At 44.4% G+C, this 121,896-nt stretch overlaps 1 protein-coding gene and 1 pseudogene across 1 annotated transcript; one reads left to right on the forward strand and one right to left on the reverse strand.

Moving 5' to 3' along the window:
- Positions 1–74,510: 74,510 nt before the first annotated feature.
- Positions 74,511–101,575, reverse strand: LOC121447348 (annotated as a pseudogene).
- On the forward strand, positions 101,463–120,088 carry Got2 (glutamic-oxaloacetic transaminase 2). The gene is made up of 10 exons (XM_041650641.1): positions 101,463–101,677; positions 109,965–110,121; positions 111,247–111,375; positions 112,744–112,803; positions 113,762–113,923; positions 114,085–114,189; positions 114,852–115,002; positions 115,885–116,050; positions 117,984–118,134; positions 118,981–120,088. The coding sequence occupies exons 1-10, from the start codon at positions 101,589–101,591 to the stop codon at positions 119,101–119,103; spliced, it is 1,293 nt and encodes a 430-aa protein (XP_041506575.1). The 5' UTR covers positions 101,463–101,588; the 3' UTR covers positions 119,104–120,088.
- Positions 120,089–121,896: the final 1,808 nt, after the last annotated feature.

A 121,896-nucleotide genomic window follows, 5' to 3' on the forward strand; every position in this document is an offset into this window, starting at 1 on the left:
TACCCTACAGGAGCTGGGCACAGGAGATCGCTTCCTATGTATAACCCCAGAAGCACAGACATTAAGGGCAACATTGAATAAATGGGACCTACTTAAACTGAGAAGCTTCTGTAAAGCAAAGGACATAGTCAATAAGACACAAAGGCAACCTACTGATTGGGAGAAGATCTTCACCAACCCCACAACAGACAAAGGTCTGATCTCCAAAATATATAAAGAACTCAAGAAACTAGACTTTAAAATGCTAATTAACCCAATTAAAAAATGGGGCACTGAACTGAACAGAGAATTCTCAGCAGAGGAAGTTCAAATGGCCAAAAGACACTTAAAGTCGTGCTCAACTTCCTTAGCAATCAGGGAAATGCAAATCAAAACAACTTTGAGATATCATCTTACACCTGTCAGAATGGCTAAAGTCAAAAACACCAAGGATAACCTTTGCTGGAGAGGCTGTGGAGGAACGGGTACCCTCATCCATTGCTGGTGGGAATGCCATCTTGTGCAACCACTGTGGAAGTCAGTGTTTCCGTTTCTCAGGAAATTCGGGATCAACTTAACCCTGGACCCAGCAATACCACTCCTGGGAATATACCCAAGAGATGCTCTATCATATGACAAAAGCATTTGTTCGACTATGTTCATAGCAGTATTATTTGTAATAGCCAGAACCTGGAAACAACCTAGATGCCCTTCAATGGAAGAATGGATGAAGAAAGTATGGAATATATACACGCTAGAGTACTACGCTGCGGTAAAAAACAATGACTTCTCGAATTTTGCAGGCAAATGGATGGAAATAGAAAACACTATCCTGAGTGAGGTGTCCCAGACCCAAAAAGATGAACATGGGATGTACTAGCTCATAATTGGTTTCTAGCCATAAATTAGGGCCACGGAGTCTACAATAGGTGAACCTAAAGAAGCTAAGTAAGAAGGTGAACCCAAGGAAAAACATATAGTTATCCTCTTGGCTAAGGGAAGTAGACCCAATTGCCGGGGAGAAAATTAGGATCTTGGGGGTGGGGTGGGATGGGGGTAAGGGGAGATGGGGAGAGAAAAGGTAGAAGGGAAGGAGGGGGGACTTGGGGAATCAGGAGAATTGGGATAAAGGAAAGGTGGATAGGGGAGCACGGAACCACAATTCTTAGTTAAGGGAACCACTTTAGGGTGAGCAAGAGATTTGACCCTAGAGGGGCTCCCAAGTGCCCAACATGAGGTTCCCAGTTAGTTCCTTGGGTAGCTGAGGATTGGGAACCTGAAATGACCCTATCCGAGAGCAATACTGACGAATATCTTGCATATCATCATAGAACCTTCATCTGGTGATGGATGGAGACAGAGACAGAGACCCACACTGGAGCACTGGACTGAGCTCCCAAGGTCCCAATGAGGAGCAGAAGGAGGGAGAACATGAGCAAAGAATTCGGGACCACGAGGCGTGCACCCACCCACTGAGACAGTGGAGCTGATCTACTGGGAGCTCACCAAGGCCAGCTGGACTGTGACCGAAAAAGCATGGGATAAAACCGGACTCTTTGAACATGGCGAACAATGAGGGCTGATGAGACGCCAAGGACAATGGCACGGGGTTTTGATCCAACTTAATGTGCTGGCTTTGTGGAAGCCTAGCCAGTTTGGATGTTCACCTTCCTAGATATGGACAGAGGGGGGAGGACCTAGGACTTACCACAGGGCAGGGAACCTGGACTGCTCTGTGGACTGGAGAGGGAGGGGGAGAGGAGTGGGGGGAGGGGTAGAAGGGTGGGAGGAGGGGGAGAAGGGTGGGAGGAGGGGGAGGGAAATGGGAGGCTGGGAGGAGGTGGAAACTTGTTTTTTGTTTATGTTTTTTTTCTTCTTTTCTTAATAAAAAAAATTATTTAAAAAATGCCATATTCTACATGTCTTTGAAGTCTGAAGATTACCTATCTACGTAGAATACATCTCTGTGCATCTAGAGAATCTGGGTTCACTCTCCAGTTCCTCATACACACAAAATTCCATACAAAGTATAGAATTCTGGATACATTTTCCAGCAACAAGAGAAATATAGAAAAGGAGACAAAATACAGAGGTGGGAAAAAAAGAAAGTCAGGACCATGTATAACACAGTGTCAGTGTGCTCTAGCTCCCTCCTCTGCTCCTGTAACAAAACACTGACCAAAAACAGCCTGGAGAGGAAGGGCTTATTAGACTTACAGGTCACAGTCTATCATGGAGATAAGCCAGAGCAGGAGCTCAAGGCAGGAACTTGGAAACAAGAACTGAAGCAAAGACCACAAAGGAGCCCTGCTTCCTGACTTGATTCCAGGCTCCTGGTCCATTGCCCTCTTGTACAGCTCAGGCTCACCTGTCCAGTGGTGGTAGCTCCCACAAGGAGCTGTGCCCACATTTATTGGTGTTAAATGAACCCCAATGTCTTTCCTCCACCCTTCTCACCCTGTTTTTCCCCTCCCCTCAAAAAAAAAAAAAAAAGAAAAGCATCCTACATGAGTGGTCAAGCCTATGGTTTGCAGCTGAACTCAGTCACTCCAGTGCCTTGGCAGGGATGGTCTGAAGAGAATCTGACCATTTTTCCCCTGCTTACTGTGAGCCTGGGGCTGGCATTACCTCCCTCAATCCTGGAGTTGTGGGCCTCCCTTGACGCTTCTTCATTCTATAGCCACGTGCTGCAAATAGCTCTATTCAACTCATCTCAAATGAGCCTGTTTGGAGGGGCCATTCCATTCATTTCCTCCTAGGACCTGGAATGATTCATTCACCAAATTGGGTTTCAACCTTCCCATCCAAAACACCTTCCTCTGTCTCTGTTTTTGATTTTTTACTTTCATTGTATTTTCCTTTACATGTCTGTGTCTCAAATGGTTTTATATGCCAGAGCAATAACTGTGCATCTGAGTCCCCAGTACATGGCAACACCCTCATATATAATAAGGGTTTAATAAAAGTTGATTGAGGTCTGGAGAGAGAAGGTGCCCCCTACTGGTGTGCAGGTATACATGGAGGCAGACTGTTGCACACATAATAGATAGATGATAGATAGATAGATAGATAGATAGATAGATAGATAGATAGATAGATAGATCTTTTTAAAAAAGCATTGATTGAATGTGTAAACAAATGGTTGCAATTATAAAGGTTATTCTTGGCATAAATAACTATTTTATTCAGTTACATCGGCCCTTACTATTGCATTATTGTCACCAGTAAGTAGTTTGAGCTTTCAACTTGACTAAGAAACTAGGAAAGAATTCTATGGACTTTATCACCTCAGGCAACAATGTATTTTCATAACAGTTTTGTGACACAATACATATTGCTAAAAAAAATACGCAATTGTCTCCTTGTATCAAATAGCATTTACTTTTCATCTTTGTAATTTCCTCTACAGGAATCTGAGAGTTCAGGGGGCATCAGAGAACATAAGGAACTAACAATTTCATTTCTGTTCAAAATTAAATATTTTAATAGATTGCCAAAAGCAAATCCCTATTTATATTTTTCTTATTATTTTGCTCGTTCAAATATTTGCTGTGGATTTTAAATGACAGATCTCATTCTCGAAAAATGATTACATCGATTTAATTAGATTGTAGCCCCGGGGGTCACTCTTCTACATCTAAGAAGTTTGAAGCAAACAAAGATTCTAAAATCAGAAGAAGCATTGCATGTAGACACCTGGTGTGTGTTGACATGTTACTGCTCTATGGGATATGAGAATGCTTCTCTTGTAATTAAACTTGGAATTTTTGCTTGACAATGGATTCAAGAAACAGTTGAAACTTCTTTTATTTCCAGCTCCGAATTTTGTCCCTCCTCTTCTCCCAAGTCATATGGCTTTCACAGATACATTTTCTGCTTTTTTAATAGAGACATAGATATTCATAGCTAACAGATTCTAGTTTGTGTGTGGCTTTTTAAAAAACTGTATGAAGAGCATCACATCACAGATACTGTTTTGGTGCTGGATATTAACCCACTAATGCTTTCAGGTTTTGTGCACATTAGTGGCTATATGTGAAGTTTATCCTTCCACACCTCTCTAGAGCAGATGGGCAGTGTCTTCCCAATACCATGTCCCCTTTTTCCTCTAAGAGAAACATTGCCTGCCTCCCATTCAATTGTGTGCACTGCAAAATTACCCAATATTTCCCAGGCCTCTGGCAGCTACACTTAGCTGTGTAGCGCAGTTCTAACTGGTGAGACACAAGCACAGTTGTGTTGAGAACTGCTCTGGCCTCATCTGTTCCTCCTCATTTCTTTCCTTTTCTACTTTCCCGGCTGAGAATGAAGATATAATTCATGTTGGCAGTGCAGCCACTTTGTGATAGTAAGGAAAGGAGCTATGCATACCCATGGCGATGTGTTTTATAAAAAAAAGCTTGAAGTCTTTTTTAACATTTTGGTTGGCATACAAAGACATGCAGCTCATTGTGATATTTTGTTCAGGCTCATCACCTCCACTGCCTTCCCTGTCCCTCCTCCCGCTCTGGTACCCATCTCTTTTTCACAAATAGTTCAGCATTCTACTTTCAACACACACACACACTCACGCACACATGTACATACACGTGCACACTTGCACATACATTCATTGTCCTGTTTTCTTCTTTCCACTCACATCTCTTCTTCCCCTTGTAGTCCCCTTTTTATTTCATGCCCTACATACATACATACACACACACACACACACACACACACACACACACACACATATGTGTGTACATTAAAATCTAGATTCTGTATACGAGACATTTGTCTTTCTGAGTCTGGCTTACTTTATTTATCAAAATGATTTCCAGTTCAATACATTTCCCTGCAATGACATAACTTTGCTCTTTACAGTTGAGTTAATCCTATTGCATAAACATACATTTTCTCTACCCATTTGTCTGTTGAGAGATGTGTAGGCTTGCCCTGTATCTCAGCTATTACGACTAATATAGTCATAATACTATTATGAGTGTGCAAGCAGTTCCATATCAAAAGGCCTGGATTCTTGATGGTCTTTTGAGGCTATCATAACAAACAACTCTGCCTCTGGACTCCACAATAAATGAGAACAAAGTTCACATTTTGACTGAGGTAGATAGACTCTAGATAGTCTTATTGATCTGTAGGAATAGAATGCAGCCAAGGAATATGCCACGTGTGTATCCACTTATCCATCCCAGTAAGTCACAAGTTTTACCCTTTTGCAGTTGCTCAGTGAGTGCCTCCCTACGGAAAACCTCTCAGAGAGCCATCCCTGCTGTTGAGGGGAAGACCACGCACCTGTAGCTATTCACCTGTGAAAGGCAGCTGAAAACTTCTAGGGAAAGTGTGGGGTTTTTGCATCCCCCATCAGTTTTCACTTTCACACATCTTCACTAACTTTGATGACATTAAGTCCTGAACAATGAAATATTTGTCTGCTGGGTGCAAAATGGGCTCTGTGTGCTTTGTTTTGGCGACTGGGACGAGCATTGCTGCATTTTAATTGCTTCCTTTTTCTTTGAGATGGAATGTAATTATGACAGCTGCTCAAACTCCTGCACTCAAGCAATCCTCCTGCCTCAGGTTCCCAAACAGCTTATACTACAATTCTAATGAAGTTGATTGTTTTTCTTGAATTTTTTTTACCAGCACTTTTGACTCCTTCTTAATTAATTCATGAAACAATTATACGTATATACAAGTTATCCCCAATGTCTTCGCAAACAAAGATGAGAACTTCAGGGCAGTGTTGGGAACTTACTATATGCATCCCTTTGGAGTTAATGCTTATTGAAATTCTGACAAACCATAAGATAAGAATCACTAGTTATTTTTCACCTTGTTGCTTTTATAATTTTTATTAGAAAGTAAATATCATCGAGATGTTTACACAAAATGGAGACATCGGAGGCTGCCTATCTCATGGGCAGTGGAAGACAGCCAGGCTGCCCATCTCAGGTGCAGGCAGCAGATGCCACTCTGATGAGCAAGCATGTGGTGGAGAGATGGGAGAGCTGGAGAAGTGGAGTGGTCCATGCACTGTTAGAGAGGGGGACCTGGAGACCAGGCTGATGGGAGTGCCTGTTAGTGAGTGTTGACGTCCAATGCCCCTGTTACCAGCAAAGGCCATGTGATGGCTGTAGTCTGTGCTGCCACCTGAGGCTATGTAGATGTCCATGGGCCATGCTATTGCCGGGGGCCATGCTGATCTGGGTGGCCTATACTGCCAGCTGAGGCCAGAGTGATATCCGGGTCCCTGCTGCCGCCAAGGGTCTGCATTGATATCTGTGATCCATGTTACCACTAGAGGACATGTGAATGTCCTTGGTCTGTGCTGATGCCTGAATCCGTGTTGATGTCCATGGGGCATGCTGCCACTGGGGACTATATTGCTGCGAGTGGCCTGCTCTGCCACGTGTGGTCAAGTTCATGTCCACGGTCCTGACTGCCTCTGAGGGTCTTGTCTGGCTCTGTGGTCTACTGCAGGCAGGGGCCGTGTCCGTGGTCTGTGCTGTCACTGGAAATGGTGTGTTAGCCCATGATTTGTGTTTTTGCTGGGTGTGAAGGGCAAGAAAGCTACTCTGGAGGTGACACTGGTGGTTGCAGATGCACAGTTGAGAAAGAGGGTCCTGGAAGGTTTCTGTGACAACCCCTACTCCCACCTCCCCCAAAAAGTAACAGCCTGAACAGGAAACCATCTAAGAGAACTCTTTAAAAGTGTGATAAGGATACTAAAGTCGGCGCTCCACAATTGATGGTTTCTGGTAGGGGGTGGGGGGGTGAGGGGGACTCAGTTCTATTAAGGGGCTGGCCACTGAGAGCTTGACCATGCTCCAGTGAGTATATAGATAACACAAATTGAACTTGGTTTTTTTTTAACTTTCTTTTTTTATTGAGGAGGGGGACAAAAGGTGGGGGAGGATATGGAAGGACTGGAAAATGAGTGTGATTAGGGTGCATAATATAAAATTCCCAAAGAATCAATAAAAAAATATTTTAAGAATAAAAATAAATGTTTAAAATTTAAAAATGTTCGTTTCCCAGAGTCAGAAGTTGAAGAGCAGAGGTTTTGATATCTCTCTCTTTCTCTCTCTCTGTCTCTCCGTCTCTCTCTCGCTCTCTCGCTCTCTCTTTAGGTTTCGATCTCTTAAAGAAGGCCCAGTTAACGAGGTATGTGCCTGTTCTGCAAGCACAGCACCCTGACTTCAGTCCCCAGAAGCCATATTGGAAAAAAAAAGGGGAAAGAAAAAGCCTGGTATGGTGGCACGCCTATAATCACAGCCACAGCACTGGGGAAGGATGGCGAAGGGGTTCCTGGTGTTTACTGAAGCAATGATCCCCAGCCCAGGGAGAGATGATGCTCTGTATACACTAAAGAACGGCACTTGAGGCTGATCTCTGACGCACACACGTGCACCCCCACATACGTGTAGTCACAGACACATGCTCATGCATGCACACACATGGAAAAAGATTTTGACTCTAAAGTCTGCATGTTTTTATTAGAGGATGGTAATTCTGTTTTTTTTTTTATTTCCACATCCACTATGCCAAAAAAAAATAGCTTTGTAGAGAAGGAAGCAAATAAAATTGAAACAACCATCTTCTAAATTATCAAAATAAAGAATATAGATATTCATACTGATTTTCAAGTGTGGAACTGAATACTGGACATATTTAAGAAGCAACTCTTGATCACGAAAAATATGAGGTAAAAGAAAATTCAGAAAAAGATTGGATTTCACTGGAGAAATGTCCTATAATTGCTACTTGAACACAATTTTAATTTTTGTAGTTAAGTGAATACAAGTGATCCATTTACTTTTAAAGAAGTTGGTACTACTTTTGCTCATGAAATTCTCCTTGCAGAATTAATTGAAATTGGCTTGGCTATGAGTACTCTCAGATGATCTGGGGACTGGCTCAAGAGTCATGAACAAGGAATAATCATGAACTTCTGAGTACCTAGCTTTCTTGCAGCGTGGCATAGGGATTGGTGTGTTGAGTTTTATTTAGCATCCTCATTAATAATATGAAAGAGGGAGCAAATAGCATGTTAATGAAATTCGCAAATGCTAATGTGTGCGGCACTGAAAATGTTATAATTCAAGGAACCTACAGAAGTAAGGACAGCCAAATTCAAACAAAGAACTTCAAAGGCAACATCGAGAAGTGAGGTTTGAAAGCAGGATGTGCGTGAGCTATTTTGGAAAAGAAGTTTATGGGAAGGAAGACAGTTTCATGATGTCACCTACTAAGAGGCTTCCAAACCATCGTTCCTCAAAGAGACAAGGGATTAGAGGGGAAAGTTGATAGGAGCTTAAGTTTTGTGAAATGGCAGCCAAGAATTTCTTTAGTTTACTGATGTAAGAGAAAGCGGAATTTGGAATGAATAAGACAGATCTGAGATTCAAAGCTCCCATCTGACTCAGACTTCCCATCCAACCCAATTCTTACAACACTAACATGAGACAAAGAATGCCTACCTCCCCTGGTTGCTATGGGGATGAGATGAGGCAGTGTATGGGGCATGGGGAGCAACAGAAGTGATGCTTCTCTGTAGGCCCATAGAAGAATCTCACAGAGTTCAACTGGAGAAGAGGACCAGGATAAATGTAACCCGGTTCATTGATTCCGGAAACGCGGTTGACATGGTGAGGCTGAATATGGAGAGTATATATTTAACGTGACCAAGATCTAAGTAAGAGTAATGGGATGGAATTAAGAAAAGGAAAGTGCAAGCTTTAGATCAGGAAAAAAGTTTCCTTGACACTTCAATTAGGCATTAGCAGAACATTCATACAAGGGGAATAGTAAGTGAATCACTTCTTAAAATATTTCAAATTAACAGGATAATGGTTCAAAAAGTTTATCATTAGGGGGAAAATGTCCTGCTGACTTCCTTGGGGCTCTAATGCCTTTGATGATAATTCTCACACTGCCATGTTTCAAAACTGTCTAAGAGGTTCTAAAACTATAATAGAATAATTGACCTTTTTCTTTAAATTCTCACTAAAAATCCCTAATAAGTCATTGAACAGAAGTTTTGTGGATTTGAATGTCTTTTCCTCCCATAAATCATTTCTAAACACTTTTGAATCCATTACTTCTGTATGGGATTGTCTCTGACGTTTCACACAGTCGATATATTCCTACTGAAGGACATTTCCTGGTGTAACATGAACGTGATTCACCCAGAGTGGGCACCACAACACACCAAAGAAACAATCTACTGAAGTCTAGTTAGACAAACCAATGAGCTTATCGGGGTTTCTTATAGGAATGTTGATGAGGGGTCATTGACTGAAACATGGGCAGCTCAATGTAGTTACAGCACCAAAAGGCCCATCTCACCATGAGCAGAAACCCCAAAAAGCTACATCTCTGGAAACCCCTGCCCAACTTGGGGGTGCCTCTACCCAATGATCTCCCTTCCTCAGCAATTGTTTATTACTTTCATAGCATTGTGGGGGCAGACTTGGGGATCCTGTCACTTCCATGAAGTCTTTTTGAGCCTCGCAAGTTTCGTTGGCTTCCTGGGTCTTGTCGGTCTCCTTCCAGCAGGGGATGTTTCAGCTTGGTGGAAATGGCTACACAGCAATAACAACACCATTGTATCCTTGTATCATTGTATCTATTGCTTTTCTGTTGCTAAGAAAAAACACCAGGACCAAAATCAGCTTAGGGAGAGAAGAGGGAGCGTAGCAAAAGCAGAGAGAGAGGTCACAGCCTCAACGGCAAGCAGGAAGCAGAGAGCGGAACTGCAAGTGGAAATAGGTTTTGCATCTCAAAGTATGTCCTTCAGATGTCCTTCTTCCAATAAGACTGCACCAGACAAGCAGAGCCACTAACTGGGGACCAAGCATGCAAATGCCCAAGACTAGGGAGAACCTTTCTCGATCAAACAACCACCATCAAATAATTCATCCAGGTTTCATAACCTTTTTTAAAAATATTCTTTTCAGATCCTCCAACTCCTCCAAAACTATAAAGTTCTCTACACGGTAAAAATTATACCTGAACCTGAGGTGACACAATCTTGTGGGTTGGATCACTAACATGCTAAAAGCAGGAACCGTAAGAAGGATCCAAGGAGAAAAGCTGGCATCTGACTCATGCCCCAAATATCTTCAAAGACACCTGTATTGTCCACTATGTCTTCAAAAGCACGTGCATTGTCCGCTATGAAACCTGGTGAGTAATGATGTCAAGATAAACTCAAGTTCCTAACCCCAACACTGTACATTCTAGTGAGAAAGACACTCATTAAAGGGATCAATAAATGCAAACAATACAGTCTCCAATATAAGAAAAAGAAAGTTAAAGGGTTTGGGGTGGAAATAGGAGATAGAGCGATTATCTCTTAGTAAATGACATTTGGCGAAAGACTTGGGGAAAATAAAATAAAGAACAAGCAGATAGGAAAAATCACATTCTGTGGAGAGAAAAACATGCAAAAGCTCTCCACTCCTGTGCATTCCAGGACCAGCAACCAGGCATGTAGGATGGTGTGTCCAGGGACACGAGGGGGGTCACAAGAAGTAGCAAAGCCATAGTAATAATAACCAGGAGGTCAAATCCTTCAGTGCTTGGAAGGCCAAGGTGAAGGCTAAAAAGGCAAAAGTTTTGAGGAGAACAAATCTGGAATCTCCCATTTAAGCTTGTCTGCTCTCCAGAAAACAGATTTTATTGGAGGCCCGTAAAGGGAAATGGAGTAGAAACCAGAAAGCAGTTGTATTGTGCCAGAAAATGATAGAAATCAGGGCTAAAGGGATGCAAATGGTACTGAGGCTCAGAAGCCACTTAAAGATGAACAGGGAGAGTTTGCAGACATAACATATGAGACTCAGAAGACGGAGTGTGCTAAGGAAACATCCTGGAGGTGTAGTCTATAAGTGGGCTGCAATGCTAGCGAACACAAGTACGTGTGTGTGCGTTGGTGTGTTTGGGAGGATGGAGGATGGTAACGTGAGCTACTTTGGTTCCTTTAGCCTGGCCGCCCAGACCTGAAACAATCACACACAAACTGTTTTAATTAGAACACTGCTTGGCCAATCACTTAGGCATATAGCTAGCTAGCTCTTATGTCTTAAATTAACCCATTTCTATTATTCTATATTTTACCATGAGGCTCGTAGTTTACCAATAAGGTTCCCAGACTGTCTGTCTTCTTCAGCAGCTACATGGTATCTACCTTCTCTCTCCTCCTCTATCTGCTTGGAATTCCCACCGTGCCCTATTCTGCACTGCAATAAGCCCGCAGCAGATTCTTTATTAACCAATGCTACTCACCGCATACAGAGGGGAATCCCGCACCAAGTACCTTCATATATCTCTATGCTCTAACTTCTTCCATTTTTTTCAGCTGATACATCATACATGATGGTTTTAATTTTTCCTCAAAAACCTATGTATCGGTTAGAAGTCAGATCTTTTAGTATTCTTTCTAAATTGATTTTTTTCATGTTTCAAAATCTTCTTGCTACCCACTCATACCAAACCCAAGTCTACAAAATTATCAGTCTACTCAATAAGCTCCCTTTCCAAACCACCAGAACATTAGGGACCAACTATCTTAAGTGTTGATCTTGAGTAGTTGTCTAAGGATTTGTGTTTCATTGATGGGCTAAGAGAACTGAGTTCTAACCCCAATGTTCACTCATCAGGTTTCCTCTTCCCACCAGAGTTTCCTGCTGAAACAGTCCTTAGAAAGTGGATAAGTGGCTATTTTGTTTTGCTCTGATTTTTTTCTGGGACCTGAGAAATGATGCTACCATTAAGACTGCTTACTGCTCTTCCAAAGGGCCTAGATTCTATTCCCAGCATCCATATCAGACAGCTCGCAACTGCCTGTAATTCCAGTTCCTATACATGCTACATAAAAATATGCATGCCTACACATAAAAATACATCTTTTTTTAGAAGAAATAAATGAGGAAGCGCTGTCTTCTCCATTAAAATCTGTCTTTGCCTGCTTTGAATTTTCCTTAGAACTAAGACCAGTGCCTCCTTGAGAAAGGACTCATTCCATGTTGGTGTGGAGAAACACAAGACTTGGATTGAACTGGAAGAAGTCTCAAGTGGCCAAATGGTAACGAGAGGAGCAAGTCCTTGGAGAGAAACAGAAAGAACAAAGAGGAAGTAGGGAACACTTTAACTTAATCCTTGGGTGGAAAGCAGAGTGCTGACAGGTTGCATGCCTACTCTGCGGTCACTCTCATTTGGTGACCTCAAAGAGATGAAAGGGTGAGAAACAGGAGCCTAGTGAGTAGAAAGGATTGTGTCCAAGAGGTCCCTGCTTTTTCCCCCCTTAGGAAAATGTTTGCACACACAGACCCCAAAATAGGATGAGGCTTTTTTTTTTCAATCTATGAAACAGAAAAATCAGCATCAGAAGTTAGGTAGATTTTCCAGGGTAATGGACAAAATAGAACAAAAGAAGATAAATAAAAACAGATTCAAAAGTATAACTAGCTAAGTCAGAGTGTGAGCATGGTTGGGTGCACGGATGGGTACCTTGGAGGTGGCCAAAGCAGAATAAGCAAACCGAATCATGAAGCCCATAAACTTAGCTCACAGGAAAGGACCAAAAAAAAAAAAAAAAAAAAAAAACCAAGGGCAAGTCTGGAGATCCATCTGATCTGAAAGATAGCAAAGGTCCAGGAGGTAGGTAGTCTGGGGATATGATCTGCTGTGTTGCTCTCTGGGCCTCAGCGTGAATTGAAAGTAGGATAAAAGATTGTGGTGGTGACTGTTGTGGTGGTGGGTGGTGGTGGGTAAGGGCGTAAGGGAGTCATGGTTGTGGTGATGGTGGTGCTGGTGATGATGGTGGTAATGATGGTGACGGTGGTAATGGTGGTGACGGTGGTAATGGTGGTGATGGTGGTAATGGTGGTGGTAATGGTGGTGACGGTGGTGATGGTGGTAACGGTGGTGGTGATGGTGGTACTGGTGGTGATGGTGGTAACGGTGGTGATGGTGGTGGTACTGGTGGTGATGGTGGTGGTACTGGTGGTGATGGTGGTAATGGTGGTGGTACTGGTGGAGATGACAGAGGTACTAGAGGAGGAAGAGAGGGAGATAGAACAAAAGAAGATAAATAAAAACATAACAGAACAAATACTATTAATGTTTAAAACCTGTGCATTTAGGATCTGTTTGTTGAAAACCTACTAAGTGTTAAAGCAAACAACCAATAACAGGAAGACAGGGCCTCTATCCCTAGGAGTTTTCTGCTCATTGGAGATACCACGTCTGCGAGTCAATTATAGCATCACCTATCCATGGGAAATAACTATATTTCCCCTTGCACCCGAGCTTTTTTACTAACAGTAATAATAGTTACTAGAATTATCACATTGGTTTCTTCTGTTTCCCTGTGAGGGCAGTTCCTGACAGAGACAACTTAAAGGAGAAAGAACTAACATGGCTTACAGTTTCAGAGGTCTTCTGTCAATCACGGTGGAGAAAGGGTGGCAAAGCCCAGTTCACGGTGGTGGAAGTGTGCAATAGGAGCTGTTGACGTCACCAGGAAGCAGAGAGCCTAACATGAGGCAGAGGCCATGTGAAACCTATAACTTGAAGCCTGCTGGACAGGAAAAGGTAGGGCTATGGTTCAACTCTGGGTCTAAAGGCAAACACCCCTTCCAGGTGCCGTTGAGACCACCAAGGCTTTTCTCAAACCTGACGCAAACTCTATCTGTTCAAAATCCAGGGGAGTTTTCTTGATCTATCAATCTACCATGCCCCCTGTTATCCCTCTCGATATCTATGACTCAATTTACTAATTGCATCAAATACTGCACGGGGTCAGTATTACACTAATTAGCACCATTTTGTTTACTAGATGATAACAGGGTTGAGTGGGATTTCCTTTCCTGGAGGCCCATTATTAAAATAATTACTCCCCAGGGGACGATGTGGAAAGCAGGACTCAACTGAAGGACGGCATGTGCAGATACCTGTGGCCTTTATTGAGGAGGATGGCCCTACCCCAATTAGTCCATCTGGCAGAGCCTCTACCTGCCGCAGCTCACACACGAACGGCAGTGATCTGCATGCAAACAGAAGCCTCCGTGTTTCTCGGAGCTCGGAGCTGGATTTCAACATTTCACAGTGGAATTAGTCACTGGACAGGATGCCACAGCTTTGTGGCTGTGCCAGCTAAAACCCTTCTAAATATCAAACTCTGTGTTTCGCAGCGAGATTGTTTATTGAACAAGTCCATGGAAGCTCCAAAGGCTCCTCTGCTGAAATACTGCCAGCTCCCAGCTCTGATTTTGACATTGATGCTGTCAGTTGAGATTAAGCCCGGGTCTTAATGAATGCTGGCAGACTGCTTCTGAGGTATGATCACCGTGTTCCGTGGCTAAGTAGCAAAGCTCTGGACAGGAGTGACGCTGAGGTCTGAGGACTGACTGCAGGCAGTTGCCTTTTATTTTTCTTGCTCTCCTTCCTTGCTCCCCATTGGCTAAGAAAGGAAAGTACCTTCACTGTTCCTCATGGACCTCCCTTCATAACCTAAGCCACATTTATCTTAGGATACCCTTATGTTGGCCTTATCTACTCCAGCAATCCCCAAGAGTAATTCCACTTGTCCTTCCGTGTGATGCAGCACTGGGCATCCTTGCCATGTGTATAGTGTCCCTGCTGCCAGGAATAATCACCTTCACTAATTCTGAAAGGCAAATTTGTGCTCATCTTCAAAACCCAGCCAGGCTATTCCAACAGATATTAATCACTTGTGCCAAATATGAATAGCGTCTCCATCTCCAGAACCTCATCTCTTAATATACCCCTTACTGCTGCTGCATAAGATAACAAGACAGGTACACAAGAGCCTTAGCTACAGATCTCAGCACAATGTTTGGCATATGTTCTGTCCTTAACTGTTGAGGTGAATGGAATTCGTCCTAACATGTACATGGTACTAGAGGGGAGCTGAAAATTGAAAACAAATTACTACATTATGCTTACAATCATAATTCAGGAATCAGTACTAAATGCTGTATACTGTTCATTTATTTTAGGAAATTAAACAAGAAAAGAAAAGAAAGCATTATAAAGGATATAATAAAATTGTACTGAGCATAGAAAAATGTAGAGCTCAATAAAAATCAATAAAAAAATTGTAATGGACATGGTGGTGCATACCTGGAGGAGGATTATGAATTCAAAGTTAGCCTAAGTTACATATGCAGACTCTAAGAAACAGAAGAAGAAATAATGGAAGCAAGGAAGGGGGAGAAAGAAAGAGAGGGAGAAAGAAAAAAGGAAAGGGAAAGGGAAGGAGAGAAAGAAGGGAGGGGAGAAGGAAGGGAGAGAGGGCGATGGAGGGAGGGAAGAAAAGGATATTCCTTAATCGCCCTGCCTAGAAATATGGCTTTCAAAATTATATGCTAGGCTTAGATGTAGCCCAGTTGGTAGAGGACTTGCCTAGCTTGCACAAAGCCGTCGGTTCAATCCCCTGTACTACATAAACCTGGCATGGTGGAACAGGCCTGTGATCTTAGCACTTGGGAGGCAGAGGCAAGAGGAAATTCAAGGGCATCCTCAGTTCCACTGTAAGCTGGACACCAAGCTTAGGCTACGCGAGCCTTTGTCTCATAGGGAGGGAAGAAGGGTTGGTCCACATTACGGTCTGCGCATCTCTGCATACATCCCTATAACTATAAACATATGGTCAGTCCTTTGTAACTCACAAATAAAGCCTTGTCAGAGGTCTTTCGTGTTTGAAAGAAATTTACTTGATTGTAGGAATGAGTTGTCCTTTGGAGCTGAAGACTACACAGTGAGAAATAAGTATCCCTCCTGATGAAGCACGAAGCACGGCAGCAAGCCTTGCTGAAATCCATTTAGCACAATCAGTCGGTCTATTATCTCCCGATTATGGAAGTGGAGAAATGAGATATTTAATCAGGACATATTTTAGAAAGTTGTAACATATTTGCGTATTTCCCTAAGGCCTGTAATGAAGAGCTCTTAATATTTCATTTTCATTATTACCAGAAGAGTTACAATAAAAACTCTCCTTGTGGCCTGAGTCTCGGCACAAAGGAGAGCTTCATCTCTATGTCATTCCAGCAATGACCCCATAGTCAAAGAACTAACTACTTTCGGTTGCAGCCAGGGGTTCACTTCCAAGTCCATTTGTGCTCTCTGCCTTTGTCAGGAATCTCTGCTCCCTGAATGGCTGGACATCCTGTGTTTAGAATGTCTCCCATGGTTGGAGGTCTGTGGCAAACAGTCATTCTTCTATCCCAGATGAAGCAGATGCCTTCCGCCTAAAATCAGACTCCTCAGACTCAGGCCAAGGGCATCACCACTGAGTCACTGGGGGACATTTCTGAGAAGACTAAGAAAGAACTGGACTAGGCCTTCCTTAAGATCTGTGTGTGTGTATGTATGTTCATACACACATGTGTTTGTGTGTATGTGGGTGTATGCATGTGTGTATGTGTGTATACATATGTCCATGTATGTGTGTCGGTCAGGTCACTCTCCACTTGGTTTTTGAGGCAGGGTCTCTCCCTGCACCTAGCGCTCCTCATTTTATCTAGGCCAGCCAGGCAATAAGCTCGGTGAAGATAGTTCCCTATCTCCGACCCCCAGCCAGTGCTGGGGTTACAGGCTGCACCATTGCACCTGACTTTCACGTACATGCTGAAGATCCAAGCTGGAGTCCCCATGTTTTCACTGCGGATGCTCTACCAACTCGGTCATTTCTTCAGCTCCGAGATTTTTTTAAAGCTACAGTTCTATTAAATCAGTGCCAAACAATATTATCTACTGAGCCAAAATCTGGATCTTTGAGCCAAAGACTAGAACCAAACACCAACTGCTGGCTCGGGTTCTATTACCTGCATTTAGATCATAAATTCTAGCGATTTTGAGAATCTAGAGATATTTAGATATATAGCATAGCTAATGCATTCTGTTCCTTAAAGAGATCATGACGACCTAGCTCAGCTAAGGCTTGTGAATGAGAACAGAAGTATGGGCAAATGGTTGCCCTCTAGACAAAGACACAGATATTGTCCTTTCCATGAGCTGTTCTTGTATTCCAGGCCTAAAACTAATGATGGCAAGGAATGGGTGGCTGTAGTCCCCTGGGATGTCCGAGTCAAACCGCGCATGCGGCCTCTTGTCACACCTGTGTGGGTGGTGTGTCTGATAAAAGCCAGTGACAAAAGCAGGCAGCATGACCACTGTGATGGACAATGAGAACTGAAGATCAGCCAGGACCTGGCAGCCTCTCACAACATGGTCCTGGCTAGCTACCTTTCAGCCATTCCTAAACATTGGTGGGGAGGAGCAGCTTAATTTCCTTTCAGCTCACTTTTGCTGTTATATGTGTGTGTTCTGTGAAAGAAGTGCTTGCTTGTAGTTATGAAGAACTGAAGTTTCACTCATATCTGGTTGTCATCTAGGAGGGAGAGTATAATAGAATCACAGAAAGAGGTGCTTGGGAAAGCAAATAAAGCAAACTGGAATAACAGGAGAAAGCACAGCCTTGCTTGGTTTCTAAGAGAATGCCGTTTAAATGCCAGTTAGCATGCATGCATGGTGTGTGTATGTGTGTGCGTGTGTGTGTGTGTGTGTGAGAGAGAGAGAGAGAGAGAGAGAGAGAGAGAGAGAAAGAGAGAGAGAGAGAGAGAGAGAGTCCTAAGCCACGGTGGTTAAAAAACACACACACACACTTGTTCATTCATCAGGAAGAGTCCAATTTTTCATATATGGGGTTCTTCTGAGAGCCCAGGAAATGGGGACCAGTGTAAGAATTAGCCAATAAGAAGCTAGAGCTAATGGGCCAGGCAGTGTTTAAATGAATACAATTTGTGTGTTGTTATTTCGGGGTATAAGCTAGCCAGGCAGCCAGGAGCTGGGGCGGCAGGAATGCAGCCCACAGCTCCTTCAACAGAATGGCGCCCAACGTGGGGCAACTGTATCCACAGAAAGCCTGAGAAAGCTTGGGAAAGAATAGAGTAAAGCATGTTTTCTTGGCAGCAGCAATTTCTTGGGTCTGCTCTGCTTGCTAGAGGCAAGCAAGCACTCTCATCTAAGAGAGGCTTCCTGACTCAGCTTTAGCTGCAAAGCTTGCAGCTCTCTTAAGAGGTCCTGCCACGAAACACTTAAACAGTGTTGATGAAAAGCTGAACGCATGCTTTTCAGTTTTCAGCCATAGCAGGAAAAAAAAGCTGTGCCGTGTTGAAGTGCCGGCTTTCTGGGCTGTCCTGCCAGGGCAAACTCTGACTGTGTGAGGCAGGAGGGTCAGCTACAGAGAGAGGATTTGAGTGTTGTCTGTTGCAGCTCGCTTGCTGGCAGGGACCTTGAAATGCCATAGAGTTGTGGCTATAAACATGGCTACAGCCTGTATCTCCGCCATGAGGCTGGAAAGCTAAGGAATGGGCTGGATCTAGCTGCCAAAGCCATGGCTTTAATCCTACCCATATTGCTCCGTAATTTAAAGGCTCATGTGTTCGGAAAAAGAGAGATACAGTAAAGAGAGATTCAAAAACAAAGAAAACCTCTAAATGATTTACAGTGTGTTGAAAATATATGCAGACTAAAAGTTAAAGTTCTTAAAGTAAAAAACAAAAAAAAAAGGAAGAAAGAGAGTAGTTGGGTGTGGTAGGACACACCTTTAATCCCAACACTTGGAAGGCAGAGGGAGATTGACCTCTGTGACTTCAAGGTGTGGTAGTATATGCCTTTAATCTCAATGCCTGGGAGGCAGAGACGGACAGATCTCTGAGAGTTCAAGGACAGCCTGGTCTTCAGAGTTATTCCAGGACAAAGATATACAAAAACCTGTCTCAAAAAGTAAAAATAAACAAAATAGAGTTAAAATAAAGCCGTACAAAGATGGAAAATAAACAGAGAATTTTGATACTGTATACTATTATGCTCTCTTTGAATTGTTTGAATGCTGAGGAAAGAGCAACAGCTGCTAAAAGATATTTGTTTATAAATGCTGCTGAACTAATCCAACATAGATATTTTGAAAATACCTTGACTTCAGAATTTGGATCTAAGGATATGATACTTTGGAAAAGAGATTCTTCTTTTGTTTTCACAGAGGATGAAACCCTGTGGATTGCTTCTATCCCAATATGGTATGATGGACCATGCCCTCCTGAAAGGTTGCTATGAACACCCTCAAAAAATTTCTCTTGGAATATACAATGACTTCCTGTGAAAGTCAGAATTTAACTTAAACCCAATATTCCATTAAGAAAAGCACGCTACTATAGAGAGCAAATCACAATGTTATTGTGCGTTTGGGGTATATGTGATGTGTTCTCTCCTGAAACACAGTTTCAAATTGCATTAGCAAAACACATCGTCCCACAGACATGGCCCTGCACCTGGAAAAAAAAATGTATTTCCGACAAACATCAGAGGATTCAAAATTGTCACAGCTTGCTTAGCTGGCTCCTCAGCTATACCTGCTGTTGCCACCAATGTGAGAGAAGAGAAGGAAGAAGAGGAACTGGGTCAGACATGAGAGGAAAACCTGCTGTGCACATCGGATCTTATGCACTGTCACAAAGTGAGGAAAAGTGAGAGGGGAACTAAAGGATGGCTCTGCTCTCTGAAGACAATTAAACAAATGACTTGGTCCTGTTTGAAATGAACATACTGTGATTAAACACAAAATGAGCAGCAATACTTCAGAATCCAATATAGGATGACGTCTTTTTACAAGGAAATGTAAGGAAGCCGAGGACGTGCTCACCTTAAGCGCATGCAGTTCCTCCCGAGCAGCATCTCTCTCTTGTTTAAGTTTTCCCACTTCATCTGCTTCTAGAGAATCACAGGGAAGAAGCTGTCAACATTAAAATACAGAAGTTATGCATCAGGTGCTAACCTTGAGAACGGAAAGTCCTGTTTCACTACCCTCAAACTTTTGCTTCATGACAAAATTCAGGTTCTACTTTCGAGTTGTTTGATTAGGTAAAAGAAAATTAATGTATAGGGAGATTTCTCTCTTAAGCTTCACCTTTCCTGTTGTTCCTTATAATTGATATGATTAAAAGATATGCATTTATATTTAAAAAAAATTACTTCACTCAATTGACAACTGAGATGAACCTAGCACACAGGTTATACCCTGAAATATCTGATTAACAGCGCCCCCATACAGCTGGAAGCAGTTTAGAGAGAAATAACTGCGCCCATATTCCCAAATATTGTTTATAAATGTTATTTTACATTTAAAGGGGGATATGATATAGATATGAATAATTTGCATTGATATGGATTTTGTTTTAGTGATTTAAATTTAAGGTCAATTTTGTTATATGTATATGTGTTTCTGATCTTGACTAAGGTATCGTGATTGTATAGTTCATTTAAAAATGTAATGTATATAGGTTGTTAATAGATAATCATCTATAATAGTCAAGTTTGTAGTCATGTTAGTTAGATTTTCTAGATGTACATAGATATATTTTAGATAGACATTTTTCATATCTTTCAAAGACTACAGAATATGGCATTTTAAATGTTTTAATAACTTAGGACTTTTCATGACAATCCTGCTCCTGGCAGCACCAATCTACTTTAAGAGGAAGATGGGCATCGAAGAGGCACCTTATGGAGTTTGATAGTCATTTGGGCAAGAAACTGCTCTTGCCTGGGCTATTGTATAAACTGGATACAGAGAACCCACAGAGAGAGGACTGCTGAACTTGCCTAAAGGTGAGATGATCTATTGGGGTTCCTGATTCATGAAAGAGTCTGCGAGACATTCTGCAGGACACAGCAGATAGTGACTGAACTGCCTTTGAAATTTCCTGCTTCATGGAAAAAGTCTGCTGTAGGCCGAAGATGGATGCCCCAACGATACAGAGGAACTTTGGGTGACTGTCCAGGCAGCAAGATGTCTCTGTGATTTCTAGAGTTTTGTAAGTTTCTTATTTCTTGTTTAATTAGGTAATATTATATCCTTCTGGAGTCTTTGATGGAGTTAAAGAATATATAGATAGTTATAGTTTTCCTTAGTTATGATAAAAGATAAAGTAGATGTAAATAGTGTAACTGTAATTCTTGCTTTATAACTGTTTTTGTTATATGCAATTTTGCTATGTTAAAGTTAAAGCCTTTCCTTTTGGTTTAAACAGAAAAAGGGGAAATGATGGAGAAAGGTCATTGGCTAATAAAGAAACTGCCTTGGCTCATTTGATAGGCCAGCCTTTAGGTGGGTGGAGTAAACAGAACAGAATGCTGGGAGGAAGAGGAAGTGAGCTCAGACACCATTTCCTCTCCTCTCTGGGGCAGACACGATGAAGCTCTAAACGAGGATGGACGTAGGCTAGAATCTTTCCCTGGTAAGCCACCTCGTGGGCTACACAGATTATTAGAAATGGGCTAGTCCAGATGTAAGAATTAGCCAGTAAGAAGCTAGAGCTAATGGGCCAGGCAGTGTTTAAATGAATACAATTTGTGTGTTGTTATTTCAGGGTATAAGCTAGCCAGGCAGCCAGGAGCTGGGGAGGCAGAAATGCAGCCCACAGCTCCTTCAACAGACCAGAGACTTTGGGAACTGGGGTCTTCTCTCCTTTGTTACACTGTATTCCATCATTGTCACCATCATCATCCTTCTCTTTCCTTGCTCTCTTCTCTCTCTCCTTAGTCCTTTTCTCTCCTTCCTCTCCCCCTCCCTCACTCACTTCCCTCCTCCTTCCCAATTTCTCCCTCTCCTTCTCTCCTAGCCTCCTTTCTTTTCTTTCTTTAAACCTATTTCTTTTTCTGTCTCTCTCCAGAATGAGTCCTTGACATTTAATTCCATACTGGCAAACTTTGGATTCAAAGATGTCCCAATTAGATAAGAGTAAAGATATATGACCAACCAAGTGCTTTTTAAAGAGCTGAATGCTTCCTTTAAAAATATCTTTGATTCCAATAAGATCTGCAATTTGATGGTAATATTGTACCTGTTTCTTGGTCCTGGCATTGTACTGTATTTATGAAAGAGAATGTCCCTCTTTTCAAAAATATGCACTAAAGTATTTGAGTTACACAAACATCATAGGTCTAATCATTTTCAAATTTTTCAAAGTGAAAAGAAAAAGAGAGGACAAAGAAAATACAAGACATGTTAACATTTTGATTTATCTGGGTGAATAATATCAGAATTCTTTGCACCATTCTTATACCATTTCCATCATTTTGAAATTATTTCAAAATAAATTAAAATGGGTCTACTCTATAATACAAGATGACTTAAAAGAACTGCATGGTTTTTATCTGATGTCACAGTGAATGCCTTCTCTCTCAATTGTCCCACTGGAAGAATGATTGAAAGGCAAAGAACTGTACCCTGAGTTAACTCAAACCAAACACAGCTTTGTGTAAACCACACAATCAAAACTCCATTAGAGAAATCAGAGATTTTTTTTTCCATGACTTCTTGAATAAAATTCTTCTCACCGCTAGGGAAATTGGTATAGAAGTCTCTTAAATGGCTAAAATAGAATTACTGTATGACTCAGAGGTAGCACTCCTGAACACAGACCCAAAGGACTCCACATACTTCCACAAAGATGCTTGCACATCCACATCCATTGCAATTCTACACACACTCGCTAGGAAATGGACTCAACCTAGACAGCCATCAACTGATGGATGAATAACGAAAATGTGATACACAATGAAATTTTATACAGCTATAAAGAAAACTGAGACCATGAAATTAAAGAGCAAAAAAAAATGGATAGAACTGAAAAACAATCTATTAAGAGGGGCAACCTAGGCTGAGAAGGACAAAATCATATGTTCCCTCTCAGAGGTGGATCCGAGTTCCTCATTGGTCAGTGTGGGTAGTTAGAGGGACTAAGTAGGGGTAGACTCCAGGAAATTAAAAAGGAGCTGTGTGGTAGGAAGGAAGCGGAGGCATTCTGGGAAGGGATGGAGAAGACAAGACAACACATTTTATATGAAACCGGAAGAGGGGATTTGGGAAGCAAAATACAGAAGGGAAAGGGAGGCAATGATGAAGTGAGGGATAGAGAAGAATCTAACAAAATGGATCACACATCAAAATGCCATAAGGAAACTTGCTACTTTGTAAGCTAACTAAAGTAAATAAATAATAACTTTTAAAATGAACTGCTCCATGATAATGTCACAAAAGAATCCAGTAGCTGCTTCTAGCCAGTGTCACTCACATACTTGACACAATTATTGCCTCCTTGTGTGCCTTGTGTGCAGGGTGAACCCCAAGGGTCACCTTAAAACCCAAATCCAAAGGCTCCTCTTTGGTACCACTTCCTTGAATGCCCAGCCAGGAAAGCAGAGCCAGTCACTTGTGGCCTTAGAGCGTTTTCTGTTTGCTTCTTAACCTCGTGGGCTGAAACCCCGGCTCTGCAATCAGTTTCTTGTGCAGTGTAAGTCAGCAGAGAGGAAAATAAAATGTGCCCGTTCTAGGAGTATCACATGAATAGTCCCTAACAAGGGCTTGCTTATGTTCTCAGCACCTGAAAATAATAGTCACTGGCTGTGCAGGATTTACTACACCTCATTTATCATTTTCCCTGTTAAATTAGGGGCTGTTCTGGTAAAAAGGACCGCTCTTAGCCATCTGCGAGAGCCCGCTGGCTATGTGGAGAGTTCTTCACACACCTAATGGGCACATAAATGAGACTGGGTATAGCGGGACAGCGGATGATGGTGTCCACTGCCACACATCAGTCAAAGCCCCAGCCGGCTCTCTGCAGATTCCAGGAGATGAAGCGTGCGGGTTGGTTCACTGAGTTTCAGGTTGCCGCCCAGTCGGGTGAACCTGCTGAGTGGTCTCTGCACAGACTGTACCTCAGATTGCTCTTCCCCCGAATCACTGGCTTAATCACCTCTGTGGGCTTCTTCCCTGCTTCTTGTGGGAGTGAAAAGTTTCCCCTCCTGAAAGAGCAGCTGCCTGTGATCCTAGCTTCCCCGTCTGTCGGTTGTCCGTTCAGCCGCCTGTTATTGTCGAATCTCCCCCGCTCTAACAAGTGGCTTCTGCCGGATCACAAAGCAGTCTGGGCTCACGTGTGCTTTTATTCCTGTGTGGAGTGGAACGGAGCAAAGAGTTCCTCCCTGCCCACATTGTGCTGACACTGAAAGAGACGGAGTCATGAGGCAGAAAGGAGGTTTTGAATCAGAACAAATGCACCGGAGCTCAAGCATACTTCATTTAACTAGCGATCAATGGGCTCCGGTCAGCATGACTCTCTCTCTCTCTCTCTCTCTCTCTCTCTCTCTCTCTCTCTCCCCTCCCTCCCTCCCTCCCTCCCTCTCCAGTCCCTCCCTCATTCTTCTTCCTCTCTCTCCCATCTTTCTCCCCTGCCTCCCTCTCTCCTCCACCCTTCTCCTCTGCCTCCCTCTCCCTCCATCCCTCCCTCCACCTTCCTCCTCTTCCTCTCTCTCTTTCTCTCTCTCTCTCTCTCTCTGTGTGTGTGTGTGTGTGTGTGTGTGTGTGTGTGTGTGTGTGTGTGAGCTCTCCTTTCCACTGCCTTTCTCTGCTTCCTGGGTAAGATTTTGCTCACATGGGATCTCTCTAGGTGAAAAACCTTAATCTCTCACCTTTTAACAAGAACAGCACAGAAAAGAACAGTTATCTTCTCATCTCCGCAGCGCCCAATCTTTGTCCTGACTGGATTAACTGGCATGTGCCCTTTCCTGGAATTATGGCACCAGTGCACAAATGAATTGATTTTGATTGTGCAGACAGGTTGCTCACACATCCCAAGAATGGAGGATAGGTCAGGTCACTATTTGCCAGAACAGGTGTGTTTCACAAGTGACTTCAGAGGCTGCATGGTAAGAGAGCCAGCAATGAGAGGAGAGCATTACAAACTAGAAATGTCCCCCTAATTCTCGCTTCTCTGTTTTGAGCATGTCACCACCGTTAAGATTGCAGCTCACAGCCATTTAAGAGGGAAAGCAAAACCAGGAAGGCCTCAAGCCAGAAATTAACATAGGAAAGGCTTGGTGTGCCCCTTCTTGCGCATTGCCGCCTCAGAAGAAAGGAGGAAAAGTGAGGGTGGTACAAAGCAATAGAGGTGTGCTATCAATTACTGGCTAGAGCAATTAAGTCACATGTTCCTGCAGATAAAACAGGACAGATCCAGAATACAATGGAGGCTCTCTCTTTGTTTTTCCTGAGGGAGTCACACTAAGGCAGAGCTGGGCTCTCTGCACAGGAAAATCAGTTGTATCTGAATTGACAGCACTGTAGGGGGTTGCAATTAGAATCTGGACATCAGATTCCAGCTTGACTGTGGATATGCAGGAAACTATCCATCACCTACTCAGATTCAAAATCTATTTGTTGCCTCTCCAATCAGTGACAAGGACATTAAGAAAAAATGTTTTGATCTATCTTCATAGCAGGAAGGTGTCATAGAATTTTATTATTTTTTATTTAATGGTTTTAATATATTTTAAATTGAATCCAGATTCCCTGGAAAAGCAAGCATTGCTCTTAACCACTGAGTCATCTTTCCAGCCCCCGGGATCTTGTTCCTATAAGTACTCTTTAATATTTCTTTTATTTTTAAAATGTTTTTATTGAAATAGAATTACATCACTTCCCCTCCCTTTCCTTCCTCCAGCCCCTCCCACCTACCCTCACGCTACCCCTTCTATCCCTCCTTCTCTCTCATTCATAGCCTTTTCCTGTGAGTATTATTGTTATATACATGTATGTGTGCATATATATGTACAAGTATATATATGTATATACATCATATATATATATGTATATATATACAACCCACTGAATCTGTTTCTGTTAGTGGTGTGTATATCATTTAAGAGCTGACCTCTCTGCTTTGGACAGTCGATAAAGGGGCTCATCCCTGGGAGAGAATGCTTCTCCTTCCCCTAGCAGTCATTAATTGCCTGGAGTTCTTTGTCTAGGGGTGAGACCCTGCAAAACTTTTCCCATCCACATTAACAAGTCCACTGATATTCCCTTGTTCCAGCCTTCTTTTTGAAGCCATTTCTAGGAGAGACTGCTTGGCAGCAGACTTCATTCTGGCTCTTACCATCTCTCTGGCCTTTCTTCCTTGACGTTCTCTGAGCCACGGATGCAGGGCCGATGATGTAGAGCAAGTATCCATTGGTCCTGGGCACCCCATGATCCATCACTCTCTGCATTATGTCCAGCTGTAGACTTCTGTAACAATCTCTATTTACTGTAATGGGAGCTTCTTTGATCAGGGTGGTAGCTACACTTATCTGTGAGTCTAAGGGTAAGATTAGACTGTAGTAAGGAATTATGCTGGTCTAGCAAAGTGGCCATTGTTGATTCTTTTCTAAGGTCCTTGACCTCTGTCCCCAAGAAGCTGGCTAGGTTTTCAGTACTAGGCTTAATTTCCCTCCTGTTGAGTGGGCGCCTAAATCCAATTAGACATCCATTGGTTATCATTTTAAGATGAGAGTACCACCTGTTCCACCAATATCTTGCCATATTGGTCATTGTTGGATTCAAAGATGATGCATCTAGGTAGAAGTATTAATTGCTTCTGTCCTTTGGCAGTATCTTCTAGAAGCACAGAAGCCAGACCACAGGAACGAGGCGTTATTATTAGCTCTAACTTGAATCATATGAGTCTCGTATCCTAAGTGCATGGTGTCTTCAGTAACAGGGACTTTCAAATTCTGAGTGGTGACCAAGGGCTACATTAATAGCCTGTATTATCTGGGAGTCACTTAGATTTCCCTGGGAAACCATACAAAAGGTTTCTTGTGCCTGGTGCTGGGGATTTTATTAGTTTATGGGTTTTGTCATAGAATTTTAGAGTGGACATTTTGTTGCTCTATTTGATTTGCTTTTTCTTACTTTCTCTTTCCCAGTGCCCTGTCATCTAAGGGTCACTTCTCTGTACGTTATTCTATCCAGGGTTCCTCTCTTCATATCTTCATGAGGGGTACTCAGGGAAACAGTGATTGCTCTCATCTCCTGGCACCAAATGGACTCTCCAGTAACCGCAGACACGCACAGCCTTGACCTCATTGCTGTGATTACCAGTACTAGGCACTAACAGCTCTTGGGAAGCTGAAGCAGAAGGAATGCAAGGCTGTGGCAAGGCTGGGCAGCACAGTGGTGATCCATCCTTTTAGAGAATGGGCTGAGGATACATCCCAGTGCTAAAACACTGCCCACATTGTGCAAGGTCCTGTGTTTGATCCCCAGCATACACACACACACACTCACTTGTGGTCATAGCCATATTAATGACATTGTAATATGTTGTGCTGTGTTGCCTAGCAAACTCTTTGCAAGTATCGCCACAGTCATTATTATAGCAAAACAGGGGTATTTTGTGCTCAAATGAAAGGTAAAGAAAACCATGATACAGAAGCCAATACTGTGAGCCTGGAGGTGTAACTCAGTGTGAGAACATGTGCATAGCATGTACCAGGCATTGAATGACAGGCCCAGAATGGAAGGGGACTTCAACCAGTAAATGCAGCTAGCATCTCCCCCTCAATGTATCCAGCCCCCACTCACAAAATGTGCATCCCTGTTTCTTCTGTTTGCTTTTCGTTCTTTAGCATTTGCGCCTGACGCTTATTCCTGATGCTTTCTCCAGCAAACTGTTTTCTGGCAATCTCTACCACTATAAGTGACTGACCCCCCACTGGGTTACAGAAGCCCCCTCCTCAGAGCTGATGGCCCAAAGTGACCCCTCCCCTAGACCCTCTTCTATCATGTATCAAGAGCAGCTGTAGGTCGTCACCAGGCTCAAGTTCTATTCTGTGTCCCTCTAGAGTTCTGTCCTTAGCTGTTAGCTCAGCTTTGGTCAGCTGCTGCAGATTGCTGAAAGAGAGGTGACTTCAGTGCCACACCGGTGGGTGTCAGGGCACTTGGAATAAGTCATCTAAGGGATTTCATGGGTATGACTCTATCCTAGTATCTGCTCGATTCCTTGGAAGAATAGGAAAAAATCATAGACGTTTTTGAAATGGGCCAGTTAAAGAGACAGGTATATGTGAATAATCAGACTGAATATAGCACCCTGTCCAATGCAGATATGCTTTTCCCTGTGACTGAGAGCCCAGCTCATCAGATGTTTCCAACATCCTAGAAATACAAACATAGTATCCTGTCCAACTTGGCGATGTGTTAGACAGTGACTAAGAGCCTGGCTCGTGAGAAGTTCTCAGTATCCTGGAGAGCAGAAATAAGGGTTCTCGGTTTTGGAAGTGAAGATATCGGATTGCTTTAATGTCATATGAAGAGAACACAGCATTGCACAGATTATTAACCCCACTGTTTCTACATGCACAAAGCAGGGACAGTCCTGGGACCTAGCTCAGGGCTGCTGTGAGAAAAAAACTTCTGGATGTTTATGACGTGTTTGAAACTGTTCTTTAATATATGGAGACATCATGGGAGACCTGCCCTTTCCTAAACAGAAAAGAGGAGGAGTGGATTGAGGGGTGAGAACAGAGGGAGAGGAACTGAGAGGAGGAGGTAACTGCAGCTGGGATGTAAAGTAAATAAATAAATAAATTTATTTTTTAAAAATATGTAGAGACTTTAACATGTGTTAACTAGATATATAATATAGAATCTTGTGTTGAATACCTGATTGAATGTTGAATATGTAACTGAACAATAAATGAAAACATTTTAAAACACTGTGGAAACCAAACAAAACACATCTATGGGCCATTTGTGGCCATCGTGTTATCAATATTGAGACCTCTGTTTACTTTTTTAACTGTGTCATTCATCTTGGGCCACTCGGGTCTGATATACTCATAGATGGCTTCTCCAATACAGTTTCAAAAACAGCCCTTTGTCTGATGCCAAACTCATGACGCTAAGCCTTCTATGTTGTAATCTACTTTTCTCTCATCTCATAAAGTCCTAGTTGAAAACTTTTTGAGAAGCTCCCGCTTCCTAGCTCCAGAGAGGTCGAGCTAAAGTCCCTTTTCAGACTTTCTTCCCTGCACTGTTTGCAGATGGTACTCCTAGTGAGCTTCATTACCAGCAATCAGCAGTGTGGTGAGGACATGGGTTGGGCACAGTTGAGAACAAGGCTAAAAATACGCACTTTCAAATTAAAATCCTGAATTGGACCAGAAAAGGAGAAGAAAAGACAGGATAGGTAGGGCAAGCTTTATTTAGTTACACCAGTGAACGAAAAGATAAAGAAAATGAATATTTTGTAGGAGTTGGGAATATTTCATCTCCAGTAATGTTGTCAAAACACCCATGATGATGCAAATGCCTGTCACACACACACACCCAGAGGAAGCTTATTTACATATTTGAGATGCACAGGGTTGTAAGTGATGGTTTAATTGGGAAAAGTCTGCCTAGTCATTTGAACAAGCAAACCTAAAAACAGACACACATAACATACTGCTGAGAGGAAAATAAACGAGATGGTTTCTCTTCCACTGCTTTAACACAGTCTCCTCCCTCCTCCTGACTCCCTCTATCCTATTTTCATTTCCATCAGAAAAAAAAAAGCACTGTTCAGCATTTCCCAAGTCTCCTTAACCTTTCTGACTTCCTCACTTGGGGCCAATGGAAGACAAAGCAGTCTCTCAATAACTGCAGACAGGCTTCAGGCAGGACCCAATCACTAGACTGACCTCTGAGACTGGGAGGGTCACCCTAAAAGCAAGCAATGCAAAGACTGAACAACTAAGGTATGTAGAACATCTAAATCAGTAACTAGAAAATAAAAGGCATTTAGAAGACAGGTTTTCTTATCTGTGAATCAATAGGGGACTGGTATATATAGAAAAAAAAAGATGATTTTGTCTCTAATTAGAATTTTTAACTGGGAAGAATCATATCATATAGAAATGATAATTAGCTCTGAGTTAATTAAGTTTCTTTACAATTTTATTCAGGTTTTTTTTAAATGCTATACAAAAAGAAATAATTCTTAAATCAAATACTCTGGATGCTATCACATTAAATACATTTTGTTTTCTATTTTTATACTTTTCCACCCCAACCAATAGTAACACTCATGAGTTCCTGAGTTTTTAAAACTCTAGTTTTAATCAGGCATGGCACCTTATACCTGAGATCCAGCAGGAGTAGGAAGATTGTTTGAACTCATAAGTTTGACGCTAACTTAGACTGGGATAAAAAGCAAACAATACCTGTCCAAAGAAAATTAAAGTTAAAATTCTATCTCACTTTTGGAGTTCTTTTAAACCTCTCCATAAATTAATATTCAGAGAGTTTAATAGTTTTATTCATTCCTGGTGAATTCTATATAGTGTATTTTTAAAAGAGATTGGTGATAATACCAAACTTAAGCTGAATATCACTTGATAAAGTTGCAATCTCTCAAAACACATAAAAATAATACCAAAGCACAAAAACGGACCCTTAGAACATGAAATGGTTCGTCATTTTGGCTACTCTTGCTAAGGAACTCTTTTTTTTAATTTATTTATTTATTAAAGATTTCTGTCTCTTCCCCGCCACCGCCTCCCATTTCCCTCCTCCTCCCCCAATCAAGACCCCCTCCCTCGTCAGCCCAAAGAGCAATCAGGGTTCCCTGCCCTGTGGGAAGTCCAAGGACCACCCACCTCCATCCAGGTCTAGTAAGGTGAGCATCCAAACTGCCTAGGCTCCAAGAACAATGGCAATAGGTTTTTGATCCTACTGCTAAGGAACTCTTTTGACTGTCAAATACTCTCCAGAAGACAGAACTTCAGCACTGGGGTGGTGGACAGTTCCCTCGTGCTGCTGGGACCTATGTTCTCAAAACCTGCAGAATCACCTCAACCACAAGAAGACAGAACACAGAAATGAGGCATCTGCATAGCCCCAAGGTGAATTCCATCCTCCATAGGACAAAAATCTATGTCCCAATGTCTCCACTTCTCTGACTGCCAAGAGGACTTCTTTTTTTCTACCTTCTCTGACTGCCAAGAGGACTTCTTTTTTTCTACCACAAGATCTTAGCTTGCTTTCTATTGCTTAAGTGGGGAAGATGGATTACTTCATTTTATATCTTATAGTCCATCCTGAAGGGAAGTCAGGGTAGATATCAAGGTAGGAACCTGAAGGCAGGCACTGAGGCAGAAACCATAGAGAAACACTGAGTACTGTCTTGCTCTCCAAGGCTTTTCAGCCTACTTTCTTATGGAACACCCACCCAGGGGTGGTACTTCCATGGTGTGCTGGACCCTCCCACATCAATTATTAAGCAAGAAAATGCCTCTGTAGACTTACCTACAAGCTAATCTTCCTAACTGAGTTTCCCTCTTACCAGATGACCTGAGTCTGTTGGGGAAAAAAAAAAAAGCAAGCCTATCCAGCACATGCTGAATTCAACCCCAGGGCCTTTAGGGCCTTCTACATCTTCATCAAATGTTCTGCCACTGGGATACATCTCCAGCACAGTGGGACAATCTAAGCAGTAAATAACTCATTAACGCTTGTTGCACTGTCTCCCTCCCTACCACCACCTTATTCTCGCACTTAAGTTTTCTGTAATCATCTCCAGAATAAACTCTATGTCTTAGTTTGGTCTGCTGTAATGTAAAAGACTGTGGCATTTATTCTCACAGTCACAGAGCCTGGAAGTCTGTGGCTGGCATGGTTTGGTTCTTGTCAACCCTCTTCTTGGTTTCCTTAGAGCCCCTCTCAAGGTATAAACTCCAGTACAGAAAGAAGGAAGGAGCTCCTGCAGCTTCCTCCTTCTACAAGGGTACTAGTTTCATCACGAGAGCCACACTCTTGTGGCTTTACCTAACCCTAGTTGCCTCCCAAAAGTTCCACCTCTAAATACCATCACATTAGGGATTAGAGTTTGGGGTTTTACCCTTGTTCAGTCCATGGCACTCAACTCAAGTTTAAGCCATAGGGAACATGTGTTTGTGTGTGGCCGAGGACTCATCATTACAAATGCCTAGGCTAAAGAGTCTTTAAGTTGCTCCTGATAAAGTCACTAACAGCAAGTAAAAGAAGCCTACGTTTGAGTCATTGAGGTCCAGTGGCCAAATTAAACTGGCCATGGATACCACCTCCATACAGAACCAAACTGGAAAAATGTACCTTGCTGCTTGGATAAACTGTTAATGCGCATAACTGTAGCAGGCGCGGGGACAAAGTCAGTCAATGATCCCACCTGCCCATCAGCAAAATTAATCTGCAGTCTTGTCTTTGAAGATTCAGCTTCCTAGAAGCATGAAGGATTCAACTCATCCATCAAGAACTGCCTCCTTTTCGGCTGAGTCTTGGCAACCTAACAGTAAGACAGTTTCTATGTTTGCCTGGGTTCTGCCAAGGACATGTGATGTACATGTCTACTACTACGTTGTGGCACATCAGTAAGCTTTCACAGAGTCACTCTATCTTAGGACAGCCCCAGACATCTTGTCTCTGGGACAAGGACATTCATTGTCTTCTGCTTTCACTGATGTCTCCATACAGTATATATTGTCATAGTTATCTCAACTGCACTGCTAAAGGCCTTCTCTGCTTGAAATGGTTTTTCCTAGACTAATCTAATGAGTGTGAGTCCCCAATTTATCTCTAAATATATGGCCTTGCTTAGTCAAACCTCAGAATCTGGTTCTGTAAAATGCCAATAACATAAAACTTACACTGTAGGTCATTATGAGAACAGCAACAAAAAAAATAAACCATGAAATGTATTTAGTACAGTCCCTGGACAAAATGCACTTCTATGCCTTAAATGTTATTGAAACCACATTCAATTATAGCAACTGAACAATGCAAAAATATAAAGAGTTGAACTTAGAACCTGGAGACACTTTAGGAGAAAAGTAAGCTTTTTTTTTCATTCTAATTGTTTCATTCTTGTGCAATTTAACATTCATTAAAACTCACTTATAATGTGAGAAAAAATTATTTCAAAGAAGCAAAAATAGTAAATATATCCATCTAGGAACTCATGATCTAAAAAGAGAAATATCTATGAATGTATGGATTTAGTCACGCACCAAACATTTGCTGAATCCTGACGTTGTGTGCAAAGTACAGGGTAACAGGGTCACAATGATGAACAAGACTTTATCTCCTCTGAGGGAAACAGCTGTCTAAAGAGCCAGTAAGAGCCCTTGTGATGGTGTGAAGAGCGCTATATCCGAGGTAACATGGAAGACCTTAAGAGGACTAGCCAGCTCCACTCAGAGGTGCTGGAGTGTGGTGAAGCTCCTCCGTTACAACAGTTAAGCTGGAAGCTGAAGGATGAAGAGTGGTTAGCACGCTAACCCATGAGGAAAGATCTGGAGTACAGCATATATACCCCAGGGAATCATGGGAGAATATAGCATCACCTGGGGATGCCGACTTAGACTACTTTGAACTCAGGACAGTGGAGAACAAAAGGCAGAGAAATTGAGCAAAACAATTCCCACAAGCGATAGTTTACAATCATTTTTAAATGACCATAGTGAAGTTATCATCAATGTTTTGAAATATGAATACTGCCAAAAGTGAAAGCATGTGTCCTTCTTTCTATGACTTGTTTGTGCCAAAGCTAAATCCAGAACTTGAGAGTCTCAACTTCCACATGTGGTGTTCTATTCTCCAGGCCAACAGCTTGTAAAGGGCTTATGTATTGCCTGGAAATTACTATGAACAGACCTTAGAGGGCTTCACACCATAACTTCCTGTCAGAAGCTCTGGGACATGGAGTAGAAATGTGTGTCTACGACAGAGCCAATCCTGTTGGCAGAGGTATGGATGAGTCAACCCCAAAGCTGTAAACCTGTGATAACTGTCCATGTTACTCAGCTGTCACGTGGCAACATGGGTAGGGAAGAGATGCTCCCTCACCCATCAATGCCTGAGGCAGATGGGAGACCTGGCCCTGAGACCGTAAGAGCAGGAGAGCTGCCCTTGTCCCTCAGCAGCTACAATGCTCAGGAGAGCAGGCCCTGCACCTCACCTAGCAGCACAATAGAACCAATCCTGCTGGCAGAGGGGTGGGTGAGCCAGCCCCGGGGTTGTGAACAAGAGGGAAACTAGCAAGGGCAATGCAGAAGAGCTCACCCTGATGGTGGAGACAAGGAAGAACTGGCAGCTGATCAGCCCTACAACTACTCAGGCCCAGAACCAGAGTTATGAGTTGGCCCACCCCAGCATCCACCCCATCTGTGTTCTGCTGGAGCACATGAAGGGACCGGTCCTGCAGTCCCAAAGCTACAGGATCTCCATGACAAGGGAAAAATCAGGATAACCAAGAGGAGTTCAAGTGAGGGCTCAGCATCAGTAGTGTGGCAGAAACCAGAGGCCTGAAACGAAACCAATGACACTTTGTAGAGAACACTTGCGTAAAGATATAAGGATAGAAAGGTTTACTGCGTGATGTATTGTGTCAGAGTACAGCTTCTATAGTGAGATTGATTTTTCTTGTTTTTCCTCTCTTAAATCTTATTTTATTTTGTAGGGGAGGGGAGGTGTTGCAAGAACAAAAGGTAGATACGAAGGGACAGGGGAATGAATGGGATGGAGATGCATGATGTAAAAGATACAAGAATAAATTAAAAACAAAGTTTGAGAAAAAGAAAGAAATATGTTTCTAAACATTCTGCAGCCGGCTCCGGGTCACACTGAAACATGCCATTCTGGACTATACAGGAAAGGAAAAAGGAAAGTAAAAGCTTGTCTCTTTAGCACAACAGTCTGAATGCTTGCTACATCACATACATCTGTAATTCCAGGACTTGGAACTGAGGCAGGAGAACCACAAGTTCAAGTTCTGGAATGAGAATACCTCTCAGGGGAAAATTAATTTACTTAATTTCTTTATGTCAATCAACTCTAAGCAGCAACATACATACATACATCACAATCATTTATCAAAAAAATACTCTGAAAACTTTATGAAGATGCTCAGTTTGCCAGGTGATGTGATGGGCAGGTCTTAGCAGCCACCCAGCTGTGGGTAGCCAGGAAATTCTTTTTCTTCACACCATCTAAGTGCTAGCTAGCTAGCTACATGGAAACCCAAGAACAGACATATTTCAGGGTTGCTGCTTAGAGTTGATTGACATAAAGAAATTAAGTAAATTAATTTTCCCCTGAGAGGTATTCTCATTCCAGAACTTGAACTTGTGGTTCTCCTGCCTCAGTTCCAAGTCCTGGAATTACAGATATGTACCACCATGCTCGGCCAAGTAGACCCATTTCTACCATTACAACATAGAAGAGTTCAGGCACATGTGAATAAAAAGTCTGTTGACCCATTTTTACTATCATGCAACTCGGCATCCTATTGCATGTTATGTATGTTTAATAAAATAGTGACAGCTGAGCTGAATGTGATAATATACACCTGTAATCTCGGTGTTCAGAAGATTCAAGGGTTCAGATTGGTCTGGGCCACATAGTAAATTATTATCACCTTCCCACTACAGTATATACTGAGACCTTGTCTCAAAAATGCCAAAATACAAAGTGACCACCAAATGGGCAAGCTAACTATTGAAAAGAATAAAACTAATATTTGAGTATATATAAAAGATGCATAACATGTGTTAAAAATCGAGGAGACTTCATATGACTGAACATATTTCATCTGAAAAAGTGAAGTCTGGGCACTGTGGCTGTAACATTGATTTTTCTGAAATTAGAACCATTCTGCATCCCGTAAACCTGCCCTCTGTATTGCTGACATCAACCACTGAGGTGATGAAGAAAAATCTGCTTTGTGCTAGTATCTGGCAAACTAACTCAAGTTAATTTGTCAATTAGACTATCAGTGTAAGAGGGGATGCTACAAACCAACATTAGCAGGTTAAGAGAGGGGAACTGTATTATTCATAAAGAAAAACACAAGTCCCCAACAGGAATTCAGATGTCACTCAGAAGATGAACAATGGGGAAGTAAGTTAAAGGCAGGGTCTCAGTGACCTCTAGTGTTAGGCAGGAGAATACGCTGAGAAAGAAAATTGCCCGCGGTGCACAATCTTTTTTTTTTTTTTTTTTTTTTTTTTCGAGACAGGGTTTCTCCGTAGCTTTTGGTTCCTGTCCTGGAACTAGCTCTTGTAGACCAGGCTGGCCTCGAACACAATCTTTTAAAAAAAAAATCCTATTATAGATATAATGTGCATTTTATATATAATCTTCATTGCAACGTAGTTTTTATTTCCATCTGTTGAAAAGTCACCTAGGGAAAAAAGATCACCTAAGCAATCGCCTGTAGGATTTTACGTTTCACCCTTCCCTGAGAGGCCGCTCTGACAGTATTAAAATGTGTTCTTCTGCACAGCACATGCAAAAGTTTAAAATCTCAGCCGTACTAGCCAGACATCCTTAAGGAAAAAAGAATGCCTGCTATTAAATGTTAAATAACAGTAGGTCTCCCAATTGGTATTGAGAAAGGGTCAAGGGGATGCCGAAAGGCAATAAAGTCATTGCAGTTTTAGTAGTGTGTAGAGAGAGTGCTTACATCCAGGGCTTCACCTTCTAATGTATGCATTGATTTTTCTAAAAGCACAGCTCCGACCACCTTCAATCAAGGTTCTTCAAACCCCCCTGGTTGCTTACCAAATTAAGAACAAGTTCTTAGGTGGGTCATTCAAGGGCTTCTGGGAAATAACCCCTGACCTTATGTCACTACAATTAAGGATTATTTAAGAACGCAAGGTGTAGTTCAGTGGTGCAGTACTCGCCTCACAGGTATAAGGTCCAGGGTTCAATACCCAGTACTCACACACACACACACAATGAGAGAAAGGAGAGAGAGAAAGGAAAGAGAGAGGAGAGAGAGTTGGACAGATGTCTTATAAAAGCTTATGAAATAATTAATTAGTCCCATGTAAGTATCACAAATCTTATATTATCTTGAGTTTATGTTAAGTATGAGAAAAAAATAATTTTTGCTCCCTTTGAGCATCACCTACCATATAAAGAGGGACTGATTCTAACTCATGCTAGAAATAAAAGGATGAAGAGAGTGAACATCCATCTTTTGCCCGGAGTAAGAGGCAGAACTGGGGATAACTCATAGCAACAGTCAGAGTTCACAGGATTACTTAAATATTGTCTCGGCAATGGTTACCAACAATTCCTGATATCCTTACCCCCAAAATAGCAAATGGGGGGGAAATTTCAAGGCCACGTACAGACTTTGCCCCTCCCTGGTAAGCAGGTAGGAGGAAGGTAGAAAGATTCAAAGTCTGCTCTGTTGCTTGAAATGACTTGTAAAAGCCCCTCTGCTGTGAGTCCCTCCAAACATAACCCTTGGTATTCACCTGATGCTGGAATCTTTGGAAACCTGGGAGCCTCCTTCAGAAGGGAGCTGCAAGAATCACAGCATTGTATCCACAGACCTTTGCCCTGGGCCCACTCTGTGTTCCCTGGGATGCTGTCTCTGAAATGTCAGGTAGATTCCAGCAACCCAAGGTGTTCTGTAGCCTGGGATCACAGTTTGCCATCATCATCATTTTGTTCTTGTTGATGTAGTTGGCACTTGGGATTTTTTATTTTTGTTTTGTTTTAATTTGCTATTTTTAACTTTTTTCTTTTGATGAATAACACACATACAGAAAAGTGCACAAGTCATAATTCACAGGTGATAAGAGTATCTCTGTCTAACCAGTACCTGATCAAAGAATCACTGCATTGCCCCAGCTCCAAAGAACCCTCTGAGCCTCCTGCAAGTTGCCCTGCCAAAGGAAACCAAAACCCAGATGCTTTGCTTTTGCCTATCTTTTTGTAGCTTTATGAATAAGAAGGAGCTCCAAACTCATGAGAACCTATGGAACTGTGATTTTTCACACACACACACACACACACACACACACACCTTGCTAATGTGACTGTTATGCAAACACAAATTGTCCATTTTGCTATCACTTCAGTTCCCCAGTTATTTGATATTATTCCATCATACCTGAAATTCCTGCGAAATTTTTGTGCCTTAAGTTTCCAATCATGTTCTAAGATTGTTCAGAGAGAATTTTCTTGCCAGAAATTCCCAAATCCTGTATTTTAATTCCAAAAAAAAATCTGTGCTGGGTGGTGGTAGCATATGCCTTTAACCCTAGCACTCAGGAGGCAGAGGCAGGTGGATCTCTGTGAGTTCAAGACCAGCCTGGTCTACAAAGCAAGTTCCAGGACAGCCAGGGCTACACAGAGGAACCCTATCTCAAAAAATCCAAACACATGCACACACACACACACACACACACACACACAATCCTATTCGAGAATCAGGAAAGTCATGTTTTCCTGAGAACAAAATGACCCATCCATGCTTGTAGACATTCTGTCACCATCTTAGATGCTATTCTTGAGATTTCTGCATTTTTTTTAAATTTATTTATTTATTAAGGATTTCTGCCTCCTCCCCGCCACCACCTCCCATTTCCCTCCCCCTCCCCCAATCAAGTCCCCCTCCCTCATCAGCTCGAAGAGCAATCAGGGTTCCCTGACCTATGGGAAGCCCAAGGACCACCCACCTCCATCCAGGTCTAGTAAGGTGAGCATCCAAACTGACTAGGCTCCCCCAAAGCCAGTACGTGCAGTAGGATCAAAAACCCACTGCCATTGTTCTTGTGTTCTCAGTAGTCCTCATTGTCCGCTATGTTCAGCTAGTCCTGTTTTATCCCAAGTAGACAGAGACCCACATTGGAGCACCGGACAGAAATCTCAAGGTCCAAATCAGGAGCAGAAGGAGAGGGAGCACGAGCAAGGAACTCAGGACCGCGAGGGGTACACCCACACACTGAGACAATGGGGATGTTTTATCGGGAACTCATCAAGGCCAGCTGGCCTGGGTCTGAGATTTCTGCATTCTGTAGAGTTCCATCAGTAAGCTTTATTAGAGGTCTATGAGACAAACACAGCACTGCTAGCTGATTAACAAAATAAGGGAAGATCTAGTCCCTAGTTTGAGAGAAACTGGAGGGTGTTAAAGGTAAACATGCTGTGTGATCCAGCTCTCTTATTTCTGAGTAAATATCAAAAGAAAACAAAGTCAGCATGACAAAGACAAAGACAGAAAACCCATGTTCACTGCAGCAGTATTCCTGGTAGCTAAAATTCGGCATTTCTTTAAGTGCCTATAAACAGATGAAAGGTCAAAGAAAACGTGTGTGTGCAATGGAATCTGTTCAGCAATAAAGAAAAATGAAATTATGTTGTCCACAGTGAAATAGATGGGTCTGGAAGGCAAGATGTTAGTTAATCTGTTCACAGAAAGATAAATGCATGTTCAGCCAGGCAGTGATGGCGCACACCTTTAATCCCAGCACTAGAGAGACAGAGGCAGGCGGATCTCTGTGAGCTCAAGGCCAGCCTGGTCTACAAGAGCTAGTTCCAGGACAGGCTCCAAAGCTACAGAGAAACTCTGCCTCAAAAAAAAAAAATAACACAAAGAGATAAATGCACGTTCTCTTTTATATCGGAACGTGGCATTGTGATTAGTAAAGCTGGGAAGAATAGGGAGAGAAACAAGTAAAGGGAAGTTGGACCACGGGTACCAAAACACGGATAGGAGGAATAAGCTCTCTCTCATGTTCCACAGCATGGTGGGGTAACTGGAGGTCACAGAGACCCGTTGTGAGTTCTATGGGGGTCTAGAAGAGAGGATGCCAAAGGCTAGAAATACACAATAAAGTGATAAAGATCATGTAACTAGGAAGAGGATCATAGGTGGGGAGTAAGGGAGCTTAGGGAGGAAATAGAATGATATAAGACATCACCACCGAGTCTAAACAACCAACAGAAATTCACAATATAATAAAAAATGAGGCACCTCCATTAGTCTACAAAAGCCTGGCTATGGTGTGTTTGGGTGTTTACTAATTGATTTCAACTACTTTTCCCTGGAGGGGAATGATTCTTCAGATATTCTATTCATTTTAAACAACCAAGCATATCATAATAAGTATCTGAGGCTTTAAACCACAAACCTCTGTGAAACCCAACCTGAAATTCCAGTGTCACTCATCTGTTTAATAACCAAAAAGTAATACCCCTGATTTTCCTGTTTGAACGCAGAAATTGACTCCTGGGAAGGCAGAGAAGCCAATTTGCAATGAGCAGCTTCCATTTCCCACTTTTAATTCAAATCTTTATGAAATTGTTTGAAGTCTTGACACTCATCGTGGCATTCCAGTATAGCTCAGGAGGGGCCCTTTGGGGGAGGGACATTTATATGTAAAATATGTCTGCATACCAACCCAACAGGTGTGGACTTCGGGTCCTATAAAAAGGGCATCTTTCCAACCAACGAAGTGGGGGACTGAGAGTGGCGCAAGTCGATCTCGCTGAGCGTGAGGGTCCTTCAAAGCCTCCTGTAACAGCTCCTTTGTTTTCTGAGCTCTGAGAACTGTACTTGTCACTCATTCATGGGCACAACCCAGGACCTGAAGGAAAACCAAGAGTGTGTACGGCGAAGAAGCCCTTGGTGTATGGGTGGGGATGAGAGCCTTGCGGTCAAACGCCAGCCTCAATCAAGGCAGAAGAAGAGGTAAGCGGGGCCCAGTCTGAACAAAACCAGGGCAGGAAGGAGTAGACTGATGGACAGAATCTTCTGCTTCAAAGCAGTCTAGAATGCTGGGAAGAAGGTTCCGTGGGTAGGAGCACGTTCTCACAAGTATGAAGTGCTGAGTTCAAATCCTCAGCACCCACGTAAAGAAACTGTGTGTGCCTATAACCTGCATTTAAGAAAGAGACAGGTCTCAGGAGTCTGTAAGACCACCCTTGACACTTCCTCCGTAGTTCCGCTTTGTTTTCCATTACGCTAGAAAGCTTCCTGCCAGGCAAATATTCTACCACCAAGCTGCACCCCAGCATTCAGAAACCAGTTGTCACCTGAGATTATATCAATAAGAACTCACATGCATAGAGAATGTGGTATTGAAGGCGATCTAGGAGAGTTAGGGATATATCTCAGTAGCAGAGATCTTGCTCAGTGTATCCAAGGTCCTAATTTTGATCTACAGCATTCCAAAAAAAGGGAGATTCTAGGGTGCACCCACAAATAATCCTGGGCTTAGGTTGACTCAAAAGATTCCACACCCAGGAAAGCAGCAAGTCTGTTCTGGCAGAGAGCGCACATGGCTGAGCTGCTGGCTCTGTCTGGAGAAACACTGCCCTGCTGTGCCCACCCATGTTGTTCAGACTCTGTGCAGGTGCTTCCAGTGGAGAAAATGGAGTCACGGGACCCAGGGGTCTGGTTCCTGCCAGCTGCAAAGTTCTGGGAACACTTAAACACAGGTACCCCTTGCCTTACCCCAAGCACAGCTTTGCAAGGTTTATCTTTACAACCAGACCTTTCTTTAAGTAGCGATATCACGGTCTTTATCCCTCTACGTTTAATCCTTAAATAGCATCTTAGGTAAGCAATAAATTAAAATTTTAAGTGTTGGCACGCATATTGCCATAAGTGGCAAACTATAGGAAAACGTTTAATTCTAAGTAAGGACTCCAGAGTCTTAAAGGGCTTCCCGAATATATTTCCGAACAAAACCTTAAGGTAGCCATGTAATCTTTAAAATCCCATGCTAACATTGACTTAACAAAGACAGATAGTTGCAAACAAGCTTTTGCTATTTGCATGTGGAAAATTAATTATCTTCCAATGGCAAGTTTACAGATTAAAAATAAACATGAAGATCTAAATTGTTTTGATGGCACAGCTGCATATATAGTCACACATTTTTCATTATTTGAAATGAGTCTTGGTTCCAGCAAATGCAATCTCACAGTAAGCGTTACCGAGGCTGGTTCTGCTTCTCAGGAGAGACTTGCTGATAAGGGCTTCATTTGCTTGGTTGCTCATTCCTTCTTATCGTCATGCAGTACCGGTGACCGAAGCTAAGGCCTAATGCCTATTAGTCAGGTGCCAGACTACCGACCCAGACTTCCAGCCCTTACTTAGAGACAGAGTCTTGCTAAATTACCCAACTCTGCCACAAAGACCCAGGGATTTGCCTGTCTCTGCCTCCCTGGTGTTGAGATTACAAACGCGTCAGCACGCTTAGAATTTTTTATGTGGCTTCTGGGGTTCAAACTCAGGTCCCCTTGCTTATGTGGCAAACATTTAACCAACAGCAGTGTCTCTCCTGACCCCCGAGTTGGGCTTCTTTTAAGAGCAGTAACTGTTCTAGTTTTATTCCGTTGCTGTAATAAAACATGTGGATTGAAAGCAACTTGTTGGCGGGAAAGGGGTCTTTTCAGTTTACCTTCCAGACGAGAATCCTCCCCTGAAAACAGTCCGAGCAGAGCCTCAAGCAGGAGCTTGGAGCAGAGCCCCTGGAAAGGCTGTCTGCTGACTCGGACTCACTCCGGGGCTCATGCTTAGGTACTTCCTTAGACACCCAGACCCACTTGCCCAGCTATGGTGCTACCCGCATTGAGCTGGGCCTTCCTCTGTCAATTAGCAATCAATTAGACAGTCCTCCATTACCATACCAACTGACAATCTGACCTAGGTATTTCCTCAGTTGAGGCTTCCTTTTCACAGACGACACGAGGTTGTGTCAAGCTGAAAACAAAGGCACAATAACCAAGCCAAGCGTGATGATGAAGGCCTCTCATACCATCACTCGGGAGGCTGAGGCATGAGGACCATCAGTTCGAGATCAGTCTGAGCTGCACAGTGATTCTATGCCAGCCTGCACCACAGCATGAGACCCTGTCTGTAAAAGACCCCTCCTTCGCTCTACCTAACTGCCTGACTGTTGGATACTAAATACTAAATAATAAGACTAGTAAGGAAGAAATGGCTTTTCCAGCCTAGCCTCAGCATTTCGCATAATTAACCAAGTGACATTTACATATAAGACACATAACTTAAATATTGTTTAATAGTTGTAAACCTCATTTTATTCTACCTACGAAAATGTGAGAAATTAGTACGATTTTCTAGCTCCTTTTTTCCTTCGTGTGTATCTGGAGATAGAATGATAACTCCATCTAGAGTCTATCACAGGTCATTGTTCAGCAGAAAGAAAACTATATGAAAATGACTTATTGGATCATGGAGAGAAAGGGTAGGAAAATGATCCGGGATACACTGACGTGACCGCAAAATGTGTTGGTGGTCCCACGGGGTGTGGCATAAATAGACATCATCAATAAATTAGGTATTTGTGTAGATGGATATAGATGTCTATCAGGGCATTATGAAAATATGAAATCACTGTTATGAAATTAATAGCACCCATCTCACCGTTTAGTTCATGTGTCCCTCGGCACACGAAGGCCACCATGCCTTTTCAGCGTCACCATCCCACACGGAAACATTTCCGAACTTTAAAAGCGCATTCGCTAACGTCTTCATAGAGAGCAGTGTGCTCAGCCTGTTCTTTGAAATGAAGTGTCTGTCAGCCATCTCTGCGATTCTTAGAAATGAGATGTTAGCGGTCTGTGGTGACAAGAACGGGCTCAGTGTGGGCTGCTGATAGCACAGACGCCTACCATGGTCTCAGTGCGCTTCAGTGCTGGACTAATGATTTGTGCCTAATGGATCATGAAGAGCATTTCGAAGCCTCCCCTTCTCTCTGAACATCCTCAACTCCCAAGACCTTGTCAAAAAAAAACACCAGTGGTTGTCACAATGCTGTTCCCCAAGTGTCCCTCACCCAATTGCAACCTTTAAATGTATTTGGTGACTTTCAAAAGCGCAGCAAAGGCCAAGGGAAATTCAATAGTGCACATCTGAGCTTTAGGAAAAAAAAAAAAACTTACACCAAAAATCATCTTAGAGAAAGGGATGCTACTTCATGGGAAGAGTAAACCGTTGCTGCTTGAAAAATATTGTTCTATCCAGTTAGAATAAAATAAGAGCTAATGGTGATGGGCACCTGCCAAGCGCGAGATGCTAACGTGGGATGTTATCTTAGCTTTTGCCGCTTGGCTGTAAGTTCCTTTCGCATTGTCATTTACACATGTGGTCACAAAGACTAGCAGACACTAACGTGACTTATTTCACAAGCGGAAAGCTCGTGCCTCCACCCAGGTCTCCCTGGTTCCGGAGTACAAGTGCATAATTACTCTCTGAAGTCCCCCAATGTCGTTACATGGAAATCTATGAACCCGGAACATTTTTCAGAAACTATACATCTACTCACAGAGAAAGCCTTAGAAGAGAGAGTTTGGCATCGACCCAGGTTTCCATTCCGGCTCTCATTTGTGTCCTATGTAACCTTGAGCACATTTTTTAATTCATTAGTGGGGTTCTAATAAGCTCAGATGTGCGACACGATCCCCATTTTCAGATGAATACCCTGAATTAAGCAACATGCGAGTGTATTCCATCATTTGGGTCTCTTTATTTGGGAAGACATTTTTTTTTTAATATGGTACCGACTTCTCTTGCATCTCCTCTAGATCATAAAATTAGAGAACCAGGCTTTAAGGACTGTAATGATAAGAAACTATTGTATGATTAGTCTTAGAGTAATCCTAGGTCCAGACTATGCCCTAGAGTTCTCTTCAAATGAACCAATGTTTTCACTATCAGCCATCCTGGCAAGAGCTCCTTTGGGGACAATAAGAAGGGACTCAGGAGAACCACCTTGGACAGAAGTCGTGTCCCTTTCCTTGAGACTAGGGACTGAGGTGGTCCCTCCAGGGCCGGCTACTTCTAAGCCATATTGACACAGTCCCAGAAAGAATCAAGCAGCCAGTCTGACAGGAACATTTAAAGTTACAACAACACAGCTGTCATTTTTTTTTTAAATTCTTATTAACTTTTAGTAAAAATCCATGTTATGGTCTAGAGCAAAATTTAGCAAACATTTTCTGTAAATAATGCAGGCTTTGTGGCCCATGCTGTCTCTGCCACAAGTACTCAGCTCTGCCATTGTAGTGTACAAGCAAATGAGAGTAATTGTGTCCCAATAAAACTTTATTTATACACACTGAAATTATAACAATATCATTCTCACATGAAATGTTAAGCTATTTAAAAATATAAAATATATTCTTAATTTACAGTTCATATAAAGACGGGCAGCTTTTAGACTTGAACCAGGGGTCAGAGTTTACCAGCCCCTGCTTTAGAAAATTAAGGAAGAGGACATGTTTTCTTGGAAGAAAGGTAGTAAAAGAGAAATCGCTGCCCTTCTCTGGAAACCTGAGAATGGAAATTCACTGCATCAAAAGACAGACAGCAGCTCATTGAGCGCTTTTTTGTTGTTTTTTTGAGAGGGTCTCACGTAGCCCAGGCTAGCCTCAGACTCTGTGTTCCAGGATGACCTTGAACTTTTGATTTTCCTGTATCCCCTTCAGGTACCGGGATCACAGTCAGGTGCCTCTGCTCACATGAAAAGGTGGTACAAGCCTGTAATCCCAGAACTCGGGAGGCAAGGGCAGGAGAATCTCCGAGTTTGGGGCCAATCTGGTCTGCAGAATGAATTCCAGGACAGCCAGGGCTACACAGAGAAACACTGCCTCAAGACAAAAAAAAAATAATAATAATAATAATTTAAAAAACAGCCATGTTTCATGGAATGCTGAATTTCCTTCAGTTTAATCACGCCCACATTGTCTGAATTTTGGCATGTCAACACAAAAGCAAGGATATCTCCTATGCTGCTGAAAATTGGGGTGTTTGTTTGTGGGTTTTGAGACAGGGTTTCTCTGTGTAAACTTGGCTGTCCTGGCACTCACTCTGTAGACCAGGCTGGCCTGGAACTTAGAGACCCACCTGCCTCTGCTCCTGAGCACTGGAATTAACGCGTGCACCCCACCACCTAGTGGTGAAGATTGGTTATCACAGATATACTCCTGAGATGTGCCTGAAGCACAGGCCGCACCCCCAGCCTGTTTTTTTTTCTACTTCCTTCCTATTATTGAGTTTTTAACTTTAAAAACTCTGTGTGATTATGCTTAATTCATATCTTCATTTTTGTAGAGCTACCTCTATCTTTATTAGTAAAGAGGTTCTTGTTTGTTTTATAACATAATTCTTTATTGGTTACTTGGGAATTTTGCATCATGCACCTCAATCCCGTTCACCTCCATATCTGCTCCTCACCCCTTCAGTGTCCCCCAAAAAGAAACTCTCCAAAAAATTAATTTTAAAAAAAAACTGCTTTGCTCCTCTCTCTTTCCCACCTCTCCAACACTTCTTCTTTCTTCCTAGTGGCATTGGGAGCTGCAGTGTGACGCACAGTACCCTTTAATCCAATCAACCACACCCACAAATGTTCACTGCAGTGAGTGAGTCATTGGTCTGTTTCAAGGCCTCTGGCTTCTAGCACACCATCATCACTGGTCCCTCACCAAAACTCCTCTCAGTAATCCTGCCGTCGCCTCGAGTCATGAAGAGCCTTCACTCATCTTTCCATAGGACCAGTTCACACGCTCCAGCAGGTCATAGACAGGGTAGATGTTAGGGTGGTCCATGCCATTGGAGCCAGCTCTCTCACACCCAAGGTGAAGGATGGGGCCATCTCTCCTGAGTCGGGGCGGGGGAGGGGGGACAGCGACCATGAGGGGCAGAGCCATCTCTCCTGCTGCAATGTCCAGGGTCAGTGAAGGGTGGAGCCAGCTCAACACAGTCCTCAGATTTCAACACGCATTGTTCCGATGGCCCCTGTGGTAGCCATCAATACATCAATACAGGCCCCAGCTGCAGTGGGACCAGGAACCCAGACATGGCCTATGGCAGCAGCCCACCCAGATGCCATGACCCCAGGTGGCAGGATAGGCCACTCTCATCAGTATGGCCCCAGAAGCTCAGCCCTCAGATACCAACATGGCCCAGGTTGGGCCTAGCTCCTGAGCATCTGTGTGGCCTTTGGTGGCACTAAGTCATATCTTAACCACTGAGGTTTTTCTAAATCTGCTACTAGAAAAATAGAAAATCTAAATTATTATTACTTAAAACATGGATTTATATTTATTACTTATCAAGAGATTTACTTTTTCACAACCTGGAGACAAAAGACAAAAATACAATGCCTGTATTCAGGGGCTACAGACAGGACTTTCCCAGCATGCATAAGGCTCTGAATTCAAGCCTCAGCACACATAAAACCAGGAGCAGTGGTGCATGGTTGGGATTCCAGCACTTGAGGGAGAGATGGCAGGACCAAAAGTCCGAGGTCATCCTGGGATACATAGAGTTGGAAGCCAGTCTGGGTTGCATGAGACCCTCTCTCAAAAAAAAAAAAAACAGTATTCAGAAGGGTCTTTAGTGAGGATCTCTCGTTCCATTAGAACTACAGCGTGTCTATCTGCCCCTCCACATTCTATGAGCCTCTGCGTGCACGCTCCCATGTGCCTTTCCCCAGTCTTTACTTCTGTGCATACTTAGAAATGAAAACTCTCATTAAATACATTCATCTTTTGGATTAACCGAAGGAGATTTTTGTGAACATTAATGCAGTAGAGAAAATCAATACATCACAATTAGAAAAAAGCAATTGGGGAAAGAAAAGAAAACCTCCTGGTTTTTATTTTATTTTATTTTTATTCAGACACACTTAGATTGTTTGCATGGAAAATAATTTCTGCTATTTGTTCCATCAGCCAGAGCTCTTGAGCCAATGACGCCGACGGACGCTAATGAGAAGGCATTTTTCATGTCTGTTACATCTGACTCAACACTAAGTTGCTTAATGAATTACATTTGAGCTTCATCTTAGAGTTGATTAAATATTTAACATTTGGAACAATAATATAGCCACGTTTGGTAAGTTAACGGTGAGATGCAAAATGGCTTCCAGCAACTAATTTCGGAAGTGTACGTAGTACAGGCAGCACTACTAAATATAATCTAACCACACTGGGTGTGGTGGCGCACACCTTTAATCCCAACACTCAGGAGGCAAAGGCAGATGAATCTTTGTAAATCCAAGGCAATTCTGGTCTACATAGAGTTCTAGGGCAGCCAGGTCTACACAGTACCTTGACTCAAAAAAAAAAATGTGGGGGTTGAAAAAAAAGGGGGGTTGGAAAACTTAGGCCCAAGAAAACAAACTGACGTGTGTCAGGTCAACTGGGTACACCTTGATCTACCACTTCTTTGGCTGTGTGTTAGACTCCTTTTTAAAAAAAAAAACTCAAAACTGAACTTACTTCTTTCAGGAGAGTGACTACCTGGTTTTCAGAAATCGGCCAAACTCTTGAACAGATACAGCCTTTCTATTTGCCTTCCCACCTTCCCACATTAAGGGAGAGGTCGTGACTTTAGCTGTTGTGGTTATACCTGGCTAAGTACCAACATGACCAAGTATAAGATTTATTTTTAGAGTTAGAGTTAGAGTTAATGAAAGATGGAAAGAATAAGACATCAATTTCATAAAGAAATACGCACCGCAATAAAATATTCATGGGGTCCTTCTCTGTGGACACGTGAGCATAAAGGAAAATGAGGCTGGTACTATTAAATAGTCTTTTTTTAAGTTCTAACTTAATCAATATGTAGTTCTGATTTAGAAGTTGTGAGGAGGTGCTAAAAGGCAAGATTCCTCAATAAAACAGGGATTTTAATTCAGTTGATTAATTTTGTAACATTATTGGCATAAAATTAACACGATAAACTGCACATACTTAAGAGGTAAAGTTCAACAAGTGTTGGTGTAGGTGTATACACTCATAAAATGTCATTCCTGCCATTCAAACTTTTCTACCCCCTTCCCACTCATCCCAGCCAGCATCTGTACTTTTTGTTATTTGCTTTTATCTTCCAGGTGTCAAAAGGTCCTTCGTTGACTATTTTCCTGTGTGCTTCTTACTTAGTTGAGTATTCAGTCGTCTTGTTATGGATTTCCGCCTTGAAATCGTGAGGTTGGTGGTCATCTGCCTGGCAGCCAAAAAACGCAATTGTCCCCCCCAAAATTTCTTAATGCTTCCAGAGAGTTCTCCAGCTAAAGATCAATGGTGTTGACAGTTTCATCACAAGCAATACCTTCACTGTGCATGGTGGGGTCTTTTGTTTTTGTTTTTTGTTGTTGCTGCTGCTGTTGTGTTCTGTTTCATCCGGTCTCTTGGGGTTTTCTTGAGGGCTTTCGGATGTGAGCATGTGTTTTGGGGTCTGGGTTTTAATTGATTGAAAAGAATTTTTCATTGTAGCGTGAAGGAATAAAACAAGGACTGGGCATGTTGTGTAAGAATTCTACCTCAGAGCTGTGTCTGCAGCCTTCTGTGAGGGCTTTGCTGACCTGGACAGAGGCAGACAGCAAGCACCTCTTTACTCTGAGCCTATCTGTTCTGGATGGTCAGTTATACCCAAATCGTTATGCCCTTGGAAATGCCATCACGGTCAATATTTTGGAGGTAGAACTGGCAACCCATCTTGGCCACCAAGGCAAGAATGTCATCTCTCTCTTCAGATGAAAAATCCTAAGAGGCATTCTGTCATCTCCTCAAAAGTTCCTAGCAGAATTAAGCAAATGGTGCATGAATGTAAGTCCACCCACTAAAGCAAGAAATTCTCAAGATTTTTTAATAAAATAATTTTTGTGGAAAAATATATTAAACTAACTCCAAATAACTTGTCATTACATCCATGTTAGTGCATCTAGAAGCTTCTTTTGCCATAGATGGCAATAGCATGGAGACCCACAACTGGTCAAGGAGCAGAGAAGAAAAGACTGTAAAATGCTCATCTTTACATGAGATATCTGTATCACAGTAGCCCCTTCCACGGCTCAGAGTGTCTGCACACATAACTCAGAGACGCTGTGACAGCCTGCACGATACCTATATAAACTCAAGCCAGTCAAGGTCCCAACATGGAGAGAGGAGGTGGGCACAATATTAGCAACGGATAGCTGCTAAGAGAGGAAGGTCAGCTACGCTCCAGTGGAAGCCCACGCACCCAAGAGTGTGACAGCAAAAATCAGATTTGATAATTCCTTTTTAAATGAAGAAATGAAGTTAGGTGGGTAGGTGGCAGGCTTTATCTGGAAGGATATAGAGAAGAGGGAATGAATGGGATCAAATGTATTATATGATGTATTAAGTCCCAAATAATTAACAAAATGTTTTAAACAGATAAACTTTATCTCCAAAAAAACCAATTTTAAAAATAAATAGGAATCAGTAGGGCAGTGGTGGCATGTGCCTTTAATCCTAGTACTTGGGAGGATTCTGTGAATTCGAGCCTGGTCTACAAAGCAAGTTCCAAGACAGCTCCAAAGCTACACAGAGAAATCCTGTCTCAAAAAATGAAATATAAATAAATAAATTAATAAATAAGAATCTATTCTGCTTTACAAGGCTCCTGTAGACACTCCCCACACCGTTAGGAATCTATTCCACTTTACAAGGCTTCTGTAGACACTCCCCACACCGTTAGGAATCTATTCCATTTTACAAGGCTCCTGTAGACACTCCCCACACCGTTAGGAATCTATTCCATTTTATAAGGCTCCCGTAGACACTCCCCACACCGTTAGGAATCTATTCCATTTTACAAGCCTCCTGTAGACACTCCCCACACCGTTAGGAATCTATTCTGTTTTACAAGGCTCCTGTAGACACTCCCCACACCATTAGGAATCTATTCCATTTTACAAGGCTCCTGTAGACACTCCCCACACCGTTAGGAATCTATTCTGCTTTACAAGGCTCCTGTAGGCACTCCCCACACCGTTAGGAATCTATTCTGCTTTACAAGGCTCCTGTAGACACTCCCCACACCGTACAGCTTCCTAGCTTTATTTGCCACTTCTGCCTCTGGTCCCCCCAAAATCCCACCACTCTTCTTTCAGTGTTCGAAAAAAGAGCAGGGCGTGCCTGGTTAAAGAGGAACCGGATTCCACGTCTTCCTGAAATTCCAGTTTATGAAAATTTTTTCCATGAGTTGAAAGATATTTTCATCAAAATGCTACAACTTGAGACTCAGACGGCTAAGTTCCACATATGTTCTTGACATTAATATAAAGTGTGCCTTCGAGTAAATTCTTCCTCCTCTCAGGGTATAAAACGATCTCTTTCCAGATCCGGCCATTGATATCCGGCCATATATACATGAAGCTGAAGGTAATAGGAGCTTTCTATGTGCTAACAGTTAATAAGGCATATATCTTCAAATATACAGGTTAATTTGGGGATACACAATAAGTACGTTTTAAAAAAAAAATCTGCTAGTTTGACGAAGTTTGGTTGTAGGAACTCCTCCAAGAGCAGTGATTTCACCAGCCTTGGGTAGCTGGTTTGGCTTTATTTACCAGCCCTAGGTAAATTGGTTTAGTTGCCAGCAATAGGTGTGATTACTCCCTTGGTGAGTAGGTGTTACATCCAGTCCGAGAGCTGTTGGTTACCAAGGCGTGTGTGCCACTGCTGCAGCCATAAGCTTATGGTACCATGCTAGTCATTGCTTTGGTTCGTAGGTGCCATAGCTTGGCAGGGCCATTGGTCGCTTCCTTGCTTTGGAAGCTTGCATGGCACCTTCTGACACCATGAAAGCTGGTCCCCAGGCAGGGAGGAGGCTTGCAGGTCAGTTGCAGCTCAGGGACTTCTGGGCTCTGTGTCTGAAGCACATGGTGTATTCATCAGGAGGGACTTGCCTTCCACCTGAGGCACAACAAAGGGCAAGAGCAAGAGCCTATATGTTTGGGGAAATCTCCTGGACAACCCTAACCAATACTCAAAAGAGGACTTCTCGTGCCTGTTGTTGAGGTTTTTAGTAGGCAGCTTTTCACTGACATTCGTGGGGAACTCCAGCATTGTCAGCCCAGACAAAAAATTTTCTTTTAAGTTATTTATTTATACATTTACATATATATATATATATACATATTTAAGCTGTGTATATTTCTACACAGCCTTACATGTGTTACAGTTTTTAGGTAAGTAATTAATAGTATGGTTGCTTATAACTTTTTCAGACACCCTTATTGTTATTTTACCTTCCTCTCTCCTTCCTCTGCGTTTATCTCCCTCACCCCTCCCTAATCAGAGCATCCCCTCCTTCTACACAAAGAACTGCAGTAACTAAGGAAGGCAGAGAGTGGGAGAAATAGTCTTCCCCAGGGAAAAGCGCACCAATTGGCTCCCCCATACTAAATGTTCATCCCCTAAAAACATACATACACAAGTAACATCATACAGACTGAGCAGGTTATGTTTAGAAATACATATGTATATTCATATATGCATGTAACAGTAATTAATAGGAAAGAGGCCATGAATTTGAAAGTGAACAAAGAATAGTACAGGGCTGGAGAGATAGCTCAGAGGTTAAGAGCATTGCCTGCTCTTCCAAAGGTCCTGAGTTCAATTCCCAGCAACCACATGGTGGCTCACAGCCATCTGTAATGGGGTCTGGTGCCCTCTTCTGGCCTGCACGCATACACACAGACAGAATATTGCTATACATATTATGCATACATGTTCTGTATACATTATATTCTGTATATATTCTGTATACATAAATAAATAAATATTTAAAAAACAAAGAAGAGTACATAGAAGGATTTAGAGGAAGAATGGGGAGAAACAAATGGTGAAACTATAATATCAAAATTAAGAAAAAAATTTAATTTCCATTTTAAAAAATACCTGCTAAGTCTACCCACATTGTCTCTTCTTCACCGCATCCTCTCTGTAAAGACACACACTAAATGAGTCATGATAAGGATGAAATATGAGCACAATCGCCCCAAATGAACCAGCTGCCCAGTAAAGCCAAATTATCTTCACAACAGTTGGAAGAAATTTCTAAGAAGTCATTTAGGGCAATGTTCAAAAACAGAAATTCTAAAATCGGTGACATTTTGCAAGAAAGGATAGTGGATGTCTTTAGCCAAAAAAGAAATAAAAAAGTTTCCGGCTTCCAGCAACTTGGATTGCCAGTTCATGTTCTAAACTGTTGAGGAGCTAATAACTCTTAGGGCTATTGTCATTCGCTGTTAGAAGAGGTACCCATGGTAAACAAGGAGCAGAATCACGTCCGCACTACAGTTTATAATAACTAAAAGTCCTGGAATCTTGGAAGGCACTCAAAGGAGCACTGAGGAGGGTTATTAAGACTGCCCCCACAACGTGAAGATAGCTGTAAAGACCAGAGTCAATGGAAATGCTTGTATTTGAGGAGAGGAATCCGTGAGCATATGTTGGGGGCGGGGGGGGGGGGGGGGGAGTCTGAACCACAGTATCAAGGCAAGCTCTAAATGTTTGGAATTCCCAACGAATATCGTAGATGCTGTTATAAATCCATAATAGTTCATTCCCACACATGGAACAACCCCAGTATAGATCCAACTCAATAAAGCAAATAGACAAAGTAAGAAGAACGGATGAATCAGATTTGGTTGGAATTCAGGCCCGCCAACCCCTTAGGAAGACTGACAGTCAGTCTTGTTTCTAGGGCTGTGTTCATCACTGTGTGAAATAAAGAAAAAGGAAAAAAAAAGAAAACCTTTAAAAGCAGGGAGGTTTTCTTTTCTTCAGCTTCAGGGGTTTGGGGCTACAGGCACTTGGCTCCATTATTTCTGAGCCTATGGTGAGACAGGATGACTTGATTGGGTTGGGGAGGGCATGGTAAAATCTCAGAGCTCTTTGTCTCATAGTGACCAGAGAGTGAAAGAGGAGTAACAGGCTTTCTAATACGTGTTCAAAGGTACACTCCATTGTAGCCCCACCCCCTATAGGTTGCTTCTCTTCCAAATTAGCACTACAACCAACCAAGGCATTTGTACATAGATTTGGGGCCGTTTCCATCCGAACTGCAGAAAATGTCCTCCCTGGGTTTAAACACTGACTCTATCACTCCTTACCTGCATGACATTGGACGATTGTTCCTCTCTATTTCCAGCACCTCATTGCATATTAGAATAAAGCTGGCATTTACTTTGTAGGGTAATGTTGTGTATTAAATGATACAACACACATGGAGCACTTGGGAGACTGCCTGGCACATAATTAAAATTCAGTTCCATAGTGGCTATTGCCATTATTGTTCGCCACCATTATTAGTAACTAATTACATGTTACTATCTTAATATTAACATATAAGTTATTCCTTTCCGTGTACCTCAGTTTGCCCTTCCATAATGCAGGTACCATGAGGTTATTAAGAGACCAAAACGAGATAGTGAATTAAGCCATCCAGTCCAAGGCCTGGGAGTGGAGGCTCTGGTTCAGTCATATGGTAAAATGTGATTTGAGTGTGCCAAATTTAATGGTCACTAGTCAAGAAATGCTAGACACTTTGAAGCAACTGAAGGAGGTGAGACCTGGTAGCCAGTTTTATTTATTGTCAAGGCCAGCACATTCATAAACTCTCCTCATTAAAATTTGCCAATTAATGAGAAGTGGCAAAGCCCCAAGCAAAGGTCAGCAGCAGCCTAAGCAAAGTGATCAAAAATTCAGAGAGGTTCAGAGTTTGGGAAAAGTTCATTCTTCCCTTAATTAACAGATCTAATTACAATCCTGACATAACAAAATGCAAAATGCACTCTTCAAAAGACGCCAAGTCAAAGGTTTAACAGCCAGATAACCTTCTCCTTTGGTATAAGAGGGAGGAGGGAATCTTAAGAGTACAGTCAACGGGGTGGATGAAAGAGCTTTGCAAGAAATGAAAGCTTGGTAGCACATCAGAATCACAGTGCAGTGAAGAAAATGAGCAGGAATAAAAATACTCCCACATCCTGGGATCCAGGTGAACACAGAGTCAAGACACTGGCTAATCATCCTGCTTAACAGACATCAAAGTATTTATTTGGTGGCCTTTCCTGGCTAGTAATGAAGAGCACTTTGACATCCTGACGAGTCTGAGCCTATAATTGTTGTCCTGTTTAGATTAAGAAGAAAAAAAACTAAAAAACATGGACACAGGATAGATATGCTGTGTTTAAATTGTTTCTGAAATAAAAGATCCAGGATTTCAAATCAGGTTAGCACTAGCCAAAGGCTTAGTGAGAGAGGGCACAGCCTGACCTATTTCACTTCTGCCAGGGGAGCCGCCATCTTGGAAAGGCTGACTCGGTCAATCCTACGACCTAGGACCAGTTTCACAGAGGACTTCAAAAACTTTACAAAGTCCGGGTTTTGATTCATTACATGAAAGTGAGTGGATGGAATGAGGAGAGACATTAAATCTTAATGTCCCCCGCCAGTTTCAAGGGTCTTTAAAACTTTTAGACAGCAAGAGGCTTTTCACTCGTAATGCCTCAAAAACTTCTGAGGGTTCTAACAGAACGCACAGGCACAAGGTGAGAAATCAACCCAAGAATTAGAATAAGCACATCCTAGGAGAGTACAAATCTGAACGAAGAAACACGCTCAAAGGCACAAAGTGACTCATTTCAAGTCAAAGAGAAACACTCAGCCCTCCCTGGACCGGTCACGGGTGGCATTTCCACCTGCGTGCTTATTTCGTCGATAAATCTCTGTGTTCAGCCTTATTAGTCTGCAGGATGTTATCAAGCCTCCAAACCAGACATGATCCTACCACTCACAAAGCTCCTGTTCTAGTGGAGGAAGAGAGATGATAGATCAATTAATAAATACCCCCCCCAAAAAAAAATGAACCAGGCACCGCTGTTTAGAGATGATCAAAATGCAGGGCCAACGCTATATTTTGGATGCCTCTACCTCAGAAGGTCCTATGGTGTTGGTGTGTGCTACTGGCAGATGACAGAAATATATATATAATATGTAACCAAAGGTGTTTAGATCACAAGGTGCATGCACTTCAAAAGACTCTCCCTCTCCCGAGATGGGCCCTGGGCCCGAGATGGCTTCTGAGAGTCCACGGAATATCTCTCTCTCTCTCTCTCTCTCTCTCTCTCTCTCTCACACACACACACACACACACACACACACACACACACACACATTTTTTAATATCAAACCTTGAGAGACTGAGGCAAGAGAATTCCAAGTTCAAGTTCACCCCACCCTAAGGGATGAAGAATAACCATTTTAGTCAGGTGAAGGAGGATCAGTCAAACGGAAGGTTCACGTCAAATTGAGTTACACCCTTATTGTCATTTAAAGACAGGGGATTGGAGAGCGGCACCCAAGCAAAAGGGAGACCTTTTGCAGAAGAACTGTCCTCGGGACTGGAGGGGGTGGGGGGTCCGCTCTTGCTCAGACACCGTAGTTCTCACCAGTGTTTGAAAAAAGCAGCAGCTAGGAGCTCGCGTGAGGGTTTGGAGCTGGAGCGTCCTTCCTATAAGCATAAGGGCCCCGGGGGCAGCTGCGAAGGCGCGGGTCCCTGTGAGGCAGGGCAGTGAGCGCTGGTCCTTCATAAAGAGAACTGAGACTGTCAAGTGTCGCTGAGCGCTGCGGCTGGAGAAGGAAATCGAGATCTAGCCCGGGATGAGGCTGCCCCCTCGCGGCCTCCGTCGTTCATGACCCACAGGCATTCCGAAACCACACTGGTAAAGAAAGTTGAAAGCATTGAGCTGCCTCTATTTTCTCCCAACATTTAGGCTTTTTTTTTTTTTCTCAAAGAAGCGGAATTTTCTAGAAGTTAAAACCCTATGGGTACCCATTACAGGAACATCGAAAAATGAGGAGAGGAGAAAATCCCTGATTTCTTTAACCACATGCACCCCCCCCCAAAAAAAAACTTGTTTGCTTGCTTGCATGTTTCTTTAGAGCAGCTACACACTTGTAATTTTCAGTTCAAAAGACTGAAGCAGGAAGACCAAAAGTTAGAGGCCAGCCTGAGCTACATAGTGACTCCACCTCAAAGAGCTTTGGTTTGATTGTCTATTTTTGTTCTTGAGGGTTTTTTGTTGGGGGGGGGGGCAGTTGTTTTGGGGTTTTTGTTTGGTTGGTTTGGTTTGGTTTGGTTTGGGGGTGGTTGTTTTGGTTTTTATAGACATCACTACTAATATTAAAATTTCTATCCAGGTTTGCCTTATTTTTTTAGATAAAATGAGCTATTTCTGGTGAAGCAGCGAAGCAGGGGTATCTTTTATTACAACGTCCATGTTGACAGCTTAAGGGGTTCAGATACTTGTTACTTTAAGGGCCTAGGGAGTGCGATCTTGCTATGAATGCGACACTTACTGCTGATTACCCAGTGTCTAGATGCCAGACCCCCCCCCCCATATCAGAACCTGCGGCAAGGTGTTGAGTGGCAATAATGTCCGGAAGCAGGAGCCAGGTGGAGGGTGCCAGAAATCCCAGCGCTGCTGAGGCTGATAGAATACTCCCAGGTTGGTCTGGCCTGCAGTAGCCAATGAGTTCCAAGCCAACCTGGGGCACATAGCAAGATACGAAGACCCTGATCTCAAAACCACAAGAGAAAAAATGAAAGGAGGGGAGGGACTGGGGAGGAATGGGGAGGGAAGCAGGCGTGGATCGGGTCAGAGTAAAAAAGCAAGGGGATACAGAAATGGGTTTGTGTGGTGCCTGGAATCTGGGCCTGAGATGGCTTCTGAGAATCCACAGAACATCTCTGGAATGTCTGTCTTGAAGGGCGGAAACCTGGTTCATTGTTCAACCAGTTCTCATTCCTCCTGGTTAAGGTTAAGGACCATTCTTTCCCACATCTGGTCTGAGCTTGTGGGAAGCAGCTGTCTCCCTACACCGCTTCAGAAAAGTCTGGAGACGGGAAATGAGAAAGACACCTAAGAAATCGTGGAACCTGTGTTTAAAGTCCACCTCAGCTGCTTTAGAAAGACACATCAAGGGAATGTTGCTCTGGCAGGACCGCGTCTGTAACCTCCAGGGAGGCTCTTACCGTGAATAGTTTGGGGCCAGCCTTGCTCTGCAGGAGACGCAGGACAACATTTGCTACTTGCTAGCTGGTGAGTTTTGGCACCTTTTCCCACTGAACTCTGATTTCTTCATCCATAAAGTAATAATAATGGTAGCTATAATTAAGTGCTCTTCTGAATAATAAATGTTTTAATATATGTGAGGTGCCTTGTGCAAGGAAAAAAACACATTAAGTTGTTATAGTATTGTTAATAAGATAGCAATTATAAGAACAATATCTCATTTGCTTTCCTGGTCTCCAGTTCTGGCTCACGTCTGTGGACCCCTTTTGTGTCTTGCTTTGTAACTCTAACTTCTGTTTATTCAGACACATGATACTTGTTTTTGTCTTACCTCATTGCTTTCTCTCTTCATTCTTTCCCCCATAGCCTATTTATGGAGTCCTGGCTGTGTTTTAAGCATTGTACTCACTGTAGTCTATAGTTCTGCTTTGTTCCCAGTCTATTTAGCATTGTTTCCTGAAGAACCAGAAATTGATCATTTATCTAAACTCTTTCCAGAGCTAAGCCCTATCCTTACCTACATGGATACTTTAGGATTATAGCGTGCCACCCTGGGACATATGTACTGGTGTCTGAAGGGACCTTGCTGCTTTTAAAGTAGTCACCCTGCAAAGTCCTGCACCCCTCTTGGCAACCCATCCCCAAGCTATGTGTGCATCTAGGAAACAATATAACCTTAGACTATTACTGTAAAATACTTTGTAGCAATCTGCAACTGAACAAGACAGAAGTGGTGCCCTAACACTAAAAACCTCACCTTGTCTATCTGTCTTTTGTAAGCTTCACCCCACATCTAGGAACCTTCACTTCAAGGGTGTCTTCATCCATTTATTGACTGCTTTAGCACCTACTCTAAGATGATTGATGTATTAGGTGTTGAGAAAGGACCCAACGGTGATTAAAGTATGAGTTATGGTATCAAGATCCCTATGGTCTGTGAGGGAAGATAATAAATGCTAAACGCTCCTAACTGTAACAGTGAGTGATGTGTCTTCGAGAGAAGACAGTGGGACCCTTCGGGGAAGACGCAAATGCATGTTTGTATTCCCTGCCGCGTGTAGGGGCTCCTAGTGAGAGCTGCTAGGGGAAGAAGAAACAAAGGAACTAGGAAACTCAGTTGTCTCAGAGGGAGGAATACAAAATGCTACCAAAGGCTCTTAGATCATTTTTCTCTGGATTGCACGTCCTTTCTAAAACAGAAATAGAAGTTTTGTTTCCACTGAAATACTTTAAAGAGGCAGGATCTCTGAGGGAGGACTAGCCCAGGAGGGCTCTCCTTCAGTGCTGGCTTTGCTGCTGTGCTGAAAGGGTGACCTGAGCCCCTCCACTGCCATGGATCTTCTGCCTCTCTGCTGTCTAATGGACATTGTTCCTCCCCTCTGCAAGATAAGACACTTGAGGCAACCATCGTAGGAACAGAGACTAGGCCTTCACCAAACTCCAACCCTACCAAGGCAATGATCTTGGATGTCGAAGACCAACTTCGACAAAACTCGCCAGTGGTGGTTGGCAAACTTCTCCCCCTACAGGCTCCTCAGATCATGGGCTATGCAGCCTCTAGCCATTTCCTGCCCATCAGCTCTGGGCACCAGCCATGGGAGGCCAAATTCTCCAAACTTTACTGTCTTCTGCCTTTCTAAAGGCTGTAGCCATGGCATAGGCAAGGCTATATACCCTTGACCTCCCTTGACCTCTCTGAGTCCTGGAGCTGTTAGTTATCAGGAGAGGAGAGAGCATATTTACAAATGATAAAAATATGTGCATTACAGGAAGCACCCCAGCAGCACAGACACTGAAAAAAACAATTAATAAATGGGACCTCCTGAAACTGGGAAGCTTCTCTAAAGCAAAGGACACAGTCAACAAGACAAAACGACAGCCTACAGAACGGGAAAAACTCTTCACCAATCCCACATCAAACAGATGGCTGATCTCCAAAATATACAAAGAACTCAAGAAATCAGTCATCAAAAGAACAAATAATCCAATTTAAAAATGGGGTACAGACCTAAACAGAGAACTCTCAACAGAGGAATCTAAAATGTCTAAAAGACACTTAAGGAAATGTTCAAACATCCTTAGTCATCAGAGAAATGCAAATCAAAACAACTCTGAGATTCCATCTTACACCTGTAAGAATGGCCAGGATCAAAACCACTGATGACAGCTTATGCTGGGGAGAATGTGGGATGAAGGGAACACTCCTCCATTGCTGGTGGGAGTGCAAACTTGTACAACCACTTTGGATGTCAGTATAGTGATTTCTCAGAAAATTAGGAAACAACCTACCTCAAGACCAGCAATACCACTCTTGGGTATATACCCAAAGGATGCTCAATCATGCCACAAGCACATGTGCTCAACTATGTTCATAGCAGAATTATTTATCATAACCAGAACCTGGAAACAACCTAACTGCACCTCCACCAAACAATGGATAAAGAAGATGTGGTACATTTACAAAATGGAGTACTACACAGTGGAAAAAAATAATGACATCTTGAAATTTGCAGGCAAATGGATGGATCTAGAAAACATCATAATGAATGAGGTTAACCCAGACCCAGAAAGACAAATATAATGTGTACTCACTCTTAAGTGGATTTTAGACATAAAGCAAAGAAAAACCAGCCTACAATTCACAATCCCAGAGAACCTAGACAACGAAGAGGACCCTAAGAGAGACATACATGGATCTAATCTACATGGGAAGCAGAAAAAGACAAGAACTCCTGGGGAAATTCGGAGCCTGGGGACCATGGGAGATGGTCGAAGGGGAGGGGAGAGGAAGGGGGGAGAGCAGAGAAAAATGTAGAGCTCAATAAAAACAATTTTTAAAAATCTTCTTTCTGCTCCACCCCAGCTCCTCTAGCTATCAAAATACACCCAAATAAATGTGCAGACACTTGAATGCTATTTTCTATTTCCATATTTACAATTATATATAATTTTACTCCCAGTAGATCATTCCCCCACCTTTCTTCATTATTATCTTTTATTGTCTATTATTTACTATTATTGAGCGCCCAGTTCTTACCCCTACACCTGTAGTGTAAGATTCATTCTGCGAGTCCTTCATGTTTCTCCTGTGCCACTGACAACATGCCAGTGCCTTATCTGTTGTGCGTCCTATGTCTGAGGCCAGCTACAGCAAAACTCGTACGTTCCAGGGTAGGAGTGTGAGGACTAGAATTACTAAGCAAAAGGAAGAGAGATATAAAAGAAATAAGAGACAGAACCACAGAGTAGCATCAGGAGGGACATTCCGTGGATACTGAATCTGCCTCGTTTATTTTCCACACACTTATATCCTTCACTCCAAAAATGGAGGAAAGATGAAGCAGACTTTATTAACATGGATGTAAAGAATAAACTTAAATTCTCCGATCTTCGATTGAGGTGGAATGGATCCACCTCTATACTCAAAATACTAATTAGCCACACCCTAGATCAGAATCTCTCGTTTGTAGCCACACCTGTTGTTAACAACTTTGAGAGAGCAAAACTAAGCTCAAACTCTCTGACCTCCAGTCGAGGTAGAACAGGCTCACAACTGTGTGGGCCTCACACTTGGACGCTCCACCATTTGGGCTGTCAGAATTAAATTTGTTTTTATAAATTTCCCAGTTTGTAATATTCTGTCAGAGCCTCACAAAATAGATACATAAAAGTTTTAGAGATGAAGTTGAATTAAAAGGTCAGTAGTTAGGGTTGTAGTTCACCTGGTATGCTTGTGTGAAGCCCTAGATTCCATCTCCAGCACCACATAAACTAGAATTATTCAGTAATCCCTACACTCAAAAGGCAGAGATAGGAGGGTCAGAAGTTCAAAGTCACCCTTGGCTATAAGATCTTATCTAAAATTAAAAAAAAAAAAACACTGGGGAGGATTTCAGTAGGCTGAATGTTCGTGTATTGTCTACAACAGCATAGACCACACGATGGGAAATTAGGATATTTATCAAGGAACAGCAGAAGGATGAGCTGAAGAGGGTATTTTAGGTCATTTAACAGAACCTTATGAACAGCGACCCACTTATGGCCAAGTAGTCATCACGGCGCTGTTGAAGAACACATGCATTTTATCATTGACCATAGAAAGTTTAGATTTCACTTGGCCATGGAGACCACCTCATCCAGAACAACTTTTTTTATAAGTTAGGCTACAAGTTCATAAAGAGCCTATCTGGACATTACATATAGTATGTGAGCCTGTAGTCTCAAATTGTAATCTATAGAAATAATGTTCTACAAACAGTCTTACTATCTATAGGTGAAGTGTTAACAAGCAAACTGATTGAAGTGTTCACAATTTTTTTTTCAATCAAACCAGATCTAGAGACCAACAGAAACATAAAGAAAAGAGGGCCCAAAGTATTGGATAACACACTTGTTCCCAAAGGATGCCCTCATTACCAGAGGCATGAGTCTGAGACGGGAAAAGGTAAAGGAACAAAGATGGCTCACCGTCCTCACCATAGTGTTTGTGGGAAATAGTAGGGAGACATAGCAGAGGACAATCTAAATGCTGAAGGAGGCAGTTGAATAATTGAAGTTGCAGAGCTGGAGTGATGGCTTAGAGCAGCGGTTCTCACCCTTCCCAGTGCTGCAACCCTTCAATACAGTTCCTCGAACTGTGGAAACCCCAATCATAAAGATATTTTCATTGCTACTTCATAACTATAATCTTGCTACTGCTATAAGTTGTAATGTAAATATCTGTGTTTCCCAAAGGCCTTAGTGACCCTGTGGAAGAGTCATTTGACAGGTTGAGACTGCTGGCTTATTGGCTAAGAACATAACTGTTCTTACAGGGGCTGAGTTCAGTCCCCAGCAACCACATCTGGGGGCTCACAAGCACCTGCCACTCCAGACCCAAGTGGTCCAATGTCCTCTTCTAGACTCCACAGACAGCTGTGTTTGTACAGGCCCGTGTGCACACTAAGACACACAAATATACTCATATAAAAAATAAAAATAAATAAAATAAAAGGGATTGAAATGTCCTAAAGAATGGATAGATTCATACAATCTGTGGAAGACATCGCTTGGGCACTCTAGTAAGACACCTAAATAACACCCGAGGTGACAGAGCGTAAGTGTGAAAATTCCCTTCCCTTTGAGTAACGGTGAAGCTTGAAATTCTGAAAACTATTCATACCCAAGGAATCCTTCAGAGAAATTAAGAAAAAAACCACCTGCCTCCAGCTGCTACTTTGCTCTGTTAATGACATGTATACACGTGAACAAAGGGTTCAGTGCTCCTATTAATTACCTGGAAATGATTAATCTCTTTCTCCAGCAGGGATTTAGGCAATCAGAGGTAGGTCTCTGTGGTACCTAGTGTTGAAAGTCACCTTGACAGAATCGAGATTCTGGGAGCTATCCCGCTAGGCAGGCCCACGGGGAGTTATCTTAATTGTACTAATTGAGGGGAAAGATCTGCCCACTGTGGGTGGCACTGTTCCCTGGGCACAGGATCCTGGGCTGCATAAAATGAAGAAAACTGAACAGCAGAATGGATTCAGGCCACCCTATATCCTGAGTGTTGAGGAGGGATGACAGGCAGCTGTTCTAAATTCCTGCTGCCTCTGCTTCCCTGCCGTACAGGCTATGCCTTGGGATTTGAGCTAGGGTGGGCCCTTCTCCCCTGGGCTGCTTTCGGGTGTGTTTTGTCACAGCAATGGGAAAAGAAATTAAGGCATCCTCCTAAAACTTTCATGCATCATAGGAAAGGAAGATGCACTCACCTACCTTCCAGACACACCATGCCCTTCCCCACTCCTCCATGTCCCCATTCTGTGCAGCAGTCTACAACACCAGAAAAAAAAGAAAAAAAAACATGGAGTCACATTGGTTCTTGCTCATATCCTTGAAGAAATGATAGAACCCAAAATTTCTAAATCTAGCACATGGTAGCTAGCCACTCTTCTCTGTCACCACCAGGATGATGTCACATTTCAACTAAATCAGTCACCGGATCATCAAAAAGTTTAAGGCATGTTTTTTTAGTGCTATTAATTTTCCTGTGTATGCTGCCTGCGGTTGGAGAATTTTTACTTAAATAGCCTCCAGCCTTGTGATCCGGCTTCCTATTTATGACCTCTACTTTAAACTATAATTTGGATTTTTCCCATTTTCACATCACTTATAAATATTCCACTAGATCCAAAATTGCTCTTGAGAATTGCCACCATGAAGAGCTTTCTGGAACATTCACTCCAAATCACTTAATGCGAAAGAGAATTTCAACGAAGTAGAATATTCAATGAGATGGTTCTGGTTTTGTCTGAAAATTACTTTTGTGTCATTACGTTCGGCACCTGTGAAAGCAGAAACTCGGCTTTATAAATGGCACGAACACAGAGGGGCAGAACTATTGAGTGACGTGCGGTAAGAACAGTCTGTTCAATTACGGGTATGGGACTTTAAAAGCAAATCACACCGTTTCACTATAAGACTTCCCGCAGAGTTGCTAGTGTGGCAACCACAGCCTGATGTCTGTGAGGAAGTCCTAGGCCTTACCATGCACAGGTCACAGGGGGAAAGCTACTTGTCGCTGTGACAAATTACTTGACTAATGCATCTTAAGACAGGAGAGGCGGGTTTGGGCACAGTTCAAGAGGAGACACTCCGCCCTGGCAAAGAAGACATGGTGGCAAGGGCAAGGGCGGGGACCTGACATTGTCCCCATGGTCAGGAAGCAGAAAGATGAAGGCTTATTAGTTGGCTTTCTCCTTTTCCCTCAGCCTAGGACCCCAGCCATGAGGTGGTGCTCCCCACAGTCACGGTGAGTCTCACCTCAGTTAAACATCACACACATGGCCAGAGTTCTCTCCGAAGTCGTTCAAGTCCAAACAAACTAACCGTGAAGATTAATCATCACAGACGGGAGTCGGGGAAACTAACGGAGAGCTGGAGGAACTTGAACACGAAGCTACACTGAGCATGCAATAGACTGATTCCCCACTCCAAAAACAGATATTCTGGAGGCTCAGCCACATCCCTCCCGCTAAGACCTATTAGTGAACGTCTTTATGGCGGTGGTCATGGGGTGCTTAATTCATTATGACTTGTGTCCTCACAAAAATGGGAAATCCCGTCACAGGGACATACACACAGAGGGAGAAAGTAAGGCGAAGAGGGCGAGATGACCAGGAAGGGAGGCCAGGAGAAACTGCTTCAACTTCAGGAGGGAACAACCCTGCCGACGCCTTGGTTCAGGACCTCCATCTTCCAGAGTCAGGAGAAAACACGTTTCTGCTGATTAAGCCCCTTACTTTGTGGTGCTTGGCTCCAGCAATCTTAGCAAACTGAAGCTGAGGATAACCATGGAGAAAAGAAACCCCAAACCCCACTCAACTCCCCACTGACTCAACACTGCAGTGAAGGACCAAGGAAACAGGCACACCTATTCCCAAAGATGAGGCTGTCGTTCACAGTATGCTGTCGTTCCTGCACTCAAGAGGCAGAGACAGAGCAGTAACAAGTTTGAAGGAAGCTGGAGCTATGTTGTGACTGTCCCTAAAAAGAGGGGCCTACAGAGATAGCTCAATCTATATGGTACTTGCCTCCCATGCACAAGGACCTGAGTTTGATTCCCAGAACCCAGATTTTAAAAGAAAAAAAAAAGTCTAGGCATGGTAGAACATGCTTGCAATCCCTGCACTGGAGAAGCGGAAGACAGTGATGTGTAAGGTGTGCTGGCCAGTCAGCATAGTCTAGTCAACAAGCTTTAGGCCAATGAGTTTGGGGTGATGCTTAGAAGATCTTTAAAGATACATCACAGGATGTGATGAATAAAAAGAGTTGGGTATGCCTGACCCTAGCTCAGAAAAGTGATACAAAGATCCCGTAACTGCTGGAAGCACAAGGTGGGAGCCCCTGGGAACAGGGCAGGTTGGGGAATGGAAATTATACTCCCATTATCCACTACATCAACCTTTTCCTAACAATAATTCATGATTCCAAAAGCAATTTTAAAAACAGGAATCTTTTCCGCCAATGTCTAGAGCTTTTAAAGGAATTTTATCAGCCACAAAAGGCTTTGGCTGCAAGAAGCAGGCTGCATCTCTGAATATTAAAATCTCCATCTTGAGAAACTTTCAAGCCTTCAGACAACCTCTTTCAAAGTCATAAATGAAAGTCACTCAACACACAACAATGCTCAGGGGCCCCTTTTATCTCCTGAAGAAAGACCACACCACCAGTAACAGCTTAGGACCCACAGACCAAAGGACTGACCTTGAGTCACCTCTGGACCACGACTGGCCCAGGCAAGATAGGAAGTTGCAGTTGTCACTAGTAGCAACAGCAGTTATGATCTGATGATAAAAAGAAGCCAGCCAAGGGTAATAAAAAAAGCAAATCATATTATTCATAGGGCTCTTAGAGCATAAAAAGCGCTTGCATTTGCTGTCCGCTTGGTCCCCTTCACATTAAAAAACCTTTCCACTTTCCCCTTCTGTCCAGAGAACAAACAATCTCAGAACTAAGGGACACGCCCTCTGGAGCCAGGATGTCTGAATGAGCTTGGTTTGGGACTACAGGCGAAACTGAATGGGATTTATTTTAAGAGATGCTTGGAAGAAACCTTAAATCGTCCCTCCAACTCTTCCTCTGACCTTCCTCCTCTTCTTCCTCTCTCTGTCTCCATCTCTGTCTGTCTGTCTCTGTGTGTGTGTCTCTGTGTGTGTCCCTCTATTTTTGTGTCTCTGTCCCTCTGTGTCTGTCTCTGTCTCTGTCCCTCGGTGTGTATCTCTCTGTCTCTCTGTTTCTGTGTCTCTGTCCTTCTGTGTGTATCTCTCTGTCTGTGTGTATCTCTGTGTGTGTGTCTGTTTCTATGTCTCTGTCCTTCTATGTGTCTCTGTGTTTCTCTGTTTTTGCATCTCTGTTTCTGTGTCTCTGTCTCTCTGTATCTATCTCTGTCCCTCTGTGTGTGTCTCTGTTCCTCTGTATCTGTTCCTCCCTCCCCTCCCCCTTGATCTCTTTGGTGCGTATGTGCTATGTATGTGCTGTGTATGTGCTGTGCATGTGCTGTGTATGTGCTTTGTGTGTGCTGTGTGTGTGCTGTGTGTGCTGTATATGTGCTGTGTGTGCTGTGTATGTGCTGTGTGTGTGCTATATATGTGCTGTGTGTGCTGTGTATGTGCTGTGTGTGTGCTATATATGTGCTGTGTGTGCTGAGTATGTGCTGTGTGTGTGCTGTGTGTGCTGTGTATGTGCTGTGTGTGCTGTGTATGTGCTGTGTGTGCTGTGTATGTGCTGTGTGTGTGCTGTATATGTGCTGTGTGTGTGCTGTATATGTGCTGTGTATGTGTTGTATGTGCTGAGTATGTGCTGTGTGTGCTGTGTATGTGCTGTGTGTGTGCTGTGTGTGCTGTGTATGTGCTGTGTGTGCTGTGTATGTGCTGTGTGTGTGCTGTATATGTGCTGTGTGTGTGCTGTGTATGTGCTGTGTATGTGTTGTATGTGCTGAGTATGTGCTGTGTGTGCTGTGTATGTGCTGTGTGTGCTGTGTATGTGCTGTGTGTGTGCTGTGTGTGCTGTGTATGTGCTGTGTATGTGCTGTGTGTGTGCTGTGTGTGCTGTGTATGTGCTGTGTATGTGCTGTGTGTGTGCTGTGTGTGTGCTGTGTATGTGCTGTGTATGTGCTGTGTGTGTGCTGTGTGTGTGCTGTGTATGTGCTGTGTGTGTGCTGTGTGTGCTGTGTATGTGCTGCGTGTGCTGTGTATGTGCTGTGTGTGTGCTGTATATGTGCTGTGTGTGTGCTGTATATGTGCTGTGTATGTGTTGTATGTGCTGAGTATGTGCTGTGTGTGCTGTGTATGTGCTGTGTGTGTGCTGTGTGTGCTGTGTATGTGCTGCGTGTGCTGTGTATGTGCTGTGTGTGCTGTGTATGTGCTGTGTGTGCTGTGTATGTGCTGTGTGTGTGCTGTGTGTGCTGTGTATGTGCTGTGTATGTGCTGTGTGTGTGCTGTGTGTGCTGTGTATGTGCTGTGTGTGCTGTGTATGTGCTGTGTGTGTGCTGTGTGTGCTGTGTATGTGCTGTGTATGTGCTGTGTGTGTGCTGTGTGTGTGCTGTGTGTGCTGTGTATGTGCTGTGTGTGCTGTGTATGTGCTGTGTGTGTGCTGTATATGTGCTGTGTGTGTGCTGTGTATGTGCTGTGTATGTGTTGTATGTGCTGAGTATGTGCTGTGTGTGCTGTGTATGTGCTGTGTGTGCTGTGTATGTGCTGTGTGTGTGCTGTGTGTGCTGTGTATGTGCTGTGTATGTGCTGTGTGTGTGCTGTGTGTGTGTGTGCTGTGTATGTGCTGTGTGTGTGCTGTGTGTGCTGTGTATGTGCTGTGTATGTGCTGTGTGTGTGCTGTGTGTGTGCTGTGTATGTGCTGTGTGTGTGCTGTGTATGTGCTGTGTGTGTGCTGTGTGTGTGCTGTGTGTGTGCTGTGTGTGTGCTGTGCTGTGTATGTGCTGTGTGTGTGCTGTGTGTGTGCTGTGTATGTGCTGTGTGTGTGCTGTGTGTGCTGTGTATGTGCTGTGTGTGTGCTGTGTGTGTGCTGTGTATGTGCTGTGTGTGTGCTGTGTGTGTGCTGTGTGTGCATCCATAGTGGCAGAGTCAACATCAAGCATCTTCTATCTCTCTCTACACTTTGTTTCTTTTAAGACTTATTATTTTGTTTGTGTATATGTCTGTATGTCTATGTGTCTGTCACACATGGGAGAGTGTCCATGGGGGCCAGAAGAGAGCATCAGAACCCATGAGACTGGAGTTACAGTCACCCAACATAATTGCTGGATCTGAACTTGGGTCCACTGGAAGAGCAGCCATTCCATTTTCTTAACCACTGAGCCATTGTCTCTCCAGCCTCCCACTTTAGTTCTCAAGATAGAACTTCACACTGAAGCTCTACCTAGCTGTTGCAGCTAGACTAGCTGACCAGTAAGCCCACAGTTCACCTGTCTGCTTCCTCCACCCCGAGCACAAGCATTACAGATAGAGACATCATGCCTGACTTCTTACACGGATCCTGAGAACCAGAATTAACACCTTCCTCGCTCAGCTGTCCCCGAAGCCTCGGGTCATCTCTTTCTGGGACAGTTATTCTGTCAGGCTGACACCCATTCCTCTATGTCTTCAGGGTGTGTTATGGGGCTCCTCCACCCAACCGCATTTCCCATGCTAGCCAACTACACATTTGTCTGACTCGCCACCAAATCCAAGTGCCAAGGTTGTAAATGCCAAAAACTATCATTGCCCAATGTGCACCACGGTGGTTGGAGGGTGTTTCTTTGGCTCCACGAGCTGCGGTCTTTGTGATCCAGTCTGCTGCTCTGTGCCTTGTTTGCAGTTTTGCTTTGGTGCAGACACTCTAAAAGGGAGGAGGAAACCTGAATGCAGTGAGGCTACCACACAGCGAATAGGGCAGCACAGAGAGACGACTCCAGGGGCCTCACAGGGACCTGGACAAGAGCCTATCAGCACGTGTGAGGCAGGAAGGTACCTGGCCTAGCTAAAGAACCAGCAGAAAGGGTTAAAGAGGTGTTCTGCCTGGTGTGGAAACACAGTCTAACCCCTGCCATGCAGACCAGAAACCACAGGACCATTGAGTAGAGTCCACAGCAAGGCCTTGTCTCACATACTGAAAATAATGAGCCCAAGCTGGGCTCTGATCCAATCCCACTTAATAATTCTTCAAAGCAATACCTGAAAGGATCGTACTAATTACGGATAACTTACAGGTATTCTGAACAAACGTCTAAAATATTTCTAGGGATACAAAACTCGAAATAACAGCTGTATCCGGTATGCCATGCAATGCTCTGAGTGTTCGCATCTCTCCAAACTCACGCCACCGCTTCATCCCCATGTGCTAATAAGAAAGGGGACACTTGGGCTGGAGAGATGGCTCAGTGGTTAAGAGCACTGCCTGCTCTTCCAGAGGTCCTGAGTTCGATTCCCAGCAACTACATGGTGGCTAACAACCATCTGTAATGAGATCTGGCACCCTCCTTTGGCGTGCAGGCATACATGGAGGCAGAATGTTTATACATAATAAATAAATAAATAAATAAATAAATCTTTAGAAAAAAAAAAGAAAGGGGACACTTAAGAAGCTGACTGGGGAAACCTTGGAAGGATCTGTGACTTCAATCGGATTTGAGGGATCCCCTTCCCCTTTCTTCGCGTAAGGCGATGCTTTCTTTGAGCAGGAAGCCCTCACTAGACAACCTGCTGGTGCCTTCATCTTGGAGTTCTCAGCATCCGGGACCGTGAGGGATAAAATTCTGTTATCATTCTTATAAATTATCTAGTCTGAGGAACTTTATTATAGCAGTCGAAACAGGAGAGCCAGAGCTGTTACACAGAGAAACCTGTCTCGGGGGAAAAAAATTTGCTTGGCCAATAGCTAGGTAGGAATTATAAATAGGGCAACCAAACTGAAACTGCTGGGAGGAAGAAGGGTGGGGTCAAAGGAGTCGCCAAGGAATGCAAGGAGAAGCAAGATGAATATGCTGTGTTAAAAAACAGTACCAATATGTGGCAGAGGGAAAATAAAAAATATGGGTCAATTTAAAATGTAAGAGTTAGTAACAAACCTGAGTCATCAAGTGAGGATTCATAATTAACATTAAGTCTCTGAGTGGTTATTTGGGAGCTGCTGCAGGACAGAAACAACCCCCAACAATCAGTAAATCAGTAAAATGTAGGATAAATTCAGGTAGTTAAATGAGTGTGTGTGTGTGTGTGTGTGTGTGTGTGTGTGTCTATGTGTATGCACTATGTGTATGTGTATGTATATGTATGTGTGAGCGTGTGTGTATGCATATGTGTATATGTATGTATATGCATTCTCACTGTGTACATAAGTATTTCTATATGTATATGTTGACATGTGTTTATCTGTATATTTACATATATGTGTCCATATGTGTGTATGCATATATATTTAAGTCCATGTACATATGTATAAATGTGTGTATATATTTGTATATATACATGTGTATATGTATGTGTATTTATATGCATGTGTATAAATATATGTATGTGTGTATATAGATATATATGTATGTGTGTATTATAGCATGTGTATATGATGTATGTATGTATGTATATTGTGCTTATACAAATATACATATGTGTATGTGTGTATGTGAATTTGTGTGTATATGAGTATTTTATATTTGTATATATATATATTGTATATATGAATATGTGTGTATGTATATGAGGTTGGAATATTTGAAGTAGAAGAGTAGGAATCCAAATATTCAATATGTAGCCCAGGTTGGCTTGGAAGTTACCATGTAGTCCAGTCTGGCCTCAAACTTTCATTACTCTATGAGGAAATCATGGCCAAACTGTTTCCAAATTAAGTGAAAGCCACATACCCACATATCAAGAAATTTGAATGAACCCCAAACACAAAAAAAAAGACAGGAATTTTAAAAGGAGGGATGGGGAGGTAGTAAAAATAAGTCAGCGAGCAGAAGGGCTAGCCATGCAAGCCTGACTGACTAGCCAAGTTCCGTGCCCAGAACCCAGGTGAAAAGCAGGTGCACGGTGCATCTGGATCCCACTCCTACAGCAGGATGGAAAGCCCGAGGGCCGATTAGCTCAGAGTAGGAAGGCTGGCAGCCACCTCCACAAGGTGAAAAGTGAGAACCAACTCTTGAAAGTTGTCCTCTGGCCTACGTACATGCCTGTACAAGCATACATGTTTATTAATTAATTAATGCTTATCTTAATTTTTTCAAAGAAATCAAGTCATACTATAATCAGGTAATTCCCACCAGGGGTAAAAAGAAAACTCTTTAAGTTTAATCGGAGAAAAAAAAATGCATGTTGTGCTGAAAGAAACAAAGATAACTGTGACAGCAGATTCCTCACTGGTAATAAATGCAAGAGAAAAAAAACAATAAATCAGAATCTGTAAAGCACTAAGAGAAAAATGCCCAAGTAGAGTTCTGTACAAGAAAAGCATCTTGCTAAAATGAATGGAAGCTGGCAAAGATGAACCTTGACAGCTTGAAAGAAGACAGAGGTAAAAATGGGAGTGTCCAAGAGAGGGCAAGCGGGCAGTGGCTTCTTAGATCGAGGGGTTCAGGGAATGGGGGTGATAACTGAAGGGTTACCTACGGATTTCTTTTTGCGGTGACGAAAATGAGATGGTTCTGCCAGTGGAACACTCACCGTGGAAGCCTCAAGTCCTGAGTTCAAGTCCCAGGTCCCAAGTAAGGGTGAAAGGAAAGAACCAGCTTAGCAAAGTGATCCTCTGACATCCATGTGTGCCATGCATGGGCATCCAGCCACACATTATGGAAGCATGTGCACACCCAAAATAACAATAATAATAAAGATAATAATAAATACAACTTAAGTGGTCTAACGTTAACTAGGATGGTGATTGAACAGAATAAACTAAAATCGAATTGTACACTTCAAAGAAGTGAAACTATAGAAGATGTGAATTACATCTCAAGGTGCTTTTTTAATTAAAGAAATAAAGAGCCTGCAAGATGACTCAGCAGGTAAAGGCACTTGCTGCCAAGCCTGAGTTCAATCCCCAGAGCCCACATGGTAGAAGAGAACTGACTACAGCAAGTCATTCTCTGACCTGCAAGTACACAGCATGGGGCCTGCGCCTCCACGCGTGTTTTCACACAAGCAAAGAAATAAACATGCTAAAAATATTTTTAAAAATAAAAATATATTCAGAAACGCAAAAACTGAAAATAGTTACCAGCGTTCCTCCAAGCAAAAAAAAAATGATGTTGGGTGAAAAAAAGTAGAATTTCTTTCTACAAGAAAGAATTAATATGTAGAAGTTCTTAAGAAAAAAATTAACATTAGAAATGGCCACTACTTAGATAAAAAATGATGTAAGTTTATTAGATTATATAGCTTCTATGAATTATGGCAACCAAAAATGGGTACATTTTGTATTTATTTATTTATTCGTTGGTGGGTTGGAGGGCGTACATATGCCAATGTGCACAGAGACCAAAGGGCCACTTGTAGGAACTGCTTCTTGCTTTCCACATGCAGGCTCCAGGAAGAGAACACAGGTCATCGGACTTGGCTGCAAGCACCTTTACCTCTCCTCAAACCTTCTAGCTGGCCACATGTACTACCTTATAATCAAAAAGTATTAAACTACTCTTCAGAGGACCCATTCCCAGCACCCACAGGGCAACTCACAACCATGTTAATTCCAGTCCCAGAGGATCTGTCTCCATCTTCTGGTTGCCTTAGAAACTGCATGCAGGCGGTACATAATACACACATGTTGCAAAATACCCACAAAAATAAAAAAAAAGATAAATTATTTTTTTAAACATTAAGGCATATATTAATAAACCCAAAGAACTATCTTAAGTCATGGTAGAGCCGGGTCGTAGCTCAATGGTAGAGCCCTACACTAGTGAGCCAGTGGCTCTGGGTGCAATCTCTAGCACCACCTAAAAAGTACATATTTTAAAAGATATTGTTATGAAATGTTTAACTACGCGAAGATGTGTTGTATTGTTTTAATTGTGTAAACCTTGCCTCCCTAAGGCACCTGATTAGTGTAATAAATAGCTAAACAGCCAATCGTGAGGAAGAAGGGATAGGTAGGACTTCCAGGTAGGAAGAATTAATAGGAAGAGGAATTTAGAAAAAAAAAGAAAAAGAGACACCAGGGAGATGCCAGGGGCCAGACAGACACGGAGAAAGCAAGAAAGTAGGACGTACAGAATGAAAGAAAGGCAGAAAGCCCTGAGGCAAAACATAGATGAATAGAAACAGGTTAAATTAAGTTAAAAAGAGCTAGTAAGACAAGCCAAAGCTAAGAACAAGCATTCATAATTAATAAGTCTCTGTGTCTTTATTTGAGAGCTGGTTAGCAGTCCCAAAAAAAATTGCAACTACATAATATATAAAATTCTTAGGATGTTTGATGGTTTGAATAGAAATGGCTTATTTAGACTCATATGTTTGAAGCTTGTCCCACAGGGAGTGTGTCCTGGTTGGAGTAGGTGTGACCTTGTTGGAGGAAGTTTCACTGTGGTGGCAGACTTTGAGGTTGCACATACTCAAGCTATGTCCAGTGTGGCTTACAGTCTCCTGCTGCCTGCAGATTAAGATATAGAACTCTCAGCTCCTTCTCCATCACCGTGTCTGTCTCCATGTGGCCATGTTTCCTGCCATGATGACAATAGACTAAACCTCTAGACTATAAGTCCCTCATCTCTGTCTCCCAAGTGCTGTGACTACAGACAGCTACCATGCCTGCCAGGTTTTTGGGGAGGTTTGGTTTTGGTTTGGGTTTGGGTTTGGGTTTTTGATGCAGGGTTTCTCTGTAGCTTTGGGGCCTATCCTTAAACTCCCTCTGTAAACCTCAAACTCACAGAGACCCACCTGTCTCTGCCTCCCGAGTGCTGGGATTAAAGGCGTGCGCTACCCCTGCCCGGCGCCTACCAGGTTTTATGTGTGTTCTGGGGATCTGAACTCTCGTCCTTGTGCTTGTACCGCAAGCAGTTTATCCCCAGTCCCGTTTTCAGTTTTCTGAAACAGGGTCTCATGTAACCCTAGTTGGACTTGAATCAGCAATGGAGCCAAGGCTGTCCTTGCACTCCTCCTACCTCTGTCTCCCCAATGCTGGAATTTGTGAGCGTGTGCACACGCGGCTCAGCTAAGCGTGCAGCATTTAGAAGATGTGCCCAAGTGGCTCCTTATCACCTTTTCCATCTCTTTGTCCCATGAGGTATTCTGGGTTTATGTTTTAACTTTTTGTGCTTTTAATATTTATCTGACTTCTCTTCATTTGACTTGTCCTATTTAAATAGCAGCAAGGGGACTGAGGTCGTAGCTAGGTTGAGTGTTAGCCCAGCACACACAAAGCCCAGAATCCAATACCCAGAAAACCAGTCACAGCGGTTCAAACCTATAATCCTACTACTCGGGGGGTGGAAGCAGGAATATCAGAGGTACAAGAACATCCTGGGCTACACGCCCAATCTGAGGCCGCCCTGGGACACATAAAAAGGGAGGGGGTGGGAGCTAAACAATCACAGGCAGCCAAAGAGCTCTAGGTTTTTTAAATAGCATTGTCAGAGCCGGAGAGATGGCTCAACAGTTAAGCACCTCTTGCAGTGGACCAAGGTTTGGTTCCCAGTACCCACCTAGTGACCCGCAACTATCCCTCTTGTTCTAAAGGACAAGAGACAAGGACTAAAGAAGCCTAGCACCCCTTCTTCTGGCCTCTGTGGGCACCAGGCACACACGAGGTGCACATACATACATGCAGGCAAAATACACATACACATAAGCTAAAGAAATCTAAAACAAAATAATATTGTTGATCCAGGATACCTCAGAAGTTAAAAATTCTTGCCACAGAAACTGTCTGCATAAACCCTAACCCCGGAACCCACATGACGCAAGGGGAAAATCACCTCCAAGTTTTCCTCTGACTTCCACACATGCATCACGACACATGCACAAGCACACACACTAAACAAATATCTGTGTCATTTTTCTAAAAATTGAGACATAATCTCTCTATGTAGTCTTGACTATTCTAGAACTCACTGTATAGACCCGGCTGACCTCAAACACACAGAGATCCACCTGCCTCTGCCTCCCAAGTGCTGGGACTAAAGGCATGTGCCATCATGCCCCGTCTATGATTTTAAAATTTTTAAAGTAATATTATCTTAGGGTTAGGACTGTAAGAATGCTTGCCTAGAACATGCCAAGTTTCCTGTTCAATTTCCAGCACCACAAAAAAAAATGGAGGAAAATGAAGAGTCCCTTGAATATAGATTCTACCCTTTCTTAAGAGCGGAGGGGAACCAGAATGAGAACTGGCTACACACAGCGCAGTCCGGAGGATGGCTGTACTCTACAGGTGAATTCCTCATTAATCACTTTTCCCATGAGAAGGCAAACACAATGTGCGAAGAACAAACAAGCACCAGACAGACAGGCGAGATCTGTGAACCCTGGGCAAGTGACTGCTCTTCTGAATCTCAAATTGTCCAAGTGGGAAATGAAAGCTAATGTCTCCGATCTTCGACTACTTAAGGGCATCTCTCCTTAAGTGACCCAGAAATTCCACAGTTCAGATTGTCTGTGCCACCTTCTCCCTCTCACCCTACAGATGCACACAGCTTCCGGTGTTTTCTGTACTTCCTCGGGTCCACTCCCACATCCAGGTACTTACTGCTAAAGGGACAACTTCTCTGCTTTCTTACCCACCCACACTGATCCAGTAACCAAATCCTGGCATTTAAAAAAAAATGTGATGGGGCTGGAGAGATGGCTCAGTGGTTAAGAGTACTGACTGCTCTTCCAGAGGACCTGGGTTCAATTCCCAGCACCTACATGGAGGCTCACAACTGTCCGTCACTCTAGTCCCAGAGGATCTGATACCCTCTTCTGAACCCCAAGGGCAGCAGGCATGCATGTGGCCCACAGACAAACATTCACACACATAAAAATAAAAAAAAAATTCTTCTTTAAAAGAATGTTATCAGAAAAAAAATATTGCAAGATCTCACTTGACTGTGAAATATAAAACAGTAAAATTCACAGAAGCAAGAAACAGGTCGGTGACGGCCAAGGGCCAGGAGAGACACGGGTAACTGTTTCCTTTCATTTCTCTTTTTCTCTGAAAACAAAACCGAACAAACAAACAAAAATCCAGAAGCAAAAACTCTTTAGATGTAGTTACAAATATTTTAGGGGTCAGGGAGGGGGACTGTACAACCAAAGAGGAAAGCACCGCACAACCGTTTTCCCGTCTATTCACTGAGGGAGGCAGCCAGGATGCCAAAGGGACTGCCACATCCTTTTCACTTGGAGAAAAGGAGGAAACAAAGGCTTGAGAAATTTGAGAGGGTTAGCATGTGTGCAAGAGTGCGAGAGTGTGTAAAAGTCAATGCTATAAATCTAAACAAGGTCTATTTTTATGTTGGTTTGTTTAAGAGTTCTAAAGCAAAGGGGGAAAAAACACGTGGAAGGAAAACTCAGGGGGTGGGGAGACCTGGTTAATTGCAGGGGAGGTAAAGAATATAAAAGGTGCTGGGCCCCTCCTCCAGGCAGGCAGGACGGACACGCGTGTTCCCAGTGCCTCTGCCACCCTCACAGACAACCTCTGCCTCCCTGCCATGCCACCCTTCCTCGAGTGTTTTATTCCTCAAGCATTTTAAAAGTAAACCCCTGCCCTTGTGCTGTGACACGGATCCTCCTCCGTCCCCCACCGGAGAGCTACTTGGTGTACAGTTTGGCCGGCAGATACTCTCACTGCCAGAGAGCAGGAAGTACATGCTCTTCAGAGAGGATGCGCTCGAGTTGTCCAAGTGGGCTGAGAGGGCCTTGAGGGTCACCTGGGCGACAACCCGTTTGGGAAGCAGTTTCTCCCACCGGGAAAAGTGTAAAGGTAACGGAATTAAACGTCTTGTCCTCAGTTGCTGACAGGTAGAGTTTGATGGCCTCTTCCATCTCCTCACATTTGCTGGTACCCCACGAGGGGATGTAACAGCGGATGACAAATTTGGCTCTGAGCTCACCAAACTGACTAATGGCCGCTTAAGCCACTTTCAAAGGGCGTTGAGATTTGTGGAGTTCTTTACCGTTTCTAAGAACTCTTCCCCCTTACCCCCACCCATTTCCAAGGCTTTACCTACGGCTTCTTTGAGGATGATTTCGGCTGGGATCCGGTGGACGACGTCCTCTACCCTTGTGGAACCAACGTGGCTGATGTCACTTAGGGTGTCGTTTAGCTTCTGCCCCTATACCAAGGCTCTTAGAAGATAGGATGGTGAATGTAAGCATTGCAGCTCAGATGGAAAGGAATCTGAGGAAAGGGCAGTCGGGAGCCAACCAGCTCACAGCTCTGCTCCAGGGAAAGGTTTCCCCAATGCAAGTGTAGCAACTCTGCTCCTGCAGGAGAGGGTTTCATTTGTTGTTACAGTTCTGCTGGCTCTGCTCTGGAGAAGGGTTACAGCTCTACTCAGGTCCACAGGAGTGTAACAACTCTGGTCGCCGAAGGGAAACTTTCCCCTGTAAAAGTGTTCCGGTTCTGCTCTGCTCCAGAGAAAGTTGTTACAGCTGGGCTCTGCTCTGGTGAAAATGTCACATCGCAACGAACCTCCCTCAAGAGATTTATTGGGAAGGAAGAATCCAGGAGGGAGGGTGCCTCTGGTGAGAAGCAACAAACTCAACAGAGTACAGACCTTATATAGGATTTCAGGGTGGGGATAGCAGCACTTTCCAGGATGTCTTGGGACTGGTGGATGTTGGTGGTGTGATTCTGGAGCAAGCTCAGGGATTGGTGGCATTTTGAGCTCAGGGACCTCAGGGATGGGTGGGATTCTGCAACCTGACCACTATGACAAGTTCAGGGATTCATGTGATTTCTAGTTCTGGTCCTGAGGTCAAGTCAGGGTCGGGGTGTTTATTTCTTGGCCCTTTTCACCCTATGGTGAAACCATCCGCTGGCCCATCTTCCTGGGTGGAATTTGATGTTCTTTCTTTATCACTGTCACTTGTTTTGGACATCTTAGATGTCCGTGACTTGGTGGCCTTGGATTGCTTGCCCCATGTCTTACCTGACCCCATTTATGGCCTTCCTTCTACTTTTCTCTATGGTTGGGGTGAGGATCATTTCTGATTTGCCTTTGGTCCCTCGCTTTTTGGCCAGTAGTTTGGGGTGAATTCCAAGCAGGACACCCCCACTGGGATTAGTTACTCCTTTCAGCATCTGATTGAGCTTTTCATCATTGACAACAGCCAGCAGGATGTGTCTGGGGGCTAGCCCAGTCTTCTTGCTGCCCCTGGCAGCATTTCCAGCCAATTCTAGGATTTCCACTGCCAGGTACTCAATGACGGCAGTAGCGTAATTCGGCGCCGATCTGGTACATAAACAACCCTTTTTCCAGGTAACACACCAAAAGCCCTACCTGAAAGATGACACCAGCCATGACTGACCAGGACAGCCTGGACAATTTCATCTTGCCTCAGTTTCCCTCTCAGCTTACTAGCATGATGGCCTCCTGGCAGTTACACAGTAATTCAGAGGTTTAGTCCATTATTGTTATAGCAAGGTAGCACACAGGCAGACAAGACGCTGGAGAAGGAGCTGATCCAGATCAGCAGACTGCAGTAAAAGCTTCAGTGGTGGCTGTTGAGAGTTGAAATTAACGGTGTGCACAGCTACGCCCAGATCTTAAGCCAAATATCTACAAATATATATAGTTTTGTTATAATTACATAATAATTATGTTAATTATATTATTGTATACAATATACAAGAGCCTTGTACACAATAAGCACACACTCTAACACTGAGCATACCCCCAACTCTAAGGGATTTATTTATCTTTTACACTGGGAGTTCAATATATAGTTATGCTGGACTTGATACAACTGTTGTACTGTTATATAGGACTTCCCTCAGAGCCAAGTAACTGCTATCTTGAGGCATTCAGCTTTGTGTACTTGTAAAAGATCACCCCAGCTGGACTAGGTGACCATGGGTATGTTCTCACGGAGGAGTGGGGAGTCCACAGAACCCCACCTGAGTTAGCTGAGGCTGGTCTTGAGCGCAACTGGGCATGGAGACTTCATACAGAGGGATTCTAGGAGATGCTGTGTGTCAGATATGGCCTGCTGTCTGACTCAGAAGTGCTCGCTACGTATTAGCTATAGCTCTTAGCTGGCTGCATCTGCAGCGAACACTCCTCAAAACAAGGGCATTATCAAGTTCCTCCTCCACACAAGTGCGCACCGCTCACCCAGGAAGGGCGCTTCCTAACCTCTTGAGTCCGGGCTGGCATTGTGATGCTACCTATCAATCAAATGTAGCAGGAGCGCTGCCATTTCTGGTGCTCTCCTTCGAGAATCCCGCCAACCCCCAATGGCTCTCTAGTAAAGCTGTTTACCTCTCTGCAGGGAAAACTGGACTAGCTGGTGCCGGGAGCCACTGTGGGCCACACCGTGAGACAACACCTCAAAAATCTAAAGAGAAGCTGGGTGAAGTAGTACAGGCCTAAACTCTCAGCACCTGAGAGGTGGACATAGTGAGTTCCAGGACACCCTGCAATATGTGAGATCTTGTCTTTAAGGGGAGGGGGGTACTGGAGAGATGGCTCAGCAATTAAGGACACTGACTGCTCTTCCAGAGGTCCTGAGTTCAATTCTCAGAACCCACAAGGTGGCTCACCATCTATAATGAGATCTGCTGCCCTCATCTGGCCTGTAGGCATACATGCAGACAGAACACTATAAATAATAAAGTTTTTTTTTTTTTAAAAAAAAAAAGGATTTTGTATATAAAAAAAACTAAGAAGAAAGAAAGAACCTTAAACTTCTTTTAGGGTTTGAATGTGAAGTGTTCTTGCCAGGCTCGTGTGTTTGAGCACTCAGTCCCCAGATGGTAGAATTGTCTTAGAAAGTTATGAAACCTTTGGTAAGGGAGGCACTGGTTGGTGGAGTGGGTCCCTGGGTGCAGGCATTTGAGGGTTCTCTTCCAGATCTTCTGATTCCTGCTCTGCCAAGACGTCAATAACCAATGCTTCAAGCTGACACAGTCAGAGTGACCCCAACTGCCAGTCCTCCCTGTCACAATGGGGCAGTAGCCCAGTGTAGTGATATGTTATTTGTTAAAACATAACAAATAACATAAACAAAATATCGCTACACCCCTGATACCCTGAGACAAAGCAAATGCCTCTCACTAAAGTTGCTCCTCAGCAACAAAGAAAGTACCTAAAGCACTCCTGAAGTGATGAGACCCTACCACAGAGACAGCCGCGTGGCAAAATGCTGTTATACACGGGGAGACACTGAGATACATGGAAGAAACCCTACCAGTCTTCCAGCTGAACTCAATTGTAGCTGAACACATTTACTTCAGAGACCACGATGCATGAGCTGGGGCTGTAGCTTAGTGGACAGAGTACTTGTGCAGCATCCGTGAGGCTCTGAGTTCTGTCTCCAGCATCACAGAAGCTGGGTGTCATATATGCCTGTAATGTGTATATCTCAGCACCCAGGAGGACCAGAAGTTCAAGGTCATTCTCAACCAGAGAGTGAGTTTAGGCCCAGCCTAGGGTACATGAAACACTCTTAACAAATGTAAGGAGGTAGGAGGGAATGAGGAAGGGAAGGAGGGAGGAAAGGAGAGAGGGAGGGAGAGAGACTGTGACAGCAAACACCTCTTCTGTTAGATCCAAACTCCATTCCTTTAAGCCACTGGCCCATGTTCTGGCTAGTTTTTTGTTGTTGTTGTTGTTGTTGTTGTTGTTTATTTTGGTTTTTCGAGACAGGGTTTCTCTCTAGCTTTGGAGCCTATCCTGGAACTAGCTCTTATAGACCAGGCTGGCCTCGAACTCACAAAGATATGCCTGTCTCCGCCTCCGGAGTGCTGGGATTAAAGGCGTGAACCACTACGGCCTGGCCTGGCTAGTGTTTTTCTTCTTCTCACAGCGGTGTTCTGGACCATCTCCCTCTTCCTTTGATTTTCCACATTTCTACTTTAGAATCATTCATGTACATCCACAGACTCCAAATAGGCCCTCCCCGCAGGAAGGGTCCAATATGGTCATCGATTTTCACTCCGCCTTTTTCATCATGTGCAAAGTCAGATCCTCCCTAGTCCCTGGATGTCTAAAGTCCACGCATTTGCTCTGTGCCAGTCCTTGCTGCCCTTCCCTGACTGCACTGAATTCTTGTTCCTGGTTGGATTTCGGATTGTTTGTTCTTTTTTTTTTTAATGTATATAAGTTACATATGGGTGGGTCTCACTATGTAGCCTTGACTGATCTGGAACTCGCTAAGAAGACCAAGCTGACCTTACATTCACAGAGACTCACCTGACTCTGCTTCCCAAGTGCTGGGATTAAAGGTGTGCAGCACCGTGGTGACTGGCTAAGATTTTTTTTTTGCTTTTTTAACGTGTTAGTGTGTGTGTGTGTGTGTGTGTGTGAATGCAAGAAGCCTCAGAGGCCAGAAGCGGCATTGGGTCCCCAGGAGCTGGAGTTACAGCTCACTGTGGGTGCTGATAACCAAACCCAGGTCTTCCGCCAAAGCAACACCGGCTCCACGCCACTGAGCCGTCTCTCCTACCCTTGTTCTGTATTTTAATTGCAATGACTTTCTACTGAGTTTTAAATGTCTTTCTCACATCATCAGTTATTTCCTAGCCCCTCAAATATGAACGTAACAAAGAGCAGTCACTGTGGTCCAGGACTTAATGCTCTGGTCCAGAGACAGAAAGGCTGCCGGGTACTGTGCTAAGATTCCTGCAGGGAAAACCGCTGCGCTGCAGAGGGCCTCCTTCTGGACCAAGCTGGGAAATCAGAAATACTTCAAAAAAGGAAGAAGTGGTTGCGAGATCTTTGCACTGAAGGTGTAGTCATAAAAATAGACGAATCTGCCAGGCATGGTGGCGCATGCCTTAATCCTGGCCCTCCTGGTGAGGCAGAGGCAGGCAGATCTCTGAGTTCCAGGCTAGTGTGGCCTACAGAGTGAGTTCTAGGACAGTCAGAGCTACACAGAGAAACCCTGTCTCAAAAACCAAAACAGTAACAATGATGATGATGATGAAGAAGATATGATGTACAATTTAAAGTTTTAACTTATTCACAAATTTATGCAACCATCACCACAATTAACTTAAAACATACAGTGTTGGAGATTAACCTGGATTTACAGGATTGCCTGACATCCCTGCTGAGAAAGCAAGTACTGTAGGGTGCAACCTAAAACGTGACCACCAGATGGCAGCCTCTGCCTACAGATGCTACAAGCCGCCAAAGAAAACTAAGACACGTTTAAGGAAGGTTAAAAGGTTCCCTAAGCCCCACCTCCTGGAGATAGGGTAGCGTTTGGTGCAGAGTGCAGAGCTAGCCCTCTCCACCCACTACAGCCAGCAGCGTGCATTTCTTCCTCATTCACTTAGAAATCCTGTTCATTGAAATACTGATTAAAGGTTTATTTTTAATTGAGTGAGTGCGGACGTGAATATACGCACAAGATGGCAAGATGCCCTCGGAGGCCAGAAGAGGGCATCAGATCCCCTAGGGCTAGGGTTACAAAAGGTTGACGCGACTAACATGGGGGCTGAGAGGCAGAATTCCTGTCCTCTGCCACAGCACCAAGCGCGGAGCCATCTCTTCAGTCCCTATGATACACTACATGGGTATACATGTATGGTTCTCTCTGTTCTGGTGCTGAGGATCCAAGCCAGGGCATCATGCGTTCTTAGTTACTGCTCTAACATTGAACTAATTAGAGTTGCTATTTCAAGTATTGAGAGAGAGAGAGAGAGAGAGAGAGAGAGAGAGAGAGAGAGAGAGAGAGACCACCCTAGGCAAACTCTCCCTGCAGAGCAAAGGGCAAGAACCACCAAATTCCAAGGTTCATACTGGCCTGCCTCTGTCGCCGACCTCCTAATCTATACTCAGGAGTAACCTAGTGTGATGGTATACACCCATAGTCCCAGCTACACTAGGAGGCTGAGATAGCTCAAAAACAGCCTGGACAGCAAGCCCATGAAGAAAAGCTGTGACTAAGCACAGCAGTGTAGTTCAGTAGTGGGGTCAGAGCCAACCATGTGTGAGGTCTCTGTCCAATCCAAAGCACTACAAAAAGAAAAAGCCACAGAGGCGGGGGGGGGGGGGGGTGTACACACTAAGTAATACTTTCAGTAGGACTGTCAATGCCCACGTCAACCAGGGTGCCAGGGGCAGGGTTTAGCCCATGTGGTCAGCGCCAGGAGGGAACTCTGGCGAATGCAGAGCTGGTGTACACTGAGTCCCTCTCAGTCCTGGCACAGCCATTTTGACGGTAGTCTTGTCTCTCCAGGAACTGCCCCTCAGTTGCTTCCACGCTGTCATACCGGGTGCTAGAAAAGCCCTCAAACCCAAGTTCACACGATCCTAAACCCTGTCTACGGTCAGCCATAGTCATCTCCTCTCCTCCACCCCTGACAGGGTCTCCTGTAGCCCAGGCTGGCCTTAAACTCACAGGGTAGCCCAAGATAACCTTGAGCTACTAACCCAAGTGCTGCGATCACAAGCTGGTGTCCCCATTCTGGCCTGTCCATCTATTTCTACGGGACTGGAAAAACAAGAATGTCTGGTTCTCTGAAAAGAGCTTGGTGAAACTTGTGATTTCTGTTAGATAGAGGACCCGTCCCTTTCAAATGCTGGTCACGCCAAGTAGCCAGATTTCACAGCCTGAGGTAACCGGGTCATGACTCCCTCCAACTCACCCTCTCCTCTCCTCTCTTCTCCTCTCCTCTCCTTTCTTTCTCTCCTCTCCTCCTCTTCCTCCTTCTTCATCCCCCTCCTCCTTCCCTCCCTTTTTTTTTTTTTTTTTGGTTTTTCGAGACAGGGTTTCTCTGTGGTTTTGGAGCCTGTCCTGGAACTAGCTCTTGTAGACCAGGCTGGTCTCGAACTCACAGAGATCCGCCTGCCTCTGCCTCCCGAGTGCTGGGATTAAAGGCGTGCGCCACCACGGCCCGGCCCCCTCCCATTTTCTTAAGAAGCATTAAGAAGCCACACTGTGCTGTAGCTTTACAACTTCACATAAGGAGATCCTAACTAAATCCCATGGTGGGGATCTGCTCACCACTCCATAGAAGGATTTAAAAGTCAGATGTTTTCTTTTTTTCAGAAGATTTCTCTGAAGGCTCCCCCTCCTGGGCTCCCACCATTATCCTGTCCATGGCAGCTCTCTCTCTCTCTCTCTCTCTTTCTCTCCCCCCCCCCCCTCCAACTAGTCCTCTTATTTATGTTCCTCTCCAATGTGTTTGTTTGTTTGTTTGTTTTTGTCCCGGAACTAGTTCTGTAGACCAGGCCTGGCCTCGAACTCAGAGATCTGCCTGCCTCTGCCTCTGCCTCTGCCTCTGCCTCTGCCTCTGCCTCTGCCTCTGCCTCTGCCTCTGCCTCCTGAGTGCTGGGGTTAAAGGTGTGCGCCACCACTGCCTGGCCCTCTCCAAGTTTTAAAGTTTTATTCCCAAATCCACGAAGTCCACACAAAAGCAAACAAGGAGTCCCATATGTAAAAGCGAAGAGCCTTTATTTTATGCAAGTTTGCAAACTCGGTCTCTCCGTGTCCAATGTATTGGAATAAACAGAGAGCCCCGAGCTCAGTTAGAATAGGATTTTATAGTAGTAAAGGTGGGGGAGAGGGGTTTCTGAGGTTCAGGACCCCTGATTGGCTGACATTTGTCTAGGCGTGTCCTGGTGAGTGTGTTCTGGCAAGTGGTCCTATCTACAGCAGTTGGAATGTTAGACATTTCCTTTGGATGATCTATTTTTGGGTGGTGCTCAGGTAATCTCAGTTTGTGGTTCTTCCTGCAGCCAGGTATTGCTTCAGGGTAAACTACTGAGACTCAGGCCTCCATTTAAATTTATCATGGCTGAGTCCTACTCTGGCAAGTGATAATGGTTGAAAGTAAAGGACTCCCTTTATTTGTTCATATTTAGCTCAGCATGGCTGACTCCTTCAAAGAGAAGTCTCTCTCTCCTTTAAAGCCACACCGCGCTGTCTCTGGTAGGATGCCCCGTCCCTTTGTAATGCTCTTCCACCTTTAAGAACAATCCCGATTCCCAAGGTCCTGATGGCCTCTCTCCTAATAAGGCTCATTCCTGAAGGGTCATTTTGTGTCAGCCCCACCCTCCTGACCCAACCACCGCCACTCTGATTTCTAAGTTTCTCCCTCCTAACATGGGATGAGTTTGTTACCCACCAGATGGGAGCAAGAGGTCAGGGTGTAGAGAGTTGCCGCCACATTGTTGGGACATTACCTTCAGAGCCAACTACACGGGGAGAGAGCCTTGTGACCAGAGAAGGCTGGCCAGCAGGCTTGGGAGCAGAGACCGCCTTTAAGAACATTAGCATAAACACCATGGGGGGGGGGGCTTAATGAGGAGAAGGAGCTGGAAGTGGGAGAGCCAGCGGGAGGGAGGTCACCACGCACAGTAAAAGAAAAGTTTTAAGATCCCCTAATCCCCTGAGCAAAGGGGATTTTCTGCTTTTATAGTTTTAGAGAGTTAGTGGTGGCCCCACGTGATTTAGTCTGGCTTAGTCTCTGTAACAGGGAGCCAGGTTCTGGAAAGGCATAAATAGACCTTGTAGCTTGAAGCACTGGAGACTTAACTGGGGTGGGGCGGCAGGGGGAGGCACGGAGTGGCTGATTTCTACAAGTGTGAAGGGTAGTTAGCCAGTGATCTACCACAGTTAGTTAAACAAAAAACTTTGCAGCAGGGGCAGTGGTGGAGCACACCTTAATCCCAATACTTGGAAATCAGAGGCAGGTGGATCTCTGTAAATTTGAGGCCTACAAATGAGTTCCAGGATAGCCAGGACTGTCACACAGAGAAACACAGGGCTGGAGAGATCAGACACAGGCTGGAGAGATGCTCTGCGGTTAAAAGCACTGGCTGCTCTTACAGATGTCCTAAATTTGGTTCCCAGAACCCACATGGCAGCTCACACCCATATAGAACTCCAGCTCCAAAGGATCCGATACCCTCCCTACTCTGGGTTCTGCAAGCACTGCACGCATGTGGCGCACAGACATGCACACAAGCAAAACCCTCAGACACAGGAAACAAACTAGGGAGATGACAGAAAAGGAAGCTGTCACCTAGGCTTCTCTTTTTATAACTGTGACCGCTGCTGTATCAGCAAATTGGTGTGTGCTTACATTGCACTAATAAAAGAATAAAGCCCTTTAAAATGAACTCTGCATTCTTAGTTCGAAGAAATTCTGTGCTAGGGCAATTCTCTCCAGGAGGAGGAGGAGGTTCATGGGAAGTAAACAAACTTCAACATCCTGAAAGATGGAGCTTTCAGAATCCAGAGGACCCCGCCCCCTTGTGCCAGAAGCAGAACAAGGCTAGAAGAGGTGACTGACCAGTCCGTTCCAGGCAGCGATGTCTCAGCCCTGGGGCTGCCTCTGAGTTGTGGAGTTTTGAGGAGAGCTCCAGGGTCGTGGTTTTCTTTGAGTTCTCACCTGTGTCGGGGTGGGCTCTGCAGCTGTTCCTGTTCCTGTAATAATAACCCTCTCACCCATTTTCCTATTAGTAACCCCAATGAAAACTCATGGAGTCACCAGGTTTGGACCCCTCTGGAAGGAGCTGAAATTGGGGGTGGAGGTGTGTCTCCCCAGGAAAAGCCTCTCGTGCAACAAACTCTGATGGGGAATTCCTCGCTGACATATTTCTTCTGGCCATAGGGCCATTATCACCAGCAAATCAATATGTGCTTAAGTTTCACTGATGAAAGGTTAAAGTTCAAACAGGGTCTCATGAGACTGTCCAGGCTGGACTTAAACTCACCACATCACCCAGGCAGGCCTTGAATTTTCAGTCCTCCAGCCTCAACATCCAGAGTAACTGGAATTACAGGAGTGCACCTTCACCATTGGTGTACGGTGATGCTTTGGGTTTTTTTTGTTTTGTTTTGTGTGTATGTGTGTGTTTTGTTTGTTTTGTCTTTTTTTTTTTTTTTTTTTTTGAGACAGTGTTTCTCTGTAGCTTTGGAGCCTGTCCTGGAACTAACTCTAGTAGACCAGGCTGGCCTCAAACTCACAGAGATCCGCCTGCCTCTGCCTCCTGAGTGCTGGGATTAGAGTGCCACCATCACCCGGCTGACTTTTGTTTGTTTGTTTTTATTGAACTATATTTTTTTCTCCACTCCCTTCCCTTCCTCTCCCCTCCCCTTCTACCCTCTCCCATGGTCCCCATGCTCCCAATTTACTCAGGAGATCTTGTCTTTTTCTATTTCCCATGTAGATTAGATTCATGTATGTCTCTCTTAGGATCCTCATTGTTGTCTAGGTTCTCTAGGATTGTGATTTGTAGGCTGGTTTTTCCTTGTTTTATGTCTAAAAGCCACTTATGAGTGAGTACATGTGATAATTGTCTTTCTGGGTCTGGGTTACCTTACTCAATATAATGTTTTCCAGATCCATCCATTTGCCCACAAATTTCAAGATGTCATTTTTTTTTCCACTGTGTAATTGTACTCCATTGTGTAAATGTACCACATTTTCCTTATCCATTCTTCGGTGGAGGAACATTTAGGTTGTTTCCAGTTTCTGGCTATGACAAACAATGCTTTTTTTTTTTTTTTTTTTTTTTTTTTAAAGAAAGGGTCTTACTAGCTGGGCAGTGGTGGTGCATACCTTTAATTCCAGCACTTGGAGATAGGCAGATCTCAGTGAGTTTTAGGTCAGCTTGGTCTAAAAGAGTTTCAGGACAACAAGAACTGTCACACAGAGAAAACCTGTCTCAGAAAAAAAGAAAAAGAAAAAGAAGAAGGAAGAAAAAAAAATAAAGTGTCTTACTATGTAGCCCTAGGGTGGCCTGGGTGCTTTGTAGATGAGGCTAGCCTCAAACTCACAAAGATCCAACTGCTTCTGCCTCCTAAGTGACAGGGTTAAAGGCATGCACCACTACACCCGGCTTTATTATGACATTTCAGACAGGTTTCTCAATTAAAGGAAAGAGGTTAGAATGATCGGGGTCTGGACCAAACATACCCAGGGCTCTCAGCTCTTTCCTATGGCACAAGAGATGACTTTCAGACCACACGGTACCGATCCCGAGTCCACAGGCTATCCTACTTTCTGGCTTAGCAATCCAGTTAAAATCTATGGATAGAAGGTTCACAGACAAACGTATGTGGCCGTAAGGAAGAGCACCACCAGACCCAGTTCTGCTCACAGTGAAATCTGTGGTGAGGACGTCATTGCGATTCTGATGGCCCAATGAGATAAGTAAAAAGGAAAATATTTGCACAGACACGATGCTCTCTACCAGATTCTGAAAGTACAGTGAACATTGCTAGGCATGGGCTCCGTCCCTACCTCCACGACCTTTAGGGGAAAAACAGACCAGAAATACAGGAAGTTGTGTAACAGAGTATGAAGCGTGTACTGACCCATGTTCTGTTTATATGACAAAATCACTGAGAAAACCTATTTGCAGCAGAAGGATTTATTTTGGCTCATGGTTTCTGGGTTTCAATGCACAGTCTCTTGAACCCATTGCAGCAGTGGGGACAGAAGTATAGCTCAATGCCTCCGCCTGCTGTGGTCTAAGGAATTCACCTAGTATTTTAGAGACCTCAACTGAGATAAAGTTACATTTCTGACTGCAATACAGAAAAGAACTTCAGAATAAGCCAGTATAAAGCACAGTTGGAGATTATTGTAAAAAGAAAGAAAGGTATTCAGGAAGTGCTAGGGAAATACCTTAATAGGTAACATATCTGCTGTGCAAAATGTGAGGACCTGAGTTCAAATCCCCAACACCCCTGTGGAAGCCAGGCACAGTGGCATCGTGGCTCACCTGTAACCTAGTGCTGGGAGGGCAGAGACAGGTGGGTCCCCTGAGTTTCCTAGCCAGCCAATCTAGCTTCAGATTCAGTAAGAAACCCTGCCTCAGAAATTCAGGTGGAGAGCAATAGAAAAAGATAGTCAACATTTTCCTCTGCCCCCCCCCACACACACACATGCAAGCATGCACAAACATCATACCAAAGAGGAGGAGGAGGCAGAGAAGGCAAGAAGGTACACACATTCCCACGTATCTTGTTTTTGCTAGCTCCTGAAATATTACACCTGTGGGGTGGCTTTTTGGTTTCCTTTGTTTGGTTTTCCTTTTTCTTGTTTGTTTGCATTTTGTTTTTCAAGACAGGGTTTCTCCGTGTAGCTTTGACTGTCTTAGAACCTGTTTTGTAGATCAGGCTGACCTCATACTCAGAGATCCACCAGCCTCTGAGGCTGGTGGATCTCTGATCTGCCTCCAGAGAGCTGGGATTAAAGGTGTGTGCCTCCACGGCCCACCCATCTGTGGAGTTGTTATTAAAATCTAAAAGGGATTGAAACTGGGAAAATCGAGGTCCGTGAGTGTGACAGAGGCTTCCCAGCCACATGTGGGCCTAACTCGGGAGGGAGTCGGGATTCACACAGCACAAAGACCCTCGCTGAATCAGTGGCTTTAGGTTCTCACGCTGTGAACTGGAAGAATAGGTTTCACAGCTTACAGGAAGAATAAACTTTCAGAAAGCAGTTTGTTATAGGCTCACAGATACGAGCTCAAGAGAAAGTGAGGAGAGCTTCCAAGCAGCAGAAGCAGGTCCCAGAGAGGGGGTGCCGTCCACCTGCTGAGTTGGGGACTTGCGCAGAAACTGAGGAGCTGAACAGCTCAGTCTGGCACACCCATAGCTGTCCCTGTGCCTCTCCAGCCAGCGATGTGGATGGGAGTTCCTGCTGCTTCCCTGAGTAGCTTCCAGGTGGCTGTGAAAGAACAGGCAGAAAGATAACAAGAAACCGATGTGGGAATGGGAGCCCTGAATACTTTTGGAATGTCTGTCCTCTGACAAGGCCATTTACCAGCTTCCAGCCAAGGACAAGAATCTGAGGTCTCGGCCTCTAAGCTGGCTGGCCTGCCTCTCCTCATCAACATCTGGCAAAGGAGTAAGGCCACAATTTAAGATCATAGGCATGGTTGGTTGCTATTTTAACATAAAATATTTACATAGAAAAGAAATGTCTAGATAGCAGCCTTCACAACAAATATTAGTTGTACTGGAAATTTTTTAAATTTATTTTACAGATATGAGTGTTTTGCCTGCATGTATATATAATGCACCACATTCGTGCCTGGAGCCCATAGGGGTCAGAAGAGGACATCGGATCTCCTGGAACTAGAGTTCAGGATGGTTGGAAGCCACCATGTGGGGTCTAGGAACTGAATCCTCTGCCAGAGCAATGAGGCTTTTGAACACTGAGTCAAGACTCTGAACCCTGTTCTGGAATTCTTACTTTTCCACATGAGAGGCTTCAATCAGCCTCCAGCATGAGGGGCGCTTTCCTCCCCCACATGGCTCTAATCCTTCCTGGTTTTCTACCCTGCCTCTGTTGCTTAGGATCAGAGAAAGGCTGACCGTGGTGGCAGTCACCTGGTAGCTGGCCAGAGAGTGACAGAGAGGGGGCAGCTAGAGCTAGATGCAGCCTTCAGAGCCATAACCCCAGTAAATCTTCCTTTAGTTAGGCCCACATCCTATTTCCTACCACCTCCAAATAATGTCATCGGGCTGAGAATCCCCATCGGTCAGTGCCCTCATGATCCACAACAGCCACACACACTGCTTTGGTGGCTTCTGAAGTGACGTCCTCATGCTCACTTCTCAGAAGAACTACCTGTATCCATGAGCTTCTGTGAGGCTCTTCCTACCTACACCGTAAAGATCAGTGAAGGAGCCCTTCAAGAGCTCAGCTCTAAGAAGTTAGAGGGTTCCTGGAAAAAGGGTTCCCAATTTGAAACCCAAGTAGCAAACTGTAGCTAACTGAACAAGACAGAAGAAAGAGAGGCATAAGAATATTCACAGGGACCAGTGCTTCTTCTCAAGCAAGCATTCCAGGACCTCCTTCAGGTACGTGACCTTCATGAGCACACATGCACACACACACACAAACACACACATGACTTTCATGAACACACATGCACACATACACACATGACCTTCATGAGCACACATGCATGCACACACATGACCTTCATGAGCACACATGCATGTGCGCCGCATGCACACGCACATACACAACCTTCATGAGCATACATGCACACACACACACATACACACACAGATGCTCTGTTGTCAACATTTCCCTATTGTTGCACAACAAATGTTCCAGTGCTTTGTCACTCAATACCAAGACCTTTCATTTGATGTGGGCCCACCTGAGAACTGCTCTGGGCATGGCTCACTATGGGCCACTGCCTTCCACTAAGTGCTCCTGGGGCAGGCTAAGCTTGTAGGTCAGGCAGCGGGTGCTATGCCCCTGGGACACACTAGTTCTCCTCCTCACAGCATCACACCCTCTGGAAAGGCAGGCAGAGCCAATTTCCACCATGGTGGGCTCTGTTTAGGGCAGCACTGGAAGAAAACGAAAGAGAGTATTTCCAGTCACACAGGGTCCGGGCCTAGCACTAATACAACATCGCGCCTGCCCCACAGTGTTGGTCAAAATCAGTCACAAGGTTCACCTGGAAACGAGGAATGGGGAGGGGGGTGCCAGGTATAACAGTGTGACAGGGCAAGACAGTGTGGAAGTTCCTGCATCTTATATTCTTGCTGAGGTCATTTTGGGTTTAAGTAGAATTTGATTTCCTTGATGGAGAATCCCATGAAGAAATTACCCAACCCTATTTTCTTAGTTAAGGTTTCTATTGCTGTGAAGAGACACCATGACCACAGCAGCTCTCATAAAGGAAAACATTTAAATGAGATGGTGGCTGACAGTTTCAGAGGTTTAGTCCATTATCATCATGGCAGGGAGCATGGCAAACATGGTGCTGGCTACATCTTGATCAGAAGGCAATAGGAAGTGGACTGAGTGTCTCACTGAGCATAGCTTGAGCATATATGAGACCTCAAAGCCCACCTCCACACTGACACACTTCCTCCAACAAGGCCACACCTCCTAATGTTGCCTCTCCCTTTGGGGACCATTTTCTTTCAAACCACAACACCTATTCTAGGAACCAAAGGTCAAGATGCCCTAACTAACTTTCTTAGTCTTTGTTAAGACTACCTCATTTTAGGAACCCCCTCCAGAAAACTGCTTTTTTTTTTTTTCGAGACAGGGTTTCTCTGTGGTTTTGGAGCCTGTCCTGGAACTAGCTCTTGTAGACCAGGCTGGTCTCGAACTCACAGAGATCCGCCTGCCTCTGCCTCCCTGCCTCCCAAGTGCTGGGATTAAAGGCGTGCGCCACCACCGCCCAGCCGAAAACTGCTTATTTTAAGTTCTGTTAAAACTTCTTCTCCGGGCTGGTGGTGGCACAGGCCTTCAATCCCAGCATTCTTGAAGCAGAGGCAGGCAGATCTGAATTCAAGGTCAGACTGGTACACAGAGTGAGTTCCAGAATAGCCAGGGTCGTTCCACAGAGAAATTCTATCTCAAAAAGCCAAAAAAAGAAAAGAAAAAAAGCAATGCCACACACCTGTAATTCCAGTCCCGGGGAGGCAAAGACAGGAGAGGATCCCTGGAGCTCAATGGCAAGTCAGTGTAGCCAAACTGGTGAGCTCCACACCTGCGGAAGACCCTACCCAAGGTGCTGAAAATGATACCTAAGTTTGTATTCCGGCCTCCACACAGAACACTCATGCACACACATATTTTAAAATGTCAAGAAGACTGGGTTGTGGCACAAGCCTTTAATTCTAGCACTCAGGAGGCAGAGGCAGGTAGATCTCTGTGAGTTCAAGGACAGTCTGGTCTGCAGAGTGAGTTTCACAACAGTCAGGGCTAACCAGAGAAACCCTGTCTCAAAAAATATAAATAAATTTTAAAAATTCAAAAGACCTACCCAAGTCATACAGATCTGACATCAATTATGCTACAATATGAATTTGTCTCTTATTTTTCTAACAAAGACTTGTTACTACATCAATAGTAGGAAGTACCTTTGCTTACACCACCCATCCATTGATTGATCTCCTTCCCTAGTACTCTACATGCTCAAGATCAAACCATTCGTATATTTAGCTTCCATTTCTACTACTGTTTTCCTACAGGCCAGAAGAGGGCACCAGACCTCATTACAGATGGTTGTGAGCCACCATGTGGTTGCTGGGAATTGAACTCAGGACCTTTGGAAGAGCAGGCAATGTTCTTAACGGCTGAGCCATCTCTCCAGCCCTCTACTACTGTTTGGAGATAGTTTTTTTGTTTTGTTTTGTTTGTTTGTTTTTTATTTTATTTTATTTTATTTTATTTGAGACAGGGTTTCTCTGTATAGCCCTAGTTGTCCTGGAACTCACTTTGTAGACCAGGCTGGCCTCAAACTCACAGAGACCCCCTGCCTCTGCCTCCCGAGTGCTAGGATTAAAGGTGTGGTTTGGAGATACTTCTTATACCTCTGTACAGCTTGTGCCTTCTGAACAGAAGACATATTTGCATAGCAAACTGCCTTAGCAACCAAAGGTAGTGGATTTTGCCTGAGAGACTTGGGAATGTCACTCCCCAGAGATGTCTCAGCACTGTAAAAATAAACTTTCTCCTTCCTCCCCCTTGGAGGATACTGACTAATATTCCAGGGCAATGAGTCTCCAGGGTGTGAGAAGAGACATGCAGGTCAGTAACTCTTCATTTCCACCTGACACCCAAATATGACCACTTTTAAGCCATTAATCTTCTACCCCTTATCTCCATAGGCTCATGGCCACCTCATAGAGCAAAATGCACTCTGTCCAACTTCAAGAGTCCTCATGGTCTTTAGCAGTCCCCACACTGGGTCAGAGCATAGGTGCAGAGTCTCTTCTGAGACTCGGGCCACCTCTCAACTAGGAGTCCTCATACAAGCAAAAACAAGTTTCATATTTCCAGCATACAATGGCCAGACTGGGGACGGCCATTTGGCGGCCACGGCTGTCTGCTGTTCAGATGGCAATGAATGGGGACATGGCCAGGAACGGCAGGACCAGAGCAAGACCAAAACCACGCAGGCAAAATGCTCCACCTTTCCTCTGCATGGGCCACCCACTGCATACCCAAGTACCACCGGCTAGCCCACACCGTGTTCTGACTGCTCTCTGCCTGTCGGTCATCAACGTCTGTTGTTGCCCCAGGGAGCCTGTGTCTTCTGATGGTAAGTGGGTATAATATTGAAACACAGTTACTGGTAAGCGTGTGAGCAGTCACACCCTGGCCCATTGACAACTTCTGAGTTGCTGTTCTTTTAAGTGGATAATAACAGAGCCGACTCCTTAGCGTTCTCATCAAAACCACGCAGACTACGCACAAAAAGCACAGAGCTTTCATTTCTCCTCCTGTGTGGCCTGCCATCTCATTAATCTATTAGAGACACGGCGGGGGGCAAGAAGGGGATTAGCGCTGGGGTTTCTCAAAATCTGAGCTTGAATCAAGCATGTGGCTGAAGCACATGAGATCTCTCAGTCTTTGCCATCTCATCTGTAAAATCAGAATATTGGAAGAACTTTATTAGAAAAAAAAAAAGCTCATTCCAAGGAACACGAGACCCACGAGATTATTCTTGGAGCTGAAGTTTTTCATGACTACCACAGTCCAAGTTCAAGGCATTTACATCTTTTTTTTTAAAAAAAAAAACTTTATTTAACTTCATTTCATGCACATTGGTATAACGATGTCAGATTCTCTTGAACTGGAGCTACAGACAGCTGTGAGCTGCCATGTGGGTGCTGGGAATTGAACCCGGGTCCTCTGGAGGAGCAGTCAGTGCGCTTAACCACTGAGCCATCTCTTCAGCCCCAAGGCATTTACATCTTAAAGCTTGCCATAGAAAAGGTTAATGAAGGGACAGGGAGTTAACTCAGTTTGTAAAGCGCTTCCTACACAACGGTGAGAACCCAAGTTCAACCCCAGATCTGACAATAAAAGGCAGGCACAGCAGTATGGACATGTAATCCCAGGACTCGGGAGTCAGAGACAGGCAGATCTCTGGAGCTCACTCATCAGTTAACCTATTTGGTTAGCTCCGCACCAGTGAGAGACTCTGTTTCAATAAACAAGGTGCGTAGCTCCCGGGGAATGATACTGGAGTCTTCTAGCTTCTACTTGCACGTTCACACATGTACACAAACACTTGGATGCACACACACACACACACACACACACACACACACACGAAGACAGCTAGTAAAGGCTCTAACAAGCAGAAAAGACGCCCGTTTCATCTGAATTGAGTCTTAAGTTTCCACTGGTTGTGGGATCCTTTTTACCTCACAACAGCGAATCATCATCTCCTGAGTTATAGTGTAAGAAATGCTGTTATCTCAAACCCTTTCTTCCCCTCTTTCGATAGCCACACACATTAATTTCTCTACAGGGTCAGGTCCAGGAATGAGTGGGGATGGTCTTCTCGACAGAAACCACACTTTCCACTTCTAAATCACAAGGCATGGGCAACTAAGCGATGCTAATAAAATATGCACCTGTATTGCGTGACCAGCGAGGACAGTGACAGAAAAGGTCTTACATGAGCTTCACAGCATGCCCCGCGGCTGCCACCAGTCTTCTTTGTTTTAGAAGCCTTTCTTTTATTTTTTTTTGTTAAAATATTTATTTATTTATTATGTATACAATATTCTGTCTGTGTCTGTACTACAGGCCAGAAGGGGGCACCAGACCTCATTACAGATGGTTGTGAGCCACCATGTGGTTGCCGGGAATTGAACTCAGGACCTTTGGAAGAGCAGGCAATGCTCTTAACCACTGAGCCATCTCTCCAGCCCCGAAGCCTTTCTTTTAATAACCACCTTCCATTCTTTTCTTTCTTGTTTGTTCATGGTTTCTCTGTGTAGTCCTGGCCGTCCTGAAACTTACTCTGTAGACCAAGCTGGCCTTGAACTCAGAGATCCACCTGTCTCTGCATCCCAACTGCTGGGATTAAAGGCGTACGCCCCCACCACCCAGCCCACGTTCCATTCTTTTCATCCACACACACAAAAAAGTCAAATTTAGGACAGAAATTTGGGTTGGGGTGGTCTTTGTTGTTATTTTGTTGGGGTTTTTTTAATATTTATTTTATGGAGATGAGTGTTTGGCAGGTATGTACGTCCACTGCATGCCCATCTGGGTCTCTCGGGTGAGAAGAGGGCAGCCGATCTCCTAGAACTGGAATTACACACGTTTGTGAGTGCTCATCAAATCCAGGTCCTTTGCAAGAGCAACAAGTGCTCTTAACCACCAGGCCATTTCTCCAGACTGAGTCAGAAGTGGTTTGTTTGTTTGTTTGTTTGTTTGAGTTTTGTGTTTACTGCTTTCAATCAGCTAAGCTTTTAAAAAACAATGATCTGAAATCAGGAAGAATGGATTCTAAGTTCTGACCCACCCCTGACTCAAAACAAGTCACCTTCTGAGTCGAATCCTGTATTTTTTTTTCCACATAGAAAGTGAGGCGATTGAGCTAGGCAGTCGTTGTGTTCTTAGCCAGCTGAAGAATGTGGTTTCCTTTGAACTTAAATGAAGAGACAGCTGGTTTTGGTGCAGCGACGCTGTGTGTGCTGTGGATGTTTCTGGCAAGCAATAGCAGGAGGCAGATGAGATCTAGAACTTCTACACGGGTTTTGCTGTTATTGCTAGGGACTGAATCCAGAGCCTCATGTGCATACCCTCTAATAACGCTATCAAATGTTGATTAATCCACACATGAAGTCAAAGCCCTGGTGATCCAAAGACTCTCCAAAGCCTTGCCCCTGATCATTGATGCATGGAGACCAAACCTTCAACATGTGAGCTTTGGGGGGACAGTCCAGATTCAGATAATTTAGATTGTGCACTGGGCTGCCCAGCAAGATGGAGCAGGAGTCATTGCTTCCTAACTCCCTACAGGTGAGGACTCAAGAGCACTCCCCAACAGTGGGAGTCTGCAGAAGACCCCATTCAATTCCCCAGTGACTGATCTTTTCTTCCCGCAACCTGAGGTCTAATGGACCTGCAAAATGGATCCTACATCCAAGGCTGGAGCAAAAGCTCCAGGTTCCCAGTTAAGGTACCCAAGCTTAGGGCCAGTCACAGATCAGAGGGTCCTTGTGGATGTCTATGGATAATAATGAAACTAGTTATTCAACCTCTCAAATCCAATGTAGGGAAAGGCAGTCACTGGGCCAGCTATATTTTGCATGTATAATAAAGGGTAATATAGATTTGGCTAATCTGGGTAATGGTCTTTACTCTTATTCGGTGGGATTAACACTCTTCTCCCACATTGCTAGCTCTCTGGGTGAAGCACACTTTAAAGACTCCTATCTTTGTCTAGTGGCATTGATAGTTACAGGTAGCACACACTCAGGCACTCCATTTACAAAACCTAATCCTCCTGCCTCAGCCTTCCAAGTGTTGACATTACATGCAGGCATCATACTTAGTGTCAAACTGAAGACACACATCGGGGTCATACTGAAGAGTCAAAATCACCATCATGGTGACAGAGGCAGAGGTCACAGTGATAAAGCCAAGGATCTGACAACTGTCAGAAACTAGGAGAGAAGAATCCCATCTCCCAGAGATCACAGGGGACAGGGACCCTAACAACACCTTTAACTTGGATTTCTGCCCTCCAGAACTGGGAGAGAAGAAATTTCGAGAAGGGAAGGTGTGTGTGTGTGTGTGTGTGTGTGTGTGTGTGTGTGTGTGCCTACAAAGCTACAAAGGTCAGAAAAGGAGTCTGGGTTCTGTGGAACTGATGTTACAGGCAGTTGTGAGTTGCCTTGTGAACCTAGGAACCGAACCCTGGTCTGCAAGAGCTCTTAATGGCTGAGCCATTTCTCCAGACCCTAATTTCTATTGTATTGGATTTGTGGTTTGTTACAGCAGCCCAGGCAAACTAATACAGCAGGTGCTGTAGTAGCTTTCTCTGAGGCGATGTGGATCAATGTCTATTCACTGCAAACAGGGTACCAACAGACCAAAGTGTTGACCCACCGAGGTTCAGCTCGGTGAACAAATGAGTTTACTGACTTACAGGAGCATGGGTAAGTGGGTACTTGCAGGGATGCAGGTGACCCCAAAGCAGCTGCAAACTCCTAGCCCGTTACGGATGTCAGTCTCAAAGAAGGTGTATCATGGAGTCCCACTTTTAGTTAGCTTTCTAGCTTCCACGTACTGTTAGCATCTTCTCAGATTCCTGTCAGCTGAAGGCTAAGAAGCAAGGTCAGAATCCCAGGTGAAGATTCAGTGGCTCTCCTCCCCCAGTCCATCTTCTACTGGAGTATAGAGTGAATACACACACACACACACACACACACACACACACACCCATTCCCACTACCATTGGGCTGCTCTAGCCAGACCCAGGGACGTCATATATATAAAGAGGATATATATATATATATATATATATATATATATATATATATATATATATATATATATATATATTAGAAAGGCTTACAGATTGTAGTCCAGCCATCCCACAATGGCTGCCTATGAACAGAGGTTCAAGAATCCTGTAGCTGTTTAGTTCATGAGGCTGGATATCTCAGCTGGTCTTCAGTATATGCTGGAATATTTCCCAAAGAAATAGGCTTTAATGTCAGGGAAGAAATGAACTTACTAGCAAGCGTGAAATCAAGCAGGCAGGCAGAGAGTAAAGAGAGTAAGATTCCCTCCTATGTCTTTTTTTTTTTTTTTTTTTTTTTTGAGACAGGGTCTCTCTGTGTAGCACTGGCTGCCCTGGAACTCACTTTTGTAGATCAACTGGCCTTGAACTCACAGAGCTCCGCCTGCCTCTGCCTCCCCAGTGTTGGTATTAAAGGTGTGCACCACTACCCATACCTGGCCTTTTTTTAATAATGTATTTAAATTTATTTTACTTGCGGTGGTGTGAAGATGTCAGATCCCCTGAAACTGGAGCTACAGACAGCTATGAGCTGCCATGTGGATGCTGAGAATCAAACCCAGGTCCCCTGGAGGAGCAGTCAGTGCTCCTAAGCACTGAGTCCTCTCTCCAGTCCCAGCCCCCATCTCCTTTCTATAGGCTTCCAGAAGAAAGTGTGGCCCAGATAAAAGGTGGATCTTCCTACCTCAAATATCTGGACTAAAGGTAGATCATCTCACCTCAAAGATCCAGATGAGAGTGAGAGAGCTAAGTGAGTCTTCATGCTTCAAGGGATTTAAGAAAAAAAATCTTCCACAGGTGTGCCCAGCCATTTGGTTTTTAGTTAATTCTAGACGCAGTCATGTTGACACAGAAGAACAGTCATTACAGCTATGTAGTATTAACAGCTTCCTTATATTGCTAGGTTGGTAGGCTTCTTTAGTTGCCATGGGAACTGGGCCAAAGTTGTCTGTTTCAGTAAGGGTGTCTACTACTGTGATAAAACACCACAACCAAAAGCAACTTGGAAGAAATGGGGTTTGTTTCTGATTACATATCTTAAGCACAGTCTCTCATGAAAGGAAGCCAGGGCAGGTCCTTGAAGGCAGGCACTGAAGCAGAGACCTCAGAAGAGCCAGCTCCTCCTGTCTTGCTCAGCTTGTCTTCTTATATAGCCCAGAAGCACCAGCTCAGGGGTGCCACTTCCCATACTGGGCTGTCCTCCCAAATCAGGCATCAGCCACAGACTTGCCTACAGGCCAATCTAATGGCGGCATTCTCTTAGTTAAGATTCCCTCTTCCCAGGTACATCTATGTGTGGGTCAAGTTGACAATGACTACCCAGCATACTATCCCTGTTCCAATAGTCACAGAATGATCATGTTATTACACCAGAGGAAAACCCTACACACTAAATAGTGCAGTTATCCCAGCTCACTGCAGAGGAACACAGGCCAGGGTCAGTGAGGCACCCAGTGATGGAGACAGTAAGTCAGGGCTAGACCCCAAGGTCTACCATGGTGACTCCAGGTGGAGATCTGGACTTCATCATGTAACAGGCCTGGCAGAAGTGAGGATATCCTAAAGGGACACTGTGCCTCTTAATTTGACTGTGGAAACAATGGAGCCCAAAGAAATGGGAATTTCTCCAGGAACCTCCAGCCAGAGGGGCAACTTGTTACCCAGAAAGAGATTCCACACAGTTTTGTTCTGTTTTGAGACAGGGTTCCTCTGTGCAGCCCCAACTGTACTGGAACTTGCTTTGTAGACCAGGCTGGTCTCGAGCTGACATAGATCTGCCTGCCTCTGCCTCCCGAGTGCTGAGACTAAAGGTGCATGTGCCACCATGCCTGGCAAGATTCCAACTTGTCAGACCACCTTAAGGGTGGGTCAGTGGCAGGCAGGATCACAGTTTGACTGGAAACCCTTGACCCTCTATTTAAATTTCAATCTCCAGGCTGCACGGTAGTGGCTCATGCCTTTAATCCCAGCACTCGGGAGGCAAACGCAGGCAGATCTCTGTGAGTTCGAGGCCAACCTAGTCTATAAGAGCTAGTTCCAGGACAGGTTCCAAAGCTACAGAGAAACCCTGTCTCAAAAATAAATAAATAAATAAATTTCAATCTCAGAACCCTACAGACAAACTTCGGAACGGGGTTGCTGGCTCTCTTTGCCCAGCTTCCCAATGTGACCACATTGAGTACACACTGTTAATTTGACTTTTTAATTTATTTTTTGACATTCGGTGGCTGGGAACGGTTTGGAGCACATGCTGTGACCCCCAGATTTGATAACAATCACACAGGCAGCTGGAGTGACAGAGGATAAATTAAGTGGTTCCATTCTATATAGATTTCTAAGAAGACTGCCTGCCTGGGAAATATCCTATGTTTAAAATGGACTTGGTCAACTTGTAGGCTTGCCTCAAATTCATTCCCCCCGCTCTTTAAAAAAAATATTCATTTCTCCCCAACATAATTATGAAGATGATTTGTTGTGCAACTGTTTGTCGTTGGCCATGGGTTCCTTTGTGTTTACTAATCAGGCCCTGTTTTTAGGCATAATCGGCTAATCTCGGTTAATCCTCACAACTGTCCCACAAAATACACCTGTTGCTCTCTCTGTTACAGGGACATGGAAGCATTCCGGACCTTGAGAGAACTGCATTTAGGGAAAGCCCGGATGGTGCGTAGAGGGTTGAAAGATTTAGGGAAAGCCCGGATGGTGCGTAGAGGGTTGAAAGAAAGGCTACCATTGTATCTTAAAGGCTGTGCGGCATTGGGGGAAAAAAAAAATACTTCCTCGGCGTTAGCCTATCAAACTGACACACTAGCAGCTGCCTTGACGTACCGGATGACTAACAGGATGCAGAGCGCCGCGTTCTGCGCATCCTCACACACTGCGAGCTTCGCAGGTTTCCAAGGCGGTGGTTAGCGGCGTCCTTGCAGGTTTCCATGACCTCCATGGAGGCGTCCCCGTTCTGCCCCGGACCGCCAGGGGCCGCTGTGACAAGGCTCGCTCCCGGCGCTCTAGCCACACCCAGGGAAGTCGGTGTCCTCACCTTTTAGAGCCCGCGCCTCGGTTCCTGCGGACGCTTCCCGTGCTCTCGGCTCTACCACTGTCCACTGCCATCCCGCCGCCCACCATGGCCCTCCTGCACTCTAGCCGTGTCCTCTCCGGGGTGGCTGCCGCCTTTCACCCAGGCCTTGCGGCCGCAGCCTCTGCCAGAGCCAGGTGAGCCGAGGGATACGGAGATGGAGCGGGACCGCGGGCCTGCCCCTGCCCAGCCGAGCTGCGGACGCTGCAGGACCTGCACACGCACGCACCCTCCCTCTCCCGTGTTCCCAAGGGGTCCCTGTCCCGGGGCTGAGGGCTGAGTGTCCGCGCCTCGCGATGACCCTCAGGACCCCTCATCCCTCCCCTGCATCGCTGGACACCGGGCCAGCGCAGTCCCCGAGGACGGGAATTGTGGTTCTCGGCTGCACCCGGACCCCAATTCTACCGGGTGATGGGGGTCCAAGATGCTGAGTCCGCGCAGTGGGGTGCGGGGCGAGGGGTGAGCACGTGGGCGGCGGCACCGGGCCAGCCTCTTCGCGGATTGGCTTTGGTGTCGGAGCTGCCTGTCGCCGATTGGCTGTGGCGCTGGGGGGCGCGCATGCCCTTGACCAGCTGCCCTGCAGGGCAACTGGCCCACCTGTCGGGTTACGGAGGGTTAAATCTGGTAAACCCGGCTGTGCTGCCTCGAAGCTGACCGCTGCTTGTGTATCCGAGGGAGATGTGATCTCATGGAGCGAGTTCTCGGGGTGCCGAGACCCCGCGTTTCTCCCAGCATCCGTGACCTTGGTGTGGCGCATCCTTTCCGCGCTGTCACCATACCCCTCCCCAGTCGGGCATATCTGGGTTTTGGATGGGAAAGAGTTGAGGTGTAGTGTAATGCACTTTCTTTGTCTTAAACCCTTGGGAGATTCGGCTGGCTGGAAGCCATCGGTCTTTCTCTCCATCTCAGTCAGCCCTTAAATATTTCGTAACCCGGTTTCTCAGAGCCAGGCAATGGACCAGTTGCTGGTGATGTAGTTGTGAGTAAGACAGAGAGGAGTGACTTCGCAAAAAAAAAAAAAAAAAGAAGAAAAAAGAAAGAAAAAGGAAAAAGACATGTGTCGTCTTGAACTGAGATGTCCTAAGAGAAAGTTCAGGGCCTAAATGGAGCTAGTAACTTCTAATTCTTCCCTGAACCGGGAGAACTGTTTCACTAAAGAAAGCAGATTTGACGCAGTCTTCCTGAGTGCTGCAGAAACCTCCCTGGAGTGCATACTAACTCACTAACTAGGAACAGAGCCTACTTAACCTTTTATGCTTGCCTTGGCCTTCCTTTGAATGTGTTCGGGTAGTCTTCAAGCCAGCAGAACAGACTGTCCCGGCCAGAGCCCGTTTTTGGCGCATTGCCAGCGTGTGTCCGTTTAAGCCTAGCCACCTAGGAAGAGAATTAGGTAGAAGTTATTTTTGCTGCAAATTTGGAGAACAAAAAGGAGTGCTTCTGTGGACAGGAAAAAGTCTGCTTTCCTGTTTTCTTAGCCTTAAAATATCCCTTGTTGTATGTATATAACTGAAAGGCCTAAGCTTTACCTAAACTGGAGGAGGTTCCCTTCGGGTGTGACTGGCTAGTGATTCTTTGGGTGTGACTAGTGTTCCTTTTCCTTCTTTTCCCAGTTAGAATTTAAGGTGCGGGTGAGCAGAGACCTTGGCAACTTTGTTCAGAGTTGTACCTTAGCACTTAGGTCAGTGTCTGAAGTGGTTTTTGTTTGTTTTTGTCATTTGAGGTGGAGTTACTATGTAGCCCTGGCAAGCCTGAAACTTACTGTGTACACCAGGCTGGCCCAGAGCATGCTGCAATGACCCTGCCTGTACCTGCCTGACCCTGCCTGTGTCTGAGTGTTAGCACGTCCAGCTTCCTCCTTCTTTCTCCCTCTGGGGATAGAACCCAGGGCCTCCGGGTGTAGTAGGCAAGCACAGAGATGTTTGCCTGGCCTAGGGAATGCCTTTCACTTTGCATGTTTTTATTCCAAGCCCTTATTTTTAAACAAATGCAGCGTTTTTAATGTTTTATATTTTTAGGTCAAAATCTACACATAAAAGGAACCATAGTGGTGCAAAATATGTACCAAAACCAAAGCATTAGTGGGCTAAGGCAGGGAAAGTGCCCTGAATTCAAGGTCATTTCTCCTGGTCTCTACACACACACACACACACACACACACACACACACAGTTCCAGGCCAACTTGCTATAGTGTGAGGCTTTAGATAAATATAACTGAGGGAAAACTTTTCAAAAGCTATTTAAGCCTTGGATAACTCAAAGCTTTTGAGCTGGAAATAATTTTGAAATTATACAGATAATGCTTATCTGAATACTTTGTACCTAGCATCTTTTGGTTGGGTGGTCACTGTTGCTCAATGTTTGTGGCCCTGCGCCTGTGTCCAAAGGGCATCGGTAGGAATCATATTGTAGGCCATAGGTTATCAGTTTACCCCCAGAGCGCTCTTATTTTCATCTAAGGCCATTAATTTACAAACATAAGAACTCTCGCGTGTCTGTAATCGTCACAGTTTTAAGGCGTGGGATAATGAGGGACATAGAGAACCTGGAATTTGATCACTCATAGCTAATCAAAGGATTACTGCTCCTATGCTTAGAATACTTAAAATTCACTGTTTTGAAATTGTTTGGAGCATTCTTTTTAAGAGGTATGCTAGAATATTCACGGCTGAGGCTTCTAGAGAATGTGTAGGCTGCATATTTTATGTGAATGTTGTTCATACTTTTGAACAAGAATGATAACATCTGTACTTGTGATTAGGGGCAACTCTACCATTGTTTAAGGACCTTTTTTAAAAATGGAAGTTGCTTTCTGGACATTTGAATGTCCTTGACATTCAAAGTTCATTTCACTCGGCAGCTAAGGACAGTGACATCGATAGGCAGGTGGCCGCATGGCTTCTGTCTGGGCTGGAGAAGAGAAACAACCAAAACCTATTTGAGTTGTCTCAAGGCTTGTATTTCTTCCTCACAGCTTACAGCCACGGTGCAGAAGAGGAAAGGGAAGAATGTTTTTATTCCTGGCCTAGAGCTGAGGGTGGGAAAGGGTGATGATGTCCCCTGAGAGTGTAAAATGATAACAATCATTTTAAAACCAGAAAGACATGCATTCATTCATAAATTCCCATGACCATATGCTGTCTGAATTCACTACATGTTGGTCTTACAGGGCTCCGTACTAGTGGCTGGGTGGTGACAGATGACAACTAATGAAGTACAAACTAATACCAGTTAACATCCAAGTGTGTTTCCGTTCTCACAGCAACCCTGTGAGATAGATCTGGTTGCACCCATTTAACAGATGAGGGCTCACGAGATTTGGAGTCACTTCTCTTGCCTCTACTCTCATGTTCTTACGTGGTAAGCTGGTTGAGTCCCTGCAGTTTACCCAAGGCAGGCTATTTTAAGAGACCTTTGAAAAGTCAGACCCTGGGAAATGCTAGACCAGAAAGCTCTGCTCTTTAATGACAGAATTAGCAGCCCACCAGCTGTGAAGGCTGAGGCCCTCCTGTTGGGAGCCCCACCCGGCTGTGGAGCCTACCAACCAGCAGTACTCGTGGAGAGTGAGGCTGGCTGGTGAGTGCCAACCGACTGCAGGCTCAGGCCAGGAAGGCAATCCTCATGAATAATTCATAGTGCCCACTTGGCAGAGGCCAACCTCCAGTTTCTACCCATCTCCCACACGGCCCACCTTATCCTTAAGCCTGTGCCACATGCGCTTTTCCCGCTGCCCCTCTCACCCTTGGCCCTCAGCCCACAGGTGGTCCCTTCCTCCCGGGAGCCTCCTTAACCCTCACTTCCCTTCAAGGCCTTTGTCAACTTTTTCTGGGTTTCCCCAAAACTACGCAGTTCCCTGGACCTAAATCATCACCGCGAATCACAGCCAGGCTGCACTGTTGGTCACCCCACAGCCACTCTGCTGGGAGGGGATTGATGTTTTACTCTTTACAGTCCCTGCTCCTAGCACACCAGCACACGGCAAGTTTATAATCATCAATTTAGGACACCTTAAAGCAGTGGTTCTCAACCTATGGGTCAAGACCCCTTTGGGAGTCACACAGCAGATATTTGTACTGCTCACAACAGTAGCAAAATTACAGTTATGAAGTAGCAATGAAATAATTTTATGATTAGGGGTCACCTCAACATGAGGGACGGTATTAAAGGGTCACAGCATTAGGAAGGTTGAGAACCATGCCTTAAAGACTTTGTTACATACTTCGCTCTGAAACCTGTCAGCCAGGGGCATAAGGAATGCCCCCTACCTTACCTCTGGCTGTTGTGAAGACGGAGTGAGTTCACCTCTCCAGTTACCTGGGCCCACGTTACCACTTCCGAAAAATGTACAGAGAGTCACTGGAGATGAAAACTGCACTGTCGTAAGAGGTTGTAAAACCAAAAAGAAGGACGGAAAGAGAGATGGAAACAAGATTCACCATCTGAATTTGTCCTGTTTCGTTTTATCCAGATATCACCCAGGTGCAGGGGTTACAAGCATGCACACCTGGATGATCAAAACTTCTCATAGCAATAGTGGGTATTACTTATGGAAACGTACGTGGTCTCTTCTCTTTCTTTCTTTTTTTTTTTTTTTTTTTTTTTGTCTTTTGGTTTTTCGAGAAAGGGTTTCTCTGTAACAGCCCTGGCTGTCCTGGAACTTGTTCTGTAGACCAGGCTGGCCTTGAACTCACAGAGAAATGCCTGCCTCTGCTTCTGCTGGGATTAAAGATGTGAGCCACCAGTGTCGACTGTACGTGGTTTCTACAGTTTCTGTTTTCAAATGATTACTAGCTTACAAGTTTCAGTTTTACTTTCCAGTGCAGTAAATATTAATAGTTCCATCCCACATAAACAAGAGCTCTGTGAGGAGCTTCCGCTCGCCAGTCAACTCGCCTACACACAGCAAGCTCAGGATCTGTGTTTACAGCCAGCCACAGTAATCACAGCACTCAGAATAGTGGGCAGGTGGCCTAGCAGTTCCAGGCCACCCAGAGCTACATAGTGAATACATCAGGGCCAGGGGCATGTACTGAGCTAGATTCACCAGAAGCATCTAAGTCATCAAAAACAAGGACACTAAAACTGTCACAGCCAAGAGAAGCCTAAGGAGATAGACAATGGAGCATGATGTGGTGTTACAGTGAACAGAAACAAGCAAAAACCAAACAAGAAAAATAAACAGGTGCCTCTCGGGCTCTGTAACTGTATTCCTATGCTGGCAGTTGGGGGCAGGGTGGGTGGGAACAATTGCTCTAAGTCTAAACGTAAAAAGTAAAATCTAGACTGGGGTATGACTCAGCAGTAGAACCCTTCACTAGCAGATAATCAAAAAGTAGAGTATATTTGAGCTAGGAATAAATAATTACTATTGGAATTAAAGTTTTCCCAAGTGATAATTTATTCCATTTAATATAAATCTGATTTTTACTAATTTTGATCATTGTTTTTCTTTTAATTTCTTGAGAATTTCATACATGAGTGAACTGGATTTACATTACTTCCAACCCTCCCTCCCCCCACTTCAATTCTCCCCGTGTTCCACCCCATTGTTTCTCTTAAATGAACCTAGAAACATTTTAGGAATTTGAGTTCGTGTAACTAAGTCTTTGGTAAGTGACAGTAATTTAATTTTTATTCAAAGCAGCTATGCTTTCACTTGTGTTAAGTATCCATCTAATACAGCATTTGTTTTTCCTAAACAAACTGGTTGAGGATGAAACGAGCTGAAAAACAGAATTTAAAATAGCACATTCAAAGTAGTAGCAGTGTGGCTTCTCATTTGCCTGGAAATATGAATCGATTGCTGTACATGCTGAGAAGTATAACAAACGTCTGTTATTTGAGGATTTTGTAATCTAGTACATCAGTGCTGTCCAGAGGTGGAACACGTGTCAGTCAGGTCCCCGGTCTTTCCACATTATTGACATGTGGTGCGGTGTGTTTGTTTTAGGCTGCAGAAATCCTAGTATAAGCTCCAAATTGACAGAAACACCCGAACAGAAGATTTCAAACAAACCAAGGAGCTGGGCATGTTGCTCAATTGGTAGAGTGCTTACCTGCCAAGCACAAAACCCCGGGACTACACAAGCCAGACGTAGTGTGCACTTGTTCTGTCTCTATCTCTGTGTTTGTGTGTGCACACACGCGTGCACACATGAGAGAGATTGTCAACTCTTACCTAATAAAGTAGACTTCTGCCATCCTCCTATAGAACTCTGTAGAATACTTTGCACGTAAGACCAACTCAGTCATTGATTGTGGCCACTAGCCTATTAGTCACATGTGAACTAAACAAAATCCAAAGAGGATATATAAGAAAGCTCCGAAGTGGGTATTGAATGTTCTGTTGCATCTTGTGATTTACCAAGAAACAAGGAAAAATGAGGGACACTGCCCCCTAGCAGTCTGGTCACCCGGCTCCAGTGACTCCAGCAGGAATCAGTGGATGACTGTTGAAGTCGGGTAAGGAAATCCTTGCTGTGCAAGCCCGAGGATCTGAGTTCAGATCACTAGCACCCGTGTAAAAGCCAGGTACAGTGGTGGATGTCTGTAACCTTTGGGTGTGTGCAGAGACAGGTAAGAACCTGGGGTTCACTAGTCAGCCCATCCAAAATGGCAAGTTCAGCTCTGATTTAAAAAACAAAAAAACTAGCCAGGCAGTGGTGGTACAAACCTTTAATCCCAGCACTCGGGAGGCAGAGGCAGGCGGATCTCTGTGAGTTCTAGGCCAGCCTGGTCTACAGATTGAGTTCTAAGACAGTTAGGGCTGTTACATACAGAAACTAAGAGAAGAAGATAGAGAGAGACAGACAGACCAAGACCCTGTTTCCAAAATACGGTGGAGTCAGGCTGAAGAGACAGCCCAGTGTTGGTCCAGTGTTAAGAGGACGCGCTGTGCAATCATTAGGAGAGGAATTCTGATCCCAGCACTGACCTAGCTGGCCGTCCTGCACACACCTGTAGCCCAGTTCTCAGGAGGGTGCAGATTGAAGGATTGTTGGAGCTTGCTGGCTTCAAGCCTAATGAAGAAAACATAAGCCACTTAGGTGTGGGCATAAGGATAAATGTTGAGAACGCAGTTAACAATTCTACTGATTTAGGAAAGTAACAGTAATAGGTTCTCGTAGGGTCACAGATAGTTGGCTGGATTTCTACCAGGCATGAATTCCCTCCTTTGAGGGGACCTGCAGTCCAAGTGGACAGCTAGTGATTACCCCAACACACAGTGGCAGTATTACATTCTTGGAGCTACCGTGCCATGGTGGTCATTGTAGTTTGTGAGTTTTACAACTGGGCAGTACTGCTAGAGGATTGCTCTTCTCCCTTGGCAACTTGCATGGCATTTTAGGATACTGCGAGAGCTAGTGCCCAGGAGGAGGCTTCTAGCTCAGTTCTCTAAGCCTTATGCCTGATGTGGTGTTCTCAGCAATAGGGCCTTCCCTCTGATTTCTGGGAAGCAACCAAGAACAACAGCAATAGCCGTATCACTTTGGGAGTCTTAGACTCTCTTGACCAACAGCCTGAAAGGAGTTTTCTCATGCCTGGCACTGGATCTTTTGTTAGTCTAATGCTCCTGGGGAACATTGTCATCCAAGTGGCATAATTTTATATCCCCTCCCCCCCCCGCCGTGTGTATAAAAGTGTAAAAATGTTCAAACATTCTTAGTGTTATTTATTCCTCTTCCCTCTCTGCTTCCCAGTTAAATCCCCATTTTTTCCTATTTCTCCCTTCATAGCACCTGTGTCCCATCCCCCCTTTAGAGTATCTTCTCTCCTTTGCCCACGTGGTCCCTTTTGTCTTCCCTGATTTCCGTGGTGACTCCAGGTTACATACTTACATGTAAAACTTCCGAGCTAGGAATCACAGATGAGAGAACATGCGACATTTGTCTCTGAGTCTGGGTTACCCTGCTTATAATATTTCCTAGTTCTACTTCTTTACCTGCAGTTTCATGATTTCATTACTCATTAATCATTTGAAGCAAACTTTTTTTTTGTTTGCTTGTTTGTTTGTTTGTTTTTTCGAGACAGGATTTCTCTGTAGCTTTGGTGCCTGTCCCGGAACTAGTTCTTGTAGACCAGGCTGGTCTGGAACTCACAGAGATCTGCCTGCCTCTGCCTCCCAAGTGCTGGGATTAAAGGCGTGTACCACCACTGCCCGGCTAAGAAAAAAAATTTTTTTTAAACTTGTGTACGTACCCTATCCTACCCAAATTAACCTGGGTGCTCCCTTTCTGCACCTTGTCGTATCTGTGTTGAAGATGCTGATCTCCAGTCTCTGAAGGCTTTTGTACAGTTGAATAGCTGCTCCCTGTTTCTGTAACCTCTGTGTAACACATGCCAAAATGGATCTTTGGGAAATTGGAAACATATCTGGCCATAGGAATCTAGTTCATGTGGTTGACATAAAATATTTCTCATTTCAGCTCCTGGTGGACCCATGTAGAAATGGGACCCCCAGATCCCATCCTGGGAGTTACTGAAGCCTTCAAGAGAGATACCAACAGCAAAAAGATGAACCTGGGAGTTGGTGCCTACCGGGATGATAACGGGAAGCCTTACGTGCTCCCCAGTGTCCGGAAGGTGAGCGTGGCACCTGTCCTGTTGGTGCAGGGTGTGGAACCTGAAGGGAGCCGAAAGGAACAAAAGGAATACTGGCCCAGGCCCTAGGGCCCCAGGTTCTGCTTCTGGCACTACTTTGTGAACCACCCGGGTTCCTAGGCTGTGACCTTTCTCAGCTGTGACTGCATCACAGCCACACGCTCTCCTCCAAGGTTGAAAACCAGGCATTGTGCCTAATCCTGAGCATGAGTACCAGAGGGTTAGACGGTTAACATCGTCTCTTAAGAGAGGAAGGGCCTTTTCTCCCATCTTGATGGCTGTGGTGAAATCCATGTGTAGAGAGAGCCATGAGCTGCCCAACCTTCCTGACTAACTACACGATATCTTCCGTTCTCTACTTTGGTTACATTTTTATTAGTGATATTTCCATTAGTTTTAAAGTTAGTCACAGCCGGCTATGCTAGAAGTTATAGTGTTTCCTGGCATGCAGAGGGTTCTGTTTCATGCCCAGCATCACAAGAAAAATCCTAAGACTGTATTCAGTGACTGATGAGCTGTTGTTGGAGCTGGACCACAGCTGAGCATTGCTGTCCAGTATCTCATCAGTGCCTCACCACAACCCCATGACTTGGGCCGGGTGGCTCTTGCCCACAGTCACGCAGACAGTGGAAGTTCTTGGACTGGCATGCATCCTGAAATGCATTCCTTTTATACATTCCGTTTGGTTTTGTCATCTCACATATACCTATCATGTTGCTCATCAGTTCTATTCTCATGCATTTCAAGAGAGCCCTACATGTTAAGTGGTAACCAAGGAAGATTCTATACCCGTTTTAGAATTTCTGTTACTGTGAAGAGACACCATAATCACAACTTTTTTTTTTTTTTTTTTTGTGGCAGGGTTTCTCTGTGAAACAGCCCTGGGTGTTCTGGAACTCGCTTTGTAGACCAGGCTGGCCTCGAACTCACAGAGATCCGCCTGCCTCTGCCTCCCAAGTGCTGGGATTAAAGGTGTGCGTCACCACTGCCCGGCTAGAATTTTATTTCTTAAGATAAAGACATAAAATAAACTGTATTTCTGTTCTGTGATACAAAGTACCAAATATTTCACTTTTATCCAACTAAAACTTATTTTCTCGTCTCTAGGCAGAGGCCCAGATTGCTGCAAAAAATTTGGACAAGGAATACCTGCCCATCGGGGGACTGGCAGAATTCTGTAAGGCTTCTGCAGAGCTGGCCCTGGGTGAGAACAACGAAGTGCTGAAAAGTGGCCGGGTAAGCCAGGCGGCCTGGGCGTTATACAGGCTGTGTTCACACCTAGCCATTTTAGAAACCCGGACATGTTAACTCAGCTTGTATGTGTGTAGTGACTGAGGTGGCCACTCTTCACTAATAATTACTTTCTAAACTTCCTGTCAGTTATCTTGAAAATTTGGCAGAATTTGACTGATAACTTTGGCCCGGTTTGCTGTTGTTTCCGATGAGTTTCATCTGCTTGTATTGAATATGGATAAGAATGCCTCTCTCTGCCTAGTTTCAGGCCCATAATTATTCCCCACAATCATGTGTTAAGCTTCTAGCTCGGACAGAAGCAACCATGAACCAGCCTTGAGTAGGCTGTGGGGGCAGGGCAGAGGTTAGGTGTGGCTGTCTGTCCCCTTCTGCCCTGTCACAGCCCAAGTGGGCATGGACAGACAGAAGACCATGATCCTAAAAGGTGCGCCATAGAAAATAAAAACAAAATAAATTATACTAACACTATCCTAATATACTTTTTGACTGTCCAATTGTTTAAAGAACCTTGGTCTTTACATATTTCTTAACCGCTGAGTCATCTCTCCAGCCCCTGGATTTTACATATTTCTAAAATGATGTTTGAACATACTATTTTTGTCTTTATATTTTGTATGTGTATAAATCCCTCCCTTTGCACATTGAGGAAGAATTTTTTTTTTTTTCGAGACAGGGTTTCTCTGTGGCTTTGGAGCCTGTCCTGGAACTAGCTCTGTAGACCAGGCTGGTCTCGAACTCACAGAGATCCGCCTGCCTCTGCCTGCCGAGTGCTGGGATTAAAGGCGTGCACCACCATCGCCCGGCTTGAGGAGGAATTTTTTATATCCCCAAATTTTCAGTGTAACATGGATGGTTCTAACAAAGTCATCCAGAATTCACTTCTAGAGGCCAGCAAGGTGCCCTAGCAAATGAAATGCTTGCTGCACAGGCCTGGTGACTTAAGTTCCATCTCCAGAGAGTTGTCTTCTGTGGTGTACATACCTGCCACGGCAGGTGCACATTCCCGCTCCCATCCACACACAGTGCGATAACTAGAGGGGGCCGGAGAGATGGCCCAGTGGTCGAGAGCACTTGTTGCTCTTTCTAGAGAGCCTGAGTTTGATTCCTAGCACTCATGTGTCAGCTCACAAGCATGTGTCACTCCAGATCCTAAGTTCCAGGGGATCTGACACCTCCCGACTTCCTGGGGCACCAGGCATTGGCATGGTGCACATACAGACACGCAGACAAGATAGTCATATGGAAAGTAAACAAGTATCTCTGTAAAAATAACCATGTAAACAGCTAAAAGAGTTAAGTTCTGACGTGCAAAGGGTAGCGCAAGCGACTGACTCTGCATCTCCCCTGCAGTTTGTCACCGTGCAGACCATTTCCGGGACTGGAGCCTTAAGGATCGGAGCCAGTTTTCTGGTGAGTGGAACCCCTTTAAGAGAGAGCATTGAGTTAAAGGTTGCCATACTATCCTGTGTGTGTGCTCACCCACCGTCAGGCTTCTCTTTCCACAGAACTGGCAGGTTTCCTGGTCTCTGGTGAAAGAAAGGAAAGTACTGTGGAGAAGTTATAAGGAATAAAGTAATAATGAGTCAGCATATTGAGCATATAGTGGGGGGCTGTTTTGTTTTGTTTGTGTGATTCTTTTTGAAACAGGGTCTTACTATGTATCTGTGGCTGTCCTGGAGGTCCGTAGACTAGGCTGGCTTCAAACTCACAGGGATCTGCCTGCCTCTGCCTCCTGGAGTTCTGGGATTAAAAACATGAGCCACTACGCCCAGCACAGCGCATAGCATTAGTAGGGATGGTGTGTTTCAACTTACTCAGTCCCTGTCTTAATTAAGGTTTCTGTTGCAGCCGAAACACCAAGACTAGAAAGCTGGTTAGGGAGGAAAGGGTTTATCTGCCTCACACTCCTATATTGCTGATCATTTTTGAAGACAGTCGGGACAGGAACTCAGACAGGGCAGGAACCTGGAGACAGGAGCTGTTGCGGAGGCCACGGAGGAGTGCTGCTTGCTGAGTTGCTTCCCATGGCTTCCTCAGCCTGCTCTCTTACGGCAAAGGATGGTACCACAGTAGTTTGGGTCCTCTCCCATCAATCACTAAGAAAATGCCTTACAGCTGCATCTTACAGAGGCCTCCTCTCTTTCAGACGACTCCAGCTTGTGTGTCAAGTTGACATAAAATTACCCAACAAGCCCCTGTAAAGGAGGTTCAGGCAGTGAGGCCTGCACAGGTGTCTCGCCTCATAGCCAGAATAACATCAGGGCCTGACTCCCAGCCCAGACCATCTTGCTACTGTCAGTAGGAAGAAACTCTCTCAGGGAAACACTACCATTTTGTCCTCTTCATTCCCTCTCGTCCCATCTTTCAGCAACGGTTTTTTAAGTTCAGCCGAGATGTCTATCTGCCCAAACCGTCCTGGGGAAATCACACGCCCATCTTCAGGGATGCCGGCATGCAGCTACAAGGTTATCGATACTATGACCCCAAGACTTGCGGATTTGACTTCAAGGGAGCCATAGAAGACATTTCAGTAAGTGCGTCTCCCAACTGGTTTCATTATCTGACTTAGAGGGGGCCCGCTGACTCCCATACCTCGAGTTCCCTGTCACGTCTTAGCTAACAGTGTCCTGTATAGCATGTCGGCTGTTTCCTTTAAAGCTACACAGCAGAATCTTGATTGTTTCTCCGTAGAAAATCCCAGAGCAGAGTGTGCTCCTACTTCATGCCTGCGCTCACAACCCCACGGGCGTGGATCCGCGTCCGGAGCAGTGGAAGGAAATCGCCACAGTAGTGAAGGTGAGAGGGATGGAATGTCAGCAACTCATTGCTTAACCTCGAGCCTGCCCCAAACCCACACAGGAAGGGGTTCCTCTTTTGTTCCGTAATAGATGATACATGAACAGCTTGAAAATTGTCATCCTTCAGCCCAGATGTACTGAGTTCTGACAAAACTAAAAAAGTTGTCTTTGTCACAGCGGCTGTTCTGGCCCAAGAGGCATGCTGGTGGCACCTCCTTTTCTTACGACTTTGCTCAGCATCGCCTCTTCTTTCAGAGGAGCTGGCTGTGACAGAAGACACTCATCCGAATTCCTAGAGAGGAAAATATCCCCGTCATCCTGTGCCCCTATTCTTACCACTTCTGTCAAATCTCAGCATCCAATAGAATGAGGCCCAGAAGAAGCCGTTAGAGAGCACTTCATAGAAAAGTCCTGCTAGTCCTGCCCAAACCAGAGATCAAGGTTCTCTTTCCACAATGTTAAGGAACCATAGCTATCAAAGTATTTTGTTTTTTGTTTTTTTAAATAATACTTTATGTTGATAGTTAACTCTGGCATTCAGACGTCTTCCCTACTTCCATGTGTGAAGAAACTGTTGACTGTAGATAAACACGGTCCATGACAGCACGGGTAATTGCGGGGCATCTGCAGGTGCCTATCTCAAACTCTTCTTCCTTCCAGAAAAAGAATCTCTTTGCGTTCTTTGATATGGCCTACCAAGGCTTTGCAAGTGGTGATGGAGATAAGGATGCCTGGGCCGTGCGCCACTTCATCGAGCAAGGCATTAATGTTTGCCTCTGCCAGTCCTATGCCAAGAACATGGGTCTCTATGGTAAGCTAGAGGAGCCAGTGTAAGATGTACTCAGATGAACTCAGAGGAGCTTGGAGAGAATGCCACAAAGCAGAAAATTTAGAGGGGCAAAGTAGTCCCTAGATAGGTGTGTGTGTATGTGTGCACATTGTGTGTTGGTTATATGTAGTCTTCCTAAGACAGAAAAATATTGTAGATATTCTTAGCCATATCTTCAGTGTCTTTAAATTTTTGTAGCAAAAATGAGGGGCTGGGGCTGGGCGGTGTGATGCATGCCTTTAATCCCAGCACTTGGGAGTCATAGGCAGGCGGATCTCTGTGAGTTTGAGGCCAGCCTGGTTTATAGAGCAAGTTCCAGGACAGCCAGGGCTACACAGAGAAACCCTTCCACCAAAAAAAAAAAAAGAGAGAGAGAGAGATCCTGGATCCTGAATACTTGTTTGGACCTCAATTCACAGTTCACCGTTCTGAGTAGTAAAGACTTTCTGTTAAGGAACTATTAGGCCAGATGTAGCTCTTTCCTATAATCCCATCACTAGAGGCTGAGACAGGAGAATCACCTGTCACCAAGCCTGGGGTACAGAGTGATACTCTTGTCTCAAACAGAAATTACTGTTATATGGGCTGGAGAGATGGCTCAGTGGTTAAGAGCATTGCCTGCTCTTCCAAAGGTCCTGAGTTCAGTTCCCAGCAACCACATGGTGGCTCACAACCACCAGTAAAGAGGTCTAGCGCCCTCTTCTGGCCTTCAGGCATACAGACAGAATATTGCATACATAATAAATAAAAAAAAAAAAAAAAAAGAAATTACTGTTATGGTTCCTCTGAGAGAAAAGATACCTTGTAGCAGAGTTCCTCACGGCTTGTTTTAGCGTGCTAGAAGCCTATCCACTGTTTTCTCAGGTGAGCGTGTGGGAGCCTTCACTGTGATCTGCAAAGACGCTAATGAGGCCAAAAGGGTGGAGTCCCAGCTGAAGATCCTGATCCGTCCCATGTATTCCAACCCACCACTCAATGGTGCCCGGATCGCAGCAACCATCCTGACCTCTCCAGACTTGAGAAAGCAATGGTAATGATTGCTTGCTGTTCTACGCCATCCAGTGCCTTACAGTTCCAGGTGTGGGAAGGAAGAAGGGGGTGTGATTTTTGTTGGCACAGCTACATTTGGTATTTCCCCATAAACCCAGAAACAAACAGCAGCCTCTTTTATCCTCTAATCTCGGCTTTTATTTTTTTTATTTATTTTTTATTTATTTATTTTTTTTTCGAGACAGGGTTTCTCCGTAGCTTTTTGGTTCCTGTCCTGGAACTAGCTCTTGTAGACCAGGCTGGCCTCGAACTCACAGAGATCCGCCTGCCTCTGCCTCCCGAGTGCTGGGATTAAAGGCGTGCGCCACCACCGCCCAGCCTAATCTCTGCTTTTAGTAAAACCTGCCTTCCCTTAAAATCGAGTTCAGTTGAAGTTCCTGGTATAGGAGACTTCCTCCCAAAGATGCCTTTGTTTTGCGGTGCTGGAGATCAGACCTAGGGTTTCATGCGTGTAGGCAAGCACTCCGCTGTACTATGTCCCTAGCCCCTGTGGTCTTCTCACTGGCTAACACTGAATCTGTGCTTCTGCATACTTACGGCTTTTATTATATTTAATCTCAGTACCTATCCTCTAATGTTAATCTTCTTAAAAAAAATTTTATTTTGGACTAGAGAGAGAACTTAACTGCTCTTACAGAGGACCTAGGTTCTAATCCCAGCACCCATGTAGTAATTCAAAACCATTCATAACTCCAGCCCCAGGAAAGACCAACCTTGGCTACAAATTGAATTTGAGGCTATCCTGGACTTCATAAAACCCTGCCTCAGCCGGGCGGTGGTGGCGCATGCCTTTAATCCCAGCACTCAAGAGGCAGAGGCAGGCGGATCTCTGGGAGTTCGAGGCCAGCCTGGTCTACAAGAGCTAGTTCCAGGACTGGCACCAAAAGCTACGGAGAAACCCTGTCTCGAAAAAAAAAAAAAAAAAAAAAAAAGAACCCTGCCTCAAAAGCAAAAAGACAAAGTCATGTTCAGGGAGCTAGAGAAAATGGCCTGCCGGGGATGATGTTGGTTGATATCATGAGTTTGATGTCATGAGAAGTCAGAACCTGATTCTCTGGCAAGAGGAGGGAGGATGTGGGGCTGGAGAGATGGCTCAAGGGTTAAGAGCAACTGTTCTTTCAGTGGTCCTGTGTTCAATAGAGGTGTTATTGTCATGGTCCAGTTGGTAAGAACCAACAAAAGAAATTCCCTGCAGGTCATGGGAGTGGACTGGCCCTGACAGTTCTAAGGAGAGACTGTTGGAATTAAGCAAGCTGGGCTGACTGTCTGCACACAGGCCTGTCCCCTCTGGTCCCCAGACAGAATAGCCCTCTCTCCTCCGTGGCCCTTCTTTCACCCAGCACTGTTCTGCCTTGTGCTACCATTGACTTTTTACACGCTTGGCCTTGAACCTCTTAGGGGCTATGACCACATCCCACTCCTCAGCTCCTTCTATATGGCTTAGACCACGTAGGCTTATAGTTTGTCCTCTTCATTATGAAGGCAGAAGCATTTGTTCCAAGTTTAAAATAACTTTCCTCACTACTCAGACATGTTAACTTATCTGGGGCTGTAGAGGTGGTGTAGTTATCAAGAGCGTTGACTGCCATGCCAGAGGACCTGGGTTCAATTTCCAGCATCTGCGTGGTGGCTCACAACCCCCTGTAACTCTTGCTCCAGGAGATCCCACACTCTCTTCTGGCCTCCAGTAGCACCAAGCACACATGTATGTGCACTGCAGGCAAAATACCCTTATACATACCTTTTTTAAAGTTGCCAAAGTACATATAATAAAAAGCAGAACACTTAAAATCTTTGTCCACCAGCCATTGACCGTGTGACTCGGTTAAGGACTGGGGATTAAGGCGTTCAGGAGGAGAGAGGAACTCAGGTGAAGCTCCACCAGAGCAAGACGCCCATCTGGTTCCTTACAGGTTGCAGGAAGTGAAAGGCATGGCCGACCGCATCATCAGCATGAGGACCCAGTTGGTCTCCAACCTGAAGAAGGAGGGGTCCTCCCACAACTGGCAGCACATCACCGACCAGATTGGCATGTTTTGTTTCACGGGCCTGAAGCCCGAGCAGGTGAGTGGACGGTAGACCTGGCCTTTAGGTCCAGGTGGCATGTGGGGGTCCTGGATTTGGTGGCGGTGGTGCCATGTTGTGAGATGAGGGCCCGTTGGTGTTGTCCAGGCTGGCCACTCAGGCTCTAGCAGCCACACCTCACCTGGGCCTGCAGTCATGGTCACTGCTTAGTTAGGGGTGTGTGCCACCTCCTCCGGCCTGGTTCTCTCTGTTACTGTTTGTCTGTATCCCCCGTGATACATACCTTGTGGGGAGGGGGTTGTTTGTTGTTTTTCCAGTTTGTTATGGGGGGTTGTTTTGTTGATGTTTGTGGTGGCGAGGGATCAGACCCAGGGCTTTGCCCGTGGCGTGCATGTCATAGCTTGTGTGCGTTTATCTGACAGACAGCGCCTCAGAAAGAAGAGGAGAAATGGCTGCTACATAGCTGAATCCTGAGCCTGCTTAGTTTGGGATTTTTTTTTTCCCTACCTGTTTATGCCTTGGAAACCATAATCTTAATTTTTAACATTTTTCTAGTCTGTATGCATGCACATTCTGTGGCATGTGTGTAGGTCAGAGCACAGCCTTCAGGGGTCGGTTCTCTCCTTCTACCACATAAGTCCTGAGGATGAACTCGCGTCAACAGGCTTGGTAGCAGGCAGCTTTCCCTGCTCAGCCGTCTTAGGGACCGTATTACCCTTCTTTAAAATAGCTTTTCATTCTTCTTTTACTTATCTAAACCAAATTCTCGTGTCAGTGAGAAAATTAAGATTTTATTATTTTTTAACCCGTTGGCTACTGTGTGCCCTGTTGGCTGGAAAAGATTTCCCCACTGGGACTCGTCGTCAGCTTCTTCTCTCTCTACAGGTGGAGCGGCTGACCAAGGAGTTCTCGGTCTACATGACAAAAGATGGTCGCATCTCCGTGGCAGGGGTCACCTCTGGCAACGTGGGCTACCTTGCCCATGCCATTCACCAGGTCACCAAGTAATTACCAGGGTGCAAAGGGACAGAGACCACCTTCCCATCAGCCTTTGTTCTCATGAGAGTCACGTGCGCAGGAGAAGGGGGGTGGATGGTGGTGAGTAGATCATGTTTCCAACCACAGTGCATAAGGCTCAGCGATTGAATGTGTTCCTCGGAAAAGAGGCAGGGCAGAGGCTTCCACGGCTGGTGTCTGGAACTTTGTTGGCTCCAAACCAAACTCTCCTTCATCCTTCTGTCTCCAACTTGTCTGAAAGAGTTTACACATGCAAGAAAATCATGTCAGCACCAAAAACCTGTCAGCCACGGCGTTGGAATAGAAGCTTTACTGAAGCATCCGGTGGTGTCGGGGGCTCACCTCTGGACCCAGCTGAGACCGCTCACATTAGGGGTTGTGAGGAGAAAACCTAGTTCCGTCGTTAACCGTTGTCCTTGTGTTTGTCCTCCCAGAATGAGCAACTGTGTCAGCAGCTCACATTACAGGAATTCTGCTTTACAGAAACCAAGTCTGCTGCCCCTGCAGTGAGGGCAGTAAAAGATGCTGTCTGTCAGCCTGTCTCCCTCTTGTCATTGCTGTCTGTAGCCTACAGCTTCATCCCGGGCTGCTGGATTGACCATTAGCTTTATCCTGTCAGGATCTGTGTAGGATGGAGAACGTAGTTTCCTGTTCATGCCAGACCCTCCTTTCTCAGCCAAGAGCCATGGAAGAGGGGGAGTCTGCACCTTAATTTGAGTGTCCCCCTTCAGCGATTGACTTGATCCTCCCGGGATGGGCCTCTGCCCAGCTGGACCCCTTCCCTCATCCTGGCTGCACAGCCTGTCTCCTCACATGCGCCAGACAGTGCAGGGCAGGATCAGGAGATATTCTGGGGTCTGTGTGCTGCCAGCCCGGCTCCGACTCCGCCCTTTGGAAAGATAACCACCATCTGCTCTAATCATGTAGACTTACTGCCGCCTGGTTTCTCTGTTACAATAAAATTACTGTAGACCCAGCCACTGTCTACTTTTCTACTTAATGGGGAAAGGGGTAGAAGTGGACATCCAGTCTGAAGTCTGGAGTCGTGTACAGCTGACCATAAGCCAGAAGATGTATCCGCTTTCCAGCTGACTGGAAATGCATCTTGTTCTTCATCCTGCCTTTCAACTAGTCTGGCCCAAAGGTGCCAACCAGGTGGGTGGAACTCCTCAGACCTCTGGAGACAGAGGGTGGGGTGTAACCCAACAAAAAAATACATTCCTCACAAAAGTGGGGAGGGGGGCAAATTTATATGAAAACACTAAAGACCACAGATCTTTAAAGAATCAAATCCTGAGCAAAAAAACAACTACCAGCTGTATCACAATGCCTGACCTCAAACTGCCACATAGTAGTGTGCTGGAGCAACAAAGGCAGGCCAAGGGAACGAAACAGGATCAGAAATACATCCACACGGCTATAGACGGCTTGTTTTGGGAGGTGGGCGGGGCTAGGAAAGTTTTTTTCTGTGTAGTCTTGCCTGGGACTCACTCTGTAAAACAGGCTGGCCTCAAACTCAGAGATCCCCCTGCCTCTGCCTCCCAGGTGCTGGGATTAAAGATGTGCACCATCAAGAACATACACTGGGGCCTGTCGGTCACCAAACCTGATGACCTAATTCGATTCCCAGAACCCACATGATGGTGACTTACCTCTGACCTCTGTGTATGTGCTGTGGCATGTATGCAAACATAAATGAAGAAAAAAAAAACCAGAAAAGACATTCAATAAATGATGCTGGGGGCTGGAGAGATGGCTCTGTGGTTAAGTGCATTGCCTGCTCTTCCAAAGGTCCTGAGTTCAATTCCCAGCAACCACATGGTGGTTCACAACCATCTGTAATGAGGTCTGGTGCCCTCTTCTGGCCTGCAGACATACACACAGACAGAACATTGTATACATAATAAATAAATATTAAAAAAATAAATAAATAAATGATGCTGACAAAACTAAATATCTACCTGTAGAAAAGGGAAACTGGGGAGTCAGAGATGGCACAAGTGTTCACAGCACTTGTTGCTCTTGCCAAGGACCCAAGTTTGGTTCCCCACACCTACAGGGTGGCTTAGCCATCTGTAACTCCAGTTCCAGGGGATCCAGAATACTCTTCTGATGAGGGCACCAGGCACACACTAAATTCACACTGTATACAACAGGCACATAAATCTGAAAGAATGAAATGAAATCTACATCTCTTCACTCTGCCCAAAATCATAAGCTTGGAATAATGGCACACAGCTTTAGTCCCAGCACTCAGTAGGCAGATGATCTGTGAGTTCAAGGCCAGCCCAGCCAGGATTACACAGTGAGACCCCCATCTCTCTCACACACCCTCAATTCGTAGTAAACCAAAGACGTTAATTTAGAACCATAAGCACTAAAACTGCCATAGAAAAGCATAGGGAAACATTTGTCATATAGTATGGGCAAGAACTTTCTTAAAACTCAACCTCGTGATACCATTTAGAGATGGGGCCTTCAGGAAGTGTAGAACCATCCAGTGGTATCAGGGACCTCATAAGAAGAGACTGGAGGGGCTGGAGAGATGGCTCAGTGGTTAAGAGCATTGCCTGCTCTTCCAGAGGTCATGAGTTCAATTCCCGGCAACCACATGGTGGCTCACAACCATCTGTGATGAGGTCTGCTGCCCTCTTCTGGTCTGCAGGCACACACAGAGTATTGTATACATAATAAACAAATAAATATTAAAAAAAAGAAGAAGAAGAAGAAGAAGAAGAAGAAGAAGAAGAAGAAGAAGAAGAAGAAGAAGAGACTGGAGTCAGC

The sequence above is a fragment of the Microtus oregoni genome, unplaced genomic scaffold (genome assembly GCF_018167655.1).
Source record: "Microtus oregoni isolate MIOR12 unplaced genomic scaffold, Mior012 000004F_ref0000308, whole genome shotgun sequence".
Lineage (NCBI taxonomy): Eukaryota > Metazoa > Chordata > Mammalia > Rodentia > Cricetidae > Microtus > Microtus oregoni.

Coding starts and splice junctions, on each gene's coding strand:
- Got2 (XM_041650641.1), top strand. CDS start 101,589: ATGGCCCTCCTGCACTCTAGCCGTGTCCTCTCCGGGGTGGCTGCCGCC. Junction 114,190..114,851: donor AAATCGCCACAGTAGTGAAG/GTGAGAGGGATG, acceptor TCTTCCTTCCAG/AAAAAGAATCTCTTTGCGTT. Junction 118,135..118,980: donor CGGGCCTGAAGCCCGAGCAG/GTGAGTGGACGG, acceptor CTCTCTCTACAG/GTGGAGCGGCTGACCAAGGA.